Source organism: Solea senegalensis, linkage group LG9 (assembly GCF_019176455.1).
Source record: "Solea senegalensis isolate Sse05_10M linkage group LG9, IFAPA_SoseM_1, whole genome shotgun sequence".
Taxonomy (NCBI): domain Eukaryota; kingdom Metazoa; phylum Chordata; class Actinopteri; order Pleuronectiformes; family Soleidae; genus Solea; species Solea senegalensis.
This window is the reverse complement of record NC_058029.1, coordinates 10686363-10815591: the sequence shown is the minus strand read 5'-3', so window position 1 is coordinate 10815591 and position 129229 is coordinate 10686363. Positions and strand designations below refer to the sequence as shown.

The window sequence follows — 129229 nt, the reverse complement described above, 5'->3', positions numbered from 1 at the left end:
CACCGTCAGTACCAGCGGAGGAAATGGGTGGATGTTTTGGAGGGATTCCTGAAGTGCGCTACACTTTGAAATCTGCTGCCATTCATACATACATAACTTCCCTCTCCCCTCTCTCTCTCTCTCTCTCTCTCTCTCATACATGACCTTCCCCCATTCCCCAAAAAAATCAATGGGCCCTTTCACCAATCACTCTTCATAATGACCCACTGTTTGAGCCTGTGGATATTTGTGGAAAAGAGAGAGCTTTAAGCTCAGGCTTTTCTGTCTTGCATTATCACACGAAGCACAGTTAACGTGTGTGTGTGTGTGTGTGTTCTGCAAGACGGAGCTTGATCATAATAGGCTGGGTTGGGTTAAGGAAGCCTTTAACATATCCTAAGGGAGGCTTTTCCCTGAGCCTTTGCTTTTAAACGTGTGATGTGGCCATGGTGCTGCCACTGTTACGTAAAGTTAGTTTCAGTCCCAAAAAAGTGCACATTTGAAATCCTCCCTTTCTATAACGGTAACCTCTGTTAATGTTTTCTGATTTCAGAACTGTCTGATTATTTTTTTAAGTCTTTAATGCAATTAAGCTTTAAGGTACGTTTCTGACTGATACAGCAACCTGTGCAGCAAGAATGTTACTGCTCAGAAGTTCATGTAACAGCATAATATTGCCAATGAGTGCAGTTGAGTGAATTGTTAAAATGAACTTGCACAAAAATGAGGAGAAATCTTGGTGTCTGGCCTTTAGATGAGAAATCAAAATTGCATCATAAAGAGGGCTTTAACACTTTCTTTCCCATGTTCTTCTGTCTCGTCCGGCACAGGGTGCGTGTGCGTACCTGAGTGTGTTTGTGTACATTTCCGCTCGCAAGAGCATGAATGAATGAGTGGGTGTGTTTTTGGATAATTTAATAATGACTGTGCCCACAAGACAAGGTGTGCCACGGCAGAACGGCAGGTCAGGGTTTGCCAGACAAGGTGGTGGTGAACAATGAAGAAGATTTGACTGGAGAGACAGCAGAGCTCCTCCAATCAAACTCCAGAGCAAATAGACGTCATCGACCGCGCTCCGACAATACCTCCCTTTCTTTTCCAGCAAAGAAGACAGAGATTAGTGTGTTAGCCGAGTCGGACAGTGTGTTTAGATAACCTCTGTGACCCCCACACAATTCTCTGTGTGTCGTTCAACACATAAACACAGAGATTCTAGCCTAGTTTCCTCACTTTTTTCACTCACATTTAAGGGAATCAGTCCACGTGACTGTCCTCAGCAGCTCACACTCGTGTGTGAAGATGCTCAGTTGTTCTGGTTTCTTCTCGCTAATATCAGCAACAAATACCTTTTCTCTGTGCGTCCTCCCCTCATCTTACATGTCTCGAGTCCTGGCACGCACACTGTGAAATGAAAACATCTCCTCTGTCCAAATCCACACACTATAAACAAGAGGCCTGTCCGCGATAAATGTCACATCACCTCGTGTTTGTCTCGGCGCGTCTAAACAGTTTCATCTCAGCGCGGACACACTGCAGATCCAAATCAGCGTCGCTGATGCTGCGTCTGCTGTATAATCTGCAAAATACACGTTTGGTGTTTAGGTTATGGCAAAGTGGAAAGGCTGAATTCATCTTTGCCAATGTCTTGTGCAACTGTTTGTTTAAGGCATATCCCTGCCCGGTGTTTACACATCATCATCATGATAAGAGATAGGTTTGGGTTTTTGTGTTTGTTTTGCTTCCTGTTTTCAAGCCCACAGTTTTCAGCTCTGCCAAACTGTGAAGAAGTAGAAATGATTTCAGGTGGTGAAATGCAGCCGTGTGTGTGTACTCCAGGAGCATAAGGACATCGCACGAGAGGTCAGTCAGAGATCACTGAGGGCGTCCTCCATTTTAATGCCGACTTTTCAAAGGAAACTCAACTCCCAAATTCTATTCCCCTCGTGCACTTTTGGACCTCTGAACTAACCATTACTGTACCAGAGCACAAATTACAAGATCATCAATCATGGTTGGAAACCTCAAGTGTCCAAATATTATCCACATCCTCGTGAAGAAAAAAAAGCAACAGATTCTCTGTTTCTTATCTGAAGGGCAGATGTTTCAGGTGCATGCAGTTTTGATGTTTTTCTTACATTAAAGGGATTAAGTTTGCAGTCAGCGCAAACACGGCCACACACAGAAAGAAGGAGTCATAGAAGTTTGAAATAACACGCTGACCTGTTAAAAGGAAAGGACAGGCCCAGCGAAGCATGTCAGTCTGCAATAATTCTGTCTCCCAGAAATGATATCCATATAAGTAAATAGTTTTCTTATTTACAGTATGTTGTCGTGGCAACAAAATCACTGGGCGAATTACTGTATATCCACAAGTAATGTTTGTGAAGCAGTCATCAAGAGTGTAGATACAGCATATACCTGCATTCATGAAGAGTCAAGTAATGTTTTACTTAAAGCGTAAAAGTGCGTAACTTCAAACCACTGTCACATGACTTCGCACAGAGCTGATTACAGCCCCGCATGACTTTGTGTTGTGTTTTGTTTTCTTTCGCGTGCTGCACACAAATAACGTTGGGTTTTATGTCCCCATGGATGGAGGGAAAGCACAGCTAGGCTAGTTAGAGGTACGGTGGCCTGGAAGTGCAAACGTGAAACACTTTTACAAAAGCCGCAGTCCTTATGGAAAAGGACTAGTCTTTGGAAGGAGGTTACAACATTTCTAATACAGTGATGTTATGGCAAAAGTTTGATATAAGAAGTAGTAAAAAAGTAGAAGTCAGTGGCTCTTATTCTGAAAGCCAGGTTGAAAGGACTATAAAGGAGTGACTATTGTATATGAAGACAAAAATACATCTTGTCTCTTTTGTTCATAGCGGAACAGTGTCGGTGAAATTTGTTTGGGGAATTGGAAGTGTGTTTCACATCTTGTAAATTTGTTTGCGAAAAAAAGGAACCATCCCTTTACGTCAGAATTGTGGTTTGGGGCGTTCCCTTTCCATAGGGACTGTGGTTTTTGTACATTTGTTTTGGGATGTGGAAAAGTGTTTCTCATGTAGTGAATTTGTTTTCAAAATGATAAATTTGTCTCAAGCTTTGTAAAAGCGTTTCGCATTTTTGTAATAACGGCTTGTACTTCCAGGCCATGATAGAATCTAGAGTTGTCCTCTTCAGCTCCACAGGTTCACCTGAGGAGTGGGGAAAGTCTGATGTCATTGCCCAAAAGCTTTTATTGAACTTTAGATTGTAACCGTCTTTGATAAAGTCTTTAATAAACTGCTCTGCATGTGAGCTGGTAGTAGGAGTAGGAGACAGAAGTTACACACTGGAGCTTTAAGTCCTCCGGCGGCGGCTGCTGGTTTTCCCCTCTTGCTTGATTTTTGACGCTGCGGTTGTGTGATGTGCGATCTCCGACAGTGAGCCAAGCCACTCACTTACTCATTTAGCCGTTGACCCAGCGTTCATGACCACAGGTGAGGGCTGGAATGTTCTGCAGGACAGTCTGGCACAGTGTCCACATTTCTGCTGACGCTGCACCGGCCCACCTGTCAATCTGAGACCTCCTCTTGAACAAGACCCAGGACGACTTAAAGTCCTTCACCTGTGGAAAGCAGCCCAGGGCAGTTCCTTCCAATTTCATGTGCAACAACAACAACAATGTTTTTGTTTTGTTTTGTTTTTTTTAATTCCTGAAAAGTCAACTTTCTTGAAAGCTTGTGACAGTGTCATGAACTCCCTGCTCCACAAGTCCACCTTTGTGGCCGCCTGTTCATTTACACATGAGAACACTCAGCGGCACGTGTGACTTGAGGCGGCCTTTCATCACGCGTACAGTCTCCTTTCTGAAAGCGGCCATGCTAACCATTTACCCAAATATTTACTATTAAAAAAGACTTAACTCTACATAGCCCTTTAACTAACTGCCCCATTACTGTTTATATATGTATTTACTATACAGTATTAATGTTTGTGTGTGGGGTAGGGAGAGCGGTAGTGAGGTACAGAGTCCTATCATATCAATGGCGGTCTGTTTCACGCCGTGTGGAGCTCAAAGACCATTCAGTTTCCAAAATAAAGCCTGTGGAAGTGAACTGTGGGTCACTGCAGCCCCTGAACTGGTTTATTAGTGTGGTCTGTGCAGAAAACTGTGCTGCCTTTAATGTACGCTGCTATATGCTGAGAAAAGGCCAGTGAGGCCCTGTCACCTCTAAGGTACAGTTTTAACCTTCGCCATCAGGAAGCTTGTGATGATCCAGTGTTTTTTTTTTATATATAATAACTCACAGCAGCTGCCTTTAAGACACAATGAAGGCGGGCACACTGACAAGAAAGGCGGCCTAAAACTTGGCGTGCCCGTCCTTTACCGCTCAGAAGGCAGAGAGCGTCTCGCCCAAACGCAACTAATGAAATTCCTGAACCTGTGCGCTCCCCCTCCAATAAGCGTTGGTCCACCACAGCAGAGAGAGCAAAGGGAGCACTTCCCGTGTGGAGGGTGTGACGCTTGGCACAAAAGCCCCTCTATCCACAACGCACGGCTCCGACCCCAAACTGAAAGATCACTCACTGCTTTCCTATTTGGAAACAACTGAGCTCTCTCTATCTCTCTCTCTCTCTCTCTCTCTCTCTGTCTCTCTCTCTCTCTCTCTCTCTCTCTCTCTCTCTGTTGTCCCATCCGTCTTCTGTGACCTTTGACACTGAACTTGACTGGAAACAGGAATATTTTCTATGCTTCTCTGTCTGCATGGGCTACAGTTGTGATAACACTGGTTTGCCAAGAGCACAGTAACATTAAGTTACAATGACATATAAGACCATAGACAGCTACTCCCATACTGGTTTTTCATAAGGTTTTTGGAGGTATTTGCCAGTATTGTAATGTAACAAAGTACAAATACCTTGTTACTGTACTTAAGTACAAAATTCACATATATGTATTTTACTTTCTTATTCCTAATTCTAGTAACTTTTTCTTTTACTCCACTACATTTCTTCAAACTAACTCATTACAAATAAAATCAGAAGAAGAAGAGTTATAATGGTCTGTATTATAACATACATAGAGCTTTTCTAGTCTTGATGAGCTCCTGTACACTATAGTTTTGTCATTCACACATCTTTCAAACCCATTCACACGCTGCAACATGGGGTTAAATGTTTTGCTCAAAGGATACATATAGACTAGCAGAGCCAGGAATTGAACCCACAATCTTCCAGCAGAAAGACAACTCGCCCTACCACTGAGCTACCATGGCTCAATCCTAACTTTTTTAATACTTTTACTTTTACATCTAATAATTAAGAACAGAAAATTACTTTTGATACTTATGTACAGTAAATGTCATAGACTTTAAGACTTTTTACTTAAGTAATTTATAAACAAGTGAGATCAAGTATCCTTCTTTTTTAAACAAGACTGGCATTTGCTGAAGTTAAATATCTCTAAGGAGAAAACAGTGTGTTTTTATAGGATCTGGTAATCAATGTCACTCACTTTAGCCTCTGCAGATTCTTTCCGTTTAACTGCCTGTTAACACAAATATCACAGCCAATCATAAGGCAGCAATTCAATGCATGGCTGTTGGTGCCAGATGGGCTGATCTGAGTATTTCAGAATCTGTGGATCTACGGGGATTTTCAAGCACGATCATACCGATCGTTTTACAGAGAAATATAGTCCGAATAAGAGAAAATATCGAAAAAGCAAAGATTCCTTGTTGTTTGCAGCTCAGTTCATTGCAGCAAAGATAGAAAATATAACGTTTTTTGATTACCTTGACTTCCTGTGGTCTTCCTCAGAAGGGTCACGTGACGTCACATGTGACGTGTCTTGCTTCCTGTTTTGTACAGGTTTGTCAGACAGCAGGGGCCGACTACGCCCCCTGCTGTCTGACGTCCCGTTGAGGACAGTATCCCAGGTGTGTGATAGGATGTCAGGATGTCATGTTTTTTTTTAACGAAACTTCAGCTCAAAGTTACCGAACACGGAAAATGTAAAAACACAGCAGCAGAAGACCACACCGGATGTCACTGCTGTCACTTTATTAGGTGTCCTCTGTACCTAATAAAGTGGCAGGTGATTGTTGCGAAGTTTAAATTCTTCACATCTCACTTGGACCACAGCTAAGCACGCATACACTGAGAAAGCAAAAGTCCGTGTGAAACTAAACCCTGGACATAGAGTGAGGCTCAAACCTAACAGTAAGAATGAGTGGGAAAAAAGGAAGAAGAAAAAAATAGGACAAAAGCACATGTTTGACTGGAAGGGGACATGAAAGGGACACTGTGGCTGAAACTTGCTCGTCCCACCTCGGCTCCACCCGCACTTATTGCCTAAATAATTTACATATCGCGGCTTGGGTAATTTAAGAAAGATGACAGTGAGTGGTAGCTTCAGAGTAAACCAGGGGCGGCTGACGTCACAGACACAGTGTTTTTCCACACACCCACGGTGACACTCGCTGATATGACCCTGTCTGTGTGTTAGCGTTGTGTAGAAGACAAACCAAGACCAGTGACAGGCTGCAGTAGGTGAGTACTGTACGTACTCAGGACCCAGAGAGGACCCTTATAGACATAATGCATATTCCCTAACCCCTTACCTTAACCTTAAACATCACAAGTAAATGCCTAACCCTGACCTTTACCCTAATCCTAAAACCAGGTCTTAGCCCCCAAAAAGCCCTTTAAAGAAGTGAGGACAGGCTGAAATGTCCTCACTCAGTATGGTTTACACGATTTTTCATCATAACACTGATGCCTTGGACTGTCTTCATACTGTTTACAGTATGTGTGTTTGTTCAGTTCAATTATTCTTCTTAGTCTTCATTTGTATATCTTGTGTATTTAGATTATATCTTGTGTATTTAGATTATATCTTGTGTGTTTAGATTATATCTTGTGTATTTAGATGACATTTTTAATTGCCGTGACACGGCAATTTACCCCCTTGGAGATAAATAAAGTTATCTTTATTTATGATCTTTTATCTTTCTCAGTGAGGACATAACACACTCCCTCGCCTCTTACCCTAACACTTAACCTAACCTTAACTCCCAATTCTAACCCAAACCCTAAAACCATGTCTTAACCCCTCGAAGAGCACTTTAAAGTTGTGACCTTACAAGGTCAAAGTGTCTTCCCAGAGAGATTTGAATGATTTATTGTTCCCACAGTTGGGAACAGGTGTCATTGTAGCACCACTTTGTTGAAATCAGTAGGTATCAATGACATTCCCACTCACATGCTACACTCCTTATGAGCCACGTGTGTGTCACCTTGTCTCCTCTCCCTCATTACACACATATCTTCCACGTCTTTTTTCTTTCTTTCTTTTTTTTTTGCCTCATTGACATTTCCCTCGGTCACTGTGGCGTTCTTCCTCTGTCAGCCAGAGGCCACAGGCTCTTCCCTTGGGCCTTGACCTTTGCTTAATAGAAAGTCTAAACACACACACACACACAAAAGATCTTAGCGGGTCTAAAGGTCTGTTCACAGACACTGTGCTGCAGCCAAAGGTCTGAGGTTTTCTTGGCAAAAACGTAATATACTACCCATACTATGTGTTGTATCGTAGGTTTTAAATAAAAACAGCTCGGTTTTCATAGTCTCGGAATAAACAAACTGAAGGAATCTTCCATCTTGTGGCTTCATGTTTTTGGAACGGTGTATCTGTGATACGCACCAGTGCAACGACAACAAACAACGACATTCAACGCAACGCCACACACAACAACGGAGGACATCCAGGAGCTCAGTGTGTTTTCTGCTCGGTTCAGTCAATATTCACGATTTTATGTATTTCAAACGCATATAAAATGTCCATCCATTTAGATTACTCAGATTGGGACATGAATAGACAAATAAGTGTATGTATTCAATATTAATAACTCAAATGTGTCTGAAATGCTCAACAACCAGGCATATGCACCTAAACCTGTTTAATTAAAATGCATTCAATGTATGTACTTACATACATACACTGGTTCAAAATGGATTTATTTTTATTAAATGCATAAATCAATACATTGTTGAGCATTTAAAACACATTGGGGGTTTATTAGAACTGTTACACAATGCAAGTCTATTTGTTTTAAATCAGTGTAATCCAAATGGACAAAAATGTTATGTGCAATTGAAAAACATAAAACTTTCTGAGTCTCTCTCTCTCTCTCTCTCTCTCCTGATGAATCCACTGACTTCACCTAATTCTGCAGATTCAGTCAAAATAAAAAAAGAGTCAGTCGGTCTGGTTCCTCCCCGATGAGAACAGCTTTTGTCACAAGTGAAAAAAAAAGGTCTTTTCAAATAGTTTTCCTTACTCACTCCTCCTCCTCGCTTCCTCCCTTCCTTCCCTCCTCTCTCCCTCCCTCCCTCCTTCCCTCCCTCCTCAGCATCAAGTGCAGCCTGAGCGCAGCGTCCCCGCCTGCGACTTTCTCTCTCAGCCTCTTTGAAGGAGTCATGAGGAGACGGGAGTCGTCGCCCTGCTGAGACCTGCACGTCTGGGATCTGGGGATGCAGTGACTGTTTTCTAACTGGGATCATATTTTGTGTTAATATAAATCTTGAGGGAGGGAAACAAACAATACATTTGCGGATATTTGACATATCCATCAATCGGATGCAAGCAGGTAAGGGCACGTTCCACATGTTGCTGTGACTCTTGTTAGATAACTTGCAGGAGATTTATTTGTTTTTAACTTTGCATTCAATTATTATTATTGTTTGTTTGTTTGTTTTTAATCCCCTTTTTTTAAAATAGTTGTTTTTTTTCTTTTTAGATGAAAATATTCAACTTTATTGACACTGTGCACATTATTATTATCATTATTATTATTGGTTATGTGGGTTAGGGTTAAGTACATTTAAGTTGTTCATTGTGCAGCTGTGTGGTGAGCACAGCTGGTGATGCAGATGTGGAATTGTAATTTCTTTTTGTTTTTTATTTCTTTGAAAAGGAAAAAATGTGATATTTATTTCCACTGCTGATGCTGATTGTGTTTTTTTTTCCCCCATCATTTTTGGAATGTGAAAACAGATGTCTCAGAGCTTTTATTTGGATTGAAAAATTTTGTTTTTTTTTGTTGTTTTTTTTCATAACAGAAACCATGAGCAGAGTTTGTGTGATGAGGCTTTGGTTGTTAAAACACTTTGGAAGTTGATGCCTCTGAATGTTTATCCAATGTGAATTGTGTGAAAAAAAAGAAAAAGAAAATGAATGGAAAATCATTAGTTTTCATAAAGATGGTGTGATTCACACAATGGCCTGAGCCATTCTTACAGAGATGGAGAGAGCGCTGTGCCATAGCGCCACCTGCTGGCCACTGTGTCTCTTGCCACTGTATAAGGCAGCTTTGTGACAGGGATGGAGAGGGCACAGCTTCTTGTTCAGCTGACAGCAGTGGAAAAATAATGAAGAGTTGAAAGGGCCGTGAGCCCGACATGGCAGCGTATCAGTTTCCACTCTGTGCTGAATAATTGCAGCCTTTCTTCTGGATGTGTGTTATGTCTGAGTCTGGTGGTGGGAGTGTGACGCTTCACAGAGAAAAACTAAAGGGTCATTTCTTGCATCTTCATTTACACAAGGCTGTTTTACAGCTATTGTGGGCCTGGCCCTTTTTTTTTATTACTGTCTGTTTTGGACTGGTTATAGATGTTGGCCACTTTTGTTTTATTGGAGACGGTGTGGCACACGACACAGGGCAATAAGGGCTTTGCAGTTTGGTGAAAAAAGTGGGATTTGCACTGATATGGTAGCACAGATAGATGCAACTCTCAGCTGTGTCTGCTGGAGCGCTGCCAGACCAGGCGACTTCTCATTTTCCACGCTGCACTAACATCTAATTGAAAGGGGATGTCTGTGTGTGGACTCTCTGGAGTCCAAACGATTTGTTTGGATTTGCCCGAGTGACTTCATCACCACAGCCATGCTGACTCGCTCAAAGATCCCCTGCTCTGCAGTCAAACGACGGCCTGCTCAATCTATTACAGCGTGCACCCACACCGTGACCTTCTTTATAGGGTTATCATGAGCATTGGCAGCCTCACACTTACTGTACAGCCGCAGAGCGTCTGCACAGCTCTCCGTGTTTGATGACATTTATATGCATGGACAAGGAGCGCAGTGGAGCTCAGGGGAAACCCGATATGGTCATTACTGAGAGAGAAGGTTAACCATTGTGGCAAACCTCCAAGCCACTGTCTCAGCCCATTCAGAGCATCAGGGTTCGTCCTCTGCTTCTCACTGCCCGCAGCCTCCTGCAGGACTCAGTGGACATAAATCTCTCGTCTCTCTCTAAGCCACAAGACACATGCAACAGCTCTGGAGAGAATGCTGCATGAGCGTTGACAGTATTTTCAGCAGAGCACTGCTAGGTGATCCCTCCCCCCCCACGAGGAATCACACCGATGAACATTTTAAGAAAAAGTGCCCCCCTGTGCTGAGTCTCAACTTTTTACATGACTCAAATATTCTGTGCTGCACTGCCTCCCTGTGGCTGTAAAGGAAAGTAGAAAAGAGGAGGCCGAACTGTATTTTTTAAACAAGAAATGACTGACCTTACTTGTTTTGTAGTCACACTTGACGTCCCACGACCTCATTTAACTTTCACTGGGACCTGGCACGGACAGCAGCCACTTGGATAAGACGTAATAAGAAAATGACAGGTGTAAAAGTCAAACTGGTGATTTCAGGGCTCGCTCTGGTTCCACCGTCACACGCTTTGTCCTGACTGAGCGGAGCAGAGTCGTTAATGTCATCACTGTCACCTGCTAAGCCGCGTCAAAATGGCTGCTGTGCAGATGAGGAGCCTGAGCTCTTATCTCGCAATGACTGTAACGATCCAGAGAAAAGCAAGGAAAAGTGAAGAGCGTGCATCAGCAGATTTGTACAGTAGAATGTTTCAGGGAAAGTTTTGCAGCGAGTCATTCTTAAACCAAGTGGACATTTTAACAGTTGTCAAAGCGTCTCGTTCGAAAACCCAAACAAATTTCTCCAATTTCATGGAGATTCTGGAGAGAAAAGGTCATGACAAAGGTCATGAGGATGATTCTGTGTCAGGTGACCATGGATGTATGTCTGTGCAAAGTCTGGTGTCAATCCAGCGGGAATATTTTAAGATGATGTTCACTGACGTTGACTGTTGGTGATGCATCATGTATCTGTGCCAAGTGTTAAATAAATGAAGTGAGCTCTCAGACGGCATCTTCTGAGACAGGTTTTTGAGAAACACAGCATTCTCCTTTTCCCGATGTATTGTTTTGTGTTTTTTGTTTTGTTTTAATTGGCCCCTCTGTGACATTCATCAGGCTTGACGTGCTATCTGAACTCTGTGAACCCTGAGCACATGCCTCATTTAAGACACTTTTAAACAGTTGTGGTTTGTTTTTCTCACAAATGTGAATGAACTGAGGAACGTCCGGATGAAAGAATCACCAAAGATGGGACGGTTCATCCTCTGAGTTTTTCAAATTCATCCATTTGGCTGTTGTGTGCTATTTCAGTTCAGAACTTAAGTGCATTTTAACTGTAGCTGTAGGAAGAACAACCTGAATCATAACATACAGTATCATAACTTGTCCTCTCTGTTGTCTGTGTTTCAGAGCCAGGCCCAACTTAACAATGGGCCTCATACCCTTGTGTATCGTGCTCCCGGTGCTACTGGCTGTGGCTGCAGCTGCTGAGGAGAACGCAGTCAGTGATGAGTACACCTGGCCACAGTGGACGGTGCCTCTGGTAAGAAAAAGACGCACTGTGTATATCAGCAGCCCCGGCTTCTCAGCACATTCCCAACTGGAGTTAAGTGGAACCTGTGGGATTGAGTGTCAGCGGCGCCTTCCGACACCTTCTCTGGACGACCTGGAGCAGCTCCTGTCCTACGAGACGGTCTACGAAAACGGCACGCGCACGTACACCACGGTGTCCGTGCAAGGTCTCAACGAGGTGACCGCTCAGTCCACAAACTCCTCCTCCGCTCACTCGCGACGTAAACGTGAGGTGTACGGCACCGACACCCGCTTCACCATCTCTGATAAGCAGTTCTCCACCAAGTATCCCTTCTCCACCACCGTGAAGATCTCCACAGGGTGTTCTGGGGTTCTGGTGTCACCCAAACACGTGCTCACAGCTGCTCACTGCATCCACGATGGGAACGATTATCTGAATGGAGCGCAGAAGCTGCGCGTTGGTATCCTGAAGGAGAAGTCCAGACGAGGCAAAGGAGGCAAAGGGAAAGGCGGACGAGGAAAGGGCAAGAGGAGAAAGGGAGACAAGGGTAAAGAGGAAGTCCAGGAGAAGGAGGAGAATGACGGGAAAGAACATAAAGGAAAAGGGAAAGGCAGGAAGAGCCGGAGTCGGCGAAGTGCAGATTCAGAGAAACCTTCATTTAGGTGGACCAGGGTCAAACAGACCCAGATTCCTAAGGGCTGGTTCAAAGGTGTGTCTGACGGACTGGCTGCAGATTTCGACTACGCCGTTCTCGAGCTAAAGAAAGCCCCCAAAGTCAAGCACATGGATCTGGGTGTTATTCCTTCGGTTAAGAAGCTTCCAGCTGGGAGGATCCACTTCTCCGGTTTTGATGACGATCGGCCTGGCAACCTGGTCTACCGGTTCTGCTCCGTGTCCGATGAGTCCAACGATTTACTCTATCAGTACTGCGATGCCAAACCCGGCTCCAGCGGCTCTGGCGTCTACGTCCGCCTCAAAGAGCCCGGCAAGAAAAAGTGGAAGAGGAAGATCATTGGGATTTTCTCCGGTCACCAGTGGGTGGATGTAAACGGGGACGGGATGCAGCAGGATTACAACGTGGCGGTGAGGATAACGCCCATCAAATATGCTCAGATCTGCTACTGGGTCCACGGGGACTCAAGTGAGTGCCAGCAGGCCTAAGAGTACACAGGACTCCCACTGAACCTTACCTTTGCCCCCTTGACCCCTCCAACCTCCTCCTGTCGCCAACCAGGGGCCCGACGACTGCCTCTGTACTTCCTGTTTCCTTCCTGTTTCCTCCGAGCAGCACCTCCTCCTCCACTTCTCCACACACCCACACACTCGCTGTTGATAACAACAGGAACTCGCAAACAACGCACCAGGAGAACTGTGGCTCTTCAGCTTTTCTAATTTATTTGCTAAAAAAAAAAAAAAAAGAAAGAAAAGGGACAAAAAAGTGTATTTGTTTTTTGTGCTTTTGCGGCTCATGAAGTTGTTAAGTTTCAAACCCGTTTTTGGATACAATGTTGGGAAGCGCGTTCACATTCGTCACACAGTACAGTCCAACGTGCTCTCTACCACTGTACACGGCGATTACGTGCATTGGCTTTGACAAAAGACGCAGGAAAAATAAAAGTTTTACACACGAACTTCATAGAAAAAGAAAGATTACTGTGTTTTTTTTATAAACAATCTAATGTAATGAGTTGGTGTTTTTTGCTTTGTGTATATCTAGTTTGTTTGTTTGCTTTTCTTTTTTTTTTTACTGCTACATTTTAAAAATAAGAGAAAGGGTTCTTTTGAATCCTGGATATTAGATGTTGAGATTTTCCCTGTTCTTGCAGTGCAGTGAAATGTGGTTTCATTGTCGTGCACATAATTATATCAGTGCTTACCCAGATGACGTGGTGCTAATTTATGGAATTGTGTTTTTGTTTGTTTGTTTTGTTTCTTTCTGAAGGGGTCGGGGGTCGGGGGTTTTCAGAATATATTTTGATAGCCTAGTACTGTAACTATGTAATTAATGTGAGGCTACATTTCTTTGGGCTGTGTTAACATGGGACTGAACCATTTAACGAGTTACTTGAGGTTTATTTTTATTTTGGGAGGGAGGGATTTTGTGTTAAATAAGGTCACAAATGCAATTTTGTTAGATAATAACACATCGAAATGTGGGATGTGATTTTTTTTTATATGTATCTCATGTTTCAGAATTCAGTGGGGGTTATTATCCCATTTGAATGAGCAAATACCTGAAATTAATCTGAAATGAATGTTGCAGATTGACGACAACAAACCATTAAACCAAGATTACTACTTGTGTGTGTTTTTGGGTCTCTGTGTAATTTACTAACTGAAATAAAAATCATTGTGTAACCACAAATGACACCCTTGAAACATTATAAGGACTAAGTATTTTGTGATTAAGGGGAGACATTTGACACAAATTAGAATGTTCAAGATGGAACCATGTGAAAAATGTTGGACCTGTATTATTAGTACAATTTTGCAATTAACCAATGAATTAAACATCAGCTGATGCATAAGCCCCAAATTAGAGTAGAGTAACAATATGATAACAGTTTGATAAGAACATGTGCATGCATAAGGCAGGGTTAATATCAATTACATAACATCATCATTATCTGTTTTGATTAACAAACATGTTAATCTGAAGGTATCCTGGATATAATCTGGGCATTACATAAGAAATAACATGACATTACAGAGATATTATCTCCTTATTACATCACTACAAGTCATTATCAAGGTGGTTAGTGCATAAATAATAGGTTTACCAGACAATTAACTCCCTATTAAAGAATTCTATCGATATTATTTTAGTTAATGTGATGTAAAATGTTGCCACAACAACAATTCAGACTTATTCATTCGTAAACAATGAAATGCGCAGGCAGTTCAATCCGTCATTGAATTTATTGCATCTCATTGGGCTTACATGCACTGGGGAGGGCCATAGTAAATAAAAATAACTTTACAACTAAACAAAAATACAATTTCAAGAATTAAGTCATGAAAAATCTCAACAATCTCCCATTGTTTTCTCTGAATTATTATTATTTTTTTTATTATTATTATTCCACCTGCTCACACACTCCGCTGAAACAAGCCTTCGTAAGTGTCACAGGAGCGGGGGGGAGAACCAGCTGTGACCATATCACACATCAACACCACAACATAGTTAATTCCATTGTGAATCAATGGGGGGGGGAACAAGATCATAGCTGTGGATACACACTGCTCCCATGTGGCCATAATACAGTACTACAGACGTTACAAATGTGCAACAAAGGTCAGCGATGAACCACGTGAGCAACGCCATCGTGTTTTCGATAAAGTTGATCGTCAGATCTCTCACACACACACACACACAGTCAGTCTGTCTCACAGCACTGGGTGCTACAGGCTGGCAACATGGAATTTAAAGGACGTTTGTTTGGGTTTGTCTTTTAAAAAAAAAACACAAACAGCACAACAAAGCAACATTGTGATGAGTACAACAAATCTAAATCCCCAATGTCTTGAGGACACACTCTGTCGGCACCTCTAACTCATGTGTTCTTGAATTTAACGTCACCATGTTGGTTGTTTGAAATGTGTCGTCACGTTCAACTCGACACAGTCTGAGTCTCATTTAAATACCTTTGAGTTTGGAATGACAATATTATATTATATGTTTTTCAAGTGCACAATATCCATAATTGCATGGTCTTTAAAGGTTACAGTGAAAACACAAGCAAAAGACACTTCTAGTGAAGGGCAGTTTAGACTCGACTGTACCATTAATATGAAAAACAATTTCTCTGGAATTAGGATATGTTTTTATGTTTGTTGTTTTTCTCGATATCAATGCCAGCAAATGTCAACATGAGTCTGGAGGATACTCTAAAATAGATAAAGGAAAAAAAAAAAGGAATCAATACTAAATAAAAAAAATAAATAAAAGGATCACTTGCTGGTCTGGTATGATTAGAAGCCCACAGAAACTGTTGTTTTTTTGTTTTGTTTTTTTAAATATACAATATATTAATCATTGAACGCTTCTCATGGCGAAGACAGGAAATAGAAGGATACTCACACAACTTCTTTTTGTCAGATTCACATTTATATTTTCTCTTCCAACAGACACACAGAATAGAGACAGAATCCTCGCCGGAGAAATCTATGTACATCAAAGAGGACCGTTCTGTAAACAACACACCACGTAATTGTTTGGAAAATCTACTGGGACTTGTTTGCCACTCCTGCCATGGGCAGAGCAGCTTCGACAAACAGGAGCTCCTCCCCCTTTCACCAGGAGGCGGGGACAAAAGTACAGGGGGTGGTGGGTGGAGCTTAGAACACTAAAGCACATCCATCATTCAACGCAACACTAGAAAGAAGTCTAAACACATACGCCTTCACTTCCGCTCAGTTTTTTTGGGGGTTTTCCCACGGTTTTGTTTAGACAAAAGATCGGTACATCTACATAAGCACACACTTGTATTTATATTTTTTCTCTTATAGCTATATATTATTCGTTATGGTTCACTTTCACGGTTTGTGCTACAACATCACACAGGAGAAGGACTGGGGGGGGTGAAATTGATGGGTTGGGGGTGGAGAGAAGATACTGTAGTACGGTTTGAGAAGCTGCACATCACTGGCATCCTGAGATGTTGATAGACACCAGGTAAAAAACAAAAGCTGAGAGGGCCCTTCCTGCTGCTCCAGAGACGAAGGAAAGCTGGACGACAGGAAACACAGATAATGTTTAATTAACAAGAGAAAGCACTCAGAGAGTGCAAACGTCCACCAAGGCCTGCTCAGTTTCCCAGGGTCAATACACTCTCCTGGAACACAATCAACTTCTACTAATTTCTTCCTTGGGCTGTAACCTACAATTCATTTAAATGCTACTCACAGTTGAACAAAACCATCACCCTCCTAAGATTAGTGGTTCTCGATCGTAAAATGGCGAGTGTGGTAAATAAAAGTGGTTCAAATGCTTCCAGCACGCTCCCACGAGCAGAAGCTAATGAACCACTAAGATCATTAACAGTGAAACCATTCATCTGAACGCTAAACTGAGGAAAAAAAAAAAAAAAGTTTCAGTGGAAGTGGGAACAAGAGAAGACATTGTGGACCACTTTGAGAGGTCACAGTAGGAAAAACTGTAAATAAGCAATGAAATTAAAGAGGGCTGTTGTTTTGAACGCTGCTTCACTGTCACACTGTTCAAGTGAAGAGAACAGAGCACAGATCATCCGTGTGATTAGAAACACCTGTGCTTCTCCTGCTAAAACCTGTCAAATGGCTCATTGTGGGAAGCTGGAAATATAGAGAATTCATCCCATCTGCAGTTAACGACACTTGGGTGCATAGAAGCTAAGAAGCAGATATTTGTAAAGTCTGTGGATGTGTTTGATTGCTACAGAAACAACCTAACTAGACACAGTACTTTATTAAAGATCATTGACTGTTCTGGTTATACCCTGATAAAATAGTTGAAAATAAGTTTCACTGTCTATTGGCGCTTTTCCACTATACAGTTCTAGCACGACTTGGCTCGGCACGGCTCGACTGTCTTTTTGCTATTCCATTAGTGATAGTACCTAGTACCTGGTGCCTGTGTGTCACGGGTCATGAGAGCGATGTCAGACGGCACAGGAATCAAACCGAACAAAGTCGAACTGTAGATCAGCAAAATGTGTGTTAATCTCCGACATTTAGTGTTAAATTTCCGAGGAATCTGATGTATTTAGTGACAGCACTGCTGAAAGCCAGCGATTGTGAGCCGAATCACAACCCGTTCAGCAATAGAAAACGACGAGCCTGATACCAAACTGTGTAGAGTCGAGCCGTGCCGAGCCGAGTAGTCTTAGAACAGTATAGTGTAAAAGCACCATATCATTTAAATATTGAAACAGCAAGATTCCAGACATTTCTGACATCACCAAAACGAAGAATGTGTTGCTGCTGTGTTCCATCAAATGTATCATGAGCCATGAAGCAGACAGTGGTGTATTGACCACTAAATAAAGTGTAAATACTGTATACACTGTTCTGAAGTCACACCTGGGGCATTATAAGAAGTCCTTGAGGTCGAGTTCTGCCAGAGGGTCCTTGGGTTTCTTAGGACTCTGACTCGCAGGTCCTGGAGAAATCTGTGAGACAAGGAACAGAAGAATGTTCGAACAAACTGACCAGATATGAAGCTGCATGCAAACTTATCAACACAAACATGTAAAAGTAGCACATTTGTAGTTTCAATTTATAGTTTGTGTACACAAAGGGACATCATTATTGGCAACAGAAAGCTTCAGCTGGTGTGTGGTCTATTACCGGTGCTCCTGTTACAGGTCTCATCATTGGCTGCGCCATCATGGGCTGCCCCATCAGGGGTTGCATCATGGGAGCTCCAGGTCCACCTGCAGGAGGCTGAGAAGACAGGGAGGACACATGAGAATGGCTGAAACTGAATCACAGGAGACTGTGAGTGAGAAATTTCACTTTGACATTATGTCACTCTCACCATGCCAAAGCCAGGCTGTACGCTCATTGGTGGCACCATGGCTACAGCAGGTGGCGCTGCTCCTGGTGCCCCAGGAGCTCCAGGTGTGGCACCGGCCTGAGGAGACAGTTTTTGAGAATGTCATTGTTGTTTCTCATACAGACATAATATAAACATAAGCTAGTATTTTGCTTGGTGACTACCACATACTACAAGCCTGTGTTATGATCTGGGAATACTTGGGGGGGCAGTAAGCCTACCTCTCACTATTACTACTTCAAGATGATAAAGTACAGCATATACCTGTTTTACTGACAGCTGGTATCATCCAAAAGCATGAAAAATCATGATTCTGGAGGCCTCAAAATGGAAAAAGGTCAGATTCTTAAGGTTATGACCAGTTGCCGTGAAAAAAATCAGTCATAATGAAATGGTCACCGCTGAGTTTAGTACTTCACTCCACTAAGAATCTTATGGGTGTGGTGGAGAAGAGAATGGTGTGGACCAAATCCATCAAAAATACAAGATCTTGGCAAAAGATCAATGCAACTGTGGATTTAAGCTAAAGGTCAATCCATCTGTCTCCATCCATCCATTTAGTCTGTGCTGTTCTTACCATGGGAGCTCCAGCTGTAGCCCAGCTGGTTGGAGCGACCTTTGGCATCCAGTTGGCTCCTCCAGTCAGCTTCTTCTCACTTTGTGGATCCCTAAAAAAGAAATTTAAATAATTAATAATGAAAAATATATATACATAAAAATAATTAAGTCATTGATTTGGAACAGAAATAGAAAAACTAATGGAATCAATGCTACTGTGACATTTATCAGAGGATATTTCAACTCTATAGGAACACACGCATTGTAAATGTTCAAATATTTAAACATGCACTTACTTTTTCTTAACTCCAAGGTCTGAACAGAGGGAAGGAAGCAGAACAAGTCAACTTTTCTTTAGGGAACTGATTTGATTCGGGAAATGAGTGAGCTCAGGAACAAAAATCTGCAGTCCACAGTACCTCCGATGAGGTTTGCCAGTGACGAGTCCAGATCTCCTCCAATGGCTTTGGGGGCCGGTGAAGCACCTGCCAATCCACCTGCTGCGACAGGAGTTCCCATGCTTCCTGCTGTGCTTCCAGTAGTGCTGCCCCCGGTGCTCTGGGGCGTTACTGCAGGCATCAGCAAGTCGCCTAATCCATCAAACACTTGGAGAGAAGGTGGGAATGGCAGGACATCAGAGGAACAACACCGATTACAAACAAGCAAATCCATTATGACACTGTGTATGTGTGTGGGAGGCAAATCCAGATGTAACAGCATTAATTAGGGATGTCCCGATCCTGCTCTCAAGTACTGGATCAGTGCCAGTCCAGATCGGAGAACAACAATCACCCCATCACCTCACTTTGATTGACTCCAGCTGCAAGGATTTCCACTACTTTATAAAAAGTGACCAGTGTCCTCCGTGTAGCTCATAATTATTACCTGTTTTTAATATAATTGGTCATTTTTTTCAAATATGATTCCTCCTAAATATGATTCCACTGCAGATTGCTCAGCCCTTTCTGCCCTGAACGTCACAGTAACGGGAGTTTACAGTGAAATTTGAGAAATACTCCTATTTACTCTCTATCTTCTTCTCTTTCCTCTCTTTGTAGATTTGATGTTTTGTAATCTGCTGAACTTGTTTCTGTACACGTGTACGCCTACTGTACGTGTGTCTGTCCATTTTTCCCCTGTACATGGGTTTTTGTGGGGTTTTCCTCACTCAATGTGAGGGTCAAATTACAGTCTAAATTGACTGTAGGCGTGAGCGTGAATGGTTGTTTTTCTCTATATGTGGCCCTGCGATGGACTTGCGAACTGTTCAGATTAGCACAGTGCCCCCCACGAACGTCATGTGGAGGGCAAAGAGGTAGAAGATGGATGTATGGATGTGAGGGTCTAAGGACAGAGGGTGTCACTTGCTGTAAAGATTGTAAACCCCTTCGAAGGCAAATTGTGTTTGTGATTTTGGGCTATATAAATAAAACTGACTTGACATAATATAAAGGTAAACTCTCTATCAAACCACCACAAACGTATAGAACATGTAACTGAAGCCTCAGAGCAGCAGCAGTACAGAGACAATGACAGAGTCTGTCTGATCGGGACATCCCCAGCATCAATAGTTACATGTGCCTCACATGCACAAAGGAGGACTGTAAATAAAATAAAATGACATCAACTGGATTTGGTTAATTGCTCCACCAGTTTACATCATCTCAAATATAAACACTGGCTGTTTCTCTCATAAAAAAAAAAACAGTTTTGAACCAGATATATATATATATACCAGGTTTTCATTCCAACTTGTTGTGAATCACTGCAAAAACTGTACCTTTTATTGTTAGTTTTATATGTTCTTCTACAATGTCTGGGAAATGCAATGTGCTTCTTCTAAACTTCTAAATGTGACAAAATCCTTCACATCTGCCCTTTACTAGTGTCCTGATGTTTCCCAGATGAAAGCATTACAGCCTCTAAAAGGTGGTTTGTCATCTTAAAAAAGGTGAGTTGGAGTGACAGTATGCAGGATTTTTTAAAATGCCTTCCACAACAGTGCTGTTCAATTTGCCACATGAAAACGTTCGGCGTTAAGGGCTGTTGCTGTTTCGTGATTGGAATGAAAACCTTCCAAATTCCACTGCAGAGAGACTTGGGGCTTGATGGCACGTGGTTACTATAAGAGCGACTGCTCTAAAAGAAGAGGAAAATAAAGATACACTGACCCTCATGCAGGATATCAAACTAATACTGCAACATGCAAAGTAGGAAGAGCGTCAGAAGACACAGGAAGGGGAGACTCGTCCAAACTGCACATGCTGCGATGAACTGCAGGATCGCACTCACCAATTACACATTAGAAGAAGCAAACAATGATGCGGCAGAGAGAAGACGGGTGTGAATGATAAGTAGAACAGAAAAAGGTGTGGAGTAGAAAGATATGCAGACAGAGGAAAAAATAGATCGTAGAGAGAGGGAGAGTAGGATGAGGAGGTGGAGAAGGCAGAGCATTTGTTGAACGTGTAAGTGTGACAAGAGAAGAAAGAGAGACGTGAAGTCATTGCAAGAGAGGGAGCGGTGCTGAGGAGTTAAGCTGTCAGCAGTAACAACAGTTTCAAGTCAGAACAGAGACGGCAAAAGCAGATCAGTGTGTCATTCATGCAGCAGTAAAGCTCTGAGCAGGAACAGATGAATCCGTCCATTGATAAGATAGAACAGTTTTAACGAAGCAGACTAGTTTGAAGCACAGCAAGCAGATTTTCTAGCATTTTACAACGCAGAAATGTTAGGCAAATTACCAAAACTAAGTCACTAACTAAGAAAAATACTTTTATTAGAACCACTTACTTAAAGCATCAAAGCCACCAGAGGGCACTGGTGTGGTGGTTGCAGGTTCTGGAACTGCAGCAGGTACTAGTGGTGTTGGTGATGGCAGCGAGCCCAGAGCCTCAAAACCTGACTCCAAGAGGTCGCCCTGCACCAGAGCTGAGGCTGGGGCCGGAGCCAAGGGAGCCAGAGGAGCCAGAGGAGGTGCTGCAGTGGGAGCCAGGGTGGGAGACATCAGTCCTGAAAAATAGGACAAGTTTTTAATCAGGATCACCATATTTCCACGAAAAAAGATAACAGATGGCCATCATTTGCTTATCCATAATGGGACAGTCGGATCCTTGTAGCAGCTACTGACAGCAGCATACCACACTGAGACAGAGGATTGAATGCAGCAAAATAAATCAAAAAGTTACACCAGGTCTGATTGAAGTGATACGAATGTGCAAAATAATCAATATCAGATTGGATGATGACACTAATGTGACAAAGAAATGAGCACACATCTATCTGGTGGGTATTACTCCAGTAGAACCCTTTCTATATCTTGTGCACTCAAGTATGTATATGCATTTTATGCCATGTTGGTTACCATTTGTACTCATTATTATATGTGTATTATAAAATTATAAAATATATAAAATTATAACACAAACTGCGTCTCTTTTATACATAGAAAATGTGTTTGTTAGCTTTTTACACCAATGTTCTACACATGGACAACCCACCACAATAAAGTGCTAAGGTTTGCTTATGTGCATCTTAAAATGATTATGGCAAAACTACAAGGTTGTAATGAAGTGTCATGAGTGAAATATGTATGCAGGCATATGATTTAGTTTGAATATACAAGTTGCATGTTGAAAAATACATTAAAAACTAAATAAAAAGCTAAAAACAGAGACTTTTAGAAAAGTTCCATTCATCGACCTTTGGCATAAAAAGCAGCAACAAAAATAAGATTTGGCTTCACTATGAGGTTGTGGCAGGACTAAAAACCTGCTGTCTAATTATTTCAACCACTCCTGCCAAGTCTATGTCATTACTAATTTAACAAATGCTGCACCATAATTACTTACTCCATCATTTTCTTGCCAACATTACACTCTTTGCAAAGTCTTCCATCTTTTCATCAAACTTTGCTGCTTTAATTTAACCAAACTCCCTGTGGCATGACTGTAAAAAGTGTCTCACCTCCCAGCAGGTCGTCTCCAGGTCCTCCAGGAGCGGAGCTCTGCTTCTCTTCCACGGGGCTGCCGAAGGAGTCTGCGTGACCCGTCCAGTGATCCACAATGCAGCATGGAGGGCAGAAAGGGGTGAGAGGTCAGCCCCAGACCACACACTGAGACATGGTGGGGAGGTGGGACACAGTCAGACAGATAACACCAATGGTCTCCATGAACAAGTATGCACAGTATGCTTCATACTGGGCAACACGGGATCCAAACACCCCTATACTGAGAAACACATAGGGAGTCATGCTAACCCATCCAATAGTTGGATGTAAAGTACATTTATTGATATCAAAATCTTAAACTCTTTCACCCAGAGCGAATTGCAGACGACATGTTTAAGCAAGTGCACTTTGCATTACCGCAATTACGCAGCGGTTTCTGAAAGCTGAGAAGTTGCACGTCAAAGCCAACATGTGGTTATTACGGTCATTCCACTTGCCGGCGAATCAGCGTCTTTGTCACCAGAAAGGAGAGAGTTGGGAAAACGCCTGTACATACAGTAGTTTCGTAGATAACTAAATCGTAGATATCGCATGCTTCAACGCGCATTTTAGCTGAGTCATGCTGTGGGCTGTTTATTCCTTCTTCATGGGAGAAGAATATTTGTTACACTGTCGGAGAATTCTGTCTTTGAAATAGCTTGAAATTACTCAGCAGAAATGTGTTGTTAACAGCTTCATAGTTGAAAAGGTCTAAAATGACGTTATCAGTATGAAATTTGTGATATTGGTATTGGACAAGTCACTTGTTATATTTAAAGTTAGGGCAAGCTGAGTATTATATAGATATTACACATTACTTACACAGTCTTCTGTGACTTTAAAGGTCAAATCCTGATGGACTGCTCACTCCTCCACTAAATGTCAGGCCACTTTAATTAGCTCAGGAGGGATAATAATGCACAGATTGCATTGACACCTCCAGGCAGACATTTAAGTCTGTGTTGTGTGAATATTTTGGTTAACACTTGGGAACAAGGTCCGTTTGGATTCAATTTCTTTTCCAAAACATATTAAAACAGCCACAGAAACAAAACGCATATACCAGACAGAGGTCTGGTATATGCTTTTGGAACAACATTTGTGTATCAGGTCCAAAATATAATTTTAGACCTCTAACATTTGCTTATTAATGCATAAACAATTACATTTCAAAGGAATTCATCCAGTAAATATTAAAATGAAAGTCCACATAAAAATTAAACTTCTCTATTATTCCCTGCTAAATGTAGACTTATCGCAACTGAAAAGACAACACAGACACAGTATAATAACTACAGTGTGAATAAATCTAGAGTTTACTGCCAACTATTTTCTTCCTTCTCTATATTGTTTACAGTCCTATTTAAAAATAGCTGAAATCAGTTTAGCACCTACTCCTACAGTCTATCACTGCATCTCAACAATATCAGCCTCATTGCTGCAAACAGTCATTTTAGAACTACTGTAACAGCTCAGCAACAATTAAAGAAAATACCCACAAGGAAGAGAAATGTCAACTTATAACATGAACACACTTTCATATTATATAACAGCAGCATGTATGACTGGACGTGAGGACATAGGTGTGTGTCTACAGTACCCAGTAAGTCAATGACTGGTGCAGGCTCTGCTTTAGGTGGAGATGAGGCGTCTGTAGCTGGAGCTGCAGCAGGAGCCGCAGCAGGAGCTGCAGCGGGAGCAGAGGGAGCAGCGGGAGCAGGAGTTGTAAACGAGTCTAAACGGAGGAGCACAAGCAGGAAGGGATTCAATTATATTCAAGTCTGAACTGCAGTCAGTGGAGGCTTCGTTTCCAAGGAGGGGGAAATGCTCTGCTCGTGCATTGTCGTGCACAGGTTTGGTCTAAAACATGCAAAGAAGGAAACATGATGCATCTCTGCATCTTAACTGTGTATCCACATCCTTAAATCGTGCATGACGATCAGACGTGCAGGTGCATGCAGACACCAGGACCATGCACAAACTCCATCCTGGTGTCTGGCTGCACTCTTTGAGGAGTAATAGCAAAGATAGGGAGAAAGTGATTCAGAAAAGGTTAAGCAGCTTAACTCACCAGTCACAATGTCTCCAGCCGGAGCCGGCTCGGGCAAAGGAGAGGGCCCACGTGAAACAGCAGGAAGGTCTAATTGACCAATGCAAGCAAGAGGCAGAATACCAGAAAGAATAAAAACAAAAAAAGTGGAGGTTGGGGGGAGCAAAGAAAAGCATTAGCGTGGCAGCTTGAAAGATACAGAGTAGATAGAAAGCAGCCACGACAACAATCCAAGACTGAACAAGTGGATACATGCACAGTTCTCATATCACTATGGGGGGACAAACCAAGACAAGTGGGGAAATAAAAAAAACAGATGACAGAGAAGAAGAGGTATGGAAACCAGAGGAGATGAGAGAGGTTCCACACAGAGAAATGGAAAGCAGCTCCTGTACCTGCACCAAAAAGGTCTACGCTAGGAGTGGTAGCAGCTTTGGATTCTGTGGTGGGGCTTTGCTCAGGCATAGAATCAAACATATCTAAGAACAAGGACACACAGTCATGATGTGGACATTCAGAGTTTCTGTTCAGTGCATACAGAATCATGGGTTAAAAGGAGAGATGAGAGAAAGCAGAGTTGATTATTGTTAATCAAGTTCAGTTGCTGTGAATCTATTCAGTGCAGTGCGTAAATGAATATGTTAAAAGGGAATATTGCACATTTTCAACGTGACCAAATATTACTGTAGTTTGTCCTGTTTTCAAAACACAGTGTCATCCTTGTATTTGCATATTTTACCAATGTTTTTATACTCTTTTTGATTGAATGATTCTACATTCTCACATTGATCCAAGATGTTTTTTTTATTTTATCTCTTATTTACTACAACTACTGGTCTCTGAAGCACTCTTGAATGATCTGGAAAATCCACATGATTAAATGGGCACTTTTTAAGATCAATATAAACATATATTACCAATTTATGATGATCAAATAAATGAATAATTGAATGAATGACGGAATGTGACATTAAAAGCCTTCAACGTGGTGGGAAAACAGAAAACGTCAATTAAACATCGTACTCTGCGCGTCTTCTGGACAGTGGAAGTTAATCTGATACACTATACTGTATATTTAAATTGAAATTGAGCAAAATTCCCCTTTAACCAAAGTGCATTCCCAAAAGCAGAGCATTCTCAACTATCAGTATCTAAGACATGAGTCACAAGCAGGAGAAGAAAACAGATTTCTTCCCTCTAGGTGTTTGTTAGTATTAGGTCCATGATCAAAACAAGTTGAGCCACCTCTGATATCAATCAATCTGTCCCTTATGATCAAATAAAGTAATATTTTACACATCACAAACAGATTGCGTTCATTTTTCATGTCTCAATGATTTATGCTACGCAGAGGAGGTCAACATGCTTCAATCACGTCTTTAATCTGTATCTGAAAGAAAAGGCATCATGAAAAACAGATATTTGAAAATGCAGGGTCAAGGAGAGTTGTTTCATCATCATCATCATCACTTGCAGGAGCAACACAGTCGTCATCATCATCATCTAAACCATAACCGGTGTCATCATCACTTTCATAATGCAGGACAATGCAGTGAGAGGCATAATGAGAGCGAGAGGACTTTACCACCAAAGATATCTAGAGTCGGGGCGGCTGCAGACTCTGTGGTGGTGGTTGTGGTGTCAGTGGTGGTGGTGGAAGAAGGGGTGGGGGCAACGATGGGAGCGACGATGGTCGGCGCCTCACTAGAGGAGGTGGGAGGGGTGATGGCGGCAGCAGTGGCGGGGGCACCCGTGTCAGTGGGTCTCATAGCGAACAGGTCCAGCCCTGGAGCAAAGTCTGCACTCCCCTCCGTCGCAGCAAAGGGGTCTTGGGGGAAAGCAGCAGGTGGGGCGGTGTAAAGGAGAGGGTTATGATTAGAGAAGAAGGAAAGGGGGTGGTGGGTGGGAGGGGAGGGGGATTGAGGATTCATTAAATAAGCAAACATTGTAAAAAGCATATTTATGAAGTAAAACAGAGCTTAAACTCAGGCTTAGGTGCAAAGTAAATTGAGTGTTTATAAACTGAACACCAATACAATTGCTATGAGACAACAAAGTACAAAAAAACAAACATACATGTGGTATAAATATAAGGCTATTAAGAGGAGAGCCTGACGATATGATTATTTTTGATTATATTGTGGGAATAATATGATTCACAGCTGGTGATACTTTTATCTTACCTGTAATTTTCCATTAAATATATTACAAAATCATAAAGAGATATCATCTTTGGTGCCTGTTAACAAACAAAACATATTTCCAGGATTTTTGGTCTGTTGAATTATGCAGAATTGAATCATAATTTTATCTTTATCGAATCATTTCAATGTGTTTCTATTAGTTTTGGATATTGCATTCAGTCATACAGTGATTTTGATTGTTTTGCAATTAATTGTGCAGCCGTAATTAAGATTATGCAATATAGTAATTCCTCTTGACTTGATCTACCCTAGTTACTTATGTTTTATGTAGACAATTTATATTTGCCATAGAAAACATGCACAACATGGATAAACGTATTATTTTTTGACGAGTTAAGGAGATCAGTGCTAATGCTTCTGTTACTGTTGCTGCCCAAACTATTGATTCTAAAACATACCATGAGTAAATATTCTTGTGTTACTAAGATCATTTAGTAACTGAGTAGTTACTTATAGGGCTGCAACTAACGATTATTTTCATAATCGATTATTCTGTCCATTATTTTCAATCAATTGAGTACTTGTTTTGTCCACAAACCAAAATCATTCAGTTTTAATGATTTCTTATCAAAATAGTTGACAATTCATTTAGTAATCGATTAACAATCGATTCATCGAATAATGGTTGCAGCCCTAGACTAACGACTAATGAAGTTAGTGATGATTGGTACAATCATCACCATAAGGTAGTATCATGGTACGTGGTATCATAACAATTGATATTGATTTGTGTGCTACAGTGTAATAAATAGCTGTACTGTGCTTTTTACTTCAGTATTCACTGGATGAATATTAGGAGGAAGATGAGGGAGTTAAGGGTCCATGACTGAGGCATAAAAGCAGGATTTGGGGTGACAGTAGGGGGCATGTTTCTTCTTCTTCTGTCTCATATGGAAGCAGAAGCAGCTCTGATAGATAAAACACAGAACCTTTAACGTTCATACTCATCCATACTTACACACACACACACACTGGTACATAAAAGCTGTTTTGTCACCCACCAGATCCACCAAATGCATCAGCAGCGGGGCCCGCAGCCACAACGGCAGGACCGTCTCCTGGGGAGGGTGCAAACGCATCTATGGTATAGCACACGGAAACAGCCGGAACGCAAGAAATACACAAAACACACACACACACACGCCCCAGTGGGCCAAGACACCGACAGACACATGGATGTAAAGGACACAAGATGAGTGGACAGGAAACACAAAAAATGAGAGGTCAGCATCAGGAAAAAGCAGAGAATACAAGAAATATGCAGCCCCCGGTTACTATGGCGATTGATCTGATTGTGAGATAAGTCATATGACGAGAGTTTTGCAGGGCTGCATAATGCTGCATTCAGTCTGTGCAGGTGTGTGAAATGAGGCAAGTTGTCACAAGTGACTTGTGCATTGTGACAAGATGGAAGGAAGGGGAATTCAGGGAACAAGGAGAAGACTATATGGCAAATTACTCTGGCTCCTTATTCTACTTACTCAACATTGGAGCTGATTTTAATATTAAAAAGCCAAAAAATACAGAATAAAATCCAATTATTTATCATCGTGGCACATTTTCTGCAACCATTAGTGAACCATTAGGAAGGAAAGGTGATCATCAAAAAAGCAAACAGCCACAAATCCCAGAGTCAGAATAGGAGACTAATTACAATGCAGTGGGTTTACTGAGGTGCACATGATTATAACCAAACTCTCTAATGAATGTTTAAAACGTGTTAATGTCTGAGAATATGAGTTTGTTTTTGTTCATGACAACTGTGCAGCTTTGAATAAACCCAGACGAAAGCAAGTAATCCACTACGCTGCCTGGTATTTTTGGTACGTGCCAAAAATCATGAACGTTTTGCTCTGTGCTCAGTGCAAAACAGTGTGTGTGTGTGTGTGTAGCCACCTTAGTGTGAAGGGTTGTAACAAATGAGGGTGCAAAAATATTAGCTGGGGATAAACGTCGATTACATGTGAGTCATATTACTAGGCATCGAATCTTTGGAAAGCGGATATATACCATCCACTCTTGAATGTGGCTCCAAATGATTTAAAGGTTAACTATTACTTGGTTGTACCAGCATTATTTGGTTGGTGCCATTAAAAGGACCACATTTGCTACATGACTCGAGTTTCATTGTGGCAAAAAAACAGTCCTTGATACACCAACTGCTACAGATGAGCAGATTGTGGCCTGAATGTGCAACAAATACTATAATGGGCATTGAAGCTGGTGTGATCCAACCACATTCTTTTTCAGTCAAAATTTGAATCCACATGGAAAGAAGATCGGTTAAAGTTTCCAGAAATAAATAAGAGTGAAAAATACTCTTCCTAAAATCAGATATTTAGCATTATGACTCAAATGTTAATGGTAAATCAACATGTGGCACAATGTGCAAACTGGGATTCTGGTGCCATCTGATTATACTGTAGAAATAATGTACATTTACATACTTGTTTCTAGCAGTTTTTTCAGATTTTGTGTGACATCAAAACAGTGTCTACATCACACACGTGTAATCTGATGTAGCGTTTCTCATGAAAACACTCATGATAATAAAATTCTGGTCTTTCATGTACATAGTTCATTCCAAATATCCCACCATTGAACTACATTAATAAAAGATGAAACAGACATAACACGTGTCACAGCATATATTCTTTCCTCAAACCAAACTGACCTCCGAAAAGGTCGATTTCAGCGGCGGAGGTTGTGGCAGGGGTGGTGATGGGCAGAGAGGTGGGCACTGGTGCAGCCTGAGCGGCAGTAGCAGCGGCAGCTACGGGTGCAGCGGCAGCAACATCAGCATCAGAATCAGCATCAGTAGAGTCTCCCTTCGCCAGGAGAGCTGCAGAAGCTCCATCAGAGGCAACTGGGGCTGTTATTCGAATAAGCCCCCATTTCATAATCCAAATGAAACAACCCAGTCAAAGGAAGAAGAAGGAAGACAGGAGACAGGAGCAGTACGAGTGTCAATGTGACAAAAAAATTTAAATAAAAATTCAGGCTTAGTGCGTGCGCTGACAGATAATCTGAATGGATTCAGGTGCTGATGGTGAAAATACATTTGTTTTTAATGTGAGCAAAGCCTGACACAAATACATCAGAGATCTTTAAATCTAATCTGGACAAAAACAAAATAAAACATCCGCTGGCATTTCTCATACTCAGAGTACAGCTAAGTCCTGTCGACAAAATACTCACCCTCAGCCAAGAGATCTGCACAAGAGACACAGAGAGAGAGAGAGAGAGAGAGAGAGAGAGAGAGAGGTGAGACTCTGCTGAAATAGTGTAGAGTACAAGCTGTAATAACGAATAAATACCAACTTAATTAAGTAATTAAGCATTTAAGGGTTACAGCTGAACTATGGTGTCAGTGGAGAGAGAAGCTTCATGACATGATTAAAACCACAGGTTCAATTAAAAAAGTTTAATAAAAACATTAAATGGTGGCTACAAGCACCACCATTGCAGGGAGTCAGTCTAACTGGATATAAGTTCAAATGTGTTTACCTAAGTGGCACAAACAGACCAGAAACTCCCATGTCCCTGAAAACTAATAAACACACTCATTTTGTTTTGTGCGGTAGAGTGAGCGTTTAATAAACTACTCACCTCCCCATCCAGTCGTGGAGGAAGCGGCTGCAGTGCCCCCTGTTGTTGAGGAGGAAATTGGGTCGAGATCCAACAGGAACCCATCATCCAGGGCACTACACACAGAAGAAGAAAGAGAGAGGGCGTGTGGACAGGGGAAAATCCTTTCTCGTGTAATATCGATGTGCAGTAAGTGGTGAAGTTCAATCCAAACACGATAACATTGTTGAGAGATTCTTACTTGCTGCTGCTGGTGGTGGTGGCAGCAGCAGCAGGGGTTGGTGCACTGGAAGTAATGACGGGTGGAGGAGGTTTGGCGGGTGGCCCGGGGCGAGCAGGGGGCCCGCCGGGCACAGCAGGAGGAGCAGGCTTGGACGGTGGTGCAGCAGCAGTGGCAGCAGCAGCAGTGGCAGCAGCAGCTGGTGTGCTGTTGTTGGCCGTTTCTTCCTGCTACAGAGAAGGAGCCCCGATAATGACGTGACGCAAACAGCTTTTTTTGACACACAATGAATCACAGTCTGTCATAGAAACTGTTAAAATCTACATTGACATTTAAGTTTTTTAACTTCTTGCTGAAAGAAAAAAACATGCTTTGACACTGAGAGGGGTTATGTATAAGTAAAGACTACGATTAACACTTCATTATGATTATCATGGAACACAGCTTACCTTAGTGGGCGACCTGTGAAAACAATGATAGTATATGAGTTAAAGAGCTTAATGGAGTACTTGCTTAAAACGTAATGGCCGTTACGGAGACGGCGAACAATTGACAGCTTAAGTATCATGCCAGTGTTCTCAGGCAGGCAGCATTGCAAAGTGACCCCATTTAGTAGACACTTGCAATTAGAGGAGCCATGCTGCACCGCTGTGTATAGCTTGTCTTTGTCACATGATACACAGAAATAATGAGATGAGATGTTTTTGAATGTTGATCTGACTGTGAGCGAATGGCAATGACAAATATGTTAGTAATGACACACACTTACATCACCATGTATGAATATAACTTGAACAAATGCTTTACTATGTGTGGTTGCTATAGAAGTGGACCATAACCAAGTTGTTCTTCTTTTTTTTGTAAATAAACAACTATATAAAAATGTACTTGGCTGGTTCAGATATTCTATAGAACGACTCAAATGAATCAACCAATTAAAACCATGAATGATGGTGAATAATGGTTCACAGTCCAGTTCCCATTGACAAATAATACTTACTTGTCCTCTCTGAGTTGGATGAAGACAGAGAAAAGTGTGTGTTACAGAAGTCATTGTGTTGTCAGGAGATATGGCCACTAAATTAGCACTAATTAAACGCCTTAAAAGAGAAACATCAAAACCAAAGCTACAATGGACATGGACCACAACACTGTGTGACAGCAGGATTACTGAAGTTTATACTCTGCACTACATGTGATAAATGAGTTAAAAAACAAACAAACTACCACAGTGTGGAAAAACATCTGGCTACTTACGGTTTCTTCCCCTCCAGAGTGTTGAGGTGGGTCTCCAGGGACTCCAGAAGACTTTCTGGGGCCTGATCACACCCAAGAGAACCATAGTGGAAGACAGTAGATAAGAAAAAAAACCAAACTCATTAGGAATTTCAGTATGATTATGATAAGACATATAATTTCTGCATTACACAGCAGCACCTAAGAAACATGAGATCGTACTGTTTAAATTCTTTGGGAACAGATGTTTACAGAGTCACTACTGAGTAGATGAGACCGAGACAGGTGCAGCTTGTTGGTCTAGGCCTCCTCTTATTGTAGGAAGTGAATAAAGATGGTGAGCATGGCACAAGCATACTGTTTGCTTATGGTGCAAAGGCTTCTCGGTGCCAAATGGATATTCCAAACGGAGTCAGCAATTACAGCCAACATCCCAGCATTATTGCAAATATGAATTTCGAATGGTTCACTGCATGATTGCACAGAATGGACGTCAACTGAAGTGTCCTTTACAGAAATTAATTAAGTTTATCCAGTGCCAGCGAAAAAAAAACAACTCACCATGCTTGAGCTGAAACTATCCCATGAAATTCCACCATTCCAACACTAAGTGCAGCAGTTTTCTCCTGTCACACAATGAATCATTCCGATGTGCTGGGTCAATAAACACCTCACATGTTTAGAGAAAAGCCTTGACCAGTCTCCATGCCCACTGTACATACACGATTCATTCCACAGGGTTCAGACATAAAACAGCAATTTCAACACATCTCTTCAACCACCTCATCTCGTTGGCTTGGTTTTGTTTGTAAAATACCAGAAAATTCAAAATTAACACGGGGAAACAGAAACAGCAATGTGAAAACAGACATACTCATGCAGCTTTGTATGCTTAAAGTGTGGTTGTGTGAGGCACTGAAACACTGATTTTCTCTATGGACGGGTGTAAGGTTAGGTAAACCTTTTTGCTAAATGTCTAAAATGTATTTTTGCTTGTCCTTGTCCCAACCGGCAGTCAGTGTTCTCAGTGAGAGCGCGTGCCCGTGTTTCAGGCAGTTATGGTCGACTCATTCAGTTGAAATGAAGTAACTTAGCAAATTTGCATCGCTTCACTTTACTTACATTTTACACCGCGCGTGTCAGACATAAAGAAATGTTCAAAATCCCATTTATGCATTTAACGCTCAAACACTGCACTGTCCAAACAGAGCTCTCGGACAAAGGCTGTTCTTACAGTAGCCTGTTTATTTTTTTTTTGGTCCAACAAAATGCAGCCAGCGATGGCTGGAAACTGTTTTCTCACCACAGAGAACAAATGGGGGCATTTGACAGGCACAGAGCAGCTTTGACATCTCTGTCACTGTACACAGCTACAGTAGTAGTTGTCATCCGATGAGGCCAGGGTCACGTGCCTGTGGTTATATGCTTAAAATTGTGATATGACTGACACTGCAAGAGTACATGAGCGGTGACATAAAACACAGTCAGTCGGATGTCAGTATTACACCTCCTTGTTTGTGCTGCTGTGCCATAATGGTGGCTGTGGCCCGAGGATTAATCCACTGCAGTTGTGGGGATCTGTGAGAGGGATAACTTTGTCGTCCTGAATGCATAAATCACATTTTTTATCACTCGTGCAGTAAGTCATATTTAAAGGACAAGGTCTTAACCATATAAGTAACTGTCAACAGGAAAAGCCAAAATGCAAATATCTCAAGCTGACTAAAAACAGCTTGTCATGAACAGCATGTTCAATTTAGCACAGTACGGTCATGAGTTTTACACCATTAGGGGTTTGAATGACATAATAAGCCAGAGATTGCTTTTTTTGAGTCATACTGAGAGGACAAGCTCAGCTGAGGCGTTTGCACAACAGAAGAGGGTTCAGACTTTCCAAATAGGAACATAAATTAGGTTTATTATCATTGTTGGTCCTTTACATGACTAAAGCTATGTGTCGCTCAAGCAGCAGGAACAGCCACCTCCTTGGCAACATTCCTCAGCATATCACAGTTTATCCAATCAGCTCTTCCTGTAACATCATCCCACTTCATCAGAGCAGCTGAAGTCTGCTGGGTGTGAACTCGCTGAGCAAACCGCTTGCACTGCGCTCCAGCCACTCATTTTGACCTTCTATAAGCTGTTTGCTCTCCAAAGCTTGCTCTGTGCAATGTTCACTACTCACACTCTCAGGCTGAATGATCAACCTGCATCTCCAGAGGTGAAAAGAAAAGGGATAACCATACAACCATGCATGTAGGTTGGAAGTGTACAAAGTGACAGTGGAGTGACAATGGAATGTAGCCTAAAAAAACCTTCACAGATCCAATAAAAACATGTGAGGTATAAGAAAAGTCAGTCTTACCTGAGTGAGTTCGGGTATGTCATTTTTGTCTATTCCCACTTGCTGTAGAAGAAAAGAGTGTCATTTAAGTGCAACAGTTAAAAAGCAGGAAGATATGTTGCTGATATTCAGGTTAGTGACTTTAGTTTACCTCAGCAAGCTTGAAGAACTCAGAAACCCGAGTCATTCGTGTCAGGAATCTCTTGTAGATCTCCAGCCCGTCTTTACACTGGCTTCTCTTCATCTGGAAAAATTTTTCTAAAGAAAAGAAAAGAAAAAAAAATCATCAAAAATCAATGTCCCATGTTTATTTTTTTATCACAGCAGTAATGTGTTTCTTTATTTCTGTGAACCTAGGCACTGTGGCGTAATGTGAGATCATTGTAAACATGCTGTCCTGTTACTGTAAACACTCACTCGTGCACCAAAACTAAAAATAGCTCCCGACAAATGCAGTTTTTACCTTTGTTTGTGTAGCATTTGCTAAAATACTACAGTCAGCTCAGCAGAACCAGTACTAATTAGTGCAGTGCAAACAAATGACTTTAGTGTTGACTGCCTGTTTTGGAGTATATACACGCAAGACTACTTAACATTTGTTGGTTGTTTAGTTAATCGTGATGATGAAATGAGAGGAGAGACTCTATACCTAGCAGGTTAATGATGCCGTCATTGTAGCAGGCATACAACTTGATTAGATCTTTGAAGAGTAGAAGAAAGCAGGCGTTTATCACTCCATTGTTCAGGTCCTTTTGATGAACCTGTGGAACGGAGGAAATAGAAAACAGCTTTAAATCCACAAACGTATAAGCAGCAAAGGCGGGGAATGTCATAAGATAACACCATGTTATCTTATGACGAGGTTAGTCTTATTGGCCTGTTCCTGTTAATGAAGCTATACCAAACAAATACATTTACATTACACCCTGAGGAGTAAGGCAGTGACAATGGTTATAGGTGTGAAAGGACCTGATGTAACTACAACACCAAGCTGGGTTAAACCCAGCTGCCAGCTTTTTCCCCGTGCCCGTGTTTAACCCCCAGTAAATATTAGTGATTATCACTCACATCGAAATCCAGCAGTGCGTCAATCTGGCTCTGCAGGGTTGGCATTCCTTTCAGCAGCTTCTCTACTGACATGGTCCTCATTACTCCCTCAGCTCTGAGACGGAGGCAGAACAGAGAACATTAAAGACGAAGAATAAGGAAAATTGAATTTTAACATTGTGAACTGGATATTAAATCCTTTGGTTTAGATAATTGTCTGGGCTGCATGATTTAACCACAGTACAAAATTCAGTGCTTGGACAGACTCGTATATTATCTGCCTGTCTGACACGAATACTAAGTGTATGTCTGCAGGGCTATTAACATGTGTTATCTCTGATTCTTGTAGTGAACATTTATTTTCCTTTGGTGCTATATTATGTAGCCAGAAGTGCCTTATGTCTGCCAGCTAAGCATAGTCACTCAGTGACCAGGAGCCAATTACCCAGTCATCTCTGCAGTCAGGACACGTCAGCTACGCCGTGCACTTTGCTTTAACACCATACTACAGGTACACTCATGCCACACATTAACGCAGCCTCTGTGGGATGTTTATTATTATAATGAATGTGGTGGACAAGTAAGAGACGGTTGTGTACTGACCTTGGATTGACTAAGTCACTTTACGAGTGACAAAATTCAGACCTGGTATTAAAAATTCTCCTGTGACCACGTTATGCTTCAACGCCCTTTATTCAAATACACACTGATGTCCTGTCAGTTTGTAGAAAAAAACAAACAAATTGTACAGATATATCTGCTGTCAATGTCTTTGTGCATGCTTCAGTGTGTGTGTGAGAGACAAAGAGAGCGATTAAAGAGGTGAATCACAGCATTTTTCACACAGCTCATGAAACACAGTATCATGAAATAAAATAAATTGATCAGTGATGTTGTGTTAGTGTGGTGTTAGTATTGTGTTGGTGGCTGCCAATAAATGAACATATGAGTGCTGAATAGTGTAAAAGATAAACCCTGAAACTACTGCTGAGGAGGCAGTCTCTAATTTATCCTGATGACAGATTGCAGAAATGTGGCCACATGCATCCTGTTGGGGGCCATTCGGACCTGTACTGAGTACAATCTGGATGTGATAGGATCTCTTAGGACTGATGTTAATACCAGGTCTGAACAAGGTCAGAAAGCAGTACTGGTTCTGAAATGATGATGCTGAAGACCAGTGACATGAGACATGAAATTCAGTACCCTTTCTTGACTCGTCCAAAGTCAAAAGACATCTGTCTGTAGGCGAAGGCCTTCTCATTGAGATAGCGGCCGTAGCGTCTGATAAATGTGGACATGTCGTAGCCTGAGGGAACACACACACATTAAACAAATATAGATAAATGCACAATCTCCAGGGTCCACTCAGTTCAGCACGTCATTAGGCATTAAACAGATTTAAGGGTCGCTTACTCTAGATGTATTAGATATCCAGGTTTGTTATAATGCAGGTCTAGGGGCTGCTGTTTTTGTATTTTTAACATTTTGTTGTTAGACATTTGCAATGTCACACCAAGTACATGATTTAGACAATTAGATACATAAAAGTCATAGCTAAGAGAGAGAAATCCCTTCACCTTGTACTTGTTTTAAGGTTTTCACTGAGTTTCAAGACACTGTTTCAATTTGATCCTATTAAAGTGTAAAATCTAAAAAACTGTGCCTTAAAACACAACTTTGTTATGTGATGTTTATGGCTGTAGGAAACCAAATTAGTAACCAAAGGGGAGTTATTTGGCTTATATTGTGTTAGAGAGATGCAGAGCAGAAGACAAAAATATAGGAGTGGAAGAATTAGCTAATACAACCTGCCAGCTTCACCACACACACAAGAAGGAAAGAGATATCACCCACCATGGGAGCCTGTTTTGTCCAGGAAGTTGCTGAGATTGAACAAGGTGTTTCGAGATGCCAGGAACTGCACAAATCTCTGCGTGAGAGGACGAAAACACACTGTCAGGCATTCAATCACATTTTTTTTTACGATTTAAATTGGATGGAGTGAGTGTCAAGACACTGTAAATTGTTAAATGAATAACTGTCGACCCTACTTCTTGTGTTTATGCTAAGCTATATGCTAACTAGCTGCTAACAGTCGGTGGAGACATGAGAATGGTGTATTTGCAGACAATTCTCACCAAGAAGGCTCATGTACATGTTTCACAAAATGTCAGCAACGCTTTAACACAACATACACTTGTAAGTAAAACACTGTTGCTGTTGTTGTTTTTTACAGGAGTCAGTTTATTGTAAGAGGTGTTCAAAAGGCTCTCATGAATAGTTGGTTGAAACTATTTGGCTCCCTTTAGAAGCTCAGAGAGAGGGTTCTGCAGTAAGTTTGAAAGTTATTAATGAAAAGATTATTGAGATGACGAAGACGCAAGGAGTTGTGAGCATTGAGTCCTTTAAGAGTCCCAAAGAAAGACTTATCATTGACCTTTTGGAGATTCGGGTGGCAATTATGGTTGTTGGAGTTGCAGTGTAGCTTTAGCTGTCCTTCAGGAAGTATCCATTAGGATTTTATGGGTTCTGTAGATCAGTGTTTTCCAAACGTTCTATATGAGAACCCACGTTTTAAAGACGGCAAACTATCGTGACCCAAACTACAATAAATATCATGACAAGAGCAAATTTGTACTTAATTATTTACAACCATATCTGTAACACCCAACACTGCCTTTTTTAAGAGATGTTTGGCAAATTAATTGAAAATACATTTTATACATACAATATGTAAAATATCTACACAGAAATTTTGACTAAAAAGTTGGGACAATTTGCACATTTGTTTGGAGACCACAAAGAAAATCTTCCATGTGTGGGTCCTGACCCAGTCTATTGACTTTGGACAAACAGCGCTGAAAAAGTTCTAGAGGCTCATTTTTCTGATTTCTTCTACTTCTTTATCTCAAGCAGTTTTAGCTCTTTTTTTCTTTACAATCTTTGTCTGAACTGATTAAAGAGGCTTTAAAGAAGAAACGCCACACTACTCATGAGTGGGAGGGTGTGAATATGACAGTGAAACATGGAGAACAATCCGAAATGGAACCTATTAAAGGTAAATGGATAATAAAGATAAATGCAGCCCTGCAATAAAAAGCTTCCAGCAATAATACAAACACCCAGTGCAAAATATTATTAGAGAGAGAGAGAGAGAGAAAGAGACAGAGTGAGTGGAGGTGAGGAATAAATATCCTCCCTTGAGATGCAACGAGTTATACTCTACCTCTGCCTCTCCAGTTTCCTTTCTCCCTTTCGTTCACTCGCTCTCATTTAAGTCCGGGGTATCAAGTCAGAATTCAATCTATTCTCACCAGGGACGCAATAATAGAATTGGCTAACACACGACGGGGCATGGGGTGCTTACATAAACAAACTGTACATGAATTATATCATCTCGTTAAACACAACCTCACGTGTCATGTATGTTCACGACACTGTCCCTTGGAACTCGTGTTTCCATTTCATAATCACATCATCAATTTTGTGAGTGAGTGTGTGTGTGTGTGTGTGTGTGTGTGTGTGAGTTTGTGCGTACTCATTTTTGTTACCTCTTGGGGGACATTTTCTGGTGCAAACACTGTCTTTTTTCAGAACCAATAGTCCTCATGGGGACCAAATACAGGTTCTGATGAGGCAGAACCTCATTCCTGAGGCTCTGGTTAAAGTTTATATCCCACTGTGGCCCATGGCAGCGTAAGTACAATTGACCTTTTCCCCCTTGACACCTGCTTTAACGACTACAAAGGTTAATGCTATTATCTTCAAATCATTAAATATCTGTTCGGTGCATGCTGGCAAAGGCAACCCTCCCATAGAGGAGGGAGTAGTAGGAACGGAATGTAAAAGATTGACTTAATAAAATAACAGTATCTTTCATCTTCTTTTCATCTTTCATTCTTAACGTCTTGTTTGTTCATTTACTTATTATATAGTTTGCATTAGCAATATTTTCTCCTCTTTCTTGCCGCATCCCTCCCTTTTGTGTCATCTACAATGCAATTGAGAGCGGACCTTTGCCTTTCTTCAGCTGTTAGGACGTCAACTGGGTCAGGAGGTAAGTGTCAAAAATTGCATGAGACTCACAATCCCAGTGACATCAGCCATGTTTGATCCTTTCTTCTCCTCCAGCAAGAAAATGCCGACTTTTGGAAATCGCACCACTCGTAAGACAGATGCGATAAGACCCAAATTGCACAAAAATTATCCCAAGGGACACTACACAACTCTGTGTGAATACACAGTTTGAATATTATACACTATATAAGTATTATATAGTATTATATTATAAGTATTACTTATTACTTAATACTTATTATTAAAAATGTACCACTAATTCAGCCACATAATTTACAATAAAGCTCAGTACGATTGAACATTTGAACGGCACCGGTAAAAACAAGCAATTGTGTAGAAATATGGAATTCTGTTGATATAATATTCATATTAAACATTTCAATAGTAATATTGGTATATATCCACTCCAGACTTCCAGACACATAACACAAAAAATCTGTGCCTTTGCTGGTATGTGTTGGTGAGCAGGTGTCTGTGAGTCTTCTGTGGACAGTCAAGCATGCATGCCTCTGTCCAGCACTGCCCTACTTTTTTTACTGACAGATTACCTCTACAACCAGTCAGTGCTGAGATATGGTGTCTAGCTCGTGTTTTGTTTCCCCTCCTTACATTTTCCCTACTGTACTGTACTGTAGTGTATGTCTGTGGTATAGTCTCACCTCATTTCCATGCACCATGAGGTGGTGTGTAGTGATCAGGGCTTTGAAAACCACCACCCAGCTGGCATTGCCGACCCTCTCCAGCAGCGTGTCGGCCATCTGCGGCACATTCACAGTGGTCTCCTGGGTTGCCTGGATCAGGTCTAATAAGCACAGGGAAGAAAAGGGGGTCACATGCTGAATGTTGTTAAAGAAGACACTGAGCACAAGTACACTGTGATGGCCACAGACTTTAGAATTTAGTATATTTCTACATTTTGACACTATTATTTTTCTTTGCCTCTGAGTTTCTTGGTTTGACCAAAATATGGCAGAGAGAAAATAGAGGCCCAATCATGGACTATACCAAGAGCTGCATAGTATTGGTGTCTTTCATGATTCAGAAAACTTTATTGGTCCCAGACGGGTAATCCATCTGTAGCTTCCCACACACAATCATATGTTCTCACATACTCGTTCACAACATACAGCATGTCAAAGCAGTGGGTGTCAGACAAGAAGGACGGAATGACAATAAGAATGACAAGTCCTAAAAAGAAATGAGTTAAATTGACCCTGATCCTTGTTGAGTTTAAATTTTCCCCATAGTGTTTTGACTTGGTTTAATGGGTTTACAATTCAATCAGAAGTGGTTTCTGGACACATGTTGCCATATTCTTCTGCATAACGTGAACAATAACTAACCTGTCCACTGAGACAACAACAGCTGACAGGCTTTCTAAACACTGATTACCATCGTAATCCACTGTGCTAGAGGACTGTCATCATCTCCCCTGAGAGAGCATCTGATGTTTTTTTTTTGCTGAGCTGTGATGCAATAACGTGTTAGATTCCGTGGTTGACATGACAAGAAGGAGTAACCGCAGGGTTGCAGTGGCCACGGCAGCCATATCTGCATGTTAGTCATTTAAGAGGTAAATTGACTCTAGGGACAAACTACCAATTGCAAATACTCTTGCTAGTACGCATTTAAAGAGGCCAAGCAGCAGTTTAATTTCCTGTCAGATACCGCTAGAGCCATCTGTTCCCAATATCTATTCAGCATCAGACAAGAGAGCAGTTCACCTGAGCAAACCCCAGAGCTTGTCAGCACAGATAGAATGAGGGATGAGAATGGGATAAGTAGGCATGCACACAGAGTGATGGACAGAGAAGGAGAGAAGACATGACTGGCATCAATTGAAAAGGCTTGATTCAGCAGAGCAAGGTTGAATGCGGAGCGGCCATTGTTGGGTACTGTGATTCATTAACGGTGTCAGGCAGCTAAGAGGTGTCTATTGAATTTTCCCTTTCTGGCTTAAAATAGATTGAATGTCAGTACAACTGACACCTGCATACACTCCACACATGGAGCAAATCTGCCACTTGTTATAATGATGTGAATACTCAGTGACAGGGAGATTGAGAACAGCAAGGTTTTGATTCAGATTACTGAACAAACTGAACTTTATGTTTTCTAACAAAATCCTGCAACATTATGCCGAACAGAGAACAATCTGCCTCAAGTCTGCAAAGACAGACATATTGAAGATTCAAGATTCAAGATTCAAGATTCTTTATTGTTATTATGCAAGCATAACAACATTTCCTGGTGAATAGCACGTGGGACTCAAAAATCTAAGGAACAATTTCCTGGTGGTTCTTCTCATTTAGTTGCAGTGTGACGTGTGTATTTGTTGTGTTATCATCCATCATCTCCCATTAATAAAGTCAAATGTCTAATGGAAGGAGGCGTTTCCTTGGGAAAGGCGTTCAAGGTCACCTTGCTTTAGCAATCATGCTGCTTTCATCGTGACTGCTGTGCACGTCCTATTCCGTAGTAAGGTAGTCCACACAAACGTACACGCACTCACAGAATACGAACACTAATCCCTACAGAGTGATGAGTCAGCAGCCTGCATCATCCCACGCATCTCAGTCTCTCTGTCTCACTCTCACTCTCTCTTTCTGTAGTTCCCACTGTGACGGTCTGTGCTTTGGCCAAAAAAAAAGCCAAACCCACTTACAACTGCCATCCACTATCTACATAAGCATCTGTCTCATCGTCGTGCTAAACTGTCCTCATATGAGTACAATAAGCAACACATTAACAGATTATTTGTTTTAGTTCAATTTAGTTGCGTCCACCACAGACAATGTCTTTCTGACTCTTTGTCTGTTCACAAAATTATGCAAAAGAGGAGTGAGGGTAGGATATGGGCCAAGGAAGAAACACTGTGATATACAGTATTTTTGACATTTTTCATTCAAATAAGGGAATGATATTCAAATAATAATATTTTTAGGGAGTGATCTTTTTCAGTTACATTCAGAAATAAATAGTATGTTCGGGGCACCTGCTTGCGATGTTGCCTCATACTTTCCTCTGATGTCCCCTCTCTCTCACCCTTTCATGCTACACCTTGTTGTCTCAACGCTGAAAAGCAATCAGTATCACATTTGTATGCTGACAGAAATATGTAAAAAAAAAAAAGCAGAGTATTGAGCTAAACATGGTGCAGTGGGAAGTAATCATAATCTTGCAGAGACAGAGAAGCAGACAGAGAGTCTCAATTCGGATGAGACTGAGATGGTTAACAACAATTCAGCAGGATCTCCTGACTCACACCCCCCACCCGTTCCTTTTCAATTATTCATGTGTGAGCGTAAGTAAAAAAAAAAAGAAGAGATACACACACACACACACACACGGAGGTCCTATTCTTCTTAGGACACTGCCTTATCTTCCGTTCATTTGGACAGCCTAAACAAAGCGTTATCACTAACCTTAACCATAATTCAAATCTTAGACCCAAACTAAACAGGGTCTGCCTCATGAGGACCTGGAGTTGGTCTCCGTGGCAATTACTGGTCCTGACAAGGTCAGTCACACCGGATAGTTGGATCCATATTTCATGTAGTGTGCATTACAACATACGACACACTGAATCATACCCGGTATATTTTGTATCAGATCAATGTCTACATCTAAACACACAGTCGAGTACACACACACTCACACACACACACACACAGTCATTTTGTGGACAGCAATCAATGCAATCCAACGGTACTGAAGCAGAGGCTGAAATACAAGCAGATTTTCACACCCTACAATACAACACAACAATCTAATCTTGTGTTGTATATGCCAGCCGTTTTTATCATAACATGTTTGCAACAAGTGGTCTCTCTCTTTCTCCACTTATATATTATCAATACTTTCTATGGAATATAGTCGTACCATACAGGTTTAGGCCTGGGACGCATTGCTCTGATGGTCAGATCGCCCTGAGCAGGCGACGATCGCCTATAGCTGCCCTGATGGCCAGTGTGTGAGGAGTCACTAGAGGAGTTTGAAAAGGTGCTAAATATAGCAACAAACACTGATCTTATGTGTTCACCAAAGATGCATCCAGCATACATTTTAATCAGAGATGTGAACAGTCATGGTTGGTGCTATCCACGTGGGCTGAGATCAACGAGGAAAGATGTTAATGCCAGGTCTGAATAGGGCCATTCACACCCCTGTACATACCTGTGCTGGAGGACTATATATTATTTCAAAGTAACAGAAACATGGGACATTACTTGTTCAAACTAAAAGTCGCTGCTAAAGAGTCCAACAATTCAAATTCACTGCAACATCTTCACAAGATCACCATGCAGTTGCACCTGATCAAGGGAAGGTATAGCATTAAATCACAGTTAATGTAGTAGCATAGTGTTAAGATTTTTTGCTATAAAAGGAGCATTGAAGCGAACACTCTCCAAAATGACATGCAATCCACTCTAAAGAACAACGCAATAAAACATAGTATTAAAGAATGACAAGTGATTTTATTGTATAGTGTTGAAAAATAATGCCTTTTAGTCGTAAAACTGTGATACTGTGTTTTTTCCTCAGACAATAATCTTCATTAACCGTCGCATCATAACAAGCAACTGACAGTAAAGCCTGTGTGAGAGAATCCATCCACCACAAGACACTAGAACATCTAACATAAGCTGGCACATGACAAACACAACATTCTCTTCCCATTTTTAAGGACAGATTTTGACAATTGTACCACTGGGGACAGGCCAAGGTGGTTTCCTTAGCAACACACTCTCATATTTGCAGTGACATCAAGGATTCAGTTAAGTTCCTGTGAAATCATTTTCACAGGCGCAAACTCCCTCAGCAGCAGACTGACAAGGTCGACAAAGCCAGATGTACTCGAGTCACACCTGGTTTAACGCTGCTTGTTCTAGATTCAACACCGATTCCGCCACTCAATTTATACAAGGTAAATACCCACCAGGCAACATATGCCGCATATTTATTCTCATATTGTTGAATGGGTGACTTTACAGAAGACGCGGGGATTCACTGAGCGTTTCATCGATGCAAAACATGCAGTGTGTGCTACAAGCCATGCTGCACGAGCGGTGCCTTGTTGAGCTACACGTGAATGCACCATGAAAGCACAGTGTTTATTTATAGCTCCTCTCACCCCCAAGCAACCTAGAGGGGTAGAGAAAAATTACCCAGAATGCACTGTGCCCCAGCGTAGCCTAGCACCAATGTGGTGTGGCAGCCAAACAAAGAGGAAGCAATCGGGATCCAGACACTGTGGAGGTTGGAAGTGACTTGTAAGGAAACACCATGTTTCAGCTACTGCTGCTGGTGGACACAGACGTCACCGTCTTCATAATAGACACTTCACTCAGTTGATGGTGTTGATGGGTGAAATATTCCACACTGCACATGTGCACTAGCTACAAAAACTCAATTTATATAAGTTAGTATTAAAAAATGTGTACGACTAAAAACAATAGGTTCCATCACATTCAAGGCATGTATCAGGATATTGTTCCCTTCTAATTGACTGACTGACACATCAGTAAATGACAGCAACTGCGTGTGCCTTAAAAATGAGGGAAAAACCCACAACGCATGCATGAAGAACCTAAGAACCTGAACCAGAGTCTAAACACTCACACACTCTGTCGATACATGGTCCACGATACCAATAATATCACTATACAACAATTCTGTGACAATCAATATACTGCAAGACAATATATAGTATTAATATAGTGACACATCACAATATCTGTCAAAACTGAAGAAAACAAAATGTCTGTGAAACGTTAAAAGTGCAGGATTTCTCTATTTATTCACAACATAGAGAACAAATTACATACGGAAAGTCTATGTGTTGAACATGGATGGTGCGTCTCTTGTTTACTGTTTACTTTAGAGCGCCTTCATTTGTTAAATAAACTATTGATATTTGCCCTGGCGTAATGATTATCATATTACAAGAGGAAGGACGATGATAAATCACCAAATCGATATTTTGACCCATGCCGAGTATTTTATGTAACACGTGACATCAACACGGTTTATAAAAACAATAATATAGACTATTTGTGAATGTTGACAACACAGTTACACTTTTTTTACTTCAGGTGTTGTAAATGTTGCCTATTTTATATACAGTAGCTTAAGGGCATGAAAACATGAAAACCAAATGATGCCAGCACTGTTAGAAGTAAAGTACATTCAGATTAACTATTCTGATTAGATGTTAACATATTAATTTACATGATGTAAATTAAGTAAATAATGTTGCCTTTTAGAGGAAAACAGATGATACACATACAGTACAGTATACATGGAGGGTCAGCTGATATTGTCTAATCACAAATCTGAAGGCTTCACAACAGTCTTATACATCCACTATTTGATATATAGTCTGTGCTCAGAGCTGACTCTCGAGCACCTCTGTGTTTATTGCAGTGCTACAGTAAAGGGCTGAAGGGCATCACGACCTTCAGATGATGATCGTCAAGAAAACAGATAGAGATGAATAGTGGTGGGTGGCATTAAAAGAAAAAGAAAAAAAAGAGAAGCAAGTCCATTTGAATCAGCTGCTTAGATTTTTTGAGTAGATAATAGTCAGTAGCAGATGTATGGGGGTTACTGGTTCCAGGTCATTAATTTGAACACACACTGTTAGTAGGACAGACCACCTCCCACACAGTGTGACATTAGAGAGGCACTTTGTGGCTTTTGAGGTAACACACTGTGAATTCAGCACTGCAGAGGATGCCGAGTCCTCTTGCTAACATCCTTTTATATTCCTCTGTTGACTGCAGCGTCGCACTGGATAAACACTGAACCAATTTAAAAGAGAGGAGAGAACAGAGAGGAGCAGAGTGATGTAAAGACGGAGTGAAACTGAAGTGGGATGTGAGAAAAAAGGAGCACCGACAGTGTGGGAGACTTTGTCTTGTACACATTCATAGATCTACCAATACAAGCGTTACACACAGTCTTTACATTGGGCTAGAAAAGGAAAAGGAATCGTGATATGTGCTGATTTTATTTGTTGGAGGTTCTGTTTATCAGTTTTATCTGCAATCCAGGTTTTGAGAAGACATTCCTCAGTTTAATTGGACACATTTTAAAGGCTCACATATGAGTGTTGTTGTGTTTTGAGGGGCTGTTTTCATTTTGGCCAAGCATTTTGGTTTATATTCAGACAGCACTAGTTTAGTGAACACTGCGGAGGCAAAGCTATAAGACACAATATTATCTTCCTGGGCCTGAGTGTATTGAATTTATTATTAGCGGGGGCAGTTAAATGTCCAATTCAGTTTAGATATACTGTCTCTCAGAGAGACTGACTAACATGCGATTCTGCATTATGAGTGTGAAAGTATGACTCGTGGGTTGTTCTACCAACAGTTAATTCTGTTATTGTCGTTTTTCAGAATGCAGTGATTCTGCATACAGACATGGAGGTAAACAAATGTCTGAAGACACTTCATTTCATGATACAAGGTGCAATTGTTTACGTAGCATTTACTAATGCAATAGGTGGTTAAATAAAGGAAAATAAATAAATAACACACATATGTCTGTCTGCCATTGTAGAGGGAGTGGGGCATATCCACAGGCTGATCTATGCCCTACACCTGGAAACTTTAATTTCCCCACATAGTTTTCGAGGTGGCAAGAACAAGAACAAAGTTAGTTCTGAACAGGACATTTTATACTTCATGAGAAACTCAAGTGCAGAACTCATAGGCAATGACAACATTTCTGCTTTTCTGCATTAGCCACGCCCACTTCAGATTTCTGACCAATCACACCATAGTTGCTGGACACCACACGAGGAAAAAAGCTCTGCCCAGATGATGTGTCGAGAACACATTTCTCTGTTGCCACGGAGTCTGTACAGGCCTTTAGCTCTTATATCTATTTGTGTGTCCTACTGAGAATACTCCAATTTTAATTCTGATTTATTGGGACTTAGAGGGAGAAGGACAAGCTGCAATGGCCCTTTTTCACAGCACACAATTTGACATGTTTTAGCAGGAAAAGCGCAGGTGTTCCTGATAACATATGACGAGCTGGCATGCACCCTGAAACTGAGACAGCTCCATGAATCTCAGCTATGATTAGTTAAATTATTTCCACCTGTGCTTTTCCTACTGTGACCTGCCCCAATGTCTGCCATTGAAAGGATCTACTGTCTTTTTATTGTGGTTCCTGATTGTACCTGATTGTTAAATACTTAGTGAACATTGAGTCCATATTGTGTTTTTTAAAATTGTCCTGTTCAAATCGTCTTCAAGTCTGGAAACCACCAATAAATGAAGTTGTCAGAGGTAAAAAAGAAAAAGAAAAAGGAGAACAGTTGGTGTATTAGGAGTTTGATTAAGATTGTAGATTATACTGCAACCAATACATCCAAAATTACACAACAGTTTTATTGTAGTAATATTATGCTTTCTTAATTCACCCTGAGTTTTCTTATTACACTTTCTCTGAACAAGTCTGCATACACACCCTAACATTTCCAATCCCACAGCACTAGTACAACAAAATAACTAATAAATGATTATCTTTAATGTTATGGGCTCAAAAGCCAATGGCTGGAGGAAATGAGGGGTGAAAACATGAATTGTGAACACAATTGTACACAAACAGTTATAACTTTCCAGACTTTCACAACAGTTCCCTACACCTCACACCCCTGTTTCAAGAATACTGTCTGTCTCTCAAAGTGGTGACTCATGTTGTGGCAGCACACTGCTAATACACACACACACACACACACACACACACAAACACACACACACGGCAAGCCTTATATCCTTTGCTTAATCGCATCTGTGTGTTAAAAAACCTGCTAATTAGAGTGACTAGATTTAGGGTGATAATGATCGTAACAAACAGGCAGCATGACGATATACCCTGAGATTTAATGTCATATCCATTGTATAAAAAAAAAAATTGAGGGAAAAGGGACAGATCGTCCCACACATTACTGAAAGAAAACACAACATTGAAGCTACAGATTTGTCTTCTCTCTCTTCACAAGCGGAGGATGACGAGATCAGGGCAACATGAGAAAACAAAGATGGAGGCTAATTGGAGCGGCGGGAGCGGATGGGCTTGTCTTTGGGTAAAAACATCCCTCGCTGTTAGAGTGACACTGGTTCTGTGTTTGTCTGAACCACTGATACCCTGCATGCTCTCTGGTCTATGCTCCATTTCAGTAAATTCACAGTGAAACATGGCTCTGTTCCAGTCATCACAAGATAAAATATTATATATATATGTATATATATATATATATATATATATACATGTAATATTTTTTCTATATATATTAATCTTGATCAGTGATTGAAGATCATCTAATTTAGAAAAATTTGACTGTTTTTATTGAATAGCATGAATTTAAAGGGGTCAAGGGTTCAATATCTGAGTTCATACTGTATATTTTGGTGACTCACATATTTAGGTTAGTTCACTATTTACAAATGTATGTACTTGTTTACACATTCAATTATTCTATTGTCAGATCAGTGTCTGTGTTTCTCACACACCTTCACCTCAGTCTAAGGCCCGGTTCACACTGGATGCGTGGCGTGTGCGTCACTGCCACATTCTGTCACGTTTTTAATGTCAGCATCCATTTTAATAACAGACGAGAGTGTTCACAACGCCTATTTTTAAATTTCGGGCATCTGGCCAATGTTTCAAAGATGACAGACAGAGAAAGGATCTGTTGATAATGATACTGACGATGTACCAGCAATAGTACCTTTCATTTCACAGTAGTTTTAGTGCCTATGCTGAATTTGAAAACATGACAAACACAAGTATTATATTTTAAAAAAACATCTTAGCAGCTGTATGTGGAGAAAGTGAAGGCTGCAAATACAGGAAAATGTCAGTTATAATCATATCCAATTTTCTCTATCCCTATGGAGTAGAGCTTTATAACCTTTTCTGTCAAGGATAAATCAATAGTCATAAACAATAGTCATAAACCTATTGGTGATGTGGTGAGATGCAGCAGACACGCCTAGGCCAGGCCTAAGTCGAGCCTCTGATTGGTTATTTCAGATTCAGATTGTGATAACAGTGAAATGCTGCCTTGCATCACACCCACAACAAATGTCTTTGTCAAAGTGCAACAATCAATACGATCAGTGCATATTTCCACAGACATATTTACTTAAATGTCACCTGCTGCAAACTCAATAAGGCAGCAGTAGCTTCAGATAAATTCTATAAACATCTACTGTATGGCCCTGTGCCCATGCTGTAATATGATGCACACAGCTGTGGTAGCTGACATCACACAATCCCACCATGCAACATTCTGAACCAAAATTACGCCATTTTGGCAGGCAGCCATGGTGTTCAACCAGCAGCATATATACCGGGCAACGTGCCAGGTAGACCAATTTACCAGATCACCAAAGATCCTGAAACGCAGCAGAGTTGGATCACTATCATATAAAGCACTCAAAGAGAGCACAGAAGACAGAGCGTGGAACCGTGATCACCTCATATTAGGAACAGAATCCAGTGCTAATTCAATTTCACATTAAATAGCATAGTTAACTTTACACACTTTTATTGAGAAGCTCAATGGTTTTCTGGAGTAGGATGAAGGAAGGTGTCTCAGAAAGCTCAAGATGTCTGGTGACCGCAGGTTTCCATCCTGGGGGACATTATAAGAGTGAGACACATTCAGTCTGTCAGCTTCTGTGATATATTACTCAATCTCCATGGATTTAAAAGACTGCAGTGAACTCTCACGGATTGAAACGTGAAATGAACAAGAACTCTTCTTTTACAAAAGCTGATTTGTGTTCTGTGCATGATGCAAACCCACAGATAATAACACCGCTCCAAAGTGCCAATAATCATAAAAAAAAACCTAGCCATGATCACACATGGCTGCTTCCTGCAGGCTACGAAATGTTAGGCACACCACACTGAACGTTTTGCTGAATTTGATACACAGAGCAGTGCCATGGATTTTCATAAGCCTGAGAAGATAACATTACAAGCTACAGACAGAGGGCACATGTTTTGGCTCTGACTGAGAGGCTGAAATACATCACACCACCAAAAAGACCCATTAATTGTGCTTTTCCATGATACAGTTTCAGCATGGCTTGGCTTGACACTACTCTCCTTTTTTTTTTGCTTTTCCATTAGGGTTAGATTCTAATATTTGACGTCGATAGACTGCCGGCCACTGATTGGCAGAGAGTATCGTCACTCCTCAAACCGAACAATGCCAAACTGTAGATCAGTTAAAAAGGCATAAAAACCCAGGCGTAAATCTCCAACATCCAACATTTCGTGAGCACACGAGCAGAGTGGAAAACGCTTTCAGCCAAAAGAAAAACAATTGACAAAAAAGACACTTATCACTGCAAGAAGTCTGATCAGAGCCTGAAGTAAAAAGCACTAAATGCTTTTACTTTATGGCACGAAAAGGAAAGTGAGAAATCTCATGGCTATGCACGTTAAGCTCTCTGACTCTTATCGCAGCATAAAAGGCTGATCATCTTAGCAATGGTCCTTTTTCTTCACTGCAATTATTCTAATGCATTGAAAACTTCAGTCCATTAAGGCAGCTGAGTGACAGCTGCACCTCCTCCAATGCTCCACCCAGCTCCCCACACAAAAGTCCTGTGCTGGCATGTTGCCAGCAAGATTAGGCGTACACAAAATGTCTATTACGCACACACGCACACACACACGCACACACACACACAGTTTCCTGTGTGTGAAAATGACACAGATTCTGCATCGATGTGGCATTTCACAAATGCTTACTGTAATACAAACTCCAAAAGACTACTAACTTAACAATGTGCATTTGATACATAAAGTCAGCGTGGTCACCAATTTTGAGGCGAGTATCACAGTGGACCTCAGCAGACTGGTGTCTGACTGGTCGCTGTGGCGTCAGGTTGACACTAACCAGTAACCCAGTCATCACTGACACATCTTCCCCGTTATTGTGCCGCTACTACGTTTTATCTTTTATCATTGCGTGTCCATATTCCATGTGTCTTTTGTGACATAACAAGCAACATGTTTGTTTATTCCTGCACCCCCACAATGTTTCCTGCTCTCAGTTTTGCTGTCTCTCTCTGTCTGGGGCTTTACAGTCACAGCACGAGGAGCTAATTCCCCTGGAAGCCACTTCATCAGCCGCGTGACAGACCAATACACATTTGGATCTCGGTGGAACAATCTACAAGAGACCATATTCTTAGACCCATGGACACATATCTGTGGAGAAATGCCCAGATTTGGTACTAGCAGGAGGTAACAAGTCTATCCTCTTATTGCTACAGTGTCTGGGGAGAGAACATGATGCACATGGGTTATGCACATGCGTATGTTTATCATAAAATTAACTTCATTTACTAAGAAAAGCAGATCAGACCTTTTCCTACTGGTCACATCATGTTTAATGCATGACATTGATTCAACATCGAAGATCGGATTGACTGAGTGCCCTATTTAATGGACTCCATTGATGAAGTACACTTGGGAGATTGACCAAAAAGCAGGACGCTAGAGATCATCCATCCCTTTTCTACTACTTTATCCTCCATATGAGGGATGTGCGGGGGTTGGAGCCTCAGCTGACATAGGGCGAAATGCAGGGAACAAACAACCATTCACTGTCACACTTACACCTACAGTTCATTTAGTGTCTCCCTAATTCCCAATCTGCATGTTACAGACTGTTATGGACTGTGTGAGGAAGCCTGGTAAGAATGCGTGAGTTGTGAGGCAACCATGCTTGCCACTGCACCACCATGTTACCCTGCTTGAGATTTGTATCATCTTAAATGACCTGTCTCTGCCACACTTCAGTCAGACTGATGAGCCGCTGATTAAAGCAAGAAACTCATATAAAGTGAAAGGAGATGAGAACTCAATAAAGGAGAACAAATTAGTCCAGCATTTTAAAATCATTCAAATATGTAAATAGCTTCGAAAGTAATGGAGCCAGAACTCCATTAGCATGATGGGAGGATCTTTGAAGTGGATTAAGAGGCTAATAATAAAACTGAGCGATTTAGTCAGTGGATCCATTTGTAATGTAAACTTGTGTGTAGTAAAACGACTACAAAACAAAGAGATCTGGGCTGTAATTATTATTATTATTATTATTATTATTATTATTATTATTATTAATAATAATAATAATAATAATAATAATAATAATAATAATAATAATAATAATAATAAATAATGAGAAGTAGTGAGTTGCAGGAGTAAGCGTGGGGTGGTCAAACTCAGACAATCTCTCATTCAGAATGCTGACTCAGCATTTCCGAATTTAGTTTATTTTTGCTTAAATTCTAATATATTCTATCATCATTCACCATGAGCTACAGATCAAACAGATAACTACTCTTATTGTGTTTTCTCCTTTTACAAACATTAACAGGGAAAGATTAACTCATAGGAGAAGTAGCAGCAGGTCTGTCATATGACAACCTTAATAATTCAACACCAGTTTTTCATTTAAAAGGATTGTATCGGTCATTTAAATATCGGTCATAAAGTTTGTCCTATTACCGTGGATGGAAAGGAAACTGTGATATGTGAAGGGCAAGTGCTTTTGCGTCAACAAAACGCTGACACACACTTTGGCAAGTGGTTAAACGTTCCACTTTGTTGTGATTGGGTTCAATGTGGCTCGTCATTCAGTTTAATTCTTCGGTCAAGACACAAACTCAGACTCAGAACTTGCCAACTTGAACTTGATGCCTTTTGCTCCAACAGAAATGTATGGAGTAGCTGAGTCATCAGTACAGTGCGGTTCATATGGTAATACAAACTGTTGTTGTCATCGGACTGGAGAGCCCCTTCCCTAATGTCATTTTTCATCTATAGGGTCCATTCATAAAATTGGCAGAGCTGTGAACGTTGTGGTGATTTCACAAGGGACCACAGTTCAGGAAAAGTAGAAACGGCTTTTCACCAACACTGGCGCAGCATGGAGATGCTCATCAGAGTCCAGACAGTCGGTCACCTAAGAATCAGACATTTTAAGGCTTTGTGGCCTCAGTTTGGTTCTATACTGACGCTCATCTAAAGCTGTATATCCAGCAAGTACAGTACAGTACAGATCAGTCTGCCATAATATGGTTTGGAAGCGTGGGGAGTGAAGGCCAGAAGGTGATAGCTGCTTCAGCTCCGTAAATACCCTGACATCATAAGAAGAATGCGGCTCACTTAACACTGCTGCAAGCTGACAAAAAAAACAACAACACACAAACAGCCTTCACTCTTCTCTCTATTGTGACGGACTGCCCCACTCACTCCTTCCTTTCCCAGCAGGTCAGGGACTCAGGAAATTACAGTGGCCTTCACAGACCAGAAAGGATGTAAACATTCCTTCAGAACACTCCACACTCTCTCTGCCATGTCCGCCTTCTTCTTTAATGGTTTGTGCATCTGCTTTATGAAGGGAGAGTCATTCTTCCTTGTATGCATACGTTTCCACCTTAAATGCACATCCATCCAGGCTGCCGTAGAGACATGTTGGCACAAGATGGCAGCCACTGTAAAACAAGCCCCAAGTCACATTTAAAAGGCTTGTTAGAAAGCAACAAAAACCGAATGATTCCTAATTTTAAAGGTATTTTACCCTAATACTAGCACCGCTGGATCACCAAAGGACCATCAACCAGACTATTACCAGTATCAGTAGATACAGTCATCCTGTATAGTAGCCTGTTCATCCCTACGGACACACAACGTTCAAAGAATGTAAGCCCATGGTTCTCCTAAGGTTAGTTACAACCAAACCAAAAACTAACGTTTAGAGAACGTTCCCTCAGGTTTAGGTTCCCTAAACGTTGAGGGAGACCATGTGCAACATTCAGGGTATGTTCCCACAACCAAAAGGAACCAGTTAGCTGAGATGGCCTTGTTTTAAGAGGAAGATGACCACATGGACTTAGATAGATAGATAGATAGATAGATAGATAGATAGATAGATAGATAGATAGATAGATAGACAGACAGACAGATAGATATACTTACACTCCAGGTGCTTCTTCTTCGGAGCAGTCTGTTCATGTGTGGTGGCCTTGCACACAGCTCGGGACACCTCGGATCCCGTCAGGCTGTACTGTGCCGCGGCGATGCGGTCCGTTAGTGTCTGACCCGACATCTTCTTCTCTTTCCGTCCAACCCTCGACTATCACGCGTCCAATATGGTCCTACCCCTATACACCCAAACCACACACACACACACACACACACAAATGTAACCCCCAAATGCTTTAGAAAATACAGAAATGGAATACAATTGTGTTGCACTTTCTTTATGACTTACACAACGAGACAGAAATAAGAAGAAGGAGAAAAAAACGGCTGATTCTCACTCAGTTGTAGTGGTGGATCTCATCTGCCTTCGTTTCTGGAACAATCATCAACTGGCTTGCTTCCTGAAGGCCAATATCCACTGAAAATAAATATGTTGTACAAGAAAATCGCACTCTAAATGTGTACAATATCCAATATCCTGAAAAATCCTATCCCAGATTCCCTATTTTCCTTTTCAACCAGACTCCACGACGCTCAGAAAACGCTCCTCTCTCCGGATGATGCTCGCTGCTTCCTCCCCTGCCCCTGCTGCTCCTCCTCCTCCTCTCCTCCCTATCTTCCTGCCTCCAGTCTCCGGGATAATCCTCACTAGCAGCGGTCCTCCACTTCTTGTGAATCAGCGGGGGAGAACATCAGGCCGTGGCTAGCATCATCATCACCATCATCATCATCATCACTCGACGGTCCAGTGCAGCGGTGTTTCCTCCTCCTCTTCCTCCTCCTCCTTCCCTTCACTGTCAGCGCGTGTATGATGGTACTTTCAGGGGATTTTTTTCGCGTCCTCGTCTTGATTGAATTATTAATGTATTCGCGTTGTCGCTGACAGCGCCCCGCCCCCTCCTCCCCTCTCGTCCTGAGTCAGATGACGCAGTCCCAGCCAACCGCGCTGCGGCCCTCTATCATCGCGAGAGCTGACGAGGAGACGAGAGAACGCGCGAGGACGTTGTGAAGGGTTAACGCAGCAGCCACGCGTGTCACACTGCTGCTGCTGTCATGATATGAAGGTCATATAAAGAGTGAGGCTTCATTTTGACATATTTTATTCACTTAAAGGAAAAATGTCTGCCTTTCTTTTTAGTGTCTCTGTCCGTGGTGCTGATATTAGACATGATCTGCTCCTTCACTCCACACAGACCCGGAAAATGTCCATTTGTTCTTTACAGGAGCAGAATCTGTGTTATTCAAATGGAATATTGTGTCTTTGAAACATCTGGTTATGGTCAGGTGGTTAAAGCATCATTATAAATGTAATTTTATATGGTGTTTATCCCTATGGTAGCTTGTGTCTGTCTCTGTCCATGGTGCTGATGATGTTTTGGTCTAAAACTGGTAAAACCTTTGTCCTCGCACTATTTCATTTAGAAAAAAATACCTGCTGTGAAAAAATGTGAATTACTCCAGGTTTATGAGACATGCTTGAGCATTACATACAGTTTGCTAATATACAAGACAGTTTGCTGATAATACAGTATAAGACCAACATTTCACTTGTTACATCATTCCAAATGCCAGTGATCACAGAACCTGACGGACATAAAAAAACAACAAAGCTGGTTGTGCCTCAACACTTTTGCAGTGCGGCCTCTATGCTACCCTGATAAGATTCCATGTCCTTTCTTTCTGTACACAATTACGCATTACATTATATAACTTCATATGTAACCGTACAAGAGACATATTTAATGATTTAAGCTCCGAGCTACTCATTAAAAGGCAAAGGCAGTAGTTTATATTGCTGAAACTCTTCACTGTGAGTGTTACAAGTCCTGGCTGAAGGGTGGCTTTGTAAAGGCAGAGAGTGTAAAAATGGCTGAGAAAAAGACCAAAAGTTTTAAAATTAGGGACATTTGTGTTGACTGGGCGATGTCAGTTTATATTGTGCTCTATAGAAAAGCTGAACGGGTCCCCTCTCATTTAGAGAATCACTGCGCTTTGGTCGTCACATTGTATGAAGTCTTGTACACATATGTCTGCATTGTGGTAGAAAATAGTGTGAAGAGTGGAATTTGTGAACTAGAGACCAAGTTCAAGGGACACACAAATGTAAAATTCTGGAAAAGGCTGAAAATTCCATGAATGAGAATTCATGTGAATTCATCTGTGAAAGAGGTGAATGTTTTTTAAATATTCAAATAAAACAAAAACAAGCAATAGTGTCCTCATAGAGCTGAAAGTTTTAAAGTTTGAATGATGTTTCTATCTTAGTGTCCTCATAACTACAGAAAGATTGGCGCACATGCACAAAACCGTTTTCTGTTGGGAGGAAAAGTGATTGTTCCTCTCCTCACTCAAAATGATCATAATCAGATCATAATGAAGTTACAGTCGCAATGACATAGCGGAAGTGGAAGAGAGTGGCAAAGGCCGTGTAAACGTCACATTATAAATCTTTATTAAGTCACATCAATATGGAATGGCACAGCATCTTCACTCTGTCCCAAAATAATTCACATGAAAGGTTAAAAGTCAGTCCTCATAGCTGCTCCATATATACAAATAATTAAAATTAAATACAATAGCCTTTGAAAAGTAAATAATCATTATCATAAAAAAATGTACAAACTATTTTCCCAACTTGTATTCCCTTGTTCTGTTATGTACAGGTTGAGGATTTTCACTAGTGCTAATCAGTGGTGTGTTAATTCCCATGTTCCGCTCTCTTTCTTTACGGTCTCATGTCTTGATAAGTCCCTCTAAAAAGTCTTTCTCCACCATCTCCTCAATGTTCTGTCGAGCTCGACTCCAGAACACTTTCTGGCTCTCCAGTTTGTGGTCCTCCTTGTGGCCACGGAAGGAGGAGGAGTCTGTAGCTAAGTTGTGGCTGTAGGCAGGACCTGAGCGGCTGCTGGCCTTGCTGTTGAACACTTGGCTGAGCAGATTGAAGAACGGCAGCAGTTGCTCCATGCTGCGGATCACGTACAGGGTCAGCATTAGGTGACCTGGCTCCCAGGACAGGGTTCGGGTGGAGCAGTCCTCCTCTGGGTTTTTCTAAGGGGGGGGAGACAGAAGACAGACATGTGACCTTCTGCAGGTGAAAAGAACTGCAGTGTCAATTAAGGGTTAGAGAAAAACTGTTAGAAAATAGCCACTATGTAACATTTAGGAGGGTTGTTGGCCACAATTTAATAAACTAGTATAGAACTGCTCTAAAAAATAAAAACTGTGTGGTTTTTGTAGGCTTAGAATAAGCCATCATCTTGCCCTCCTGTGTTTCCACAACAGCTCAAAGAAACAAACCAGCCGTGTGTGTTTCCCTCTTTTACACAGAAGCTTACTCTGCAAAAGTAAAACATCCTCTCTGTTAGTGAAGGTTACTGGAAGGCAAGGCTATTTTATTTCATATCACATTTCATTAGTGAGGCAAAAAAGGAATTCAAAAGAAACAAATACAAACGTTTTAAAACGAGTGGCGAAAGCAAAGCAGGGAGAGTTAAAATGATAAATGGACATTGCAATTACTTACCACATCTATTATGACAACAGTTACTAGTCAAAATATTTTTGAACCGTTTCAAAGAGAGATCATTCTTAAAAGCTGTGGCAAACAAAAACTCTGCAGTCTCACAATAATATTTCTAGAAAATGTACCTTCATGAGGGAGTCATTTGTTTCTATTATTGAAGCACCGTGTGTAAACAGAGGGAGGGGAAGGTACCTTGGCCCGTTTCCTCAGCAGCTTCACCAGTCGGACTACGTAGGGCTTAAACTCCCTCTGATGAGTCCCCTGACGTCTCACTTCCAACCCGGAATCGTCTGAAGCCTCTGGAATGAAGGCCCAGCGGTACCTACAGTATAATAATAACAATAATAATAATAATAATAATGATAATGAGACAGAACTCGCTTAGATATAACCATATTTGATAAGTGGAGCAAATCATAAATATCAATGGAGCAAATCCGTTCAAACACGACAGTGGACATTGTTTCAAACTTTAAAGCTGTCATTGTTAAATGGTCCCTGCTGTATTCATCCATCTCAAGTAATGTGACAGACACATGCAGAATCACTTTTAACACATGTCGGACTCCTTGACCCAGCTCTACCACATGAAAAGCATATTATGAGCCATGATTGTTAGTACATACATCTGGAACTGAGGCAGGCTCTCAGGAGGCAGAGCCAAGGCCAGATCCAGGAGTTTGCAGGCAGACAGATAGAGGTTGAGCCAACGCTGGCTGTTGTAAGAGGTGGAGAAGCCGTTCCCTCCAGAGTAGGTGGTTTCCAACCCAGCGACAGATGGCCCTGACGTCCTGGAGATAAAGAGAGCAGAATAAGTCATGACAGGAGCATAGAGGAAGATATTTTAATGTTCATTCCCTGCAGTATTGACATACCTTGATATGTCCTCATCTGCTGTTAACTCCTGCTCCATCAGGAGAAACACTTGAACCTACAGAAGAACGGTGTATGAATTAAGATGCGTTCCTTTCTGTGTGAGTGCGTTAGGAAAATGTCTAGCTCTCACCAGTTCTGTGATCATTGTGGGCCACAGGGAGGTGAGGTGTTGCGGTGACATACGCAGTAGCAGCACCCTGAAGAACAGGAACACCTGAGCATGGAGGATGGGCACCTGAGGAAGACGCAGGCTCTCCACCAGACGCTCTGTGCACAAACACAGACATCCAAGCACTCGCTCAATGATCACAGTAAAACATAAACACCTAAAGATTTTATTTTAATTTGATTTAATTTTAGATCCATGCTTCAGGGTTTCCAGATAATAAAATGTTATCTGTAGCTGCCACTGTAGACATTTCCAAAAGTTGTCAGCCCAGAAGACTGGAAGAAAATTGATTCAATTTTTTCCCTAATAATAATTCTTTATTCTATGGTTTCTCCTCTTCACACATTTCTGAAAACAGCTGATGGTCACAGAAAGTGAATGTGGGTAACTGTGTCGTAGTTTTCAAAGCTCACCATTTCTGCCCATCCAGACTAAAATGCAGTCCGTAATTCTCAGTTTCTGGGACACTAAAACACTAAGGAGGCATAGATGCCAGGTCTATCCAGAGGAGATGCATTTTAAAATGAAAACAGAAGTGTGAAGGTAACCAGAGTGTCTCACTCTTCTTATTTATCAAAATACAAATTGAAGTCCTTGATGTTTCAATAATGCCTCTGACTCCAGCTCCCACCTGAAAGTATGTTTTACTTTTCACTTAACACAGTCCATTCATTTTTATTTACCTTGTATGTCTGGCAGGTATTTTTGGTACTGGTCCACTTCACTGCTGTAGATGGTGAAGGCGAGGCGTTTGAGCAGCATGGCCCTCTGTTCCAGCTCAGCATCTCTGTTGGTGAACAGACTCAGAGAGCTGCTCTGGGCTACAGCCACCCGGGCTGGAAAGGGGAACACACACACACAGAATCTTTATTAATCCATGTACTAGTCTTTAACCTCTTAAATGTCTTTCACTGTGTCACATTAGCAGAAAACATGATCTGCTACATGATTTGTAACCAGTCCCTGCTGTAAGCCTGACACCTGCATATAAATTAAACTCTAATAAAGAATCATTAAGCTTACTCATGAGGTCTCTGAATGTGGTCTTGTCATGAGTCATCAGGTGGTCAATGATGGCTCTCCAGCTGAGAAAGGAGAAACAACGTTAAGGATGTTAAGAAACTAATATTCCCAAAGCATAAAGAGACAGCGTGCAACGGACAAAACCCACTTATAGCTAATTAACATGTGACATTACTAAATATTGATTAAAGAAATTGTGAAGAAGTGTTTCACTGCTGTTACTGCTGCTGTGCTACTCACTGACTGACGCAGGAAGAGTCCATCTGGAAGAAGGTGTGGTCCATGAAGAGGTCGAAGGCCTCTTTCTTCCAGGCGCGGCGGGTGTACTGGTACCCACTGAGGCTGCTTAACAGTTGGATGCAGGCCCGGTAGCTGGGGGCGTTGTGTGCACTGCCGGTGGTACCAGGAAACATTATGCTCTCGTATGCAAAACATGCACGTGATCAGCTATGACTCATTTTCACACTGCACTTCATCCCCTGTAGTAACACAACGGTTCCCCTCCCCCCCTTTTGAAATGATCACGTAAATAGAACAAAGCTTAGTAAAACATGCACAAAAGGTCAGAGGATTATCTATGTGATAATAATGAGTTTGACCACACCTGTGGTTGCGGAGGTAAGGCACGACATAGTGCATGATATTAACCAGCAGCGGGATCACCCTCTCCTTCTCATCGCTGTAGAACACCATGTCCAACAGATGAGCCAGCACCTAGCAAACAAATTCATCATTCGTTATGTCCGTCTTCCTCCATTATGTTTTCAGTAGCCATGGCAACACTTTCTTAAAAAAACACTATTATAAACTGGGCTTTTAATCACAATGCTACTACAAACATATAAACAACAGCCCGTCCATCCACACTGAGCTAAAACAGGCATGGGGAGTTATTCTTACAGACCAGCTCAGCTCATTTACAGCAAACGGCACTAAACTCCACTCACCGATTTATTGGTTTACTTAAAATGATTCACATCAGAGGTGGGGAGGTAGTTGTAAATCAGCTGTAATGGAGTTAACCGTGTGTAGTTAGTATATTGTTCAGCCCTGCCTGCGGCAACACTGCCACTACATGAGTGAGAGCATCCCTTGACACAATCGAGATGAAAAACGGACACAACTGGCAGAAACACTGACTGATGGCCCGAGTAACAACAGCGTGCGTGCAGAGTGTTGAGACAGAGGCACCAGTGTTTTACCTCAGCCAAGAGTGTGAGGGCGTGAACGCTGTACACAGATGGAGTAAAGTTGGAGGCCTCCATCACTGTGAGCATTAAATCTACGAGACACACATGACAAACATTACCAGCAGCTCTACAGCAGAACACATGTGTATTAACATTGCCATGCCGATGCATATGGACAATCTGCAGTGTGCAGCATATTCAAATTCCACACGCTTTTGTGGTGCATTGAAGTGCTCAGAGATTTTCTTTGCAGATTAATTTCGACACTTAGTTTAGCTGGATTACATTAATCCCTAAAATGTATTTCTGGTACAAATAAAAATATTAGCTTAGCGTTAGCAAGTTTGGGGTGACAATATCCAGTAACAATGCAGTTAGTCAACATGTAACACACCTTCTACATCAGCTTCCAGGTTGTTTCCATCTACAACTATCTGAGGAGAAGGCTTCACCTCCAGGTTTCTCCTCAGCCATGTGGTTTGCTCCAGAGAGGAGCCCGCAATTGTCCCGATGGCTTCAACAACTTTATGGGTCACGTCCTGAACACACAGAGAATATGCAGATATTTTCATAAGGTAACGAGACCTGTCCAGCCAGATTTGTAATCCAATCTGTAATCACGTGAGCGGAGACTGTCAAAACAATGTTAAAACAAGACGTAAAGCAAATTATAGAGAATGTAACTGTTTTCAAGGTAGTTGTAGAAATTACCTGCAGCTCCCTTTGGTCCTTCTTGCTCTCCAGATTGGGGTTCTTTAAAATGAACTCATTCAGAACTCTAGAGAAAAAAAGACAAAGGTGTGTGTGTGTCTGAGCTACTCAGTAACCACAGGATCCACAACATAACAAATTCTAAGTATGATTATGATAGAACAGCTGATTGTGAGGATATGCAGATGACTTTACAACAACTCATAAAAAGAGGGAAGAGAAACCAACCCCAATATGAGAAACTGTCCCGGAGCAGGAAGCCCTAACTGTACCGAGTCCTTCAGCAGTGCCAGCAGAGACGGCCAGCTATCGACTAAACTGGACACAGGAATCCTGTGACAAAAACAGAAACAGGGCACAATCAAAAACACAAAGTAGATCTCTGCAAAATGTTGTGTCTTTATTAAGATAAAGAGTTTTGATGGTAAATACATAATATACTAATGTTGGGAAGCTCACCTCTGGACATAGGCATAGAAGAACTGTAACATGCAGACCTCCAATGAAAGATGCTTCTGTGGGTGAAGGGAGGAAATAAAAATTAAAGACCAACATAAAGGTGAAACAGAATATTGATATTTAATTAAATATTTAATAGTACAAGTTGTATTCTTCCCCCTGTTCTTTCTATGTACAGGCATTTGTTTTTGATCTAATATTCTCACTTTGATTAAAAATGTAAAACCTCTGGTTGTACAAAAACCTCTTACGAGTTCTGGAGTATCTAAGGAGGAGTCAGGAAATGTGTATGACAGCATTAGGATGTTACAATAAAGCGTCTTGGCAGCAAGCAGCAAACACAAACCTTGTCCTTCGCGATGGCAGGAGGCTGTTTCAGAACCTCTTTGACCGTCTGCATGACCGTCTCGGTGCGCATGGCGCTCACTGAGCGAACCAGCTCAACCAGCAGCAGCTGTTCTTCGCTGGCTACTGGGATCACCTAGAAGACGTGGTGTTAATGGTACAAGTGAGTGTCGAGCAGTAACTTCACTCACAAATAAAAAACACCATTCAGACCAAACATTACAACCAGTGCCTCGTTTTAATGTTGTGGATCAACAGCTGAAAATCTTTGAACTGCTTGGAAAATTTCTCCCTGAATTATTATCATTTAATCTTTTTAAAGGCATCTCTTAAAAACCAGGCTTGTGGAAAATGTAGAATGCAAATGCTGCTGTTATGTTTTAGTCCACAACTTTTATATATAGAGTTAATATGATAATAGAAATCACTTCTCAAAGTTCACTGCTCCAAATGCAGATGTAAAGAGTAGTGACTTTTTTTTTTAACACTCACCTTATTTCGGACTGGAGTCTTGACCAGTTTCCTCTCATTCCAAACATAAGCGATGGCTGCCATAAAGTGAGCACCGTGGTTCATGGAGATTGGACCCAGCAGCTCAAGAATTTGCTGACGCAGGTTCTGTCGTGCAAATTTAAGCGAGGACCTTAGGTTAGAGACCGAAACAACTGATAACATCATTATCTTGTAAATACCCCTCAGGGTATCTTGCTGTGTAATGTGCTTAGAATTTTTTACATATTTATCAAATGCATATTATATTACTAATTCCACATGGACATGGCTAATAAGGAGGGAAATGAGGGAAAAATACATTCAATAAAAAATAATTGCTAGAGAAATGAGTCAGTAATTAGATCCAGTTTATAATGTTGAGATCAATAGGTAGCACAAAACAAAACCTGCATATTCCTTGACTGGCTAATTCTGCATTATAATCCATCACCAAGACATTGATGAGAAGTCATTTGTTGCCTGGCTTACTTTTGTGGATCCCAGGTTGATGTTTGAAGTGGAGGCAGCGGAGGCAGCAGCTGGTTTGTCGGAGTTGTCAGCCTGGTGGAGGACGCTCCACAGCAGGGTGACAGAAGTCATGATAGTGTGGAGGATGGACAGGATACCTGAGCGGGCCTCAGCCAAGTGCTTCTGGTCGACACTCACTTGTAACTGAGAGGCACAAAATCATTAACACTTTCAGTAACTAAGATTCATCACAGCCATTCCCAAACCTAATTTGACCTAACTTTAATTCCAAAGATTTTCTATGCCCCCCCACTGAAAAACAATTGTTTTCCCCTCTCAATCCAGGAGCCATTGCTTCATTGCATTCAGCCAGCACATAATAAAGTGTTGGATCAGCTATGATCCCCCACCAATTACTATAGTTACTGTATGTTCCAGTGTGAATGTTAGACAAAAATCTGGTGACATCTGTTATACTCGGTCCACAGACTTAATACAATTATAATGACTTAATTACTTATTGGTGACTTACCAATAAAACCTTTATTTTAGCTTAGGTCTATTTTAACTGATCTCTCATGGCCTGCCTGTAGTACCTTCAAAGTCCACTTGGGAGCTTAAGTACACACTTATACAATCAGTAACTTAATCTGCAATATCAATGCTGAAAACACAGCAAAGGAGGCCTGAATGTACACATTCATACTGCTGTAATAGTGTGGTGCACGGCGCCCTCACCTGGTGGTACTGGGAAGTGGGATCCAGCAGGCAGTAGTGGATGATGGAAGTGATGCCTTCCAGCACTGTCAGAATCAGGTCAGGAGGAATGCACAGAGCCATCCACTGTGGTCTAAAAGACAAAAGGAGAATATGTGGTTTAATAAATGCATGTATGCATATATGTGTATATATAGATATATATATATAACACTGATCATTTTTCAATAGAAAATATCTTGAAAATAGACACATTACACATTAGTAAAATTATCTGAATGTCTTACATAAGACGTCCACTGCCTCTGATCGCTGAGACAACTGCAGTTACCATAATCATAATCAATATAAGTGGACGTTCATACCTAGTGTCAGTTATCCCAGTCTCATAGCGGTACTGCTGAAGTAGGTCGTCAAGGTTCCTGCACAGCTGTAGTGTGACGGAGGCCACCACCCTCCTCAGTACCCTCCCCATGTATGGTAGGGTGGCTGTTATGAGCCCGATCCACTGTGGGTGCATCTTACACGCATGGTGCTGATGAAGCGCCCTGATCACTGCACAAAGGAACATACCCTGTGCGGTGATTGGCTGTCCGTGGAGGTATTGCAGTGATGTCATGGGCTGCTGAGGGTTGACATGCTCCACTTCCGCACCAAGAGTCTCAAACCCTGTCCCTGCAGTGCCACCTGTCCCTCCAACTCCTGTCCCTGCTCCCATTGGTCCTCCTTCACCTCCCTCATCAGCTGGCCCCAGGACTTTGTGCTCAAGTACAACGAGGCTCTGCAACAGTCTTAACAACTGTGACTGGACTGCACTACAGCTGTCAATCTGGTCCTCCGACAGGTTGATCACACTGTCTTCTGACAGACCCTCCTCCACTGTGGCCATGTTGACACCTGCCATGCGCTGCTCGTGCCATTTCTGGGCGCTGAATATGGAGGAGAGGAGGCAATGGAGCACCACCTTTTGAACTTTGCACTTGAAGAGGACGTCACTAATGAAACTAGCAAAGCCCTTAGCTGAACCGCCCGTGACTTTGCCAAGCTCACTGAAGAGCACGGCTAACACCTCAACACTGGTGAGTTGCATGGCTCGGTTCCCTGCCAAGTCCTGAGGGCCTGATGCCAGGTGGGCAGAGTAATAGCTTCTTAGATAATAAAGACAAAGCGAGATTATGATCTCCAGGTACATGGCGCTGCGAAAAGAGTGGGAGTGGGTGTCCTGGGGGATGGAGCAGTAAAAGTCTTTGCCCATGACAGAGATTCTGTGACGTGCTAGGAGGTTTTGGAGCAAGGAGAGCTGTGGAGTGTAGGTGTTATTGATGCTGGTGGTAGAGATGGCACTTACAAACCCTGAGGGTGCAGCTTTCAACATGGCTGCAATGGCTGACAGGGCGTGCAGGGCCCGGGAGGAGTCATACAGCTGGAGGTAGAGCAGGACATGCTGATAGAGAGGATGAATGTTAAAACGAGGTGGGGCAGAGGATGATCTGCGTCCAGGGACACTGACACCCCCAACATTTCCAGCAGGCCCACCACTGGGTGAGCCTGTGTCGCTCTCAATCTCTGACACCTCGCCTTCCCCACAACTGTACCAGTTCTCTAGATCCAGGCTGTCTCCAAAGAAAATACTAGGTGGCTTCAGTTTTTCAGCTTGAATCGCTGCTTTTCTAAGCCTCTCCTCCTCTTTCCTCTTGGCCTTCTTGAGCTTGGGCTTTGCCCCTGGAGATTTGTCAGCCAGCCTCTCCATGATCTTCCCTTTCAGACTGAGCTGGGTGCTGCTGTGGCTACGTTTACGGGCCTGAGGGTCATCTACCTGCAGGTTGTGGTCTGGAGTGTTTGGGTCTGAGCCGTCTGGCAGAGTGATGATTGACGGAGATGAACTATGACGAGTGATGCCCTCTTTGTGCTGCTCCTCTGCCAACATATCAGCCTGTGTGACAGAGAGGAACTCCAGTGTTCCTCCAGCCAGAATCTCTGGCAAAGTCTGGTGGGTGGAGCTGGGTGGAGGTGCACAGTCAACAGCACCGGTTGAGATATCTGAGGAAGTGCTATCTGTGTCAGTCTGTGGCCAGTTCTCAGGTGGAGATGGCACTTCAAGAGATTCCTCATCTGCTAAACTCAGAACCCTATCTAATAGCTCTTTCATAACAGAGGACACAACCTCTTCTATGGAGTCGTCTGACATATCATCTGAGGACCCAGGCTGTTGGTCTGAGCCATTGACTGGGTCCTCAAAGCTGCCATTCTCCACTGTCGATGAACGAGAACGAGAAGACTCTGAGCTCTGGGGATCCCCCTGCTGGTCAGTGGGCTGACATTCACCTGCCAGTTGTAAGTTTTCACTGCTCAGACTCAGCAAAGACAAGCTATCACTCAGTGGGTTGACAATCAGACAGAATGGCTCCATGTTGCCCATCGCCTGGCGTTGAAGCTCCTCTTGAGTAATCCTCTCCCCGTGGAACTGACTGAAGTCTGAAGACATAAGGAACAGATTCAAAACTTGATGTTCTCATGAACACAATGACAACCATCATAAAGGCAGAGTTAAAGGGCAATGCTCACTGTCCAAGAAACCAGAGTCCCTGTTGTAGATGGTTTCTGATGGTTCCTGTTCTGGTGGATCTGGAAAGACCTGGGCCCAGTGCCGCTGGGCTTGTACCCTCTGAATTGACACTCGGTGGGTCTTGGGGTGGAGCAGAAGCAGCAGAAGTGGCTCAAGGACCCGAGCAATGTCATGTCTCTGAAGGACCTGATTCAGCCAAGCCCGGCCAACAGCACTCGTACATGGATCCCAATAACTCAGACAGTCCAGCATGATAAATAAAGATCTGTCAGTCAAAGGAAGGGGAAACAAGAGAGAAAAATGTGACACAAAAGAGAAAAACAAATTCTAAGCACCAGGTCCATGTCATCAACAGATCCTCACCAACCTGTCAAATGTGCGACTAAACGGAGAGGACTTGGTGATGTTCAAATCTCTTGTCAAATGCCATAGCACAGAAAACTTCACGTGGGCCTCCAATCGAATTCTCTGAAGAAAAAAAAAAGAAACCCAACATCATTTTGCATCTAATGTAATGTGTGTGTGTGTGTGTGTGTGTGTCTCACACCCTGAATAAAAAGGCCACATGTGCACTGTGCTGACCTTGTCTCTGTGCATAAGTTGCTGACTGATGACGTCCTCACAGATGCTGGAGGAAGGCACCAGGTTGTGGAGCTGGTAGAAAAGCTCCACACTGCGTTGATGGTGCTGAGGTGTTCCTTCACTCAACTGGTCCCACAAGATCAAAGCTACATTCTAGAGCACACGATTGAAGAGAGAAGAGCGTGAAAAAATGAAGATCAATTAATCGTTAACACCATAAATTAGAGGACTACCTTGAAGAAGTCAGTCTTGTCAGCGATGTACTTGAGGATTCCCTGAGTGAGCGGTGGCCTGATGACGACAGCTACTCGACCCTGGCTTGGGCTCTTGGGCTGGGGCATCTCTGAGCTGTCAGCAGATGCCACACTTTCCGCTGCTACCATCGCAACTGACTGGGTGAGTCCTATTAGGTCCATGAGCAGGGAGATGGCGGTGCCCTGCAAGCTGAAGTCACTGGCCAGGCAGCAGGCATCCATTAGTGACTGTAGCCACACTGGCAGACGAACCTGCTCACTGTCTATATGGATGCAGAGGGGGATAGACATGCACGGTGTAAATATTTAAGTAAATATTTGAGTGAAAACTCAAAGACAGAGACTAATCTCATTCAATATTTGTGTTTTGGTGCTTACCAAACTGCTCCTCCTGTGTGGGTGAGGACTTGAGGTTACCCTCCGCGATGTAGACCGGGAAGCTGGAGCATTCCAGGAACAGCTGACAGGCAGCAGTGAAGGCAGCAACACACTCCCTCTGCACCGAGCCAGGTTCTGAGCATGATTCAGGACAATTGCAGTGCCAACCTTCTGAGACCAGCGGCCCTGACTGCATGACCTCAGTTCTTTCACCCTCAGCTCTGTCCACATGCCCAGTGGTAATATACAAGGTGATGAGTCGGGAGAGAAACTGCTGGAAGTGCTCCAGGCAGCGCTGCATGACTGGTTTGTCCAGAGACTGAGATGAGCCTGAGGAGCGACAGCCTGCTTTGACCGCTGAATTAAAATGGGGGATTCCTTCTGTTTCCTGTGGTCCGTCTTGCTGGTACTGAACAAAGTCTGTGAAGCCACCTTCTGAGGAGCGACTGCTGCGGGGATTTTCTCCATCTTCAAAAACATCCCCACTGCCAGGCAACTCCATAGCAACAGGGAGAGCCTACAGGAAGGCAGGGTTAGACAAGTGATGATGGTGATAATGTACATACAGCTAATAATGTTTTTGTCTGATACTCTATAATAATATAAATAATGTCTACTTGGAAATTACAACAAAATACCAACATTCAAAAATGTACTATGTAAGGCAACTAAAGAGCAGAAGTGTTTCATGACTACCTTGACTCATCAGGCAGTATTAAATTTTTAACACAGGTATAAAACTTTATGTCAGACATAGATCATTTATTTAGTAAAGCATTGTGGGAAAAATTATAAAATAGCAGACATCTACAAATGGTCATACACTAAATGAGTGCTGTCCTCTTTCTTGTATCCAAACAGACAAGCACATAAAAAATACCTTTTTACAAACAAATCCAAACTTTTCACTGTAGTAATCTGTAAACAAAGCTGCTGGGTCTGTCCCGAGGGAGGTGCTCAACTCAACTTTGCACCACTGTTACATCTTGCTGCAGACAGACTGACACACCAAGAACTTCATACACTTTTGACAGTGTTTATGGGCCTGAGGGCTCCATGGGATACATTTTGATTGATGAAGTGTGCACATTCTGGCCTGTACTCAGCTGTGACATTCTTTATATGCCCCTCAGGGTGGGGGTGGGGATGTTAAAGTATTCAGTGAATGTATGTGTGATTTGTTTCCACTCTGATGGATACGACACACTCAGGAGGCACCACAGACTGATGTACTCCTCTCATTCTTTAAAAGAGAAAAGGCGAGCTTTGGCTCAGCTGTTAGTTTATCATCTTCTCTCTTTCTACTTGTGATCTCCTCTGTCCCTCATGAGTCTATTCAACCCAAATAACCTCCATCTCTTTCCAGACTGACTAAAATTTGTATTGTGCCTCACTGAGCTCTCAGACACTTAATTAACTAGGTTGGTAGACAGGGACTGAGAGCGCCCAGGCAGCCAAACAGTATCTGAACAACTCTTTAAATGCCTTGTGTCGAGGGATTGTGGAAAGCTAAAATGTGGCACAGGGCAGGAGGCTGGTAGAAGGACACAAGAGCTGGATAGGGCCCTGTTCCTGGACCAGGGAACACCATCAGAGCCTGAAGTGATGGCTGTGTGGGCAATGACTTGTGGAAGAAGTGGGTCAATTAGGTCATAGTGGAATTTCCTCCATAGTTTGTTTTTGTCACATTATGTTTTTTAAGGATCAAAGACAGGACCAAATATTTTCTGGAACTGTTTTTCAAAGTCAGAGGTTGGCACAGCAAAGGCATGACTTTTGCTCAGGTGCTTGGAAGCAATACCAATTTCTCTTGTGACACACTATTAAAGTGGGGAGATGCCCAAAAGTTCACACTACACAACTTTACACACTGAATGGATCAGCAACACAGCGGTTCACGTTATCGGGGTCTTTCTGATTTCCAAAGTACAATTTGTCATGAAAACAAAAAAAAAGTTTCAGAGGAGATAGAAATGACACAATACCACACATGACGATGGTTCATTATCACATTAGCACCTCATTACCTGTCACAACACTTTACACACAGTTACACAGAGTTTGCCAACTACATACCTACATACATGTGACACAGAGGCGATTCTTGTGAACTGTATTTTTGAACTCTTGAGAAACAGTAAGTAAAGTGGATTTTCCTGTGCAACATAAATGCAAAACTTTGAATGAGTGGAAAGCCGTGGCTAAAATCAAGTGTTGTGAATTTAATACCGCACTGACTAAATGACCTCAGATTTGATCGTAGTTAAAATAGTGAGCAAAAACAAAAATTGATATTCAACAAATACCAATTCATTTCTATGAACTCATTTTGTATGGAATATGTTTCTCACCTGTTTGTCGTCCGTGTCTTTGCATTTATCTTTGGCTGATATCGAGAAGTTGTCAGTGGACTTAGAATGACTTTGAGCCTGGGAGCTTGAGGGCAGGGACAGAGGGGACACCAGAGGTGGCTGCACTTTGCTGAGGATCTTGGAGCACAGGCGAAGGCAGTGGGTGAGCTCCCCGAGACACAGAGTCTGCAGGTGGCAGGTCAGAGCTGCTACCATGCGCAGCAGCAGCTGAGGAAGATGCTCTGTTTGAATCTCTATGTACGTCTCCTGGAAGTTTCGGAGGAAAAACACGGAAGGTGAGGACCTGGCGATATCTGGGTATCTGAAAGGACCTGAACCTGATATAATTTAATTACTGCTAGTGACTTAATTAGACGACGATGATATATAACAGTTTGCTTGGCTTGACTAATATACAACACATTTATTTTTATCTACTTAAAACTAAATACTACAGTATAATTGGGTGATGGTCATTTTCAGTTTAAAAATATAAATGACTGAAAACCCCAATTAAGGTGTAAAACATAACAGCTAAAAGGTAAATTATCTACATTTAGAACTACATGTATGGAGCCTCCTTTTCTCCCCATTCCTTTTTTAAATTGGCTTCCTTGTCATATTATTTTTGCAGCTTGAGTGAGGCGATCTTCAAAAATGTTTTAATTTAAGGAAAAAAAGAAATATATATATATATATATATATATATACATAAATAACATCCAAATGATAAAAAAAAGAGGAATTGAGGTACTCTCATATTTTTTTTTACAAATATGTGAGCATGTAACGGCATGCATGCTTAACAGAAAGCACATACACACTGGGGCGGAAATTTCATTTTCACAAGATCCACACCAAACAGCCAAGTTTTCACCACATTTAATGATTGTTATTAATCCACCGCTCCTCTGTGATCACGTTCGTTCGGGGCATTAAAATATATGACTATAAATCAGTCATTCTGAAATGATCACTGAAAGCAGAGCAGGGACGAAGGGATGAACTGATGGATGTTGGCAGGATGTTGCAGAAATGTTATCGTAGCCTCAGTGAAGCAGGGTGAGGTGAAAATGCAGGAAAGAGCAGTACTTTACCTGGCAGATTACCCTCATGCTTCTAGTAGGCTTCAAGGAGAAAGAGCAGATAGTTTGAACAGACAGGAGCAAGCAGAGCACAGGCTGCAACACTTTGTTTGCAGAAAAAACAAACACACACCTCTCTCTCACACACACACACACACACACATATACACACACACACAATCTCTCAGGACACAAGATTTTCTCAATGACACACACACACACACACACACACACACACACACACACACACACACACACACACACACACACACACACACACACACACATTTAAAGGGTCATTTCCAAACTTTTCAGATTGGAAATACTGCAGAGAAGCAAATCTCTAGAGGAGGCAAACAACATTTGGCAGTGGAACTAAACATATGCATCTTTAACCTGTGTAGGGACACACACACACACACACACACACACAGAAAAAAGGCATTTACACACACCCTCAATGGAGACCAATAGATCCCAAAACTGGATCCAGAAATGGAGTTGGATGACAATTCAGACAAGATGGAAGACCAAATTGAGAATGACCATGGATGGTTGTTAGTTTTTTTTTTAAAGGAACACACTGGATCAAAGAAGGTGTGTGAGGAGACACGAGGGAGTGTGAGAAAGAACAAGAAGAAAAGTACAAGCAGCAGTGGGAGAACAGGAACTGAAGAAAAGTTAGGAGAAAGATTAAAAAGAAAAAAAAGAATTTTTTTTTTAAAAGATAATGTTTGAGAAAAGCAAAATCCACAAAGGGAAGAAAGTGCCACTTTAAAAGGTAAAGAGAAGGATGGACAAAATAGGACAGACAATAAAGCTACACTGAGACTGAAAAGAAGTAAAGACAGAATGAAAACACAGTAAAAAAAAAAAGTGTGAAAATCAAGGAATTTTAGAATACAATAGATAAAGAGAGAAAGAGAGAAAGAAAGAAAGAAAGAAAGAAAGAAAGAAAGAAAGAAAGACTCACCAAGGAAACAATATCCAGTAGAAAATCAACCAGCTGACAGAACTCCACCAGAGAGAGCTCAGGAGAATCTATACTCCCAGAATGCCGCTGTGCTCGTGTGCTGCTGTTCAGCGTCCTCCTGCATCAGACGTATAGTTGACATTATTTGGTAGATAAGTGTGACCGTGAGCTGTAATGTTGATTTTTAGATCTTAAAACAAAAGGGGGATCACCAGCAGAATAGCACATGATGTCTGTAATAATAATTAGATGTCACTCATTCATTTACACATACAAACCTGCAGCACTCCTCAAACCAGCGAGCGATGTAGTCCCACATGTAGTACGGCTCAAACGAGTTGAACAGGAGATTGGCAGTTTTAATCAGTTCTGCTGTTTTTTTGTTCTCCCGTAATTTGCTGAGAAAGAAGAGAAAGATTTCATGTAAGAACTAAATCTTCATAATATGCAACTGTTGCTTTTTGTTTAAAAAAACAAAAACACAGCAATTGCTCAGGGATGTGAGTAATTTGTCAAGTAAAGACCTGAAAGTATAACAAGTAAATACATGCTGTCATTATTTATGAAATGACTCCCCATTACTTCACCATTTTATAGTTTAAAGTTAAAAAGAAGAGTCTGTTAATGTTTTCATACTTACAAACTGATTTAATGGCATGAAAATTAATCACACCTGAATTTTAATTTGACAATAAAATGACCAAATCTTCATCTTGCTAATGTGCAAAGTGCACAGAGTAATTAGTGGTGGACTGGACTGACCTGCTAAGGTGTGTATGGTCTTTGCTGAATGGACTCTGGTTTTGGAGGTCCAGCTCTGTTCGGCACTGCGTGTACAGGGTCCGAAAAACCTCAATCAAAACATCCTCGAGGATTGCGGGACCTAAAATACAGATGGCAGGAATGACATCTGCAGCAAAAGACTGCAAGCGCAAGGTAAATGTTTGATGTATTTACTATTGAACTATTAACATACCAAGCTCAGGTTTGTCCAGCAAACTGATGAGGATGCGAAAAGGTTTGAGGTCGTGCATGAGGATGCTCTCCTCTTCCCCACCTCGGGCCTTGCCCTGCAAGATCCCTACCATTGCCTGAAAACACACACAAACACGTTAGAGTGCCGATTAGTGCTAAGGGCTTATTTAAATGCTTTAGATTTTTGTTTTCAGAATCAATCTCATATTTGCATTTTTCTTTTGAAAGTGTGCATTCCGTGCTTCATCTGCCACATAATGGGCTGACAACAGCAAAAGACAAAAGTCTATGTAGGAACCGACCCTCTCCCAGAGGAGGGAACCAAAAACTGTCTCTGAGCAGATGGCAGACTACAAAGAAATGAAGCTAAAATAAAACAAAAAACATAAAACTGTACTTTCAAAAACATCCCTGTCCCTCAAAACCCTGAAGTACCAGAGCCCATCACATGCCAGGAGGCTGCAGCTGCTTTGAGCATGATATGACAGATTACACAAATGCAACTGTGTGCGTGTGTGTAGAAGTCTGTGGGAGACCTGGGAGCTGCCTTCAAAGGACAGGCTGTTGTGAAGAGGAGAACAGAGCAGGACATACAGTGCATGTAAACCCCAGAGATGATGTGGCATGTGATCAGAGAGGCTAGTTCATTTTGTTGCATCCAAAAAAAGAAAAAAAAATCAAGTTCCCACCAAAACACACTATGAATAATGAAGATATACACAACACACATTATCTTAATGCTGACCTACATTAACAATAAGCACTCAACCTCACCTGGACCAGCATGTCCTTGGAGAAGGTGTTAAAGTAGTGGCTCGCATGCTCCTCTGGGTTGCTCTGTCGAGTGCTGCGGGGGCCTGTTTTTACCCCAGTGTTATCAAAGCCTTAAAAAACAAACAAACAGGACAGTTAGAACTGCGCACTCAAGATACACATTCAAAACATTCAACAAAGCACTTAACCAGACAAGATGAAGATAAACCACCTGTATCTTTCTTTCTTCATAAACAGTACTCAGATTTAATTTGTGGTACAGCGCGTGTGTCTTGAACTGCTCGGCTCATTTTAACAGGCCAATAATGTGGTTTACAACTGCCATTATTACACTGCATATCTCAACTTGCACCTCTGACCTTTACTCCATGTTCACTTTGTTGTGTCTCCTTTCTGGTATCATAGTCTAACACGTGAGTCATTGCATCAGTTAACAGTGTAAGCCAGAGACATTCAGTGTCTTGCCCTTGACATGCACACACTTACCAGCATGATCATCCACAGTGAGTTGCAAACAAAAGAAAATAGAGTAAGACAATGACCAAAACAGATTGAAGGGGGAAAAAAAGGAAAACAGCAAGAAAACATCCGTAAACCTAATGCGTATGCAAATAACAAGGTACAGCACATACTTGTGTGTAAACATGAAATAACTGGTGTACATAAGTCACAGTGGTTTCATGTAGAATTTCGTTCTGACATTTTTTTTTTTTTTTATATAAATGCTCTAATTCTTGTTTCTCTTGCACGTCTCCATTATCTCAAATCTTCAACTGTAGTGAAATAACCTCCGTAGTTCCACAGTAGGAAGCCTGACAATGTATGTGAGTGTCAGTGTCAGTGTGTGTGTATGGTTCTCACCCAGGAGCCAGGCATAGAGTCTGCGATTCAGGGACATGTCTCTTCTCAAAACCACATGCAAAGCTGCGGAAAGGATCCGAATCATGTCGGGACGAGTCGCCTGAAAACAAAACACAACAGGAAGCCTGAATATTTGTGACTGTTCTACTGTAGCTTACACACACATATACTACATAACCCTAACCCTGCACAAACTTGTTTTGTTTTTACGTCTTAATGAGGACACATCACTGACATAATGCAATCTCTAGCCTAACCTTAACCTTAATTCTAACATAAACCTGATTCCAACCCTTAACCCTGAAAAAGCCCTTTAAAGTTGTGGGGCTGGGACAAAATGTCCTCACAAAGATAGGTTTGTACATTTCTTGAACCCCCTCACAAAGATATAAATACATGTACGTACACACACAGACGCACACACAGCATTACTGACTTGGCTCATGTGGAAGGGGAAGCAGAAGAGGATCAGGTCCAGAGTGCTCCTCTGCACCAACACACTGGAGTCCTGGACTGAGGTACTGACTGCCTCCACCTGGTGTCAGGAAAGAGAAAAAAACCCAAAAACATTCAGACTGACACAGTGACTCAAGATAAACCGGCACTGAGCCCCATCATGAACGTCTTTAAACTTCGCCGAATTCAGGGAGAAGATGGAGGGAGTGACAATGGAAGTTAAAAAGCTCCAGGAAGAGAACGCAAAAAAAGACAAGCTGCTGCTGGAGCTGGGGAACAGAGTGGAGGAGATGGAACAGCTGGGAAGACTCAATGAGGTGATTGTGACTGGCCTCAAGATTAAGCATCAGACCTACGCAAGGGCGGCTGCGGACCGGTCGTTGCAGTCTGATGAATCGGAAATCAAATCTGTGGAAAAGCAGGTGACTGAGTTCCTGGCCGGCAGAGACATCGACGTGGATTTCAGCAATGTGGAAGTATGTCACCTCTTACCCCGAACTCAAGAGTCTGGAACACAAGCTGTCGTGCTGAGGTTCACTAACTAAAGCATAAGACGGCACTGCTGAAGCAGGGCAGAATCAACGAGAATCTCACCAAAAAGAATGCTGACATCGCCATAAAAGCATGTCAGCTGAAGAAAGGAGGCAAGATCCAACACACCTGGACGGCAAACTGCAGAATCTACATTAAAACAAATGGATCTGCACCAGAAGAAGTCAAAATAATGCAAATCAGGAGTGAGGACGAACTGGAGAAATACAACAATTAAGGTATGGCTCACGAACACTCCATAACTACAGACTAAAAATCAACATGTGAACCACACCTTAACAGACCCAAATGAAATAACTGACCTGGATAATCATCTATACCTTAACATAACTGAGAAATGCCAGTACTACACTGAAGACCAATTTAACGAATGCGAGATGGATGGGAAACTGTCTTTAATTCACTTCAATAGCACAAGTCTATACATCAACTTCGACCACATTAGGGAATACCTACAACACTTCAAAAACACTTTCAACATCATTGCGGTGTCAGAAACGTGGATTAATGAAGACAAAAGGCCCTATTAAAAAATAATGCTCAATTAAATCCCTGCACTGCTGCTCAGTAAAGCAAATCACCACAACGGCAACAATAATCAACTGATGTTTAGCATGAAGGTGGCGCAGAATAAGTATTTGTGATTCAGTCCAATATTCACTGTGTATAAGATTTACAAACAGTGATGGAGCATTACCACATGACACCATCACAATATCTATAACTACTATACTCTAATACCAGGATAAGAACCTGAGGATATGAACTGTTTCAATTTGAAAACAATATAAGATCCAGCCCTGCAGTAAGGTGTGCAAGTCCCCTTTTATCTCTCTCACGTACCATGAGCTCAATGTCACTGCCTATGACATAGAGCTGGTCCTCCATGGAGAGTTTGCGATTGAGGTGCAGGAGAACAAAGGAGATGCCGGGGAGACGCACAGCAGGGCTGGTCAGGATGCTGCCCCACAAGGCACTGTAGAAGGCCGACTGCTCCACCGCTGCAGCCACCTTTTCCAACAGGGTGTTGGTTCTGTAACAAACACGGACAGTATCATAGTAACATAGCAATGTAAACATGCAATGCATCTGCAAAGCAAACTTGAGACCCAGATGTGAAAATGCTTGCAAATTGATCGAAAGATTGTTCTGGACTGTTCCGTTCTCAGAACCCTCACAATGGTATAGATTACTCAAAGGGTTGTGGGTTTGAGATCATCCTTTTTGTGTAATTACTGTCCTGTGGCAGTAATTGCTTTGTGGTGGTAGCAGTTGTACTTTGTGTGATGTTGAAAGTGGGTTGTTTTGTACCATTTGTACTGCTTAGATAATTTTAACATAAAAAATTAAACATCTTATGAATATTTGTTGTCGATTGACGACTGATTCTCAGAGGCATGTGTATTTTATTACTGATTAAACCTCTCTGAGTTACACTGACCTTAGTGCATACACTGTTTCTAAGGGTATCATTCATGACTGATGATTTCACTCACTGCTGTTTATGAGACCACAGTCTCACTGTGAAGCTTCAGTTCACTTTCCTCATTAATAATAATAATGTCTGCAAGTGCAAATGTACAATATGGATCACATGACACCATCAAAATATGCAATTAACAAATTGCACTGATTTGGCTCATGGTTCACTGTGTGTAATGTTTTGCAATTCAAGTGCAACTTTAAGATACAAAGAAAACAAGTGAAAGAAAGAGACCTAACAGGAAATGGCAGCAAGAATCTGTTAAAATAACGCAACTGTGTGAATAACGGTATTTTGTCAGAAGTAAAAAAGAAAAGAAAAGAACATTCAGAACTTTAAAAGCACAGGTGATGTTAATAACATTAAGGACATGTTGCATTTTAAATGTGGGGTTTTTTTTACGTGGGTCAGTTTTCAGCTTATCTTTGTACCATGTGACGGTCAATGCACCTTAAGCTACTTAAATTTCAATAACAACTGTGAAAATAAGGGTGATCTAAAACTTATGACTACTGTGATAACTACAATATTTTGAATCATCTCCAAAAATGTTCATATATACATACAAACAAATCATAAGTTATTTATGGAAGTGATGGAATCCAGATATTTCTCACAAAAGAGAGTTTAAAGATTCCAGGCAGAGACCGAAGTTGCACACTATCTTCTATTTAAAATATTAATCTTGCAATGACTCATATCTAATGTATCATTCATAAAATCTGCAATCAATTCCATTTCCCCATAATGCTATAATGTTTTCTCCTAATGGCCAGTTCTGATGCCAAGTTAAAAACCTTCTGAGAGTTTTTCTTCCTGTTTCTACTCCTCTCACCTGTCATAGTATTCCGAGCCCTCCTCCAGACCAGGCAGGACCCCAGTCAGAAGCCCCTGTAGGCCTGGTTTCAGAGTCTTCCCCAGGGGCAGGTAGTAGGTCTCATAGAGCCCAAGCAGCACAGGCTTCACAGACATAGCAGCATTGGAGAGTAAAGGGAAGAGCCCAGAGCTGCAGAGAGGAAGAAGATGTTTTATGATCCAATACCAGCAGTGTGTTGAGATTTATTTTTCAGTTGCTGTGCTGAGAAGCACACCATTACCTGTACAGAAAGAGATCTTTGGCTAGCCTCTTGGGGCCAATGATCTTGAAGATGATCTCGTAGGTCTCCAAAGCTTTGCGGTGGACCCCGCTGGGTAGAGCGGGGTGGAGACATTGAGCCAGCCGTTTACCTATCGTCAGCTTCTTGGGAACAACTTGATATTTTGCATTGTTCTGCAAAACCTGAGATAGAATATTTAAAAAAAAAAATGTTACAATGAGACATACAGAGTGACTGTGCATATAGACAGTATATATATTTGCCTCATCTGCTATGTGTCATGGTGCAGTGTAATGATTGGTTTGATTGTCCTGTGTGAGTCTATGCTGTCCTACGTCCTTGTTTGTTGTGTGTCTTTGATTGTGTTTTATTGTTGTTGTAGCAACAATGGCAAAAGAAATGTCCCCACGAGGGACAATAAAGCTCTGAACTAGAACTGAACGAAAACGAACTGTGTGAGCCCGTCTGATTTTTTACCTTGTTAAGTTTCCCCAGTGCAGAGATGAGATCTGCCCACTCACTGGAGTACTCAAAGTTCTTGAGGGCTTTGTCCACTGCTGCCACATAGTTCCTGTACTTGGAGTCACCGAGCAGCTCCACTTCCTCTGCATTCATTCTCCTGTGTGGTTTTTATGCTAATGTAAAACACAGCGGACACATATATACATCACACCTGCAACAAAGGACACAAAACAAAGGAGAGGTGAGAAACATGAGACCAAGGAGATGACGAGTAGTAAATTTTAAGACAAGTCATCTTCATGCTTGACCATCAAGCAAAATGTCACAGCAAATATGTTTACATTATGTGGAGTCGTTTCAACAGCCTGAGTCATAGAAATCATCAGGGAAGATAATCTGATAGGAGCAGCCAACACTATCTTTGTTTTAATGCGTTTAGGAAGGAAGCATGACATGTGACGACAAGCTGAGTCATAGCATGACCTAAAGGTCTGCAGAAGGGGAGCAGTCATCAACTTTCCCTCAATGCTGCCACTGTGTCAACTCCTACATGGGAATGTCACTGAAAAACATTCATTGCAGTGACAACAGCTGTGAACAGTGAGAAGAATGTTGTCTGCTTTCACATCACAAGGCAGTCATAACAGCCTGCCCTTCTTGTTGGCCAGTTAAACATTACATGATAGATGCCCTTTAAAATGTATGTATGTCAAATCTGAGAGGGGCTCAGTTTAATCACAGGCTCTCTGCATTGAGCAAGGATTTAGACTATTTCATGGTAGACATTTTGATTTATCACAGCAGGGGAAAACAAAGGAACAAACACCATTAACCAATGGCTCAGCACCAGATCACAGAAAACCACATTGGTGAGCCATTACTAATTAATATTACCACTCACGTATATGCTTCTTCCTGCTGTGACATATCAAAATGTCTGCAGTGAAAGAACACAAACACAGACAGTAGAGAGAGAAAAAAAGTCACCTCAATGGGTTTTCAAACAATATCATAAAGGCTGATTTTAGTACTCATTCACAATCAGTAATCACTGGTGACACAGCCTATATACGAGAAGAGAAGATAGATTATTAACTTCCTTTATTGTTGGACATATATCTAAAATGATGCAGCTCCATTTGCAAAGTTACACAAAACACTAGAGGTATAAAAAATACTTAAATACAATAATTCATGTTCTTCATCTCAAATGTGTTTCAAACTAGAGCTGAAACAATTACTCAATATATGGATTATTATTCGATTACTAAATGAATCATCAACTATTTTGATAAACAATCAATCGGTTTGAGTGTTTTTAAAGGAGTAAGACAACTTTCAGATTTTCCAACTTCTTAAATGTGAATATTACCTGGTTTCTTCTACTCCTTATAACAGAGGAATCATTAAAACTGAATCATTTTGGTTTGTCGACAAAACAAGACATCATCTTTCCACGTTTGGGTAACTCTGATCAATATTTTTCTAACATTTTATGGACCAATAGAGAAAATAATTAACAGACTAATCAACGATGAAGATAATCATTATTTGCAGCCCTACTTTGAACTGTATCTGATTAAATATGTGGTAAAAGAATAGTATTGTTATGGTGAATCGTATTTGATCAATTATTTATATGTCTTTCTTTTTGCCAGCTTTGACTCTCTTCTTGTAAGTCTTTGATAGAGTTTGAATTGGAAAAAAACAACTAAATTAAATGTGTCTCTATGTGTGTGTAAGTAAACAACCTGGAGTCACATCTGACAATGTCAACATGGAGCAGGTGAAAAACACCTGTCATACATAGTCATCACTGTGTGACAAGAAATAACGCTGCACATGACTGCTGAATAAGATTCTAAATAAAGAATGTGGACATATTACCATGAGCGTCACAGCTTTTGTTTGTTTGCGTGGGAGATAACCGTGAGAGTAACGCTAACAGGTACCTCGTATCTAAGCTAGGTCAGGTGATATCGGCTAACATTCACGTACATGACACAATGAAGTCAAGGTGATGGAAAATCTTACCGTGATACGACACAACTCAGCCAATGTCATTCATCCATGTTACCGACTGGAAGCGTTAAAACCGGCTGACAACGAAAATAATATGTCTTATATGGCAGCTTGCTAACGTTGGTAGCAGGTTGTTCTAATGATGGAGATTCAGGGCCCGGACTCTGCTGCTACTGTCAGCCCTCTCATTCACACAAGTCCGTTTCCTTTAACGAGAAGGCGTTGGAAACAGACAATAGTCGATTACATTCTACATGTTGTTACTTGTCACTTTGCCAGGAGTTAATAAACAGGGACGGGCGCATCATTAGCTCGTAGGGCGAGAGACGTCTGGTAGATGCAGCACTGCAGCTTTAGCCTCCTACAGTCCAACCAACCACAGCGTCCAACTGCTCTTCCGTGTCTGCGCGACCTCACGTCACCGGCTGTATCCCAGCGGAAGTGGCGTAATTTGTCTTCTAAATAAAAGTTAAATCACTGCTACGTGTACGTATTAAAATTCTACACAATATATACTACAATAATATACTATACCAATTTCCAAATTCATAAACATAGAAAAAAAATGTAGCCTTTGTAACATGGAATTATACATGCTCAAATAATGTTTGGTCTCATCTGACAAATCATATATTGTGGAGTACTAATTTTAATTAGTTGCAAAAATGTTATTAGATACTTTAAGATCATTTAGATTTTGTTCTAAATCATGTGTAGTAAATTTCATGTACATAAATGTATGCTGATAAAGGTTTCTAAATGCACTGCTTTTCTACATGAGTTTGATGATTGCATTAAGACCTTTAAGTTCATTGACTCAAAGAGGAGTGGAAAAACTGTGAATATCTATCATATTCTCTTTGTGAAGGGGAATATTTTTTGTTGGTTTGATATTTCTGTTTTCTTCTGTTTTCTGTTGTTTTCTTTTCTCAATTTTCTTTGTACAATTGTATGCATTGTTTTTATTGTTGTACAATTTTCCAGTCATCCATTACTGTAATACAAATACAGTGGTGGAAATAGGCCTACACACTGGTATAGAGAAATGAGATTAAGATGGAGTGAGAGATACGGGGACTGTAATATAATATAATATAATTAACTAATTTATTTATTGTTATCTGTTTCATTTTTGGTCGATATCCCTCAGCTCAACTCTGATCCTTGTTATGTACAGTAGAACAGTAGAACAGTATTCCAGAAGTACCACCAGAGGAAGCTCACGTACAACAGACCTATAAATTCAAAATGACATAAAATTGGTAAATAGGAAATTAATTTTATTTTGAAATATGTGACCGGATGTTGCGTCTGTCTTACAAACCTGTACTTCACACCGGTTTAGTATCGTCACGCTGCTGCAGACATGATGTACCAACATTTGAATGCATGAACCTCTTTAGTCAAGAGATACGTTCACCCTTGTGTCATTTTTCCTGAGAGTGACACAATCCGAACACAAACAGTTAAACTGAGGTTTGATTATTGGATTGCATTTTCACAGATTATCGTTAATATTTCCGCTGACTGAATGGCAGACCTGGAGGAAACAAGCACAACACATGTGCTGGAAGTGTTTTTAGAGCTGAGAAAAAGGCTGCAGAGTGGACTCCTCATTGTCGGGTGATTATTATTTTTAAAACTACTTCGTTTATTCAGTAACATGTTGGTAACGGTGTTGTTTGTACTGACAATATTATTTATAATACAGCTGTGCTAGCTAAGCTACGTTGCTATGTTAGCATAATAAATAGCTCCTTCTTCTTATTTTATGGTGTTTTACAGAAGTTTTTATGGCAGTGTTTCATTACTGCATCATCATCATCATCCTCCTCGTCTGCATCTTATTTTACATCCCATCTGTGTGAAACACTATAAAAGTATACACCATTGCCTACTTTGTTAACCATTGTGTGAGATGTGTAAGTGAGGCAACCATCGAGGGCTGCAACTAACGATTATTTTCGTCATCGATTAATCTCGATTATTTTCTCGATAATCGAGTAATTTCTTGGTCCATAAGATGTGAGAAAGTTTTGAAAAATGTCCATCAGTGTTTGTCAAACCTGGAAAATGATTCAGTTTAAATTATACAAAACATTCACTCAAACTGATAACTAATCAGTTATCAAAATAATTGATGATTAATTTAATAATTGAATAATAATAGAATAATTATTGCAGCCCTTGTACTATTTTTGCTTTTTTCAATTTCCTTCTCATTTTATCTTATTTTATTGCCTATCCTATTCCTTTTTTTGTGTTCATGTCACTTTTCTAATCTGTCCTATTGCTGCTGTAATAAGTGGATTTACCCAAGGTGGGGTCAATAAATTCTAATGTAATCTACAGTAATCTAAATGAATCCATCAGTGGTGCTGGGTGTAATGAAACTCTGCCAAGGTCAAATAATAACCAAAAAATCATGGACTTTCTTAGTGAAGTCCACATCATAATTACTTATATTTTAATTCTCAATGCATAATGTAAGTAACCTATATGTACAGAGCAATCAGATCAGGCCCAAAGTGATGGGTTGCTTGCCTCCACCTACTGAAAGTTGAAAGTACATATTTAATAACACTAGATGGAGCTGAAGAGATTTGACAAGAAGTGACACAGAATTGTGGGACTCCTCATATTGTCAACTAAAATAGAATTGGATGTTATGTGAAGAGAGGTTAAGACAAACTATACTATAACTAAACTATAACACACATACTGTATGTCTCAGAGCAGGACTATAAGAGAAATGTTTTTATTGATTTTCAGTAGAAGATTGTAGCATTCAATACATTCTTTGTAAGTTAATCCTGGGAGTCACTAGAACTACTCTCATTGCTCACTGTGTCTATTGCTCATACGCTTAGCTTTCAGTCCGATGTGTATGTATGTATGTATTAGGGCTGCAACAAACAATTATTTTCATAATCAGTTAATCTTGTTTTATTTTCACGATTAATCGAGCACTTGTTTGGTCCATAAAATGACAGAAAATGTTTCACAAACCTGGAAATGATGATCTTTGTTATATGGAGCAAAAACAAAAACAGAAAATATTCACATTTAGGAAGTTGAAAAATCAGGAAAACTTGTTCCAAACTCGTTACTCGATTATCAAAATAGTTAATGATTCATTTAGTAAACGATTAATAATGGAATAATTGTTGCAGCCCTAGTGTGCATATCCTTCTCACTGTTGTTGTTGTTGTTGTTATTGTCTGTCATATTTCTTTTTATTTCATGGAGATGAGCCAACGTGAAATGAAACTGATACAGGCTCTGGCATTTCCAGTGCTCAAATGCAACGACCAGACTGGCAACAAAAACAGAGGCCCCAGTAACAAACACACAGATGAGGAGTGTGATGTCTCTCACCACCACTTGTTTTCTGATATTGTGTGAGACAGAATGTTGCATATTATACCTTTAAGCTGCTCAAATTTAAGATCAACTCCACAACCAATTACAGGGACTGTCAGTGTAAAGTACTGTCCTATAACCGGAGGAGCTGCTCAGTTCATTGTTCAGTTAAATCTATGTCCCCGTCAGCCACAGTGGCCTTCATAATTCCGTTCAGTCATTACTCTTCCCTTTCCTTTAGCTGAGACAGCACGACTCAGCACAAATTGGAGGTCATACGTACGACTGAAGTGGCATTTTATTTGTGGAAGCTAATTGTATTACGCTCTGGACTCACTTTTACATGATTTTGCTCTCACTCAAAAACATTTTGTTCCACATGCAATAATCACCGTACTATACAAGATTAATCTCAAGATCCCCCTGAATACGTGCGTCTTGGAGAAGTGACTTAATGAGCAGAACTGGGACTATAAAATTACCCAGTAACTCTAGTCCTGGGGTCAAAACCTGAGATGACTAATCATTTTTATACTTGATGATTCCTCCCTGCAGTTTTCTAATTGAAGATGAGAAACATTCACAGTTACAGCATCTCAAGTCAAAGAAAGATTGCAGCATATAACTAACTGGATAACTTTTTAAGCCAGGCATTTTTATCGATAGTTATTTCACCTTGATTTCTTATTATTTCACCTTTGATGGAATTTTGTAAGAAATCTGAAATAAAAAAGAATCCGCAAAATCTAAACTATAACAATTCACAACAAAATATCATCACAAATTATGATAGCTGATTTTCTTAGTGTAAATACTGAAAGAACATTTCAATTAATTTCAAACATGTTGTGTGTTTTATTTGACCATGAACTTATTTGAAAAAATAGTAGCTTATTTATTTCATGGTATTGTATATCTGTAGGTCCCGTAGTAACAAGCCTGTGTTGCTGTCTGCCCTCCAGGAAAGCTGTAGCCAGGTGTCCTGCTGATGTGGTTGTGACAGGTGTAGAGTCGTCCCTCTGCATCCGGACTCTGCGCGGTGAGCTGAGCCTGGCTTTGCCAGCAGGAGTCGCTTTGGAGCAGGGCTCCTGCATTCCGACACCAGCGGGAGAATCGCGTGATAAGGAGCTGCATTACAGACTGCGCATCACTGTTGCACGGAGCCCAGACGAAGGTAATATCCAGGAAGAGAGAGAGAGGCGACGCATCCAGACATGTGGGAAGGTCCCTCTGCGTTGCTGCACTCCTCTGTGCCATGAAGAGATCAAAGTCTTTTTGGTTGCTATTTAGAGCTTAGTGTCTGTTTTGAATTAATTGGAATGAGTCACTTGGTCATCCGAGACGGTGACGGTGTAGATTTTGACCTCAGGATATTCAGAGGCCCTCATGTGATGGTTATTGGGACTCACAAAAGTACTCCCTTTATGTTTGGAATTGATTTCCTATCATAAAGTGTTCACTCCTGAGTCGCTGCTCGCTCCATCATGTGGCATTTCCTGAAATTCTCCGTCGGTTACTGGTGCGAGACAAAAGCTAACTGATGAGACCAAACCAAATCAGCCTGATTGCCTGCTCTTGATCCAAGCAACCGTCACCACTCAGTATTTTATCAACTTTGCTCTCTGTAATACAAGGTTACTACCCCTTTTCCTAGTGTGGCTCATTCATTCTCTTGCCTTTGGCTCTCCACAGAGGCTCCTGTCACTGTGATGGAGGCACTCCGGGCAAATGAGACTTATTGCTTCCACTGCCAAAGCTGCATGACCAGGCTGCTGGAGGACAGGTGAGCAGCAGATGGACGGGGAAGAGCATGAGTGGAACAGGAAGAGAAGCCAAGTGTTTATTTATGGTGTGACCCAGCGGTGGAAGTGATAGTCTGAGAAAGGAGAAATGATGGATGGAGCTCGAGCTGGAGTTCACAAATATGAGCCTGACTGGGTTAGAGTTATAGAGTCAGTCTGATGTGAAGGTCTGAACTAACCATTTAAAAGAGGGAGGAAAAAAAAAAAACAATTGTCTTTCTTACCTTGAGGTGGTTCAGCCGGACAGTTGTATTGTTCTTATTGCCTTCAGCTTGTACTTTTCTCTGCTCAGCAATGTGACATGCTGAAAATTGCAGCCGCTGCATTAACAGGACCCTTGCCCTCCGGCTGGGTTTCTCGGCAATAACCTGACAAAAGTTGCCTGAAACTTCTAATGGCTCTGGGAAAGGAATGTAGAAATGTCACGGGGGGGGGTTGCTGATGCTCGCAGGAGGACAAACACTTTCAGCACAATAACATTTGACTTTAGCATACGTTGCAGCAATATGTGCAGTTTTGTGGCTGCCTCTGAGTTATTAATGTTTGCGTTGCCTGCGCCCATCATGAGGTGCCCTCTGCAAATGGTCTTTGTGTGATCTGAGGGCGAGACCGACACAACAGTCCTATAGCAGGTTGAAGGTTTTCATGGTCAGCTTGTGTCTTTCAGGGAGGAGCTGATTTTACTATGTGGTCGTCATGTTTGTGCTGCCGTGTTGGGTTGTGTTTCCATTATTTAGACAGGTGTTTCCATTATTTTGTCCTTTCATATGCTATATTTGTATTCAGTACAGCTGAACAACAGCACAGACTCCAGCCTTCAACCACAACATTGTCAGCAGTATGACACTCAATATGTCATTATAAATTTTTTTCTTTTTTTAATAATAATTAAAATGATCATATTAACTTTATAATATTTTAATATTTTAGGTTGGATATTGTAACGGTTGGATTTTAACATTGAACTGAGTGGATTAATTTAATCAATACGCCTTGAAAGATTTATTTTCATATTCATATTTATTAAATGACAAAAATACAAATTGAGAAAGTGGTATATAAATATATTTCTCTGTCTGTAAAAAAAAAAAAAGAAAAAAAGTGAGGATATAACCTTGAATTTTAATGTTTAAGTTGAATTTAGCAGCTGCAAACCTTTTATAATGATACCTAAACAAACAAAAAAAGCTCTGCTAAACTCACTAAACATTAGTTTACAAGCTCCAAGCAGCTGAAGGACAAGATAAGCACATAGCTCATTTAGTAACCAGAAACATTTCTATTCTGACCTCCCTACAGTTTGCACGTGAAAGAAAAGTTTTCTTTCTCTCTCTCTTGCTCTCTTTAGAGAGTTTAAGCGCGTGCTGCCTCTCCCTAATGGCAACTGGAACGCCATTGTGGACGACTGGTGTTGCCACCCGGATCCGTTCGCTAAGAAGTTGCTGCCCAGAGCCGAGGATTGTTTAGTGGGCGACACCTTCCTCCTCCTTCACAGAGACGACAGCTGTGATCAGACTCTCACAGACGAGGTGGGGCCTGTTGGTGTCGAGGACAGTCACGATCCAAAGGTGAGGGTCGTGCAACAGAAAGAGACGTTGCGTTGCTGTAGCTCGGCCTGTCACGATAACAAATTATGCGGGACGATAAATTGTCCTAGAAATGTTTGCGATAAGCGATAATATTGTCGTTCTGAGACCATATTCATCTAATACAATGATAATGGCATAATAATGCAGGTACACATTAAAAAAGCTTTTTTAATAATAATTTATGCAGCATAACAACTTAATTCATGTAAAGCGAAAGTGAATTGAGTATGAGTATGGTTATTAAAATGTGTTAAAAAGTTATATATTGTGATACTTGTTGGGTTGAATTATAGCCCAGTCCTTTCCTGCAGTGACGCAGCAAAGTGGTCTAAAGATATTGTAATAAAATAGGAATAAAAACAAAAATAGATTTATAGTGGTAACATAAAAGTATACTCCCCCGCTGAGACATTCAATCCTCTTATTGCTGCATCAGTGAAGTTTACGTCCTAACACTATCTATACATATATATCTATATATATATATATATATATATAGATGAGGACTGAGCTTTTTCCATTTTTTTTTCTCTGTACGAGTGGTTTTTTGTCCATGCTTGACTGAAACTGAGAGAAATAGAAAAGAGCAGAGGAAGAAATGACAATCTACCTGCCGCACGTCTGCTACTGAGAACAGCCGAGTTCACAATGGAGCCGTGTTGATTGCTTTTGTGGGATTTTTTTTTACCTTTGTTCCATACAGAAACCCTGCCACCGACTGGCCCTTGTCTACTGTAAGAGCTGTTCTTCAGTTCTGGGAGAGGCCATTGCACCAGGTACACACACTGTTCAAATAGATTCTCATTCCTAAATGTCACGTTCAATTCGAGCCTCTTTTTTTCTGACCCCTGTTGTATCTTACAGGGATCCTGAAGCTGTACTTCACACAGGTGGTAGTGGAGACCGCAGTGGGAGACAGGAAGGCCGACACAGACTCACTTGACAGGCAGGTTTTTAATACAAGCCTTGAGTGGTGATAATTAGAAAAACTGCAGGCTCTTTCATAGGGAAATTATAAAAGAAATTCAATCTATTTTTCGCACTTCATTAAATCAGTGCAAGGACTATAAATCACTTGTTGTTCATTGGTATATCAGCGTCACTAATATTAACCAGGAAAACGGAGCAACGAGCACGTTCTTGTTTATTGGCTCTCACAGGAGTGAGCTGCTCTCAGAACTCCAAGTCCAACACGCATTTTGCAAAAAATGACATCTGTGTTCATGCTTTATAGTCCCTGTAAAGTGATACAAAAAATATCCCTTCTGACTTCACCCCACAGGAAAATGTGTTAGGAACCAGCTTACCAAATTTTAGTGATTTAAAAAAAAAAAAAAGAAAAGTTGCTTAGTGTTTAAAAATTGGGTTTTAGTCCGCACACGTTGTGGTTCGTCAGTAGTAACAAGTAACGCTTTCAGCATTTTGGTGGTAGTTTAATAACATATTACACAGATGCAGAGCTAGTTTAGCAGCAGTCCTCCACCCTCTCTCCCACCGTCTCCCTCTTTATCAGGAGCACCTGCAGCCTCGCAGCGGGAGTCTGCTCCTCTTCTCCCCGGTTCTTCTTCTCCACTTCATTTCCCCGTCTGTAGGAATGTGAGATCAAGTGACAGAGCTTTTTCTGTGTGTTTTTTATGTAGGAGCAGGTGCAGTTACTCACAGCAAACAGGCAAAACCGTTCCCGAAGTGCACCAAGGGTTTTTATAACGTTTTTATAACGTTCGAGGAAAGTTATGAGCCAAAAAATCCTGAACAGGCAACTGAAGAGAAACAGTTTTGATTCTTCACTTCATAATTCTTTATTGTGCAGTATCTGTATTTGCTTTACAGGGTCTTTATTATTGTTATTATTGTTATTATAATGATAATGATAATAATGGCACATATTTTTACTTCTGAATTCTGTGTCACTTTTGTCGTTGCTGTAAATAAACTTAATGACAAGCTGCAATATTGATACAATTTTCTAAATCCTGTGCGAGTCTTATGTGCAAAGGTTGTTTTTTTATTGTGTTAGGTGAGAAAAGAAAAGCATGAAAACTATGTCATCTAGTCAAGTGTCATTTGCAATGAAGATTGTCTCTTTTGGACAGATCCCTATTCGTGGAGAGGACAATAGCAGCCAGGCTGTTGGAGCTGTCCACCTCACTGAGCACCTTCCACTTCGCCGTCCAGACGCCTGATGAGAAGAACTTCTTACTGGTAAGTGTAATCACATCATCAGAACAATGTTCTGAGTGTTGTGTAAATGTTAAAAAATAGACCAATCAGTCATTTCAGAAATGGGAACGAGTGATACGTCGGGCTCTCGAGGCAATGTCGAGAGCTGATTAACTGTGATTTGTTTGAGACGCAGCCAAGAATTGAGCTCCTTTAAAATCAGCTTGACATGGATTATTACAAGGAGCGCTTACAAACGCAACACAAACACACCACTGTGATAACAATAGATTGCACTTGTCTGATGCATTTATTCCTGGACTGTATTTTAACAGCACATAATATACATTTGTCTAACCTGTAATGATATGCATGGAACAGTGGCACCGTATGCATGTACGGTTTATGCAGACTGTGTTTGAAGCAGAGTGTAAACTATGGGACATCAACATGCTTCACTTATTTGAAATAATTATGTGGATTTATACCAAAATGGAACTAATTCTCATTTAAACACATAATTTAACACATCAGCGGAGGCCGACACACTCTTTAGCCTTTTTGTTTAGCGGATATTAGATGTTGTTAGTGGTACAAACTCCACAGTTGTATGAGAAGAGTGATCATCAGTGATTTTTTTTTTTGACTGTCCTGAAATGTATTACCCAACTGAACATGTTCAAGAAGGTTAAAGAATTGATAGTACCTGGAATATGTAATGTTTTATATGTTATATAGTATGTGCAACGTGTCTCACTTGCAAAGTCATTTTTAAAACTAAAATTGATAGTAATTTTTTTTTACCAGGTACTTGGACAGAGTCAGCGTCTTATGTACATGCTGTGCATGTTCCCTGAGATGAGAGAGGCTGGAGGAATAAAAATTTTATCAGCTGATGTTTTTGTTATTTTAAGAATATACTGGATATACTATTCAAGATGCATGATAAACTTTATTGTCCCAAGGGGAAATTTGTATTAGATAAAGTTCAGTTTAGAAACAAACTTGATGGATTACTTACTACAGAATCAACAACATCCCAGCAGGAGTAAAAAACTTATAATGAAACATATACACTGTATCTCGTCGGCCTTTTCTCTCTCATCTAACTGAGTTTCCTGTCAGTCCCCCACACCAAGGTCATGATGTCAAATCAGCGATTTTGTAAAGTTACAAAAACTTACCCAGCACAAGGCCAGCGGCTTATTTTTCTATGGACTTTGGTGCAGGCGAGTAAAGTATCACCCTGACCTCTGTCAACATGAGTGGCTGCGTTGAGCTTGTTTGATGGAGTATGATTCCGCTGCCGTGTGACGCAGAGCATGTGTACCTCTCAAGTGTTAAGTGACCTTTCTCTGCTTCTTCTGCAGCTCTGGCTGCTGAACAGTGACTCCATCATAGCGTCGGTCCCAGAGACGCGTGTCGAGGGTGTGAAGTCTGTCGGCTCCACTGCTCTTCACAGTCCATCGCCCAGAGCTGTCGGAGCCCTGAAAGTCCTCTATGTTGTCTGCTCCAACCCGGGCCCCCAGCAGAGAGAGTAAATGAAAACACTTCACATATCCTCCACCTTAGTCCCCCTTAGAAACTGCCTCCTCTTTTTTGTCATGCTTTGTTTTCGGCTAACTTCTTAATCTCTTCCTTTCACCTTTCCATTGCGCCCTCTCAATCACAACCTGTCTGGGAGGGATGAAAGACTACTTTGTTGGCGAGCAGGTTTTATTTGCTCAGGGTCCCTGCTCAGGTCTAATTGCCTGTAATTTGCAAATGAGATTGCCATCAAAGGTGTTTATCATCTCAAAGTTGTCAGTTACATAAGCCGCATTCATGTTTGTTGCACATACAGGGGATGTTGTTTTGACTGGAGTGAGGCTCTGTGTACCTTGCTGTGATGCATCAGTGAGGTGTAGGTGGATGTGCTGCATGTGGTTCTCTACACTTGGTACAGCAGCACCCCTTTGGAGGAGCCTTCCACTCTCATTATTTTCAACTGAATCAGCATCAGCATCAGCGTCCTCCAACCCCCCCCTCCTCCTCGTCTTCCACCCTGAAGTCAGAGAGAGTGAAGGCAGAACAGGGAACTTTTGTTTTTTCTCGCATTTTGACAAGCCCACTGGCTAACTGCGGGAGAAAGGGTAATTAGAGGCAAAGCTTGCATGAAAGGAAAAAGGCTTGTCTTCACTGTCAAAGCAGCAAGAGGCCATTTAAATAACATAATGAACTCTAGAAGCTGAGTGATGCCCCGGTAACTTTCGCGCTGACACAACATTATCCATTTCTACATATGAAATAGGGCTGCATAATTGATTGCAATAAGATGGAAATTGCAATATTATGACCAAGTGCAATATCTGTAATCGAAACACGCTGTAATTACAATTAATATTCATTTTGTGATAAAACTGCAATATGGTGAATTTATGCAGTGCTACATAAATCTACTGGCCCAATTGTTTGCCGTCCAAATGGGAAAAAAATCCTTTTTTTGTTGAAAGACTCAAAAAGCAGTTTAATCATCCTTTTTTGGGGGGGGAAAGGCCATTAAGGTACAAAAAAAATATAAGTTGTACCAATTTTCAATAGCAGCATCCGATGAAATAATCACATTTTACCGAATCATGCAGCATTTATATGCAACAAAAATGTCCTGCACTTAACACGAGCTGTGCTGAGCATGTGTGTCCCTGTCTGTGACATGCCACTGTTACCATGGTTACTGCTTGTTTTCACTTTTCACATACACGTCTCATAGATATTAAATGAAAACAATAGACTGGCCCAGCCGCCGTGACCCAAACTGTCGTGTTTAACTTTAACACAAATGTTTGTTCGATTCTAACATCGTGGAATGAGTTCGCCGAATGCTGATGACTCCGCATGTGTTTCTCAGTACGGCAACTTTCCTGTGCTGCACACAAGAAAGTGATTTGTTCTATGTTGAGAACAGACTGAGGCATCAGCAATGTTGTGCTCCTCCAGTGCAAAGCAGGCTTGAGTTTGACAGGAAACGCAAAGAAGCGCCCACGATATATTTCACCATCACTGTGGAGTGCTTTAAAAGTGACTGGATCGTATCAGAAATCGTGTTAAAACGATAGAAGGACCTTGTGAATCACAATCAAATCGATTCAGGAAATAAGTGGCAATTTTGAGCCCTGACCCAAAAACATGCAGATTGGGTTTAGTTAAATGGAGACCATACACTGCCTGTAGGTGTGAATATGTGCGAATGGTTGTTTGTCTCTGTATCTAATGTCATCAGATTTTCCCTTGACCCTCAATTTAGAAGAGTGGGAACTCTGCACCAAGCAAATATTGGCTGATTTAATATTGTCCCAGCTAATTTATCCCTCTAGCTCTTTAGCGTTTCGTGTTTAAACCTGCTTGAAGTTGATTCCCAATGTTTCATCATCTATTAAACACACTCCGCATTAGAGTCTCTCCTCTGTGAAGCGCTCCACAGTGCAGCAATTGCCTCTGACGTCTCTGAAGTTTTGCAAAAGCTAAATGCTGGTCTTACTCACGCTTCTCCTACATAATTTACCATTCATCCTTCATTACTCATCTCTGACATTTTTAAATTAAATGTTATGCCTGGGGAGCCAAATACTCATGACGGTGGCCGTCTTATTTGGCATACAGTCGGCGACAGTCGACTGCAGCCAGTGGTTGCAGTGTGTGTTGTTAAAACTGCCAATAATTGGTTGGAGAGTCAGTGAGCCAGTGCCTAAGTGGATTACACTTGTCACTAATGGGAGTGACGTGATTATGAGAAATGCACAGCCGCCATCGCAGTCTGGTACAATGGGAAATAGTAGGGCTCATAGATACGGAAATTCAGTCTAATGAAAATTATATGGACGTCCTGTTTTTTCCTCCTGTATGATTAATTGTAATTAATGATGCATCACATCCCACTCCAAGCACACAGGGTTATGACGGAGACTGGTTTGGCTGAAGATGTAGGAACTCCATCATCTTTGCGAGTTAACCAGCCAAATCTGATGAAGACCCTTGTTGTTGTGTGGTTATTATTAGCAACTTGTACGTGGCCATGTAATGTAATGTAAACAAAGCTTAAGCAGCAGTCTTTCCTCAGTGTGATGTCTCGCGTCGAAACTGCCAAAACTTTGAGAAGAATTGCTTTTCTCAGGAAGTGCACAGATGGCTAAATGTCACCCAAACAAACTGGATCAGCACTGCACACTGACACAGCATCAATCTTTCCCCATCTTGCTTTTCAGCTCCGTCTTCTTGCTCCACACACACACACACAAATTGGTGCCACTAAAACACTCGCCATCAATCCACTCGTATGTATCACCGGCTAATCCGGTTCACACTTGAAAACTCCTTAATTAAAATGACAGGGTAAATGCTTCAACATGAGATGTGCGGCAGCTATTTCTAGGCATTGGCCCGATTGCGTAATCACGTGGCATTCGCTGTAACTCACCCCTGCTGTGTGTGTGTGTGTGTGTGTGTGTGTACATATGTGTGTTTTCAGCATTATGTCTAGTTGGGAGGTCAATGTCATCGGACATCCTGTGGTGCTGCCCCTGAAGGTGTGTGAGGAGCTGCTGCAAGTGATAGATGACAGCAATTCTGCACTCCCCGGGTCGATGCGTCACATGAGGTCCTATGAGGTGAGACAGTTGCTGTGTACCGCAAGTGACATCAACACATGATGCCGAAAGAACTGCTGACTCTTGGCTTATTTTTGATGCATAATTATATAATTTCTACACTTAAAGTAGAGGTCTACTGCTCCTCTCATTCTGCCTCTGTCAGCCAAGCAGATTTGGAGCTTTTGTACATTTATGGTGATATGGATTGTTTCCCGGTTCAGGCCTTTCTGTGTGAAGTTTGCATGTTCTCCCCATGTGTGTGTGGCTTTTCTCTGAGTTTTCCAGTTTCCTCCCACTGTCCAAAAGCATGCAGAGGTTATTTGGACACTCTAAATTCACAATAGTTGTGAGTGTGAGAGTGAAGGGTTGTTCGTCTCTTTATGTTTGACTACCGGCCGGTCCAGAGAGGAGAGCTCGCTTGGTTTGTTAGGTGAAACTTTAAGGAAGTTCCTGTTTGTTTGTACAGTCCCAGCTGTGTGCACTTTGAATGTTTACGTTACATCATCAACAACACGCATTCGGATTGGTACCAGTCGCCAGTGAAACTTTAATAAAATGTCTGAACCTGGGTCCAAAAAGAGTTCGAGTTGCAGTTTTGCTTTTGGATTTCGGTAGCTCGTGTAAAAGCTCACACTAACTTTCCAAAAATATGAGTAAGTACAAATCCACTGCACACACTGCACGTATCTAGTGTGCAAATACTTTAACTGCTCTCACTCATTCTTATCTTTTGTTAATACCTGACTGGCAATCACTCATTTCTCACATGTTTTTTTACGAACAGCACCTTGCTTTTCCATTATTTACTCGTGCTTGACGGTGGTTTTATTCCACCTTAATCAATTTCATGAGTCAGTGCTTTCACCTTCCAGATTCAAATGCAGGTAAAATGTAAAGTTTTCCCCTCATTCTGCCTTCTATTCACCTGTAAATGTGCAAAGATGTGTATATTTAGCCCCGAGTTGCCGAGGAAATCCCTTTGACTAGAAAATAGGAGGCGTTAACTTTGCTGACAACTCTATTCTCCTGGCTGTTTTAAACATAGTGACAAGGGTAATTAGCACCATTGTCCTCCACTCCATGCTCCGAAAGTTTGGAAAGCGACTGCCACCACTTAAACAAGTTTTTTTTTTGTCTGCTGAGGAATAAGAAAGCTGAAATAATGTACAGTGAGCGAGTCTCGTATAGCACCAGCAAACTCATGTGAAGCTGCTTTCACTGTGAGCCCAGGCAGGGGGTTTTCAGCTGAAGGCCCGAAAGAGGGGGAGTCTGTACTGGAGAAGAAGTTCCATAAGTGTCCATAAGTATAAGTTATTGGTGTCCATTTGGGCATATTTCAATTTAGTTCTTTACTGCATATTTTGTTCAACTTACTCTGCTAATTTTAATGAATTCACTTTAAGCCTAATAAAACCTACCAGCAACAGCTGTAACTCCATCTGGCTCAGCACCAGTAGTTGCACAGTGCTTTAATGTAAAACTTTGAGATGCCATGGGAAATGTCTCCGATATTGCAGAAAATACTCGATCAGGCATCAGCAAGTACGCAAATCTGTGCACTGATCCGACACCAAGTCTTTAATGTACAGAATATTAGTTCCACTCTGATAAAACTGCAATTTACTTTCCTTTTTGGATGTGCGTGCCCTTGTATACTAGCAGTTTGTAATCATTCAGGAACCACCGTGCGTGAGATGTCGACTTTGTGAAATCATACCAAGTTAAATTAAACTGAAACTCTGGTGTTATTTCACTTCCATCTGTGATCTGTTCCTTTTGTAATAACACAATTTCAAAGGAGAAAATCAACAGTATGTCCCCCTCAGAGGATGTGGAGTATGGAACAGAGGGTTCACTGCCAACAGATTGCTTTTTTAATTCCTCTGCACTTTCTTGTTGTACAAGGGTTTTGTACCTCAAACTTTAAAATGCTTTCTGCAGTTCCACTGCCACTTACCGAGCCCCTCCAGATGAGAAACTATTGTAAATTCCAGACTATTTTGTTCTCTCCTCTCTCTGTCACACTGGTCAAATGATATGTTGTATTATTGTTTTCACAGAAAACATCATGACAAGTGGTAGGTGTGGACGTGTTTTGGAATTAGGCTATGATGAAATGGAAATGGCTTTCAGATAAAGGAACCCAGATGTAGGACACGGTATCTTTTTGGTGGTTACGGCAGGAAAAAGAGTGCGATAAATTGACACACTCCAACACTTCCTGATAGTGGAAGCCTCTTGGACTATAGGCGACAGAGGACAGGAAGGTAATGTGATCCTATAGCCATCTAGAGTTACTGGACATGGCCTGAGCGCTTCTGAGAATTTGTGTTTAAAGCAACCAGAAGTGGGAGCTATGGAATGGCAGAGTGGAAGCTTATAATGATCAGAAAAAAAGATAAAATGGATGGAGACGATGACATGAAGATGCGTGCGAGGAAATGGAACAAAGAGGGAGGGAGGGAGGGTGGTTCGAGCCATCGTTTTTATACCGTTGCCTGCAATAACCAGCCTGAGAGGAGATGATGGCATCTCTGTTCAATCTCACTTCCACCTCATTTAATGGGAAAATGTGTATTGTGTTAACAAGTTTGGGAAATGTACTGCACAAGAAGAGGCTATGATACAATTTTACTCTTGAACATCATCGCTGTTCATTAGGGAAAAGCGGTGCAAGTGGTGATAAGCTCAGACCAGATCCCGTGGCTTAAACTCTGCAATTTAAAATCACTAATTTGGAACAGATACTTTCTAATAGTGATATTAAAAACCCAACACACACACACACACACAGATGTTTTCTTTTATTCTGGCTGATTTGATGTCTGGTCAGGTTGAAGTAAAGTGGAGCTGTGCTCACACATCCTGCACTAACCCAAATTTTTGCAGATGATGACATGTAACAGCAGGACAAGCACAGGTGCGATTACATTCGGGCTAACTAGTTCCTGGGCCATGGTTCACTGACTCACTGCTGTACTCTTTACACCATTACAGAGCTGGATTTTAGTTTAAGTCGTCAGCCAGAGCTGTGCATTTGGTTCTGTGACAAGTTAAAATAGAATAGTGAAAAGGGTTTATTAAGTGATGATGAAAGTGTATAATTACAGGTGCAACAAACCTTTCGAGGACAGTTAGAAGAGATAAGCACAGCCTATGTAACTGTCATTATAGTCTTGGGAATCAGAATGACCTAAGGATCGGTTGTGTGAACCCAAGGCATTTCTTGGTTTTTCAGTGGACGAGTCCTCAGTTTGCTTCAGTCTTTCTCAGCATTAGATGTCTTTCATTCTTATAAACGGGACCTTTAAGTCACTAAACACGTTAGATGAGCCTGGATATATCTGTTTAGGCTAAAACTGCATTTGTCAGGAGAAAGATACAACCTATGGGCGGCGATTCTAGCTTTTGTTACAAGACATTTAGACCCTTTAGTGTCCAATACTAAATTAGTTTGTTTAACTTGTCTCAATGCTTTATAAGAACATTGGCATCCCATCAATCACAGCACAGTGACATAGTTGAAATGTTTGATTTCTATTCCTGTGAGCAGATCGAGGTCTGCCCCATAAACCAGCTAGTTATTACGCTGCCTGTGGAATGTCTAGTGTTGTCTGCGCTGCTGCGATTCCGTCTCTCCATCTCTGGGCATGCCAGTGATGTAATGGGCTGTAAAGTAATTCCAGCTCCAAGTGTCACTGTCAAACCCGGGAAACAGACCCCGCTTCCCTTCTCCACCCCCCCGTCCCTCATTAATCTCCTCCACACAGACACAGACTTATCCAAAATCTGATCCAGCATTTGTACAAGGAAAAACTGTAGCCCTGCATCAATCATAACATCAGAGTCTGAGAGCAAAATCTCAACAGCATCACAACAGGAGCGACTGCACTTTGTCCAAATGAATAACTTCCACCACGACGCTAGTGTCGCGATTCAGTGCACGTGGACAAATGAATGCGGGGGACAGTCTTTGTTTTCAGCAAAGACTGTCAGACTGTTCTCTCTTTGTGTTTATGTTTCTCTGCTTGATGGTACAATGGCACACTGTTCTGTTCTCCAGAAAAAGGGAAACGTTGTAGTGTTATGTTGATGCTGTTAATCTCCAGTGCACATAGAAGTATTTGGACACCTGACAGTTACACCAACGGGGACTGTAATGACGTATTAAAATACATATGGAGTTGGTCCCACTTTTTCAGCTAGAACAGCTTCCACACTTGTGTTTCTATGCAATGTTTTGTTCGTGCCCATTCATTCTGTAGAGCATCCATGAGGTCAGCCTCATGGATCTCAGATGTTTGGCTGAGAAGGCCTGGATCGCAACCTTCCAGTTCCAGTTCATCCCAAAGGTGCTGGATAGGGTTGAGGCCAGGGCTCTGTGCAGGCCAGTCAAGATATTCCACACCAAACTCGTCAAACCAAGGGCCTTCCTCAGACTGTTGGCACAAAGTTGGAAGCATAGCGTTGTCTATGACCTGTTTTTGTTGATCCACTGCACAATCCTCCTGCTACGTCTTAGTTTACAGATGAAACCACTGGGATAGGGTTTCGTTAATGAAATTATTATTATTACTATCCTGGCCTATGAGACATTCAGGCTCATAATAACTCCCTGACGGCTGCATGTAATGGCTTCTTGTGGTAATCTGTAGTAGTGACAGATAGGAGGTTTGAAATCTCAGCATCGCTGAGGCAGTCATCGGCAGGAGATCATTGTGGTTCCTTTTTCTTTATGTGGATCAAGGATCTGTGAGGTGGTGTGGACACATGCCAATGGGTAATGATAAAGTTCATCATTGTCTGGATCAGTGGGTTTGTTCTTTGCTCCAAGATTATGTGCTTGTCTGGTCTTGTATCTGCCTGAATTGCAGCATGCTCCTTTGAGTTTAATTTTCGGCTAAGCATGTTCTACTTTTCACACTTCTTACCGTCTCTCCGTCTTCTCGTGGGAAGCAATATTCTCTGTGCGGCTTGCTAAATTTGGAGTGTTATGATAACAGAGTCCCAGGCATCGAGCATCAAAGTGTGTGTGTGTGTGTTTGTGTGTGTGCGCGGGCACGTGCACGTGCATGTTCCTTAACATAAGCCTCATGTCATTGTCTCAGCGCCATTTAACACCTAGACATTCTGTAGAGTCCACTCAATTAAAGAGCTCTTGCATAGCGATGGGAAATAAAACTATCAAAGGTACTGTCTTGCTACAGCTGTAATGTAATGTGTACTTCACTGTGCTGAAGCTCAGAAGAATTCCAGTAAGATCAAAGAGCTGTTACAACCTGAGACATGTCATCTTCCAGTGTTTGTGGGCAGATTTACTGTCAGTGAGCCCCACCACTCTAAAGACTTTTATGTAGTTTTTACAATAATCTGGTGAGTCTTGATCAAACGCAGGTTTGTGTTCTTGGTTTGTCCTTGCAGTCAGGCCGTCAGCCAGCTGGGATGGAGCTTGAAGTTCACAGTCGTTGTGGCACAGTCGTTGGAACCTCCTCTATTCCAAAATTAGCAGTGCTGCCAACTCCACCTGTCATGTTTACTGGCTGAATTGTCAGATGTGTTAGAAATGTCCAGCAAGGTCCCGGTGCGTCACCAGGGGACGCTCTGTGACTCTTTCTCCACCTTCATCAGTTCATTGTCAAGTAAATGGTAAATGGTCTGTATTTATATAGCTCTTTTCTAGTCTTGGTGACATCTCAAAGCTGCTTTACACTACCGTTTTGCCATTTTCTCATCTTTCATACTGCATGCCGGTGGCACAGCTTAACCCTCACCCTCACAGTTTGCTTACCTGGGTTTTTGAGTCTTAATCTCCTGATAATAGCCTCACAAACGTTTTTCAGAACTTGAAATGTGATTGCTGCTTTTCGAGTATTTAATACCATAAATATATTAAGATTTCTTACAATTACCTTTAGTCACATGGCAGATACTTTTATCCACAGTAACTTACAAGTGATCTGCATATTAAGGATACAATGTAAAAGGGAACATTCACTTTTAATAGAAAACATTTATTAACCAGAGACATCATTAGAGTTACAGCGCAGAGAGAGAGAACCACCAGGAGGAAAGAAATAATAATAATAAGTTTTAAATTAATATGAAATCCAGGTTTCATTCATTGACACTCCAGAGCAGCAGCTGTACCACTCCTTTCTTTGTTTATTTTGTGTGTTTTTGCTCAACAACAGAACAAGCTTGGCAACTTGTATGAATTACCATTAATGCACTTGAGTGGCGAGCAGGCACTAGCGTAGGAATGGAGACAGAGCCTTGAGTGAGGCAAAGGCTCTCATCCATCATCCCAATATAGAGCCTTAGGAGGAGCACAGTCATTGTCTGCAGCAGGCAAAAACCCAGGAATAGCAGATGGATGGAGAGAGAAAGAGGGAGACAGAGAGAGAGAAGATCTGACTTCATTTTTTCTGGGCTTTGTTTATCTGAATGTGTGTTTTTTTTGTGTTTTTTTTTTAAATGATTAAAACTCAACCACCACCTGCGTTTTTTAAGTGTTTAAAGGTAATGAATTCAAATAATATGTCGCTGTGCTGATCAGCAGACCGGTGAGATTCATTACATCTGGGCTTTTGGCAGCAAAAATCTTCATTATAACTGGGGAAAATAGTTGATTGTACAGTCCTTATCCCCAGGTCATTACATACTGATGTTTTGGGATGGAAGCGCTCTGTATTGAGCCTCTGCCACTAGATGAGCATGGGTGCTTGGTATGCAGTATAGGGTGAACTGAGGTAACATCTTTATCTCTGCAATGCTCAATCCATAGTGGAGCAGTTTTTTGACATTTACTGTTTGATTCTATTTTCAACTCTGGGCCCCTTTTAGATGCTTTGTAGTGTAGTCAATTGTTGGAGATGCTGGAGTAGCGATATTTCCAAGCAGCTGCAGAGTATAAGAGCCAGTAAGAGTGCCCTCTGTTACTGACTCACCCTGCGATTGGTCAAAAGTCAAGATTTTCCCAAGCATGGAAACAGAAGGTGCAGAAACGTTTTTGTGTGTGAAATCATTACACAAATATCTTGCCTACCCCAGCTTTTCACTTCAAACTGGATATGTAACAAAGTAATTAGATTTTCTGTCTCTATACTGTATATATACATTTAAAACTTCCTTTTTTTTTTTCCCCTTAGGTGGCGTACCTGAGACTCTGAGGTCAGTGGTCAGAATCCCTGAGGTCGTGAGCTGTCACTCATTGAGATTTGAAAGTGTTTGTTTATCCTGCACAGGGAATGGAGAACACAGACACGACGACGATAAAGCAGGCATGAAATTGTTTGTCATGCTTGTCTGCTTTTTGGATTTTGGTTGCTTGTGTCAACATGTTTGATTGTTCATAATCACCGTCACGAAGAATCATGTTGACACAGGTTATCGTTGAGCTCCTTAATGTTAACACACTTCCAGTGAAAGCAAAAGTGGAAGAGGATGACGACATCAAAATACTGTAGTTCTCCGTAGAACAGAGAGTTGCATATTTCTCCGTTTATACTTTTTATCGTACAATATTGTTTAACAAACTGTAAATGTACTGTGTAGGTTCATCCATTTCTAAACTCTGTTTTGTATCACTGACGGATTAAACTGTTGTATTTTTGAAAGTATCACCTTCTCCTGTCTTTTTTTTTTGGTCTACTGAAGAGCAGTTCTTGTTGATATGTGGGACATTGTTCTTGACTTGGCTTGATGAAAGCTTATTATAGAGGCACTTCAGCTGCAGGGTACAGCAGTGCATCCTCCACTCCAGTGTAATTACAGCTTGGGGAGCTAGGTGATTTTTGTCTAGTTGTGGATTTGCTTGGAAGAGAGCGTGTCAGCGATTGATTCCATTTATGTAATAGTGTATTAGTGATCAATGTGGAATTACCAAGGCACAGTATTGGCAATAGATACATATATAAATTCAACTTTAAATGGAAACATGGCAAGTAAGAAATATGGTCATTTAACTCAATGTGTGAATGTAAAGGGGCAATTCAAATCTAATTTTGTTATATTTGTCACTGTCTAGACTTAATTTGGGCGATCTTACATTGTGTCAGATGGGGAGAGCTTCAGCCAGATATTATCTCCGTTAATCTAGGGACAGTAGAATAGAATAGAATAAGCTTTATTTTCACTGATCGGTAATAAACAACAATCACACGTTTACTTCAATCTAAACATTCATTGTGTCTCACTTGGCGTGTGCATCGCTTAGTTTTAGTCTCAAGTATCACGAGAACTCTCGGATGAACTGCCTTACAAAGACATTTCTGTTCCCCAGATGAGGAAATAATGACTCAAGGTAACAAACCAACACTTAAAGCTTAAGATGCCCTCACCTCTTCATGGCTGATTAAAAAAAATCGGCGTTATCATACGTTATCTGACCAGCAATGCAGCACAATGTCAGACAACTGTTTCTAACCATGTCTATTTTTACGAACTCCCAGGAAGGCCGAGAGAACTATTCTTTTCCTGCTCCTGACTGCATGCCTGGATCTGCCGAATGCTGATGCAGCAAGTGACAATTACTTTTAAAAATACAAAGAAGTATTGTGCCCACTGAGGCGGCAAAGCAGAGAGTGAATTGGCTAATTAAATATGTCTAACACTGAACCGTCAAGGGGCTCTCATTTCCTTTCTGCCCTTTCTCCACGAGTGCAAATGAAGAAGGCTCTAAATAACCCATTTGTTTCAAACCCGCTGAGCAGAAGGAGCTTCTCCACATTACAGGCTGCTGCAGCTGTTTTGAACACACCGCCAGACAGAGTCACCCAGAAGCCTTGGGAAGTCGCAGGCATTCTTTGTCGTCCTCCCCTTGATGATAGTCAATGGATGTGTCAAATTAAAAAATCTGTGCGGGCCACACACCATGGTCTGTTGACACTGTGCCGCTCATTAGCATTTTTAGACAGTTATCTCATGAAAATATCACTCTGAACAAAGGCCTATTCAATACTGAGTTAAAGTAATTACTTGTCCCTAGTGGAGGAATGTTTTTTTTTTTCAACTTCACACACACTGTAAAGAATTTGGGTTTACAGTAAATTAAGGCCTGTGAACAAAATTTGACTATTGTTCAGCCAGCAGTTGAGCTATTTGGCAATGAAACTATGGAATAAGTATCTCACAACCAAAAATGAATCATGCTGCTGTCAATAAATAAATAAATAAATAAATTCTCTCTCAACATACAGTATATATTTATATATATATGTCCAAGATCATATGACATTATCTTACTTATGCTGATTTCACCTGATAAGATATTTAATTGTGTTATTAGTATATAGGGATTAGTACTGTTTTGGCTACTACTGATTACTAAATGGTGTGTATTTATATAGTGCTTGATGACCACTCGAAGCTGCTTTACTGCATTAGTGCATTTTCTACCACTCATCTTCCGAATCCATTCACCTGCTGATGGCTGTGTCTTGCCCAAGGACACATTGGCATGTAGACTAGCCGGGAAAAGAAACCCAAAACCTAACAAGAGCTACTGTGCCCCATCTACTAACTAAAACTGTAAAAATCACAAAAAACGTAACAAAAATGACTTTCGAGGGGTTTACCTGTAGTCATTTCACAATAAAACACAAAAATGCACGAATTATGTGACATTTACTCTTAAAGCCAGTGAAATACTGGAAATAATTTTATACTGACCGGTAATCACTGCAACTCCTCACACACAGTAAACTTCACGCTTTGTCTGTGACTTCTGTCCTATTGGAGATAAATGTCCAATAAACCCACACATGTTGTAATATATGGAGTGATCAAGCCCACTGAGTCACAGTATGCATTTCAGAATGGATTTTCCAGGCCTGTACCTTTGCTAATGTGTTTGATATTATTTTCGTATTACACGGGACAGCGATGTGTGAGATTACGACGTTTCCACTGTAGGAAGAATAGAACCCTTTTGGAAGAGGTCAAGCCGTAAAGCATGTCTCATCTCTGAGAGGAAATGAGGCATTAGATTGAGTTGCAGTTTTAGTCACCCAGTCCTAATGGGTCATCTATCCTTAGAGTCTTGGGAGTTCCAGGGAAGGAAGATCACAGAATTTTTGATCTGGTTTTACCAAGTCACTCAAGTAAGAGGAAGGAAATAACACAGAAACATCCTAATAATATTTCTAATATCCATGGTTTCCACAGGATTGCATTGTTTTTTAATTCTTGCAGTAAACTGCATTATCGACAGTTCAATGAAAACCCCGCGAGGAGAAGCTGGGCTCACTGAGGATCTCTGGTTGTCTGAGCTCCGTACCGTTGAAAGCAGAGGGAACTCCTTGAGCCCAAGATGACAAGCCCACACAAGGGAGATGACAGATCCGGTGCAGGGCTGAGTAGACTGAGTAGATCACCAGGGCAGAGACAGAGCAGGCAGGTCAAGGACAGGCAGGGTCGGTACCGGGGAATCAATCCGAATAATGCCGGAGAGACTAGTACTGGTGACATAGAACTGGCACTGAGTGAACAGAGAGGTGAGTTTATGCACAGTTTTTTATTATTATTTTTATTATTATTATTATTATTATTTTTATTTTTAACTTGTGTGCTCTTTAAAAAATAAACTGGTACTTACTGAGTGTGATATGGAACAACTGTAACAAAACCATTTCCTTCGGGATAGTAAAAGTATTCTGAATCTGATTGATTGATTGGTGATCAGAGGCAGCTGAGTGCAACAGGTGGGGAGAGTTGGACTAATGAGCAGGGAGTGGCTGGCAGGGAGGTGAGGAGAGGGAGGGGCTAGTGAGCATAAGTGAATGAGATGACAGAGAGAAGATCACGACAATTCATTGCTTTTACATTGGACCGACCAAACACTTCCAGAGTTTCACACCAAGAGACTGTGTTACTTTTTCATCCTAAAACAGTGTGTATTGTATTTACATGTTCACCGCCTTGTAGAGTATCTCAACATAGTGAGATGGATTGGCAGGGAATCAAGAAAGGATGAATCGTTGTGGCAATAAAACCCCCATTGTTTTCAAAAAAGTAATAATATTAGGAATTACATATAGCACCTTTAAAAATAAATAACATTTGCATGTTGTCTAATTTGTTATCATATTGTCAGTCATATTGATGTCACTTCCAAGATGACCATGTTCTAGTTGAGAAGTTGGAAACAACATAAACGTGAACATATCACGGGCTAGCAATCGTTAGCAATACCCGTCAACAATATGCTCTACATGGTATTTTGTACACAAACACAGCACTGCAGCTTGTCCATGGATACAAATTGAACAGTACTAGTGTATGTGTACGACTGACTAACTTTGAAGTGAATAAAGAAGAAAGAAGTTGTAGAAGACTGTTTAAACTATTAATGTGAGTAACAGCCATCTTGGAATCGAGTGTATTTTGCTCTGATTTTCTGCGTTGGAAATCTGACTTGAGGGGAGTTGAGGGCATGTTTCTTCAACTGGACCTAACTGGACCTCCTCTAAATCTAGCTCAAGACATTGTTGTTTATCCACAGACTGTATTAAAGAAAAGAACAACATAGTGTTCTGGAAAGAAAAGTGAAGTCCAGTAAGTAGGACGAAAGTAGCAGTGTGATTGATACCTAGTATTAGGGTTGCTTACTGTTCCGTAAAATAAGGATTTGTTCCGTATTTGAAAGATAAAAGACGTGTTCCATATTGAACAGATATGGATCGCACTCTCCATTATTTTTGATTTTCAAGTCGGTGTAAAACCATAACAGAAAAATGACAGATTAGTCCATGTAAGATTTATTAATACTTTATAAGAAGTATTATTTATTATTTTTTTGTTGACTGCTATTTTTCTGGATTATGAATTTATGCATGCCATCATGGCTTGATCATCCTCTTTTTTTTTTTCGTTAATAAAAGGTTAACTTATTTATTTTTATTAAACTTATTTTGAAATCTCAGTGAATTCCTTTGTTTTGCGTGTCAGACAATCAGACCCAATCTCAGCCCCTGAGCGACTCCTTTGTCCTGCAAAGTCACTACAGTCCACTAATGAAGATTGTGCGATTTGTATGAGGAAAAATAAAATACACCTCCTGCTGTCAGACCCTCTCCATAGACTAACAGTTTATTATTTTCTTATCAGGGTGTTGGCAACCCATCCTGGTATCATCTAGTATAGGTGCCTTGTTGCTAGGGATTGGAATCAGTCCTATACTGGTCAGAATTACTGGATTGGATATTGGTTGGATACAAAATCTGATACAATCCAAAAATCCCTTAACATATTTGGGCAGTTTATTTCTTCTTTTTGTGAGAACAATATTTGTTACACAGTTGGAGAATTGTGTCTCTGAAATGACTAAGCACAAATGTGTTGTTCAGAGCTTCATAGTTCATAAATTGTCTAAAATGACTGTATTACACTAATATTGGTATCGGTAGATTGTGATATCAGTATCAGACACAACAAAATGGTATCGTTCCATCTCTCCTGCTTGTAGATAATGTCTGTGAATCTTTGAGTATGACTGAAGACATTTTTTTTAATCGTTCGAGAAAAAAGACTTTTTTCCTCTCATAATTTTATGATTTAATTCTCAAAAAATTATGACTTTATTTAATATTTCAACGTTATTCTCTGAAGATAGTTTTTTTTCCTTCAGTTTGGTCCTAATACTATAGATTGGATAGAAGACAAAAATGTGAAAATACAGTCAAGCTCAAGACACTGCTGAGCCATGTACAGCCTCAAATAACCACGAGCATAGCTGTGGATTGTCTCACTGTTATCTCACTACCAAAGTCATTTAGCCTCGGCCTCCAGCTTAATCCCTAATTTGCCCCACCACTCTAACAACCACCCATACCTCCATCTTTCTCCCCTCTAGAATTCTCCCATCTTGTCATTTTAACAAGGCCATGGGGCATATCAGTGGGGCCTTCAGGGGCTCATTAACTTGTACATTGGTCTCAGCAAATCTCAGTGGCTAACTTACAGCCAACCCATGGTGGGCCTTCGAGCAGGTACAGGTCATGGAGTCAGTCTGCTGCTAAAGAAAAAAATGACAAGAGCTGCATCAGCGTGCACAAGGCATCTTCCCACCTCGAATAAGACACACAGGGAGCACTTTTGGAGTATATTGTTCCTGTGACAAGGAACATTTTAGACAGAAAACAGCTTACTGTCATTGAGTGACTAGTCCAGTGTGAAAATACAGTATGGGGGAATAAAACTTGTCAAATAAATCAGCAACATTTCTGTTGTTTACGGTTGCAGAATCCACATCAGCTTTAGGTTTTTCACTCATGATGCAAACCTTTGTGAGTTAGACAGACACAGACCGAGCTGAAAGCTCTTGGTCTGGCAGGTAGGAGACATTTTGAGCTGACAGCTGACACAGGAGATGGAAACCCTGCTGAAAGACGAGTGTAAGTCTTTTGCTTCTGTAGCAGCTTGATATCTCCTTCTGCCCGGGGGAAGATTAATCGGCTGCTACTCCAGAGTCTGAGGATGGAGGAGCTTTTGTTTCACTTTCACGGGGCAAAAAAAACATGCTTATCAGGATGTATTATTGAAAAATAAGCAGTTAACTTTCCTGTTGGTTCTAATCCACACTCCTGGGGAAGACAAATATTGTGTGGGCTCACGTTCTGTTGTAAGACTTTAATTCAACCGGAGCAAAACATTTTACAGATATAAGTTGGGCACAGGGTTCAAAACTCATCATTCAGTTGTCTCCTGTGAACGAGATGTCAGTCATTCCGCTGTGTATGGACGTCCGTACGTGCGGCTGCAGGACATGAAGGATCTAAATGAGGGATGGGATAGAATTGGGAACAGGAAGAGTTGGAGACTGGGATGTTAACAATAGGGCAATCTGTCTGCCCTAAGACGAATGGTCCAATCTACACAGATTCATGTCTGCTCTGCTTTTCTCATGGGTGCATTGACTGCAGCCTTGTTGGACATTTTTTAAAAAATGTGCAGGCACACACAGAGTAATTGATCTTTCCTTGGTGTCATATCAGGCAACAGATAAGCTGCACGTTTCTATTGTTGTGCTAGAACTGGACAGACCAAGACCCTCTATGATAAATATCTTTCCAATTATCAAGAAGCCCAACAACTGCAGTGACCTGAGTGATGTGTTCAAAACGTTCCGGTCATAACAAGAGAAAAGGTTTGTTCAGAGAGCGATGCATGCTTGTATGATAACTCCCGTTCTCTCTGTTTTGGCTCCAGTCTTTTTTCATCCTCAAATTCCTGTATGGCGCTGGTTTATTAAGCCTTGCACATAGTGGTAACGTTTTTTAATGTTTTGCTCAAGCTGAAACCGTGTCTACTATTGCATATTCTGTCTTATTTCTTGGTGCTAATTGGCAGTATCTGCCATCTCTCTGTTGACTTGTGTGCCAAAAATGTCTGAACACAGTACTGTAAGAGTATACAGCCGCGCTAGTGGCTCTGTCGAGTACGATTTAAATGATAACGCTAACACACTAAAGCCGTGGTTCTCAAACTGTGGTGCACGTACCGGCAGCTGTACACGAGCGTCCTCTTGTGGTACTTGGAGGAAAATCAGAAATACTGTTCCACTGTATATACCAGGGTATGTGATCAGAGTGCAGAAGTCAGGAATTTTGATCGCAGTGTGTAGAAAATGAAACAAATAAAATAAAATAATATTAAATTCATTAAGAGGAGGACGAGATAGCAAATTATCTTATTGAATAATAAATAAATCTGCCTCCTGTGGAAAGTCCATAGGTGACTTTGCTCGGCCTATTAAACCACTGTATTTTAACATTGGTGATATGGTTTTACTTCGAGAGCTCAATATTTTCTCAATTGGTATTGGTATAAAAGGTTTGAGAACAACTGCACTGAACTGTAAAATGACTTCAATTTTCAGCATCCTAATGCATATAAGCTGGTTAACATCAGGTAAGGCTGATACAAATGTCATCAGATCTCCAGACATTTTATAAATCAAAAAACTGGACAAATGATAATTTTTCTGACCTGATGATGGCTGGAGATTGAAGTTGGTAACACAAAATGAATGATAGTTTCCCTCAAAGGGAGATGAGTGGCTCTCCTGAAGGGCCCACAAATGTGTTGAAAGGGAAAAAAAAGCCCAAACTGAAACAGTGGGAAAATAAAATAAAAACATTTGTATATATTTATAGGAGTAAAGTTTGTAACATTCTAATATGTGAAATGCATTGCCATGATAGTGGGAAAAAGGTCAAATGTGGATGTGACATGCTCCACGTTGTAGCTTCAAGATAAAGAGTCGGACCTGACCTCCAGAACCCTGCAGCAGCACATCTTTCCTATGATAAACCCAAGAAAGGTAGCAACCTAAAACCAAAATGAATAATAGGTAGAGACATATTCCCAGTGGCCAACGAGGACTGTGTCCACTGTTTCTGTGTTCCAGTTTGTGCGTGCCAAAGACAGGCCTTTTGTCTGTTCCAATATATTTCCCTGGATCTATCTTTAGATGGGATGCATCGCGATGAGAACAAGTCCAGTTTTCTCAATGGCTCCGGGACTGTACACATTAAGAGTCTCTGTGGCATTAATGATTTGTGTTTGAGTTGTGAGATTCGTTTTTTTTTCCTGGAACGTCTTCCAAATGATGAAACTCTGCGCACAGGTCTCTTGGCAGCTTGTTGTGTTTGTCAGAAGCCTTAATTCAGTGGAGAATTCATAGCTGAGACAAAGGGTAAAAGACCCCCTCTATCCCACAGAGGCGACAGGTGGAGGAGAAGATGTACAGTCATCTCATCAGCTTACTTGTCAAAATTCCCCATTCAGTTCTACTGCAGCTCAAGGAATGCATTTTCTTCTGTGTTACCTCAGTTGCAAAGGATTTAAACCATGTTTAAATGTTTTGCTTTTGATTTCTTTCAATTGACACTGTGTCCATGCTTGAACAGGGAAATGTTCCAGCCATCATCGTAGGAAAACGTTCTTGTTGTGATACCAAACACCCCAACACTTCCCTGAGCTATTTCTCAGATCATTGCTTCTCTTTTCACCTCCTTCAAATAATCCCTCAAACACTGAAGAAATAAACTATTCATGCCATAACTTGTGCACAGGGCATGTCTTACTGTATTGTTTTTGTACAGTTCCACAAAGTCTACAAACAAAGTTGTGGAAAGTCGGATGTTAAAACGCCTGTTTCCACCGCCTCTCATCTGAAACAGAGCCCGTCCTCGCGTTGCCTCGGGCTGTGGCTCTGGCGCTGCACTGACTTTAATAGCTGCAGTAACAAAGTTAAGAAATGATTCACTTCAATTTGCCCGAGGCTAGTTCAGTTGTACTGTCCTGCACTACACAATGCTGTAATTGGAGAATGACTCATGGTCGTGATAAGCAGTGTTTAAAGTAATTTTTTACAAAGAAAATATGGAGAGGGTTTTGTTTTCCTGCTTTAATTGCAGTACATATTATTGTTATTATTATTATTATGTAGAGGCATTAACAAGGATGTTTTTAGCAGTGACATTTTTGTAATTACCATATTGGTGCATTTGCATATGTTTGCATAAAATGATCATTTTAACACATTATCCAAAAAAAAGGAAAAAGAAAAGAAAGCAATACTCATAAAGTGGAAGAAATGTGTTCTGACACCCACTAATGTGAAGTAGAAACACAGACTCATTTCACAAGGAAATAGTGTAGTAAAGTACATAATTCTCTTTTTTTGACTCTGATGAGAAGTTTTTAAATCTCATTTTTAACAAAACCTATTTAAAAGAGGCAGAACTATAATTGTAAATGTCAGAATCACGTTATAGTTGTGGACTGCTCTGTATTTGGCCTATGAGAGGAGGATTGTCCAGGCGGAGAAATGACTCTGTGTCCGCCATTGTAGTCCCAAGACTAGTCTCAAGGTCCCTTTTTGAAGGTCCCAAATTTCAATTTTTCAATTCAATTTGATTTTGTATATTCACAACACAAGGTACAAGGTACTCTACATGGTAAGGCAGAAACCTTTACAATGTTATAGAGAGACGAGAAACCCAACAGTTCACACAATGAGCAAATACTAGGGACCATCTGCCTCGCCCGGTTGGGGTGAAAGGAAAAATCGGGGAGCTGGGGGACAGAAAGAGGGGAGAGAAAGGGAAAGAGTGAAGCAACTTATAGAGACAGACGTGTGAGACCAGCAGCAAGATATATAACAGTTGTATCAAGTTCGATTCAGACAAGACAGTTCTGACAGTTATGACATTTCTATCGTACTGCAATGTCATTTATACACGCAGTCGCATAGATGGCAATACTACTACTGCTAATGATAATAATAATAATTGAATCTGGATCTGGAGCCTGCAAGATGAGGACAGAGAGAGAGAGTGAGGACAGGAAGGAAAGACGCAAACTTGGGAGAGAAAGAACAAGGTTAATGACATGTAATTAAGTCATATTCATACCTAGAGTGTGAGACAATGAGTGTGTGAGAGAGTGAGTGTGAGTGCACCACAAAATTTCCCCCAGCAGGTTAAGTCTATAGCAGCAAAACTAAGTGATGGTTCAGGTTTCCCTGAGCCAACTCTCTAGGAAGGTTTCCCAGATATATGCATTCATTTTGGAAGTCTTATACTTATTCATAATCTATAATGTGGAGTAGACAGGAAAAGGAGCTGAAGATGAAGATTCTGAGTTTTTTTCTTGTAAGTGACCTGGATGGACAGGATTATAAAGGAGCGTATATGAGGAACAGCTCAGGTCGAACGGTTTGGAAATAAAGTCAGAGCGGAAAGGACGATGATGAAGGCCACTGACTGACACGATTCATGGATGTTGTGAAGGATATGAGGACAGTTGGTGTAACATAGGAGGATACAGGAGATGGAGGCAGATGATCCACTTTGGTGACCCATAAAAATGAGAAGCTGAAAGAAGATGCATCATCAGCTGTGTTGGAGTTTACTACCATAAAACATTTGTGAGGAGCAGGCTGTAATTAAGTGTGTAGTGTAGCTTTTGTGTGTGAGCCCTCTGTTGTTTTCATACCACTAAATGATGCCTCTCAGTGCTGTCAGCGTCTCCAGCAGTGGATGTTATTACAGCAGCCTCTCTACTTTGATCTTCCCTTGCCTCTGCTTGTTATCCAATCGCTCCGTTATAACTTGAACAGATCCATCATCGCACTACAAAGTTGCTGTGGAGGAGCGCTTGCAGGCCCCGAAGACTCGGCTTGTGCTGCTCATGTTCTCATTGTGTGTGACGAGGTTGCGGCGCTCATAAGAAGCTGTTTCTGAACCGCCTCTGCGCTTACTCTTACTCAGGGAGGGTGACTAACAGGCCAGTAGGGACGATGATGTGATTACAGTAAGTGTGCATGCACAACCCATGAGTTGTCATTAACATTTTACGCTGCTCTTTGTAACACTAGTGTAGCACAGCATTATTGCCTGCAACCCTGCCAACCTTGTTCAGGATCACTGATGATGAGAGAAGGCTGTTAGAAAACTCTGCTAATGGGCACAACGAGGAGGAAGCGTTTCATTTCTCCACAGCAGCTGTCTGCTTGACTCTGTGCACCCGCTCACATGTTCTGATACACACCTCCCCACTCACTCCCTCACTAATTAAAGTTGGAGCGTACCTGGTGTTACCTGGAGGGTTAGATGTTCACCGTAACAGAAAAACAATACAAAGAACTTTTATTTCAGAGGGCAAACAATGCAGAAAACACTGTTGGAAAGGGTGTTGTTATTTGCTATTAATGTTGTTATTTTTAATAATCATTTTAGATTTTACACCGAGTGTACTGCATACGACGCGTTTGCGCAGGCGCACTTTGCATTACTGCAGTTGCAAATATTGCAAGTTGCACGTCAAAGTAAAAGTATGGTTATTACGCCTGTACATCATTTATGTGTTTTTGGCCTCTTTATGGACATTGAGACAAAGACTCAAACGTTTGTTTTACGTGCGCAAAATCTGGTGTTCATGTACAACTACAGTGTTTTTTCCAAAATTAAACTTTTTGGTTTTCATTTTAAATTGCTACTACACTATTTTAGCATGCAGTAAATTGTAAATAACTGCCAGATACTGAAAGTTATACTGGAAAATGGGCAACAGCACTTACTCACAGGACATTTTCTGGTTAAAATAAGAAAAAAAGAAAAAAATGCTTAGGTGTTAAAGGGTTAATGTCAACACTAAAGTAAAAAAACTATTTTTCTTTTCTTAATTCCATATTTAGACATTTGATTGTACTCATATTTTGGTCTTGTTTGTCATTTTCTACAATAATGTCTAAAATAATTACATATAAACCTTCATTTATTGTATGTTTTCACGCATTTATGTCATCCCTCTGTTTTATTTTATAGTGTCATATTTCAGAATGGCACATCCTTGTGTCACCTTTAATGACAGTGGAGTTATCAACACTCCCCCCCACCAGCCCCCTCCACCCCCCAATTAATCGTTTTTACTTAATTAACTTTGGCTGCTGACATTAATTCCGTCACCTCAGCGATGTTCAGAATCTTAAAAGTCTCCGATGAATTACAGGAGGACGTTTATCAGATTTATGGCAACATGATTGTTTTTTGTTTTTTTTTCAATTTGTATCACTGTAGATAAAATAAAATCTACAGTGTAACCTCTTCAGCACGTTTGTTAGTTATCTACTGCTTATCCTCTTGAGGGTTGTGTTGGAAGCTGAAGACAATCCCAGCTGGTTTACAGCACAGATTGAAAATAAAATGCACATTTACAGGACAGGAAGGAAATGATTTCAAATGTAAAAATACCCCCACCACCTGAACACCCACATTTGTTACTGTGAGTAACAGTGAGGTGATCATTAAAGGGACAAGGTGTAGAAATTAGCAGCATTTTATTGGTGAAGTTGCATGTCACACCTCACCCTTCAAGTTTCAATTAGCATCATCATTCATTCATCTTCTACTGCTTTGTCTTGCACATGAGGGTCGCTGGGGGCACTGGAGCCCATTCTAGCTGAGTGTCCAATTTGCCTAATCCCCACGTGTTTTTGGACTGTGGGAGGAAACCGGAGAACCCTGGAGAAAACCCACGCACACACAGGGAGAACATGTAGACTCCGTTTTTCCGAGCAGGTCGTGAAACCGGGTCTCCTTGCTGCAAAAAGGCAAAAATGCTAACCACTACACCACTGTTGTAAAAACATGGTGGTCCAAAATGGCGGCCTCCCTCTGTAGAGCCAATACATGCTCCTGATATAAATATACTCATTTTGGGGTAATGAAAAGCAGTTTCTTCCGTCTCACAATGTAAATGTTTCCAGGGTAAAGGATTATAAATATATGAAATCCGGATGCTTGGGAACTGTCTCAATGCACAGCCAGGGCTGGGTATCACACTTCAGTACTTTTGTGGTGTCGAATATCGGGAATGAAAATGTTGTCTTTCGATGGAAAACTTTGATATACGAGGAGTTAGCGGTATAATCTCAGTCATGAGAAGTGCAGGAAGTTACAGCCAGAGATAGAGCTCATTCCCTGAAGGACAAGACAAGGCTGTTGTGTTATCAGGCACTTATTTATTGCATTAATGTATGTGGAGGAGACAGGACAATTTGATGAGAGCAGTTATTAAGGATGTATTGAAGTCCAGATATAGAAACCATATTTCCATGCATGGTTTCCGTATTTAGAAAAACACCCAGTGCTACGCACAATCCAGTTTTACTAATTACTGTAGTTTTACTTGCTGGTTCCTTGTTCTGGTCAGGCTTGAAGGATCAAGAAGAAGGCGTTAAGGTTTAAAGGCTACTTTGGTTTTGTTACATTTGTATTGTTTAAATTGAAGTAACAGTGACACTTTTATATCTCAGTAGCCCGTGGTGTGAGAACAAACCAGTAATCAAGTGTGTGATTGCAGCACATTCACTGCATGCAAATGCAAAGGCTTGAAAGCAAAGTCGGTCTTGAGGCGGCCAAGAGATGTTTATCAGACGAAATGTGGGTCGAGAGGGTCACACAGCACAACCGGAAGAGACCTGGCTGGAGTCGAGTCTAACATTAACACAGCTGGTTTGCCTTTCATCAGCGTGTTTGCAGTCAAATCAGAGAGACATATGTGGAGGAACAATGCCCCACAGACATCATTCCAGAGCGCTTTTTCAGAGGGCTGTAATTCAGATATTTCTGATTTATGAGGATACATCTCAAATGAATGATTCTTTGACAGAGAGTGCCTCTGAGGCAAAAAAGAAGAAGATGAGGAAAACCTGTCGGCAGAAATTCCACAGTTAATTCATCCATGCAGAGACTCCTCGACATACCTCTGGTCTGGGAGTTGATGCCTATATTTGGCTGCCCACTCATAAACCAAAGGTCCGGTTGTCTGATCATATTTTTTATCCATGTTTATCCTCACATTGTTAAGGGAATTTGCAAAGAGAGTGTGATACATTAATCCGTCTTAAACTCTTTCAGGTTTTTGCACACATCGGTGACTTGCAGAAATTTGGTTTTACCAGGAGAAATCACACTTTCATCTACAAAGGCCTAGTGATGACAATAATCCAGTGGGAAGAGTTTTACCCTTGTGTTTAATCTAATAGAAAGTATGGACTATGTAAGCATAGAGTGGGCAACAAAGGCTAATTGACTTTTTATCCCTCTCATCTCGGATTGGCTCATGCACAGTAACAGGAGAGATCATAATTGCCCAAAGCGTTGGCTTGTGGATGTAATAGAGGTATCGTGAAGTACTATCCGATACGGACTTATGAAGCTCATGTTACACAGCACTTTAGGAATATTGCCTTTCATTTGTGGAGGGGCTGTCTGTCTGAGCCTGTATCTGAAGCCTATTTTGTTATTCTCCAGCACTGCTGCCAGACTACTTTGCTGGCATGGCGGCTCAACTCATTTCATACAGAGAATAGAAAATGACAAGATGGAGTGCAAGAGGGCAGAACGACACACTTGACAACTGGGGGCCTGAGATTGTAACTGGAGACACGCGAATGCATTTCCACGTTCACTGAGGCTCTGGTGAGAGAGGCCACCGTCTGAGGTCTTGGATGTTATACACATGTATGGTTTGGAGAGCTGACAAAATAGGGAGCCGTGAAACTGACATAATTTGGCAGCGAGAGATCAGAATGATCATTTAGCTCACAGTCCAAAAACATGCTGACTTGGGGACTCGGCAAATTGGACACTCTAAATTGACCATAGTAGGTGTATGTGTCCCTGCGATGGACTGACGTCCTGTCCAGTGTGTAGCCTGCACTTCGTCCTATGTCAGCTGAGATTGGCACAGCGACCCCCAGCGACCCTCATGTGGAGGTTAAAGCGGTAGAAGACGAATGGATGGATGGATTTCTGACAATTTTCCGTTTCAATTAGAGGAAGAGGAGGAGTAAAAGCAACAAACAATGGCATTAAAAGACATAGTAATTGAATAGAAACCTTAGAATCATAGCAGTTATGAATGATCGGAATCTAACATATGACATTGAAACTTAAAGGTGTAAAATGTAAAGTAGAATATAGTTCTATAAAACTGTTGCAGCTGGTAGTTGGGAGGTTCACAATCATTTTTCTAACAAGTCCAAAGAGAGGAAGGTCTTCATACTACGTCTCATCAGCTGCGGCTCCGTAACAAGGCCGGGTTTTATTGTTTCCGTGCTTTTACGGGAACATCCCCTTGGAGAGCATAATCCAGACTAAATAATATGTGAGATCTGCTGTGAAATAAAGAGAGGAAGGATGCATGTGAAGGAATGAGGGGGGTCATTGGACCCGCTCTGCCGTGTGTGGGGATTTATGAAAAACACTATCATTTCAGGCAAAGGAACAAATTCCTCCAGTTAGAGCCGTACCCTTGTGTCCACTTTAGCACCTTTTGTACGAACAGATTAATGGAAAGTGGATGGGTTTAGTATTCTGTGTGGACCTTGTTATGCTGTTTCTACAAGGCCTGCTGAGTTTTCTAATTTGGATGAATATAAAGTATATGTTTTGTTTTTCGTTTTTTTGGGGTTTTTTTTAAATGGAGGCACCAAATGACCTTGTAAAGCAGCGTCGCCTTGCGGCTGTGCTGCTGAGGTCATTACTCATCATGACACCTTCCGTCCGTCTACATCGTATAACCAAAGTGTTTAATACAGTTCCCTGCTGACGGTGTGACCACACAAAACATCAGCAAAGAGGACTACAGGCACTGCTGTAAATATGCGTCGCTATGGATATAAGTTAACATGGATGCTAAGTCTGTTAGCATGGAGTGTAAAGTGTCTTTTGGGGATTTACTGAAACAAAAATTTACCTCACTGCATTGCCCTTTTCGCGACGCACTTTTCTTTGCTGCATAGGTTTTATTTTTAGCACATTAGGCCCTGATGTCTTCCTTAAAGGGAGATCATTAAGACAGTATCATAAACACTGACATTAAAGGAAGAGTTTGGGGAATTGGTTTATTTACTTCTTGACAGTTATATGCTTACATACTGTGTCTAAAAATAACGCTACAGCTTGGAGGTGGTTAACTTTGCATCCAGCTTGGCTATCAACAACTTTGAAGAACAATCATTGTCTCAATAATTCAGATCCTGACAAGTCATTGTTTTATGAGGAAGTTATGGACTGGAATATTTCTTAGATTAGTGCAGCAGTGGCCTCCTTAATTTAGTCCCGTCATCGCTGTATGTTCAGTTAACCAGTGGATAAGTATCCTCCTGTCTAAATAGCAAATGTTTTTTTTTTGTTTTTTTTTAAAGAATTTAAGCCAAGTATGTCAAATGTGAGAAAAGTTTGCCTAAACAAATGTTATGGAAGTTCAAACTTCTATTTGTTAACAGGAGCTTGAAGGAATCCTCCTGTATTTTGCCTCACAGGCTCTTCAAAGGTCAAGTGTTAACTATGAACTTATGTTTTTGAGTAAATATGAACAGTACTGTTCAGTGACAGTGGGGGAATCTCCATCTGCTCATGACAGTCTTGTGATGGATCTGATGGATCACTTTCTAAGTGGACCTCTTTACTGGGTCGGTGTTAACCTTCGAAAGACATAACAATAATATAACAAAGAGCTTGGTATCTTTATAACAACAAACGAAAAGGAGGAAATGATCCAATATCAAATGAGAAAAGTGCCACGTCCAGTTTAATCTTCACATCAGTACACATGACAATATCTAATTAACATTTCACAGTTGATACAAGAGGGATAAAACAATATCAACGGCCTATGTCATTTATTGCAAAAACACGAAATGTCAAATATGGCACATATGCATTTTGATCATAAATAACGTCAACACAGAAATGGAGGAAGTAATAAAATATAAACACGCATGGTCTTGTATTTACATCTCTTTAAAACAAGTGTTGATAATACACCCATTACTTGTTATGATTGTGGCGCTGCATCTGATTGAATGCCTGTAAACACCCAGGGTTCGCAGCCTGACTAATTAAGTGTTTAAATAATCTGCGTTCAAGCAGTGGGATTAGAGCCAAAATGGCAACTGTGCGACGTGTTGGTCGACTCAAAGCTGTGTGGATGTAATTTTGACCCAGTGTAAACACGAAGATACCAGAGGAGTGACATGTTTCCATGAGCTCAGGGTTGAAGGTGGAGCAGAGAAGCAGTTACTCTAACAACTTGGCAGTTTCCCCTTTCTCTTCTACACAAACACCACATATCATCTTGATGGAGCGCCGCATTGTTCGGATAGTGAAAGCCGCTGTAAAACCGTCACGCTTTTTGTGCAAGAGCACAGACAAAGTGAGCTCCGTGGCTCATCCCAGAATTCAGATGCCCTTGTCCACAAATGAGTCTCTCCTGGTTTTTAAATGCCACTGAAAGTCTGTCTTTGTCTCCCGTGTTACAGGCCTTGCCACGTTTTTAAGTGTGAGCTCGTATAAGAAGGGGAAACACCGCACTTCCTTCTGGGACTGGCTCATTGATCCGCTGAGAAATCAATGCAAATCTCAACACACGTGTGTTCGATTGGTTGTTAGCTGTTGTGTGTGCTGTGAGGAAACATTAACCATCTCCTATGTACGAGCAAAGACTGGCTTGTAAGACATGAAAACCTGCGGGATTCAGGTCTCTAGTGTAGACATCCTAAAGTGAGGGTCCTTCAAGATCACTAAATCGACATGTGTCATTACTGGGGAACCGTATGAGAGTGTAATGGTCTGTATTTGTATATCGCTCTTTTCCAGTCTTGATGAGGAAGTCGAAAATGCTTGACATCAACAGTGTTGCCATTCACCCATTCACACCCAATTTACTCATTTACTCATGCGTGCGCCCTGCTATCTACAGTCATAGTAAAGTGTGACCAACAGTTTGAATCATACACATATCTTCCTCCACTTCCTTGGCTGTGAAATCCTCTCCTTCATTGCCCACAGAAATAGAGTCTTTGTCCTCCTCAGTGTTTCTGATACAACACTGGAAACTGAAACATTTGGGAGAATCTAAACGCCCTTTTTTTCATTTTGGGATGTAGCAGGAAGCGTTGGTGGTCCAGTTGAAGGAAGCATTTGCAGTAAATCATGCCTAAAGCTGACCTTTGGATAGAGATAATGTGGGTTATATTTAATATGACAAAAAGCCCATTTATCCATGTTCAGGATTTATTTTACATATTAAATGGCATCCTGTTTTTTCATGCGTTTTACTACACAAAACCAGACATGAAAAAGCTTTGTGGTGACAATAATCGGAAGTCCAGTTTTAGTATGTACAAGAGCATGTGATCGGTCTACAATTATGAAATCCGTTAAACATCGGAGAGTTTTTGGAGGGAAATCTTATGCAAATGACAAATGACGTATTTTTCGAATCATTAAATCTATTCTGTAAAGGTCGCTCAGGAAAGGTCCGTATATTATTAACATTTTACACCCTCAACTTCCAAGCAGTACGTCAACATTCCGTTAAAAAACAAACAAGTGACCTCGGACGACCCTCTACGCGCAAAGGTCATTCTCAGTATGTGTTTTGATATTTTACATGTATCATGCCGCCTTGCTTTGTGTTTATTATTTTGAGTCAAACTGGCAGATTTCGTGTCTTCTCGGCTGTGTCTTTGCCTCCTCATCCCCGCGTTCGCTCAGTATCTGTCCCACGAGCACATGTGGCAGATTCTGCATGACCGCTCTCACTCAGAGAGGCAGTGGTGCTGTCAGCTCAGATCTGTCTTCGTTGCAGATAAGCCTGTTCATTAAGTCCAACACGGCTCAACAGGAGGTGAGCTACAACGACGCGCTCATGTTCGGCAATCATAAATCCACATTAGAGAGGACAAGGCATCTCGTGTGGCGGGACGTTGCCGCGTTGGTGGTTGAGGTGGTGATAACAAATGGATACGGATATATATACGGCGTATACAGATAAAACGCTGACATAGCCACTGTATCCTAGAGATCGGCAGAAACGATGGCACAGTCTATGAAGCATGGCCCGTATGACTGCCATTTACATAGCCTGATTCTCTTTCTCAGGGAAAGGTCAGTGGCTGGGGCAGCTTGCCAGGTGTTTGTAGAGCAGCAGACCAGTACAGTGTGGTGAATGTAATTACGGCACTCTGGCAGTCTGATAACCTGCCAGTCTCTGTCTCTCAGCACCAGGAAAGTGCAGCAGAATATGAAATGAATATCTACAAACACGGTTGTGAGCAGGGAGCAGTGTGTGTGTGTGTGTGTGTGCAGTGCACCGGGGTACAGCCTTTTGATGTCCCGTTTATGCCAAAGTAAGAGACACACGCAAGACCTTGCTCTGTGGAAAATTCCATTCCAAAGTTGAGCCGGAGCCGGCGGTGTCCTGGTAGTCGGGTTTCAGTTTTGAGGAAGCTTCTCCATCTTGTTTGTATCTTTATTTACTGGTCTCGTCTAACCATCATGTTTATGAATGATAGCAGCAGGGAAGGCTTTTCTTTCTACAGTCTATCCTGAAGGTGGCGCTTTACCCAAGAGTGTATGCACAGCTTTAAAGGCTCCAGTCATTTAAAAAAAAAGTCTCCCAGGTGCAATCAAAACCATACATTGGTATTTTGTTTTTAGACAATTCCTATCATCTCTGTTTTGTTAAAGTAATTCAGTCATTTATAATGTTCTTTATTTGGCATCCTTTGATTGATTGTTCAGCAATGCATCCCTTTTATCATTTCATCTAGTAAAGCACATTGGAAAAGTGCTATATAAATCATTTTTTATAATTATTTCAATCAAAGATTGTACATGGACATGGTGTGATATATCTGGTTGAGACTAAGATAAGGCTCAGCTGACTGTGATTTTAATGCTATACTAACCATTAGTGTTTTTCCCAGCATTGTGACAAATACCAAGAGTGTAATTTTAAATTTGCGTAACTTTTATTTGAACAGAGACACCTATCAATTAAAGTTAGGATAACATTAGTGAGCAAAAACTCTTCCTGTGAAAATTAAGCTTGACTCGTAAAAGTCTGAACCTACCCCTTTAAACCTATATAAAAAAGCCAAGTCATTCATAATCTGTCAAATCAATTTCATAAAGATCACTTATTTAAAGCAAGCATCAATTTTTTTAATCAGTTTTTCCCAGTTTACTCTTATGTCATTTTAGTTTTATTAGTCAATTTCAATGTCATGGCCTTTTTTGTTTTGCCTTTAGGATTTGTGTGGACCCCAGAAGGAGTAGCTGAGGATTCCTCATGAACAATAAACAATACACATAAAGTTTTTTATTTATTTATTTACCTTCAGGTGAGGGACTGTTCAGACAAGGGAGTCTATAGAATAAAAACTATATTCCTGTTCTGTAGGTTCTCCGTTCGGCCTAGCTCGAGTCTCGGAGGGAAAGATAGAACAACAGAGTGCAACAAACTCTGTTGACTGTCTGATTCCCAGAGCTCCCAGTAGCTGCAATAAAATATCTGTTGAGGAACAAGAACAAATATGTCGCGCTCATGTGGTGGCAATGAGCTTTAGGCTTTAATACAGACAAGAGAGGGTCCAGGGAGCTGAGCACAGAGACATGCCGCTGCCTCACTGGACCTCGGCTGATGCCATAAGTCAAAGACTGGCTATTTAGACGTCAGAGCTGTTTGGAGACTAGTGTTAACAAGCACAAAGGGGCCACTGGGTGAGCCAGAGAAGGTGTGGTGGTGCTTTGAGAACGAAGAACAGTCTCTTCACTCATCTGTTTTTTTTTTTCCTCTTCCTCTTTTCACTCTTTCCTAAGTTTTTCCCCCCTTCACTGTAATTACACTGGCTCTGTTAAGCACAGCTTGAGGAGTGGCCCAGCAAAAATGAATATGAATATATGAATCTGCAGTGTGTGTGCGCGCATGCGCTTGCATTTGTTACCTCTTTAGGACAGTTAAGGTTAGGTATGAACTGCTTAAGGGAAGGTGAGGGATAAGGCTTTGTTTAAGCTGTCCAAATAACTGTAAGTCACTATGATGTCCTAAAAAAAATAGCTGTGCAAACCAGTGTGTGCGTGTGTGTGAGGAATAAGACATTGGTCTCTGTGGAAACATGAGGTTGTAAGCAGCCTGCACCTGCATATCCCTCCTGGGACAGGAGCGGTGAGGAGAGAGATTTCTGGGGAATTATAAGTGTGAAGTGAGGCCATCCATTTTAAAAGTCAACCTGCAACAATTACAAATTGAGGGAACAAGTGCCTGTTACTAACAGTCTTTTAGCTTTAACTTAATTTAGCCGGCTAAAATGTGCAAATCAAATCACTAAGGAAAGATGTGATCATCATAATAAGACCTTGAGCAACACACCTTGAAGCCAATTAGGGAAAGAAACCTATTAAAAGTGCAGCAATATTACAGACATCTCCCGTTATAGAACACATGCCTTGGAGAAAAGGAGATTTTCAGGTGGTAAGTGTAAGACTGAAGTTGTGACAGCACGGCTTTGGTCCACAGAGGCAGTTGCGCAGCTGCTGTGTTTGTCAGGAGAGCATTAACACCAGCCAGAGCATCAGACCAGAACAGATAGTGTTACACATCGCTTCCCTTTCTGATGCCAAACTGGGCATAATCAGACACCTCCAGAAATGTGTCTGATTATGGCAGAATTACAGCAGCTGCAGCTGGCTAAAAAAATAATGAACACACATTTCGTACTGAAATACAAAGAAGTGTCAGATATGAAGACGGGCCTCATCGCAGCTGAGATTCAGGCCTGACAAAAACAAACAAACAGGGAAACAAATCTGGGCATGAGCCACGCAGTTGTACTACAAATTACAAGTAGCTACAGGCTGTGTGAGACTAGTTGTTAAGGCGTGTCGCGTGTGCGAGGGAGTGGAAATCTGTATCTCTGGATGTTCTTCAAACAGCCGAGGGAGGACACAGTCATTGTTTTGCGCGGGATTTCATTAATTTAGACTGCGAGGTGGCAACATGCACGCTATAGTCTTCAAAAGAATACATTCCTTATTAATGATTAATCTATACCATACTGGAAAAGAGGAAAAATAACAACTGACAAATATAAACAGTAATCGTGAAACACTTTTATCCCCCACAAAAAAACAGGGCGACATAAAAAAGCCAAGACGCTTAAGCTCATTTCCATAAAACCTCTGCGTGCCCCATGAGAATCTTGGGTTCAGTTCGCCTTCATTTGCATGTGCCATGAAACAGCGTGTACCGTCTAAAATGTTTTATTTTTGCAGCTACTCACCGAAGTCTCTGGGCACATGTCAGGCCTGCCCTACGCCTACATTATTTGGGCGGGGGAATTTCCTGTGCAGTCTGGGATGTTTATCAGATTCTCAGCAGGAAGCAAATTGGACGAGCGATAACAGCTGGTGATGATCATTACCTTTAGACCTGCAGATACAGTACACGCTCATTTAAATTCAGACAGCACGGCCTCTTTTCAACTTCTTAATCTAACTTCATTTTATTCCTGCCGCAACTCGCTCAAACGGCACCTGCCCCGTCGCAGCTGAGACACTTTGGATGTAAGCGGCACAGCAGAGGTGCAGACGTTTCACACATTGTTTAACATGCCGACAGCTGAAGTGAGGTTTAGTGTTTGTCATGTGTTTGAGGAATTAGTGCATGTGTGTATATATATATATATATATATATATATATATATATATATATATATGTGTGTGTGTGAGGCCTTTGAATTGTCAGTCTTGAGATTAAAAGCTCTTAGCCGAGATGGATATCATCAATCCAGGCGCATTTTATTTGAACTGAATATCTTGACAGAAAAAGGGAGCTATCACATCCACCGACTAAATCCACAAACTATGCAATGTGCACTATAATCGTCCAAAAATGAATGGCATACTTAAATCACAAAATTCACATAATCAAATGAACAAACTTATAAACAAGCAGCATAGCATTTCTCTGCAGCAGAGTCAACAGGAGAAGGATGCAATGTTTTTCCCAGGTATCCTTTCACTTCAAAGTCAATGCACTCTGTCCATTTATCCTTCAGGAAAAGTAAAAATAGAAATGATCACTCTTTTTGAAACCCTCCGGCATGAATCACTGTCCGTGAAATGTTACACGGAGGAAATGCAGTTGACGACACAGCTTCCTTGAAGACATGCAGCCGTGGCTGTATGGAGGTTTGCGAGATTAAGAGTCAGGACAATCTGAATAGCATCATGGGGGTAAATGGGAAAGGAGAGGAAGATGCTCATGCAAATGTCGATAGTTTAAGTCGTTTTAAGTCTCAATGCAGGGCTCCCAGACCATGTCCCATCTTGGATCTACACGTCCGAATTGATGCTCAAGTTGGCCAAACGTGGGTCAGAGTTTATCTCATACCTGTAATGGTACCCCTCCATGTGGTCCCTACAAGCATCCCGGATGTTGTACATCCAACGCTTGATGCCTTTTCTGTTCAGGTAGAGCACCAGCAGGAATATGAGGCCAATCAGTGCCAGCACCAGCCCCAAGAAAACATAAGACGTCTCCAGAACGCCCTCCATGTCCCCCGAACACTTCAGCTTTGATGGCTCCACCTGCAGGAGCCGTCGTCTCCTCAGGGCTTCGGGGTCTGTGCAGGTCAGATTGTGCACGTCAACGACCTGAGAGGAATTTTTCAACCACATCAGCATGTCCTCGATGATGCAGTCGCAGCGCCAGGGGTTCCCTGCCAGCCAGATGCGGAGACCAGGCTTCAGGTCGAACTCTGCCAGGGCAGTGGTTGACAGATACTTAAGACTGTTGTCCCTCAGGTCAAGGTCATGCAGTGGAGGCACCTTCAGTGTCCCGTTCTGAATGGAGATGATGGAGCTGTTCTGCAGGCTTAGGTTGACCAGGTTGGAGAGGCTCCTGAATGTGTCCTCTGGAAGAATCAGGAAGTTGTTGTTGGACAGATCCAAGACTTTCAGCATGAGGAGCTTCCCACTCTGCAGGACATTTAGGACCACCTCTACGGAGGAATTATCGTGGAAAGACTTACTGAGGTTCAGCATCTGAAGTTTATTGTCATCAGGGAAAGCTCTGTCGCTGAAAGCCTGGAATTTGTTGTTGCTCAGGTCCAGTCGCACTAGGTTTGGCAAGTTGTCAAATACCATTTCTCCCACAGACTCCAACTCATTCCCGCTGAGATAGAGGTCGGTTAACATTTCCAGGCTGTTTGGAAAAGAGTCCACAGTAAGGCGGGATATGTTGTTCCCCGTGACAAACAGAATTTTGGTATTGCTCGGTAGAGAACGCGGGATATTGTCTAAGTCCTGGTTTTGGCATTTTACAGTTTGTGAAGAGCACAGGCATCTGTCCGGACAACCGTGGCAGGACAGGACGACTAGGAGGAGAACAAGTAAACGCATAATACCCGACTTGAGCGCTCCACTCCGGGTTTCTACGCTTTCACATCCGCACGACTCTCTCAAGGAGCGCATCTTGGATTTTACAAATCAGTCTGCGCAGAGCGTGCGTAAAGATCCAGCTCAGTTATTACCGCCTCGCGGAAAGTTTTCCAACTGTGTATGTGTGTGTGTGTGTGCCACCTTAATCCTCCCGAAAACTGCTCCCACTTGCAGCCAAGGCTCCATATATGAACTACCCCCACACCATTCTTGCTTAGTCTACATGTCCACGAGGATGAAGGTGGAAGTGGGGAAACGTGCAAACTTCTCGGATAAAAAACAATATACTCCACGTTTCTTTTCCAAACCTCAGGTTTTAAGGGAAGAAATGCGGCTTTATTCTTCTCCAGCTGGGGGAAAACAGTCGAGTTCTTTGAAGAAGTGTAGTACCGGCGGGTAACTTGCTCGGGTTACTGTTTCCAAAACACACAGCCCACTTCACAGTCTCCCGAAGGTTCCTCCTGTTTCATGTGCACTTCCAGAATGCTGCTATCTCTACTCTGTGTGTGTGTGTGTGTGTGTGGAGAAAGAGAGCGAGAGAGAGAGAGAGCAGCAAACCATTGGTAGGTGGGATCATACCATCATTCAAGAAAATGGAGGGGTGACCAGAAAACTCAGGTTTATTTGAGACCAATTATAATTTTCACTGTCAAATATCCACATAATCTGATCAAACCATTACAGAGAAACAATCAAATAAAATGTTGTATTAAGTATGTTTAATAAAACAGGACACTCACACATCTGATGTCTGTATTCTGGTTACACACTGTCTATCTTGCATATACTATTAATGATATGCAATATAGACTAGTTATTAATTAAGTACTAATATTTTTGATGTTTTGTCTATACATTTTATTTCCAGACGTTTGCTATTTATTACCTTCTAATTTTTGTTTTACTATTGGTGCTGCTGTAACTCCATACAGGACATTTCCTTACTGTGGGACTATAAAAGACTTATCGTATCGTATCGTGCCATATCTTATCTTATCTTATCTTATCTTATCTTATCAAACCAAATCATTATCTCTTCCATTTTGTCAGATACTGATGGGATACCTTATGGATTGTATATAGAGTACAAAAAATACCCCATGGGTTTCACCCTATTCTATTTTTGGTTGCTGGAGTATATTCTGTGAACTGCATCTGTTTAAATCAAATCAAATAAAGCATTATCAATATCCCAAGGCACTTTCCATAATAAGAAAGAAATAATATAGAAAGAAGAGAAAACATGTATAAAAATAATTTCATATCAGCATCATCATCATGGTGTGTTAGACAAACCAAGACAATATTATTTAAACAATAGGCCTATATGAATGGTCATAGAAGTTTTGTTAAAACCACCCAGAGCCACTGTAAGTCACCTGTAACGTGACCAGAGCTCAGATGTCCGTCTGTTCTTAGTTCAGATGTGATAACTTGCCTCTGGCAAAAAAAACCCCAGATGTGCTTTAACCCAATTTCAGAGAAAAATGTCAGCTGTGATCTTGGAAAATGTTGAAAATGGCCTATTTGTTTTATTGTCTATTGTATCACAAACTTAGATCCAGGCTTTATAAAAGACTGCACAAGTTATTTACTTTCACATTTTCTGATGATTGCAATCTTAATTTCTCTGCTTTTTGTTTGATCGTGTGAATATTGTGTATTGTGTATAATAAACTGACTTTTATACTAAATTACAATCATAATATATTTACTTTTTGGAATGGAAATACCTTCTGGGATAATTGGTGGGGAAATTAGTCCTCACGTAAGGAGATGAATCCTTTTGAGCAATAAGACTTTTGTATGATTTGATATTCAGTCAAATTTCAAAACACACATTTTGAGAAATGATATCCCTAGTGGAAGAACACAGCTGGAACCGAAAGGAAACAGGTAAATGAAACACTGGGTCTTACAGGATCATTGGTATTTATTTGTTGTCTCCTAACGTGTATAAAGACAATCGTATTTTTATTGAAATTGACCAGTCATAACAGAGAACACATTTGACAAAAAAGAGAATACATTTGACAAAAAGCTGACAGAAAACAATGGAATCCACTGATTCCTTTAATTGTTTATACAGTTTGTGTATACAGTATGATAAGATAAATTGAATGTGTTGGATAAACATTTCCATATCTTCTCTTTATAAAGTAGTAGTGACCCTGTGATGAAAGCATCTACTGGATTATGCAGGATTATGCTGCCGAGAAGAAAAGATGTTCGAACTTGAATGGCAAGGGAGGGTGTGTTCTCATCAATATGTCATATTTGGAAGCCCCTCTGTGGATCCCAGTGTAACCTTAGCTTTACCCTCCCTTGACCCTGTCCCATTCTTGGCCCAGGTCAATGTGACAATCATCTCGGTAATTCCATGACACTTGGATTGAGGCTGAAAGTGATACTGCACCCAAAGTCTTATCTTTTGAGTATAAAACAAAATAAAAACATGTCCTT

General features: G+C 41.2%; 6 protein-coding genes across 9 annotated transcripts; 2 read left to right on the top strand and 4 right to left on the bottom strand.

Annotated features, from left to right (window-relative positions):
- Window positions 1-8368: 8368 nt before the first annotated feature.
- prss35 (serine protease 35) lies at window positions 8369-13321 on the top strand. Its single transcript, XM_044033287.1, has 2 exons — window positions 8369-8603; window positions 11575-13321. The coding sequence occupies exon 2, from the start codon at window positions 11594-11596 to the stop codon at window positions 12857-12859; it is 1266 nt and encodes a 421-aa protein (XP_043889222.1). The 5' UTR covers window positions 8369-8603; window positions 11575-11593; the 3' UTR covers window positions 12860-13321.
- Window positions 13322-14598: 1277 nt separating this feature from the next.
- Window positions 14599-25375, bottom strand: LOC122774658 (clathrin coat assembly protein AP180-like). Its single transcript, XM_044034123.1, has 12 exons — window positions 25225-25375; window positions 24851-24919; window positions 24380-24514; window positions 22758-22829; window positions 21585-21803; window positions 19211-19396; window positions 19088-19106; window positions 18811-18901; window positions 18216-18311; window positions 18026-18121; window positions 17759-17847; window positions 14599-16427 (listed from the first exon to the last, which is right to left on the bottom strand). The coding sequence occupies exons 1-11, from the start codon at window positions 25373-25375 to the stop codon at window positions 17767-17769; spliced, it is 1215 nt and encodes a 404-aa protein (XP_043890058.1). The 3' UTR covers window positions 14599-16427; window positions 17759-17766.
- Window positions 25376-26350: 975 nt separating this feature from the next.
- LOC122774657 (clathrin coat assembly protein AP180-like) lies at window positions 26351-56931 on the bottom strand. 2 transcript variants are annotated; one of them, XM_044034121.1, is made up of 18 exons: window positions 54920-56931; window positions 54576-54760; window positions 40208-40350; window positions 37326-37401; window positions 36675-36777; window positions 35490-35583; window positions 35071-35182; window positions 34573-34679; window positions 34443-34484; window positions 32099-32160; window positions 31842-31850; window positions 31291-31303; window positions 30863-31071; window positions 30643-30737; window positions 30232-30246; window positions 29708-29905; window positions 28035-28112; window positions 26351-26657 (listed from the first exon to the last, which is right to left on the bottom strand). In XM_044034121.1, exons 2-18 carry the CDS (start codon window positions 54703-54705, stop codon window positions 26362-26364), a joined length of 1782 nt encoding a protein of 593 aa, XP_043890056.1. In that variant the 5' UTR covers window positions 54706-54760; window positions 54920-56931; the 3' UTR covers window positions 26351-26361. The 2 variants fall into 2 exon arrangements, with proteins under 2 accessions (XP_043890056.1, XP_043890057.1); XM_044034122.1 differs by lacking the exons at window positions 26351-26657; window positions 28035-28112; window positions 29708-29905; ... (3 more) ...; window positions 31291-31303; window positions 31842-31850 and having other exon boundaries at window positions 32095-32160.
- Window positions 56932-57010: 79 nt separating this feature from the next.
- Window positions 57011-81813, bottom strand: dop1a (DOP1 leucine zipper like protein A). Of its 3 annotated transcripts, none has more exons than XM_044034118.1 (38): window positions 81438-81813; window positions 79419-79614; window positions 78942-79123; window positions 78680-78850; window positions 77205-77394; window positions 75790-75888; window positions 75354-75453; window positions 74493-74602; window positions 73720-73834; window positions 73506-73626; window positions 73022-73141; window positions 72744-72861; window positions 71783-71812; window positions 70686-70952; window positions 68335-68851; window positions 67936-68219; window positions 67703-67855; window positions 67488-67588; window positions 67120-67385; window positions 64920-67029; window positions 64576-64687; window positions 63859-64041; window positions 63370-63495; window positions 62879-63013; window positions 62533-62588; window positions 62302-62406; window positions 62074-62140; window positions 61757-61901; window positions 61375-61454; window positions 60777-60886; window positions 60413-60562; window positions 60173-60234; window positions 59833-59985; window positions 59111-59247; window positions 58980-59035; window positions 58731-58895; window positions 58297-58426; window positions 57011-57629 (listed from the first exon to the last, which is right to left on the bottom strand). In XM_044034118.1, exons 2-38 carry the CDS (start codon window positions 79554-79556, stop codon window positions 57315-57317), a joined length of 7479 nt encoding a protein of 2492 aa, XP_043890053.1. In that variant the 5' UTR covers window positions 79557-79614; window positions 81438-81813; the 3' UTR covers window positions 57011-57314. The 3 variants fall into 3 exon arrangements, with proteins under 3 accessions (XP_043890053.1, XP_043890054.1, XP_043890055.1); XM_044034119.1 differs by having other exon boundaries at window positions 74493-74575; XM_044034120.1 differs by lacking the exon at window positions 71783-71812.
- Window positions 81814-82761: 948 nt separating this feature from the next.
- ube3d (ubiquitin protein ligase E3D) lies at window positions 82762-102583 on the top strand. The gene is made up of 11 exons (XM_044034932.1): window positions 82762-83048; window positions 85751-85962; window positions 86481-86571; window positions 87939-88158; window positions 88883-88955; window positions 89044-89125; window positions 90273-90381; window positions 91710-91876; window positions 94844-94982; window positions 102113-102134; window positions 102209-102583. The coding sequence occupies exons 1-10, from the start codon at window positions 82957-82959 to the stop codon at window positions 102131-102133; spliced, it is 1206 nt and encodes a 401-aa protein (XP_043890867.1). The 5' UTR covers window positions 82762-82956; the 3' UTR covers window position 102134; window positions 102209-102583.
- A 22518-nt stretch (window positions 102584-125101) lies between these two features.
- On the bottom strand, window positions 125102-127289 carry tpbgb (trophoblast glycoprotein b). The gene has a single exon (XM_044034957.1). The coding sequence runs from the start codon at window positions 126797-126799 to the stop codon at window positions 125660-125662; it is 1140 nt and encodes a 379-aa protein (XP_043890892.1). The 5' UTR covers window positions 126800-127289; the 3' UTR covers window positions 125102-125659.
- Between the last annotated feature and the right edge of the window lie 1940 nt (window positions 127290-129229).

What these genes read in the sequence shown, in the direction of transcription:
- dop1a (XM_044034118.1), bottom strand. Translation starts at nt 79,556, where the DNA reads ATGAATGCAGAGGAAGTGGAGCTGCTCGGTGACTCCAAGTACAGGAAC. An exon ending in CCAAGGACATGCTGGTCCAG is followed by an intron (nt 73,835 to 74,492) that starts GTGAGGTTGAGT and finishes GTGTGTTTTCAG; the next exon opens with GCAATGGTAGGGATCTTGCA. An exon ending in ATACCTGCCAGACATACAAG is followed by an intron (nt 59,248 to 59,832) that starts GTAAATAAAAAT and finishes GTTTGTGCACAG; the next exon opens with AGCGTCTGGTGGAGAGCCTG.
- LOC122774658 (XM_044034123.1), bottom strand. Translation starts at nt 25,375, where the DNA reads ATGATTCTGTATGCACTGAACAGAAACTCTGAATGTCCACATCATGAC. An exon ending in TGGTGGCTTTGATGCTTTAA is followed by an intron (nt 19,397 to 21,584) that starts GTAAGTGGTTCT and finishes CTTCTCTCCAAG; the next exon opens with TGTTTGATGGATTAGGCGAC. An exon ending in CTACAGCTGGAGCTCCCATG is followed by an intron (nt 18,312 to 18,810) that starts GTAAGAACAGCA and finishes CTGTCTCCTCAG; the next exon opens with GCCGGTGCCACACCTGGAGC.
- prss35 (XM_044033287.1), top strand. Translation starts at nt 11,594, where the DNA reads ATGGGCCTCATACCCTTGTGTATCGTGCTCCCGGTGCTACTGGCTGTG.
- LOC122774657 (XM_044034121.1), bottom strand. Translation starts at nt 54,705, where the DNA reads ATGTCGGGTCAGACACTAACGGACCGCATCGCCGCGGCACAGTACAGC. An exon ending in ACGCACTGCTGGATTTCGAT is followed by an intron (nt 35,183 to 35,489) that starts GTGAGTGATAAT and finishes TCCGTTCCACAG; the next exon opens with GTTCATCAAAAGGACCTGAA. An exon ending in CGGCATCATTAACCTGCTAG is followed by an intron (nt 34,680 to 35,070) that starts GTATAGAGTCTC and finishes TCTTTTCTTTAG; the next exon opens with AAAAATTTTTCCAGATGAAG.
- tpbgb (XM_044034957.1), bottom strand. Translation starts at nt 126,799, where the DNA reads ATGCGCTCCTTGAGAGAGTCGTGCGGATGTGAAAGCGTAGAAACCCGG.
- ube3d (XM_044034932.1), top strand. Translation starts at nt 82,957, where the DNA reads ATGGCAGACCTGGAGGAAACAAGCACAACACATGTGCTGGAAGTGTTT. An exon ending in ATGAGAAGAACTTCTTACTG is followed by an intron (nt 90,382 to 91,709) that starts GTAAGTGTAATC and finishes CTTCTTCTGCAG; the next exon opens with CTCTGGCTGCTGAACAGTGA. An exon ending in CCGGGCCCCCAGCAGAGAGA is followed by an intron (nt 91,877 to 94,843) that starts GTAAATGAAAAC and finishes GTGTGTTTTCAG; the next exon opens with CATTATGTCTAGTTGGGAGG.